The 144,179-nt window shown below is 42.9% G+C and overlaps 1 protein-coding gene and 1 long non-coding RNA gene across 3 annotated transcripts; one reads left to right on the top strand and one right to left on the bottom strand.

Moving 5' to 3' along the window:
* Positions 1 to 1,199: 1,199 nt before the first annotated feature.
* GPR26 (G protein-coupled receptor 26) lies at positions 1,200 to 30,285 on the bottom strand. Of its 2 annotated transcripts, XR_007357758.2 has the most exons (4): positions 29,258 to 30,285; positions 18,753 to 18,866; positions 6,879 to 9,451; positions 1,200 to 2,522 (listed from the first exon to the last, which is right to left on the bottom strand). XR_007357758.2 is itself a non-coding variant. In XM_048858698.2 (3 exons), the coding sequence occupies exons 1-3, from the start codon at positions 29,923 to 29,925 to the stop codon at positions 9,220 to 9,222; spliced, it is 1,014 nt and encodes a 337-aa protein (XP_048714655.1). In that variant the 5' UTR covers positions 29,926 to 30,285; the 3' UTR covers positions 1,200 to 9,219. The 2 variants fall into 2 exon arrangements, 1 of the variants encoding a protein (XP_048714655.1); XM_048858698.2 differs by having other exon boundaries at positions 1,200 to 9,451.
* On the top strand, positions 14,109 to 52,365 carry LOC142072829 (uncharacterized). The gene is made up of 3 exons (XR_012669418.1): positions 14,109 to 14,197; positions 48,611 to 48,768; positions 51,908 to 52,365. It is a non-coding gene; the product is annotated as an uncharacterized LOC142072829 (long non-coding RNA).
* The last annotated feature ends 91,814 nt before the right edge of the window (positions 52,366 to 144,179 follow it).

Here is a 144,179-nt window from a genome sequence, read left to right on the forward strand (position 1 = left end):
CTGGGATGCTAAATTCTCTTAAATCCTTTTGCTCTCCCACAATGGTGATGTCACACTTGTAGGGAAAGCAGAACCATCATCAAGAGACCTGATGTGTGGACCAAAGTAGAGGTTAGCCCAAAAGCCCCAATCCTGCCTAGAACTCTGAATAGGTGTTTGAAGAACATGACAGGCATGTGTATTAATTTTTATGAACGTTATTTCTCTGTGGACTTTCAGTTATTGTATTGCTAGTTAAAAGGTAGCTAAGAGTTATCCTGAAGGAATGGCTGTAACATTGTAATGAAACATTGCCTGTAGACAGAGCCCAATTCCTTGCGGCTCCAATGGGCCACTCTGGGAATGAAAACTTTCTCCTGCCCCTTCTGGAGAAATGTGTAAATCAGTTTGGTCAGGTACAGGAGTCCTGCTTGAGATCTCAGGAGATCTTTGGGCGGAGACTGCCAAGCAAAGGATCTTTGACATGATAAAAGACAGCCTGTGTCCTGAGGGGGAGACTGACTGGGGGAAAAGTCCCTCAGAGAGGCAGAGACTGCAGCCTGCTTCACCCAGCCCCAATGCATAGGAGGTTCCTGGGTCAAATGGGATCTTTTTAAACTGGCAAGGGATGATAAGATGATATGCATTTTAGATTTTTGTTATTTTTAACCCTTTTGTCTCTGCTTGTGATGTTCCTACGTGTACATAAATAAATTATAGTCTGATTTGAACAAGCTGTTCTCTTACTGAATTCTTCAGCCTGCCCTAGTTCCCAGAGAGGATTCTGAATCATAGGTCCAAACCCAGTTGGAGCTGCAGGAGGTAATGCAGATGGGGAAATGGGAAATGTTATAACCTGGTGATCCAGTCAAGAGTGGGGTTTATTGCTGGACTTCACTCTGAGACAATTTCAGGTATAGGCCGGTCACTTGCAAGTGGCCAAAGATAGACTGAGGTACAGGTACGGCTTATCTCCTCAACTGTAACATGGTGGGAACCAACTGAAGTCACTGCAGGATTGAGGATTTGATTCCTAATTAGTACACCTGTGGTGCTCATAATGTATATCCTTATCACCGTGTACTTAGCACCAGCTACCTGTTAATAAAATGAGATCATTGAATATCATTGCAATCACATGAAAATAAACAATCTCCATCTTTCCAATAAGCAAGAGGCAGATTTTTTAAATGTAAACTTTTATATCAAAAATTGCTTGCACAAGTTCATTTAATAATAGAAGCACATTGTATAACAGAGTAACAATATCCATATATATTTTTCTGTATTAACAATTAACTCTAGATAATAAAAATATATTACAACATTTGATATGTATTCACAAAGCACAAGCCATTGTAAACAGAACAGACAGTACGGGCCTCTTGTTCAAAAATATGTAAGTAAGTTAATTACATTGGTCTTTAATCTTTTTTTTTTTTCTTAATTCAAGGTACTATTGTAACAGAGTTAGGATGTCTGTCAATCTGTCTACACAAATGATTCAGTACATCTGAAACATAAATAGGACAAAATGAAAAAAAGGAGTATATCATTTAGCCTACCAGGGAAATTGGTGTTCTTATGTACACAGCAGTCTTGTTCTGGTTTGTCGCTCGACATTTATAGTGATGTAAATTTCCTCAATGAAATTTAGAAATATTTTATTTATTTAGCTATTTTTCTGCATAAATAGTCCCTATAAACACACAGTATTATTGAAAAAAAAGGAGTTTAAAGAAGTCCAAATATAAATTTAAATGATATGGCACATTTTAATGCTGAAGAAGTCAACATATTCTACAGGTACAGTAGCTGTTAACTGTATTTCAGAACTAACTTACATCAAACTTGCTAGGTACCAGTAGACATGGAAATAATCATCTTTTATATTTATGGAAACATAAAGGCCCAGTCCTTCAAACCTTTAGTCAAGTGGCTGAATCTTATGCATCCAAGTAGTCCCACTGGGACTTACGTAAGGGTTTGTCTGATTGGTCCCATAATCATTGTTGATGATTGTTTGGCAAAAAGTCTAATCCTGAGGAAAAGTTTTTTTTACTGAACTGCATCTGGAAACATTGGCAATATGTTACATTCCTGTAAGAATTCAGAAGTGATTCACTGGTGACTGCCAAGTCTATGAGATTTTGTTTTCTAAAATGATCTTAAGAAAATAAAAACATAATGGAAAAAAATCTGATATTTAGAAAAATGCCCTGTATCTAAATAAAGGTAAATCAAGGCACCTTTTAGTTATATATTTCTCTTTTCCAAGGCAATTTGTGATACTGAATTTTCAAATATCTCCTCTGGGGAAGCCCCCTTTAGTATAGCAGCTCCATTTTCATACTTTCTGGTTAGAAGGTTTACTGGGATGAGCTTGGGGTTGGGAGTTAGCATACCTGGGTTCTGTTTTTGACACTGCCACTGATCTGCTGTGTAACCTTGGGCAAGTCACTTAATTTTGTTTTGTAACAAGTGACCATCCATTGCTCTGGATCCTTTCACAGTTTAACATCTCTGGGCCTCAGTTATCACATCTGCAAAGCAAGGATAATAATACTTTGTAAAAGGCTTTGAGATCTGAAGATAAGAAAGCTCTATAAAAACCTGATACAAAGACCATTGAAAGCAACAGGAGTCTTTTAATTGACTTCAATGGGCTTTGGATCAGGATCCATAAGAGCAAAGTAATTAAAGTAAATGGGACTATCTGTAGTGTAAACAGAATCAGGCCCTATGTTAGTATTCTTATTATTAGGGTTGTGTTTGCATTTTCATTGTAAAGCACTATTTTAGTTTTTCTCTAGGAATTCTGACTGGGCTGAAACCAAAGAAGTGGTTGGTGGTTTTCTAGTATTCATATTATTTTTAAAAATACTGGATATTTTTTAAGCTCTAGGTATACAAATAACTGGAAGATAGTTTTCCAGCATTTAACAATAATTACCACATTAGAATTTTTTTCAAATACAGCTTTTGTAGAGCATTAGTCAATTATGTGGACTTGTGCCTTTTGGGTACATTGAAACCATGTGCGATAACACTTCTTAAACAAAGTTTCATATTTTTACTACACAGAATTACTGCACATGCATGGTGTAGTACACATGATATATTACTAACCATGTATTCGCTTTTCAATACACACATTCTTGACAGTGCAATTAGTCTATCCAGCCAATCATCTTCATTATAAATATAGATATATACGATAAACCATAACAACCATTAGCAGTTTGTTAAATCAATATGCCTCATTTAGAAAAAGTAAACCCTAAATACATATTTACATGATACACAGCAATGACTTTGGAGGCCAGTAGTAGACATTTTGTACAGACCTTAACAGCTCTTCCTATCATGTGAACTCTTATACATCTCCTTGAGGGACATCTTTCTTTTTTTAGCAGTAGATTTTAATAAAAAGTTCACACACAAGGACTAAAAATATCATCAGTGGCCTGACATAAACCATAAAAAGTAATTTAAAAAAGAATTAAGGCTAACACTTTATCCTTAGCTCACTCCTATGGGTCTGAGTATTGGAGAGATTGCTAAAGATGTAGGCCCTGATTCTACAAACACTTAAGCACATGGCTAGTCCCTATTAAAATACATGCAGAAGTATTTGAAAAATCAGGGCCTTACTTGAGCTTTTGTATTGTATTACATGCTCAGTAATAGCGATGTTAGGGTGACTTAGATGGAGTCTCTGGCTTTTTTAAAAAAGTTTTGTTCGATTATCTGAATTTAATGTTGGCTGAGGATTCCAGTGCTGAGTGGGCAGCAAACAACCTCCAAGACGTTGTGTTCAATACACGCACTATGCAAGTTGAAATTGTATAGGACTGGATATTCAAAACCTTGGATGCTTGTCATGTTTAAAACTTGAGTAGAAAATTAGTGGGAGGCGAACAACAAGAGTTTGGAGGTTAAGTTTTAGATAAACGTTTGGCTGTTTAATCAGACTGTCCAAGCCACTTGGGTTTACAGAATTAGTCTGAAAATCTCTGGAGAACAGATTCTCACAAGACCAAAATGTTTCTGATCCTCAAAAGAGGGCTTGGTTTGGCCTGTGAGAATAGTTTTGGTGGAAACTTGAACTCACCTGAAAACATGGACCACTTGGGTCCTCCCAAACTCCCTTTATATAAATATTCTATGGACTTGAATCAATACTGTTTACAGACCCTGTGTCCTCTCCATGTGCTCTGCATTAGATGGATATTCAGGTCAGAACCTCCTACATTTACTGTTAGACAATCTTTTGAGGGTTGAGGAGTGGGTTGTGAATGACCTCTTCCAGGTTTCAATAGGGAGACAAGGTGACACTGTCCTACTGCAGATAGTGGGAGCACTGCCAGGAAGGATCACTTTCAGAGAACTTTTTTGAATATCTAGTTCCAAAAAAGTTGGGAACTGCAGCCTCTCATAACAGGTCTCATCCGGGACCACTGAAATTAGAGGAACCTTTCTCATTTTACTCAGTGGGCCCAGAAACAGACCCTACATACTTAGGGCCAGATTTTTTTAAAGTATTTAGACCTTAAAGATGCAGATAGATACCTAGTGGGATTTTCAAAAGAACCTAGATACTTATGAATGGAAGTTAGGTGCCTAGACACTTCTGGAAATCCCACTATGTGTCTATCTGAATCTTTCAGCACCTAAACACCTTTAAAAATCTGTCCACAAGAAATTTTATGGTTGGGTTAAATAATATCTAACCAATCATAAATAGGGCCAGATCCTTACCTGATATAAATCAGCATAGCACTATGGAAATGAATAAAAATATGATGATGTTATGCCAGCTGAAGATCTGGCCTTTTTATTCACTGGAATGGTCAGTATCAATCTCTTATTTTTTTTCGCATTATTAACCCAAATACACCCATTTAAATGCTATAAGTGTCCGTCAAAGGACAATGAACATAAAAGAAGCTCATGCTTTTAAAAGCATATTGGGCTAAATTTTCATAAATAGCCACCCAAGTTCTGTCTGCAAAACACAGAGTTGCACATGGGAAGATCGGTAATTGGACATGCATGGGGAAAATGGATATAGAATATGGAATTGTGAATTTAAAAAGCAAACTGCATATTGTACAGGCAGTTATGCAACTTTTGTAGATGCAATACAAGGTTTACTGAGCACATTTTATGCACACTTTTAAAAAAAAATATTCAAATAGTTTAAAATAATAACTGTACATAAAACATACATACACAGTTGCGCTTCCGACAGGAAGACTGCAATTCCTCTTCATGGTGAGAGACAAAGCATTGTGCATTCCATTTGCCATCATTATTCTAACTCACTGGAGTGAAAGTTTCATATAGTGTATGTGATAATAGACACATAGTAACTTGCATGTACATTCATCACTTAGGCACATATTTTAGAAAACTTTGCCCATTGCCTATAAGAATTCAGCTTAATATCTAGCACTTAATGAGCCACTGAATCATATTTCTAGCATCCTATAAAATATCAGCAAAATGTTCAGATATTACTTTTATTTTGTATATTGAATCAGTTTATTGAGCACCAGCATTTACAGCTCTAGCTTGTCTCCTATGCTAGAAATATGGTAATGTGTCAGATATCTGTATCAAGTTTAAAAAATGCAAGTATGAGGAAATTAAATTTGCTTCTCTTATAAGGTTAATTGTAGAAGAAAGGCACCATGAAAGAAAGATAAATTGCTACACAACATAGAGGGGGAGAGATTTATTGCTCATGATGACACATGAATCAACCAAGGACTGAGTGTGACAGTTGTAATGAAATAAACCTGTCTATATTCTTCTCCATCTTTTACTAGCCACCTTAATAGTTCTAGTAAAAGTTGGCTTGGAAGTCATCTCACTCTTTTTGAATGATTGCTCTTTTTAAAAAGTCAATCTCTATGGGGACAGTATTGAATATTTAACCAGTCCTATGGTGGTTCTGCATGCAAACCTCCTATTGACTTCAATAGCAGTCCCATGCACAGACTGACAACAGGAACAGGCCTTAAGACAGCGAGTTGCAATTTGCTTAAACAAATGTGATCACTATGGGACATACAATTATCTATATTATGCCCTTTACAATTTTTAAACTGACTATCAGCCGTTAGTCATTCTCCCCAACTCTTGTCAGAAATACAATCAGGCCATTAAAATATGTCCTTAAGAAACAAATATTGGACAGGATGTTTCTACTTATTGCACCTGAGAAAATCATGTTAAGCCCGATAAATCAAATTATTAAGATGAGGTAGACAATTTAATTTGGGGGGAAGGGGCTAAACTTGGGGTATTGGATCAGAGGAAATTTATTTAAATTCCCTAACTTTTTATGTAGTTATACAATTGATTTGACTACTATTAATAGTTAACATGAGAATATTTATTTACAGTGTAGCTATCAATCTCTCTTGTTTAATATTTCATTTTTAAAGTATGTGAATGTTTGTTTATGTACACTTCACTATAGAAGAGAGATCTTTATAGAGCAATGGCTAAATTCACCATGGTTCTATGCAGGCAAATACCCACATGGATACCTGGGGCCTGATCCAAGGTCAATTGGAATTAGTGAAAAGATTCCCATTGACTTCAATGGGCTTTGGATCAGGCTTTTGCTAAAGCCTCAACAATAGACATTCTCCCAAGGTGCAGGAGGTTGAAGAGAGCAGCTACAACCTCCCTTGTCTGGGTGGGACAGCTGTAAGGGACCAGTGTTTCCAAAAAGTGGACAAAGCTGCTTGGTAAATGTGCATGGCCATACCACCTGGGACAATACCTTTATTTAGCCTATGAGCCTCTGCTAATGGAGCCCACAGATAGGAATAAAGTTCCCCTCACATAGCAGAAATATAAGGGAGAGCAGTACCATTGCCTACCTTACTCCAAGAATGAATTTGAGCCCTCCAGTGCAGAGGGCTTCATCAGCTCAATATGGCCCTCAGTTTCATATTTATCTGCAGAATAGGAACAGAGCAAAACAATTTCAATCTCATCAAGGACTTCAACCCTTATTGGAAGATGCCAATTGTAGAGAGACGTCAATCATATGAATGAAGGTATCTCACTATATTCATTCAATTCCAGGTGTACTCTGGGCACAAATCTGCAGTCATACCATCACCAAAACAGTCAGCTGGTTTTGTGGAGCAGACTATCCAAATCTATTCCTTGACAATTAATTTTTGTTGTGACGTAATTATGCCTTTCTATTAAGTTCCTGGAATGTAAATCACTTTCTGGCGATAAGTGTGCAGATCTGAGGCAGAATTTTGTCTCTTTATCAGAAAAATTGACTACAATCCACCAAGAAGCATTATCTCAATATCAAAACACTTTGGTTACTGGCACAAAGAGTGAGTTTATAAAAATCTTGTTGATATATTTAACAAACATATATACCATGTTAGGTTTTTGAAACCAACTGTGCTTGACTTAAAATTAATCTTGTATCATAATGAGGACATCATGTGCTACCAATTAACTTTAAAATTACAGCAACAAAAATGAGGATTGATTGATTATTGTTCTCATTTTTGTTTTTTACACGTCAGTTAACTGGCAAAACATTTGGAATGTACAGAAATAATCTTATGCCACCTTGATTTTCGTTGAATCAAAAGGACAATTGCTGATAAGCTGATAAGATTCAAAATGATCAATGAATATAATTCTGAATGAATGGCTGGATGATGGTTTCAGGGTCAGATATGTATGTGTCATTTAATTATGAAGTCATCTACTGACTGTTATAATTAAAGGATAAAGTCAACTGAATAATACTAAGAAAACAGAATTGTGTTGCCCTGAATTCTAAGATTCTTATGCTAAGTACTGAACCAAATGTAACATACAGAATGAAGTCCCCATAGAAATATTGTACACAGGATTGTCTTAATTTTGTCTGAATGTTTTGCCAGTTTGTATATCTGCATTAACAGCTGACTGAATTGAAAATGCAGTGATTTTTAATGACAGAGCTGTTCTTTAATAAAAGACTGAGAAGAAACCATACCTCTAAAAGAGAAATGGGATTAGCTTCAAATCTGGGTTCAGACTGAAGTCTGCAGATTGAATCCAGCTCTATAAGGGGCTAAATCTAATACCCAGAAATTTGGGAAGTTCAAATCTTGATCCAGAGTTTGGACCACAAATTTAGGAGAATTTGGATCCATGATTTTTGGCCAAATCCATTTCAGCTTTGGGCCTATCTCTACTTCAAACCACCTCCTACTTCTCCCCAAAAACAACTAACCATCAAAACCATAACAATTTAAAGCTTTTCATGATTAATAAAGTTTCAGTGAAGAAAATAATTAGACACTCTAAAAACTTTCTGGGAAATGAGTCCAGTCCTGCAGTCATTGGGTAAAATCCTTCCCTATCCCTATACAGTTCAGACACGTAGGAAAGGGAGTTGGGGGAAAGGGACATAAGTACCCTGACCTCTTATCCCTGTATACCCTTTGGAAAAGTCCTCTAGAATTTCTTGGGAAGGAAACCAAGAAGGTTCTATAGAAATTACTCTGAGAACCTACAGGATTTAATAAGGAAAGATGGCCTTAACTGAGCCATCCTCTAGCTCTCTATAGAAGACATCATTCTCTATTCAGTTCTACAGGATAGTTCAAAAAAGCATATAGAAAAAGGACCTCAGATACTACAGCAAAGGGGCCATATAAGTATATAGGTAAACAGACAGATAATTTTCTATTAAGCTTTAACAAGATTTTCAATAGGGACCTACTCAAGCAGCCAGGTTAGCATCATTCTCTAGTTCTAGCAAGGGGGATCGGGTGGAGCATCATATAGAGCCAGCAACATGTGCAAGCCAGGGATGCACACTGCAGCTTTTTAGAGTCATTTTAAAATGGACCCTGCAGCGTTTTGCTCCTGCCACTTCTATGGCTCCCTCAGATAAGGATAGGGTTTGACCCATTATGGATGCATCACCCTGCATTGAAGTCGATGGGATATTTGTGTTTGGAGAGCCGGCAGGTTCAGGTATCAATTACAACACTTCATGTCAAAAGAAGGACATGTGAAGCAGCCAGCTTCACTCTGAAAGTTGTTACATGGGCTGCTGATGAGGTGCAAGTTAGACTGTGAGCTTCAGTGAATAACGTTCATGACCATTGCTAGTTAATGATAGCTACATGTTACTCCCCCACAACCCCCTTGTATTCTTCCATCTTTCGTGGAGATTCTGTGCCAGCTTCCTCATTCAGTCATTTGCAATATATTCTGATTGTGCGATTCGCTTGTGAGAGCTGAGGAATTTATGGAGCTTCTTTTAAGAATCTTGTTTATTATGTCCTTCCATGTCTTCTTGTACTGGTGTCGTAATAAAGAGTACACAAAAGGGTCTGAAACAGCTTTGCTGTAAGCCAAGCACTTGGAAATGACTCCCCAGTGAGAACTGATGGGGACTACAGATGATAATTCTACCAGTCTGCCAAGAAACAGGGAAAAGTGTTACTGAGAGAGAGACATAACAGTACAGATGGAAACAGAGCAAACTGCTAGTGGTACACAAGTTGGATCAGGGAGGGGAATTTTCTTTGTATTGTTCAGTTCTTAACAGAGCAAGGGACTACAATTTCAACATAGTCCATTGATTCTACATACAGCTGCCTTTATTATAAATGGAAGTTACATGCCTACCTTCGTGTGCAGGTTATCAGAGGACTATAACTGGATGGACCAGTTCTGTGCACAACAAAACAAACCCACACAGACCAAGTACCAGTTGTACTGGTTTTTATGTGGTGGTTCTTTATTGTGAAAACCACATTCTACACACAAACCATATATAGCTGCCTTCTTGGGATCTTGAAGTTACTGAATGATAGCATCAAGAACGGAAAAAAGTATGAGCCCACCTCCCCAAGATCTTTAAACTAAATGCAGAGGCCAAATTCTCATGTTTTACTCAGTCCTTTCTCGGATAAGCCTGCATTTAGTGTAGTCTGAAATCCTGAGGAATCATCTCTGGATCTGACCTGAGCAGATATGTTCACTATATTGGGCCACATACAGCCAGCTGTAAGTAAATGCATTCCACTGGCTTCAATGCAGTTGCATCCACTTGGAGCAAGGCTATGTTTACTGTTCAAGCTTGATTTTTGGAAATATTGATATGAACATGACTTTACTTGTATGAGCTCTCCCATCTGGTAACAAAGCAAAAAGAAAACAAAGAAGGTTGATTTAGAGCAGGTCCCATTCAGCGTGGGTCTCAGACTGAGGATTTAGGGACCTCACACAAGTCTTACGATACATACCAGATATTCAACAATTATTCTTTGACTTGCTAGGCCATATCCTATCTGTATGCCCATCCTGAGAAGGTGTAATGCTTTCTTTGATCTCTACTGGGATGCTTATCCCTATAAGGTCTTGGTCTAGTAAAGAAAAGCATGAATTTACACTTGACTTTTTTTCAGAAATTATTTTGAATAGTGGTGTATCATCAGGTTCATGTTTATTATTGGTTTTGCTTAGTCACAAATTAATTAATTAAATGAATACAGTCTTCACTGAAAATTTCCTATTAAATATCATGCTATTATCACACAATCACTTGTGCACAACAAATTAATCTCAACTATTACAAGAACCATTTTCCAAATTGTATAAAATAATTTTCTAAATATTGTCCTAAACCTTTTTTAGTGTGCTCGAGTCCAACACCGAGAGGAGTGCCATTGCTCAGGCTAATGGATTGCATGTGTAGAATACTAGCCATACGTCTACACTGCAAAACAAAAACAACCTACCCCCAAACACAAAGAACTACTGCAGTGAATCTGAGCCCAGCTAAACTAACTGGGGCTTGAACTATGGGTCTAAAAATATCAGTGTATAGGTTCCTGCTCAGGCTGAAGCCCAGACTCTGAGACCCTCCCCGCTCGATGGGTGTCAGGACCTAGGCTCCAGCCCGAGTGGGAACGTTTACCCTGCTATATTTAGTTCTGTAGTGCAAGCCTCATGAACCTGAGTCAGTTGACCCAGGCTCTGAAACTTGCTGCTGCAGGGTTTGTTTTTGCAGTGTAGATGTATCCTAAATCTTGAAGGATGGTAGTTCCTGTAATGTTCTTGATAACTTTTGTATATTAGACATTTTGGAAATCTTCCTGTTGTCACAGAGGAACCATATATCTCTTCCTGTTCTTCTGGAGCAACTCTTGAGCAGCCTGGCTAATGACCCTAGATGGTAGCAAGTATCATGAGTGTTATCTATCTGGCTCTAAAATAATCGATGACCCATCCAATTTCTATTAAATCTAATGGAAAGATTCCAATTGTCTTCATTCAACATTTGATCTGTCTCTAAGAAAAGGGGGCAATGTAGGAAAATTCATCACTGAGAGATCATCTGGAGGCTAATATTAGAGAGATGTTCTGAATTACTAAATAGTCATTTAATGGAAAAAAATACACATTTGCAATATAGCAATGTGAATTTTTCAAAGCAGCAGGAAAAAAGAATTTCTCAGCTAAGTTACTTCAGTTTGTGCTGATTCAAATACAGATACTTCATTTTGTGATATTTCAGGCAATGTGACAAAGACAATATTGACTATAGTGCAAGCTTTTCTCTTGCAATGTCTTTGAGAAGCACTGAAGGGCCGTTCTGCTCAATATGTGTCCAAAATTGTTGAAAAACAATTGATTTTTCCAGAACAGTGTTTCAAAAGATGCATGTCCTGCTATGTGAGAATAAAATGCCCTGATTTGTACTGGGAAATTAAATCTTTGCTGAAAGTTTTCAGCAGCAGGTGCCCCTGAACATGTACAGCAAATGGGTTTATTGCTAGTGTTCCTGCAGGGGAAAAAATGTCAGTACCGTTTCAGAGAGCGTGACTGAGGCGCAGTTTATGAAGCAATATTAAAAGTAGCTTTGTCTGACTCAATCATCTTACAAATGTGTATGTCTTCTCCCTTGATTTATTAGTCTTTTGCTTAATTCCTCCCTGAATCATGCTTTTTGAAGGAGAATTGAGAAGTGGCATGGGCCAAAGTTTACAGCACTGCACTGGGACTGAGGAGACCTCGGTTCCTTAACTTGCTCCGCAACGAGCCTTGGGCAAGTCACGTCACCTCTCTGTGTTTCTCTTTCCCTTCCCACCCTTTGTTTGTCCTGTCTACTTACATTGTAAACTCTTTGGCTCAGGAGCTGTCTCTTACTATGCCCTGGTCTACACTACAAAATCCACACCCCAGAGCGATGTAATTATAGTGACCTAATCCCTGCTGTAGACAGTGCTGTGCTGATGGGAGAGCTTCTCCCATTGGCATAGCTACCTCCTCTCAGGGAGGAGGAGTACCTATGCCGTTGGGAGAAGCTCCAGGTAGGCGTCTTCACTAAGCAAGACAGAGGCACCATTGCAATGCTGTAAGTGTCGACAAGCCCTATTTGTTTGTACAGCACCTAGCTCAGAATCATAGAAATGTGGGGCTTGAAGGGACATTGAGAGGTCACCTCTGTGCTTAGGCAGGACCGAGCATACCTAGACTATCCCTGACAACCGTTCAACCTGTTCTTAAAAACCTCCAATGAAAGGGATTCCACAATGTCCCTAGGAAGCCTAACTGCAAACCTAACAGAGCTTAATGACCCTTATAGAAAGATTTTTCTAATATCTAACCTAAACCTTCCTTGCTGTAGACTAAGCCCATTACTACTTCTCCTACCTCCAGTGGACATGGAGAACAACTGACCATTGGCCTCTTTATAACAGCCCTTAATGTATTTGAAGACTGTTATCTGGTCCCCTCTCAGTCTTCTTTCCACAGTGCTAAACTTGCCCAGGTTTTTTAACTTTTACTCATAGGTCAGGTTTTCTAAACCTTTTTTCATGTTTGTTGCTCTCCTCTGAATTCTCTCCAATTTATCCACACCTTTACAAAAGACTGGTGCTCAGAATTGAAACTAGTTCTTCACCTGAGGCCTTGCAGTGCCAAGTAGAGCAGGGCAATTACCTTCTATGTCTTACATGTGACATTCCTGCTAATACATCCGAGAATAGTAGCTTTTTTCGCAACTGCATCACATTGTTGACTCATATTCAATTTACTTTCCACTATACCCCCTAGATCCTTTTTGGAAGTGCTAGCATCTAGCCAGATATCTCCCATTTTGGAGTTGTGTATTTGACTTTTCTTTCCTAAGTACAGTACTTTGCATTTGTCTTTATTGAATTTCATCTGTTGATTTCAGACCAATTCTCCAATTTGTCAAAGTCATTTTGAGGCTGTATAATGGAGCCACGATCTCAGTTGGGGCCTGTAGACATTACTGTAATGTAGATATAAATGAAGATAGTTCTATGTCTTTTACACTAGCATTTAAATAGTATTTTGTATGGGGGGGGTGTTTGTTTATATAAATGGTAAAGTTTCTTAGTGTGATCTTAGATGTGGCAGGAACAGTGAAAGAAAGGGAATGAAGGAGTGACACAGCAGAAAGGTGGACCCCATGATAGAAATTCAGGTAACCATAGCAGGTCATCTTGAATTCAAGTGAAATGTTCCCAAAATCATATAGCTGTACTCTCCAACATGCCAGTTTTCATATTTTTTATTTGCTGTGAAAACCACTTTTGCTCTCATAGTTTCCCAGTCAATATCATGATGATAAACCTTTCATAAACCACAGGGGGACTTTTCATTTTAAATTCAGTTGACAAACATGCCTTCAATGTCTGCGCATTGCACAGTGTAATTACTTGCACTCTGTGAGCTGTTACTGTCACCTGTTGCCAATACCATGAATGTTTAGATGTATATGAACTAAGACTTAAATTAAATTAAATTAAATGGAATCATTGTCCATGGACAGCAAGTGAAGACAATGTTTGGCTATTGAGTTTAAACCAAAAAGTGCTGTGCTGTAGATTAGTTTCCCTTTCAAATAATTGCATATTGGCTATTGCATAACTGTCAGGTTTCAAATGGGTTTTTTTTTCCATCACACATAACCAGGACCCCTTCATGTTGAAGATTCCCATTAACAAAATTCTGTTCAGGTTCTCTAATCTTTTCTTCATATAGCCATTCTAAAATTGTTTGGTAACAGGCTGTATACTTCTTTCTCAGACAAAGGAAGTGCACTAAAATGTGGACAGAAGTCAAGAGATCATATAGGAGAAGAATGAATCATTCAAACTCTGGTAACTACAGAACACTTTACTGGGTAAGACATTTCATATTCTGATAGAGTTTGATGGAACTTCATTAAATTCAGCGGATGCCTTCAATAACCAAGATGTGAACTTTGTGGTTGACCCTGTGTCAATCAATTCCATGAATTATAATCAATCTTCCCTAAATGCACATCAAGTAGACAGCTGGAGGAAGCAATCCAAGATTCTCTGTTTTTTTTCCTTCAATGATTGAGTCCTATTAGAAATCCCTCACTTTTATCAACAGAATTTTTAGTAGTTTATTAAATTATATTTAAGTGTCCTTGAAACTTACAATTTGCATAATACATAGCACATTATTTTTGACAACTATACATATATATATTTCTATGCCTGTGGTTTTATTACAGATTTAACATATGTAATAAAATCCCAGGCATAGAAATGTACACAGAGCCCAATGCTGAATGTTGGACAATGCACAGATAATTCCATGATGGATATTCAAGGCATATTGTATTTGTCATCATCTTTGAAGGAAGATTTTGTTTCCTATTGATGAGGGACATTCTATGCATCCAGTTTCAATTTTCATGACACATTAGAGCCCCAAAGTGACATTTTCAGTGAAGTAGCATTAATATTTTAGTGCCATCTGTAAATTAAATTCCACAGCATCATCTACATAATTTCAAATGCCTTAATGCTGTAAAGCTGTATTTCTTGTAATATTTTGTTAATATTTTAGAATTTTATAATTATTAGAAAGGATGTCATGTAGATAATAAACCTTTTAACTTCACATCCAGTAAACAGGAGCGAATGTTTGTTTAGTTTGAGAATTAAGACATTAATCTCTTAGGCACTCTAATGAAACCCCTTTGTATTAAAGTCAAGTCAGTGCATGCCTCTGTGTCTAAACATTTGTTGTAGTGAAAGCTTTTACTGCAAACACACTAAAGAAGCTTAGACAGTGATGTAGTTCCAACATACTTGTTTTTCAGTGCTGTAATTTGAGAACAGTAATAGGAAAAACACAGTATAGAACAGATAGTCTCAAACATTTTATCATTAAACAGTGAGACAAAACAGACATTTTCTGGGTCTTAGATGATCATATCAGAACAAATCCATTCATTTTCCAGAAATTTGGTTAAGACTTTCTCCAGTGTATTACCTCCATTTAGCCTGAATTCTTATTGTTTTAGTATACATCGAAGTACTAAAGGGCCAATTTCTGCCCTCAAGATATTTGCACACAACGCCCATTGACATCAGAATTTGACCTGAATAGTTTCTGATTAAATATATTGTACTGCTGAGATCTTTATTTTCAAGGCTTTATCAGAGAGTTTTGGTGCTACATGTTGATTTCTGTGTTAATTGTTGTAAAGCAGCTCTGGGCACACAGCTCTTCACCTTATTGTTTGGTAAAATGGGGGTCTGTTAACATGATAGGTTTCAGAGTAACAGCCATATTAGTCTGTATTCGCAAAAAGAAAAGGAGGACTTGTGGCACCTTAGAGACTAACCAATTTATTTGAGCATGAGCTTTCGTGAGCTACAGCTCACTTAATGCATCCGATGAAGTGAGCTGTAGCTCACGAAAGCTCATGCTCAAATAAATTGGTTAGTCTCTAAGGTGCCACAAGTCCTCCTTTTCTGTTAGCATGATGACCTCCTTTTGATAAAGTGCTGTTTTAATAGCCACTGCACTGGATAACCTCCAAAAGCATGAAAATGACTGCTTCTCAGTGATTGTGAGCAGTCTTATTAATAGTCAGTCTTGCTTCTTCACTGTGTGCATGTATCATGACCTGCCATATTCTGCAAGGAATCAGAGTGACATGTGAATTCCTATAACCTGACCTGTGAGCCCCAGAAGCCATTGTCATATCTCCACTTCACATCAACTAAGGCTTTTAACTGAGACTAGAAGGCTATTTTTTTCAAAACTGGCCACCCAAAATTGGTTATAAAAATCACGTACTTATATGCACAAACTAGCAAGTGGGAACCCCTCATGGGAATTCTGTACCCAACTACTCATTTGTACAAACAGGATTTTGTGTGCAAAGATCAGATAAGCAGGTCTGAAAAATGTGGCATTGTTTGTTTGTCAAATGTTTCATGATGACATAAGCGAATTCTTACCTTTTTTGTTTAAAATTTGAGAATTCATTTGTTAGGGCTAGTTTTTGCTGATATTGTGGGATAATTCATTAATTTGGGGCCTGAGTATGGACACAGAATTTACTCACATGAGTAAATGTTGAATATTATGTAATAATATGAAGGGCCTAGAGTCTGCAATAGGTGCCAAAAAAATTGAAATAAAAATATTTTTATTTTCCTATTTAAAAGCTACATACAGAAAATAAAGGGATGTGTGAGAATGTTTTCTCACTAATTTTATTTTAATGGGCATCAGGTTTAATATAAACAAGGGGAAGTACTTTTTCCACACAATGGCAAATTAAACTGTGGAGCTCATTGCCACGGGATGTTGATGGCCAAAAGGTATAACTGGGTTCAGTGAGGAAAGAGATAGAGGATGGTACAGCTAGATGTCTAAATATAAAGATATATGGAACGGAAGCATAAACTAGCAGCATTACTGCAAATCAAAGTATATTAGCATATAAATTAGAAAGGTACAGCTATCATATTATTACATTAGTAACTCTAAAAATACGGACCAAAGTCATTCAGAAATAAGGAGTATGGGTACATGTCAGTGACTGGAGCTAACAAGGTTTGTTATAAATTAAAGGGGCTTATTCTTAATAAGGATTTAATCACATGTTTCTACTTCAGAGCTAAAAACAAACAGGTGCCTCCAGTACTTGTTTGAATCACTGAAAGTGCTGGTTTTTAACCCCAGTTAGATAAGCTTTTACCTGGCTAAACCAAAAAGTTACTTTGAGATCACCTTATTCTAAACCCAGATTAATCATCACGCCTCATGATTTACAGTTTTGTGGCCTCAATTCAGCAATGCATTAACCCACATGCTCCATCCCTACACAGCATAGCAGGTAAGCACATATGTAATTGAAGCATGTGGTTAACTGATTTGCTGAATTAGGAACAGATTGATGAAAGAGGGCCTGAGTGATTAACTTTCTCTTTCCCTGCATACCTTATATTCACTCTTTGCTTAGAAAAATGACTAGGCGCTCAAGCCTGACAAGTGTTGAGAACTTTGTTCCCAATCCAGGAAAACACTTGGATATCTGCCTCACTTTGAGCACTCAATAGACCCATTGACTTCAACAGGATTACTCACATGCTTAAAGTTAAGCATGTACCTAATGTGCTTTGCTGGATTTAGGACAGACTGCTCAGCACCTTGCAAGACTGAGCCATAAGCCACTATGGAGAAGAACCTTAAAAATCACCATTCGTCCTTAAGTGCAAAGCTTTAGTGTAAAATGAAGTTAGCCTCTTGAAATCAGACAAATACTCTAGCGCTGACATTGTAAAGCATGAGACTGAAGACTAAGTGGTTGTAATAATCTAAAAAGTGTCAGAATGTGTTACCTAGAAGATCTTATTACTGTTATTAAGTGGAATTTATCAATAAATACAGTCACATTCTGTCACAAATAAACACCATGCATTTAATGGTCATGATTGTCATGGGCATAACATCATGAATGACACTCAAGCCTCCAGTTCTGGCAAGAGATTTTAAGCCCTTTTTTTTTTAAATATACCAAATATCATAAATATGCCAAAAAATTAACTTAACCTTTTAAGTTGTGCCCACATATGTTGGGTCTGACTTTCCAATAATTTATTTTCACTGGAACAGCATTAAGTAATATTCAAGAAAATATTTCCTTCTCCAGTTCTGCACCAGAATTTTTCTGGAGTCCTTTAATAAAGAATGCAAGTTGTACATTCCTTTCCAATATATGTAACTTCAGAATGTTTATCTGGGCTACATGCTTTAACATTTTTTAACTCATAGGATTAATTTTGTGCTTCCTATAGGACTATTTTCAAAGATAAGATAGCAGATGGAAAATGGCATCTGATCATAAATCACAAGAATTTTTGTTTTAGCTCTGAGCCACGAAAGCTTTGATATTCTGTTTATGACTAAGAGTTCTATCCAGTCAGACAAAATTCCTATTTAAGTCTGTCAGCCAGATTCTGATCTCACTTGACCAGATTCTCATAGCTTTACTCAGGCTGTGTAGTACCTTACTCTGTAAGGTGTCCCACTGAAATCAGTGGAACAATTTGTGAAGTGAACTAAGTATTAATAAGGACAGCAGACCCATCTGACCCTCTGACTTCCATGGAGTTACTCCTGATGAACTCTGATGTGTATGAGATAAGAATCCTGGTCTATTTGGACTTTGAGATCAAAGTCTGGCCTGATGCCTGACTGAGAATTGGTCAGAATAAGAACTATAAAATATGTACAATACCATTAGTACAGTAAATGCAACCTCTGTCATAATAGTGGAAATGTTTAACAAAAATTTTGAAGAGAGTAGGAGACTTGTGGATTAATATTCTGTTTTCTGATTCATTGATCTAACTTTTCTGAGTTAGTGCATATGGAATTTCAGTAGGTAGGTTTGAACTTACCTTGTAATTACATAAGGTGCAAAACAAAGTATAAAAGTACCAATAAAGGTACTGATTTTCTTTGTTGCTCGTTGCCTCCGTCTCTTTTGTTCTTCTAGACAACGCTCTCGTACACTGTGTAACATTTAACACAAACAATAACATGAATCACAATACCAAATAGCAGATTTTAATGGTTTTAGTCCTGGAATGATTTATAAAAGCCTTCCCAGAAAACATTCTAGTCATACAGGACACTACTATCTATTAATTCATTGTATCCCTTAACTTATATTCCTTCCCACCCCAACAATAATTACTGTAAGAATTTTTTTCTTTTCTTTTATAATGAGATTGGGTCAAATTCAGTTCTGGTGAAAGTAGCTATAACTCTCATTGGAATCAGTGGAAGTTGTACCTGCTTACATCAGGCCTGAATTTGGTCCTTTCTGTTCAACGAAATTTGGAAAAAAACCAAAATGGTATATATGGAACACTAGTCTATAGAAAGAACGTTTTAAACAACATATTACAGGGAAGGAGAAAAAAGGAGATTTGAACTTCCCAAAGCGATAACCAATAAATATTTAGTATATTAATACCTTAGTTAAAGCAATAAAAATGTAACTGGAAAAATACAACATACTGTGAAAGCTTTGTGTGACATTAGAAAGATCATTCTATCACATAGATATGAATTGTATGGCCATACGCTTTGTAATTACTTGTAAATTTCTGTGCATAGTACTAGAAAAAAGTTGATGTAACTTTGCAAAACAGACAATTAAATATCAAGTCTAAATAGCTATAACATCCTTAACCCTGGACTGAAACCTGCAAACTTGTTTACACAGACTGACTAGACAAATAGAAAGAAATTAACTATATATTTATTTCAGTATAATATTTGCCATTTTAGCACATGAACTGCTCCTTAAAACTCACACTGGGCCGGATCTGGAGGTGTTTTCTGAAACCCTGGTTCTATGAGCCACCTATGAGTTGCTAAGGAGCTCGACTCAAATTGAAATTAATGTGAGTGAGGATCCTCAGCACTTTCTGAAGTGGACCCTCTGTTTTACTTGGCAAAACTTCCACTGAAATCAGTATCAATTTACCTAAATTAGGAGTGAGTGAATTTAGGATCCAGTTGAGGCTCATTCTGCACCTCTATACATGGAGAGAAGAGCACTTTCTCAGGGCTGTTACATCTGCACTGTGCATGTGGGTTGAAAGGGGCAGTGAAAATGCCCCATCTCCCTCAATGTCCCAACTAGCACGACTACATATGCTACGGCAGGTACAGGGCTGGCAAAGGTACGTTCCCTCTTGAGCAAGGGAAACCAGAAGGCAGACTGGGGCTCTGAGTCAGTCTGTTCCCTGCTCTGCTCCTGGGGCAGCAACTGGAAGCTGTTCCATGCATAGGACTAACGGCAGAGCCACTACAGATCCTAAGTTAGGACCTCACAGTTTGAGCCAGGAGCAGCATTTCTGTAGTTGTTGTTTCTCAATAATTTTACTGTAAATGCATGACTGGTTCTCAGTTCCAAACATGTATACAGTAACAGGCATAGGGCCTACTACCATCTCCTCATTCTGGTATAACGTAAGTCTAATGGAAACACAAAGATTTTCATTATCATCTAAGTGTCTAATCCTTTTTTGAATCCTACCTAAATTGTGTGCTTCATTGCTACCTTGTGGCAATGAGTTCCAATGCTTGCCATGGGTTTTCTTCGAGAAAAAAGATTTCCTTTTATCCATTGGAAATGTATCCTTATATTGTCAGCTCCCTGGGCATCTTCGATCACTGTTTTTTAAAACAAACATGCCCAAAAAAAAGGTTCTTCCTCCCCTGAAATATGTGATCCCCACCCCTATTCCTCGAAAAAATAGTCCTGCCCAGGACGGGGAGAATCATATCTCAACAATGCCACATGTTCAAATTCTCTTTTTGTTTTATTTTTTGTTCCTGTTTTTCATCTCTTCAAGGGTAGAAGTGGAATTTTTATACCTTTGGGAAAAAGTTCCACTGGAACCCAGGATTTGCTTTCAGTCCTGAAGGAACTGGGAAATTGGATTTTACACATGTGGCATTTTAGATTTTGACCATCCATTTTAGGTTTGTAGAGGTTTTTATTGCTTCCTCTTTGCCCTGTACAGCTGGACTCATGGCAACTGAGCCACCTGGCTTTGTAGGTGAAGGGACATAATCCAAAAAAAAATACAATTCCCATCAATTTTTTTAACTCTCTAAAATATATTTTCTCTGTGCTAGGTAGCATATTTGGAATGATTTAGTATTCAGGTTTTATTAGCACTCAACTGGGACACTGCACATCTCACTCAAGACTTCCACACTGGTGATTAACACAACCATCCCAAAAGCATGTGATAAACACATAATATATTTTCTTTCACTCTTTTTCTTAGACACATATACATGTATTTATGTGTATATGTATATTTCCATATGAAAATACACTTATATGTATATTAGGGCTGTCAAGTGATTAAAAAAAATGAATCATGATTAATCGCACAATTAAAAAAAGTAATTGTGATTAATCATGCTGTTAATAATAGAATGCCATTCATTTAAATATTTTAGATGTTTTCTACATTTTCAAATATATTGATTTCAATTACAATACAGAATACAAAGTCTACACTGCTCACTTTATATTATTTTTATTACAAATATTTGCACTGTAAAAAACAAAAGAAATAGTATTTTTCAATTCACCTAAAACAAATACTGTAGTGTAATATCTTTACCATGAAAGTTGAACTTACAACTGCAGAATTATGTAAAACAAATGCATTAAAAAATAAAAATGTAAATTTTTAGAGCCTGCAATTCCACCCAATCCTACTTCTTGTTCAGCCAATCGCTCAGACAAACAAGTTTGTTTACATTTGTAGAAGATAATGCTGCCTGCTTCTTGTTTATAATGTCACCTGAAAGTGAGAACAGGAGTTGTAGCCGGCATTGAAAAATATTCATGTGCCAGATGCGCTAAAGATTCTTATGTCCCCTCATGCTTCAACCACCATTCTAGGCGACATTCATTCATGCTGATGACAGGTTCTGCTCGATAACAATCCAAAGCAGTGTGGACTGACGAGTGTTCATTTTAATTATCTGAGTCAGATGCCACCAGCAGAAGGTTGATTTTCTTTTTTGGTGATTCAGGTTCTGTAGTTTCCACGTCGGAGTGTTGCTCTTTTAAGAGTTCTGAAAACATGCTCCACACCTCGCCCCTCTCAGATTTTGGAAGGCACTTCAGATTCTTAAACCTTGAGTCGAGTGCTGTAGCTATCTTTAGAAATCTCAAACGGATATCTTTTTTGTGTTTTGTCAAATCTGCAGCGAAAGTGTTCTTAAAATGAACATGTGCTGGGTCATCATCCAAGACTGTTATAACATGAAATATATGGCAGAATGCAGGTAAAACAGAGCAGGGGACATACAATTCTTCCCCAAATAGTTTGGTCACAAATGTAATAAACACATTTTTTTTAATGAGAGTCATCAGCATGGAAGCATGTCCTCTGGAATGGCAGCTGAAGCATGAAGGGGCATACGAATGTTTAGCATAGCTGGCATGTAAGTCCTTGCAATACCGGCTACAAAAGTGCCACGTGAACACCTGTTCTCACTTTCAGGTAACATTGTAAATAAGAAGTGGGCAGCATTATCTCCTGCAAATGTAAACAAACTTGTTTGTCTTAGTGATTGGCTGAACAAGAAGTATGACTGAATGGACTTGTAGTCTCTGAAGCTTTACATTGTTTTGTTTTTGAGTGCAATTATGTAACAAAAAAAATCTACATTTGTAAATTGCACTTTCAGGACAAAATGATTGCACTACAGTATTTGTATGAGATGAATTGAAAAATACTATTGCTTCTGTTTATCACTTTTACAGTGCAAATATGTGTAATAAAAATAATATACATTTTTATTTCAATTACAATACAGAGTACCAGATATATGAAAATGTAGAAAAAAATCCAAAATATTTAATAAATTTCAATTGGTATTCTATTGTTTGAGTGTGATTAAAACTGCGATTAATCATGATTCATTTTTTTAATCTCGATTAATTTTTTTGAGTTAATCGCGTGAGTTAACTGCGAGTAATCAACAGCCCTAATGTATGTGTATACACACATATACATATGTTTTGATAATGATAATAGAACTGCACTCATAATCTACCTTTCATTAATGTTTCTTCAGATCACTGAGATCATTAATTAAGGAAATTTCACAACTATGTTATACTATGTTGGAAAGCTGGTATAAAGCACTTCATTCTAGAAAGGAAAGTTTATGAGATACTGGACTTTCAAATAATCACAATGTGATATATATCGAAGCTAATTTGTTGGGGGTGGGGCGGGGGAGGAGAGAGAGATTTCTAAATTTTCTAGCCGTCTACTCCGGCATATAAGGCAACATGGCTTTATGAGTAGAGAGATGAAAAACAATAATAATAAAAAATGTAAAATATTTTTTAAAGGTGTGCCCTAAACAAACACATGATCATATGAGGTGTTTTAAAAGGGTTTTTTTGGCACTCATTTTGGATGATCTTCAAAGATTACCTGTTGCTTTACAATTCAGGAATAATGTGACCATCCTTTCCAGCATTATACATCCTTGCGTGTACAGATATATATATTGGTACATAAGGTCCCGATCCTGAATTATGAACCACAAGCGGATGTGCAGACATATTTCTCAATGCAGGATTGTGGTCTAAATATATTCCACCCAAAAAGAGGAATTGGGCACTGGCAAGTCAGGAAATGCTAAGTGAAGGACAGACACTCAGCTTGATCTTTGCACCCCCATTCACATTCCTTAATATATAGTCTCAGATAATGCAATAAAAAATGGGCTTTCGTATAAATCTCATATGCAGGCCATATACTCTACCATATTGTACTGCTGTATGACACAGATGGTCCAAGATTTTCAGAAGAGGACTGAGTGGGAAGAACCCCTTTGTATGCTGGGGTTCACCATCATTTTCAGTACAAAAAATTAACATTTATAGACCAGATTAAGGAGGCAGAGGGGAAAATGAATATTTGTTATGGAGAATGAGAGGTAGAGAGAATAGGAGGGGGACAGAGAGAGACTGTGAGTAAGGAGAAAGAAACTGGAGGACAGACATTATGGGGAAAATGTAGGTAGAAAGGGAGCGAATGGGGGCATGGAGGATGGAGAGTAACTGATTGAATCAAATGAAGATTGAGAGATGTTGGGGTTACGGTATTAAAAGAAATTGAAAGGTCTGTGTGTGTAATGATTGTGCCTTGTATTGTGCCTACATTGTAGCTGTCTGTAGCTCATACTGTCTTTTTGTTAGTAGTTTGTACAGTGCCTCATAATGGTCTCTTGAGTATGTGGGATGTTTGAAATGACTGTATTTTCCATACGTAGTAAGCAACAGGTGAATTATTCAGGTCTTGCCAAACAAGTGGCAATTAAATATAAAGACTAGATGACACCATTAAATCTTTGTGCCTCCTATTTAACGTCTTTTAATAATTTCTAAGGAACTTCCATTCTGTGGTGGGGGAGTTCTTGCTTTTCTTTCCTTCTCTGTCTTTATTCCCTTTTGTTCTCTCATTCAATTGTCTTCTCAGATCCAGGTATTTCCCACTCTTATATTCCTGCTATATTTTTTCATTTCCCAGTTTCTGTATATTGTTTTTTTTTCTCTTCCTTACTTGCTCTACATATCTGTTTCACCTTACATGTGTTGTTGCTGTTAATAGAATTATTACTGTTATTAATATTGAGCCTAGGACCCATAACCATGGATTCTTGAAGTTTATAGGTGTTACAGTAAGAATAATAAATAATAAATGAGTTATCTAGTGGATGAGGATTAGCTGGAGATACACAGTATATTCAGGACAAATTCCGAATAATATCATAGGGGTGAAAAGTAGTTCATGGCTATGTGTGTTATAATTTGGTGATGTATCAGATATAATTGAAGACACTTGATTTCTAACTGTGGACCCAGAATCCTATGTTAAAAACTGCAGTTCAAAAGAGTTAATTAAATATATGATGTATTTATATTGTTTTATTCCAAAAAGAGTATTTCCTACCTCTGAACCTTTTTTAAACTGTTAGAAAATAACTACCATATATTATTTTTAGTTCACCACTGCATAAACTGTCAGAATATAACTGCTATATTCTGTTTTTCGTTTTTCAATTTTCTTAACCAACTAAATAGCACTATTTTGAGGAGAGTAAATAATAGTGTTGTCCCTTAAAAATTGCAGATTGCTTTAGATAACTGTAAAGCAGTTGCAGTATTCAAGATATTTCCCACAATAAATATCAGAAAGCACAAGGGAATATGGCTGATACTAAGGTAACCCTGTCCAATTATCTTGCTAGAACTGGAAGATTTTGGGGATTTGGAATTCTAACTCCCATAGACTCCTTTAAAATCCCATCCGACTTTCTTAGGTCTTGATCCACAAGATAAATCAATAAGAGAACTTACATATTTAAAGTTATGCATCTGCTGACGTGCTTTGCTGGACTAGCACTTTATAGACATATGCGAAGATAAGAGGGTTTTTTTTATAGGCTTCATATCATAGGAGCTGTTCCAGTGTATAACTGATTCATATACAGTAATTCCATCCATTTGTTACAGCAGTGCTGGACAGCACAGCTACAGATCAAAGTCAGCCAATGTTTCTGTTATTTACAACAGGATTTTTTCTATGCAATGTACAGGAATTTGATATAGTGAATGGATTATAATTATCACTAATGGACATGATGTTCTCCATGTTATCCTGTCAGTTTGCAAGATAAGGTGTGTAACATGCTCAACCACTTTGGATCAACCCCTGGTAACTAGAAACCATTGTTTCAATGTTTTAGTGCAGAAACATCCTCAAGTTAACCTAGGCTAGAGAAAATCACAATAAGTTGTATTAGCAATAAGAAAATTTTTCACAAAACAGAAAATGCTTTGTTTGGACACTTTTTTTTTGTCTTCTAAATACTGTAGAAACTATTTCAGGGCCCAATACTGCCAAAAAAGTCAAGAACAGTGATGACTATTTTAATTGGTCCCAATGTTTTCTACGGCACTGCTCATGGACGTAACCATGACATCTGGTAGTGTTTGCAAGAAATAATACTGAGAACTATTTGGCTATTTTTTATCAACCAAATGGCACATATGGTAGGGGAATCCTTATTCACAGAATCATAGACTTTAAGGTCAGAAGGGACCATTATGATCATCTAGTCCGACCTCCTGCACAACGCAGGCCACAGAATCTCACCCACCCACTCCTGCGAAAAACCTCTCACCTATGTCTGAGCTATTGAAGTTCTCAAATTGTGGTTTAAAGACTTCAAGGAGCAGAGAATCCTCCAGCAAGTGACACGTGCCTCATGCTACAGAGGAAGGCGAAAAACCACCAGGGTCTCTGCCAATCTTCCCTGGAGGAAAATTCCTTCTTGACCCCAAATATGGCGACCAGCTAAACCCTGAGCATGTGAGCAAGACTCACCAGCCAGACACCCAGGAAAGAATTCTCTGTAGTAACTCAGAACCCACCCCATCTAACATCCCATCACAGGCCATTGGGAATATTTACCGCTAATAGTCAGAGATCAATTAATTGCCAAAATTAGGCTATCCCATCATACCATCCCCTCCACAAACTTATCAAGCTTAGTCTCGAAGCCAACATGTCTTTTGCCCCCACTACACCCCTTGGAAGGCTATTCCAGAACTTCACTCCTCGGATGGTTAGAAACCTTCATCTAATTTCAAGTCTAAACTTCCTGATGGCCAGTTTATATCCATTTGTTCTTGTGTCCACATTGCTACTGAGCTTAAATAATTCCTCTCCCTCCCTGGTATTTATCCCTCTGATATATTTATAGAGAGCAATCATATCTCCCATCAGCCTTCTTTTGGTTAGGCTAAACAAGCCAAGCTCTTTGAGTCTCCTTTTATAAGATAGATTTTCCATTCCTCGGATCATTCTAGTAGCCCTTTTCTGTACCTGTTCCAGTTTGAATTCATCCTCCTTAAACATGGGAGACCAGAACTGCACACAATATTCCAGACGAGGAATATTGCTATGAAGCTATGGATAAGGGAGTGATTTATGCCTGAGAGTCTCATTAATGTCAGCAGGAGCTACTCCCTTATCTGCCCTACATCCTTAGTTGAAAACAACCCTAAATTGTTACTTAAGTGGAAAAAGAAAAGATTTTCTGAACTAAAGTTTCCATTTCTCTCTCATCTAAGTCAACTGCAACTAAAGCAGGCACTAAAGATGGGTGAAATCCTACCCCTTCATCCCTTTGGTGCTTGGGGACCCAAGGCTCAGCAGTACCAGAAATCTGACTCATGTTCTTGTACCTATGAAGGGAGGTTCTTCACCAATGGGAAGAAGCTGTCTTGTCCTTCTGGAGCTCAGCTGCTAGCTAGCTGCAAACTGAATATCCTCTCAGCAGGGGGAGCCCTCATGTTTGTCTTGCAGGGATAGAGGCTGAGGTTGATCAATAGAAAACAATATCACTGCAGATGAATGGACTGGAATGGAACCCTTTCTCCATCTCACCCAGAGCTCCCCATCCAGACCTTCTCACCCCCAGCCAGCTCTTCTTCCCTCCAACACGTTCCCAGACTGATGACCTCAACTCAACCCACCCACAGCCAGATCTCCCAGAAAGATCTCTTCCCTTCCACCCCACTCCCAGCTCCTCCCTTTATACACCTCCTCCCCTTGTCCACCTCCAGCCAGAGACTCCCAGTCAGACCTCCTTTCCTCACCCCAGCCCCACTCCAACCATTTTCTTCCTTCCCCCAGCCAAATGTAGCTCTAGACAGACCTGTTCCCCTTCAATCACTTACTGCAAATAGCCAGACACACTTCTGCTAGATCCCCCAAGCCAGACCAGTTCCTCTCAGCCCCCCAAGCCCAATCAGCCAGATCCATTCCTCCCTACTTTTCCCCTTCCAGAACTCACCCCTCCATCCATTCCCACTCTCCTCAGCCACCCCACTCAACCAGACCTTCTCCCCAGCCCCAACTAGCAGGACTCCCTACATTCTAAACCAGGACACTGTCAGCCAGACCTGTTCCCTTCCACCTCCACCCACCAGATCCATGAGGGCCCCCAGACAGACTTGAATACCTGTCCCCCTCAGGCAGATCAGTCTAGCCTGACCTGCTCTCTTCCATCACTCCAGCCCCACACCCATCCAGCTCCAGCCAGACCTGAACTCCTCAAGAATTTGGTCCTCTCTTTTCCATCCTGTCTGCCTCCTCTAGCTAGATCTGTTCCCCTCCACTCCCCCCCAAAGCCTCATCCTCTCTGATCTCCCCACGGCCAGGCATCTGCCCCTCCGCCAGACACACTCACCCAGCCAGCCTCATTCCCTTCCTGACTATTGTCCATGGGCTTCTTCCAACTAGGCTCCCACTCCGCCAGCCTCCCCTCCCCACTGCCCTACCTTTCTTACGGACCCAGGAAGAACCCCCAGCAAAATCTGCTTCCCTCCGGACTTCTCTACCCGGCCAGATCCACCCCCTACCATCCTCTCACAGATCCCCCCCGAACTACTCCTTCCTCACACGCTGCAACTACCCTTGTCTGAACCTCCCCCCCACACACACCCACTCCTTCAACCCCCCATGCTCATCTAAGAATCATTAGCCCCCTGTATTCCAGAGTCCCATTCCTCCCATACCTAGGCAGGGTGGGCTGATGGAAGGTCTCTGGGGCAGATTTAACTCACGTTCCCTTTGCTTGTCAGATGAAGGCTGGCACTGAATGCTCTCATGTGTGGATTTACACCCAGGTATTCACTCGTGTTTAGTTGGTGCCTATTACTTCCTTCGAGGAGGATACAGTTCCTGACTCCGCGCTGCCAAACGCAATGCTCGAGCAAAGGAATGACACTCAGGGCAGCAGTTTCTCACTGCACGGTGCCAAAGGTAAAGGGCGTGCTGATGTTCAGTTTAATCCACCCCCGGTGGTCCCCAGGCACATTTTAGACTGTCCTTAGCAAAACATCGGCACGTGCTCATCGCTAAGTCCGTTTTCGGAGCCAAAAGGGCAACATCCAAAGAACTCTTTGCAGTGAAAGTGCCGTCCTAGCCAAAGCCCGCTACTCCTGTTAACTCCACCCCAATGCAATTCCCTGGCCATAACAAACCAGGGTCGTTAAATGACATTGCTTGCCATTATCCCATCTCAGGATTTGTTGGCAGCGAATTTAACAGCAAATGTGCGCGCAACGCAAACAAGCATGCTGATTATAAGCAGACCAGAGCTATATTTTAGAGATCCTCCTTCTGTCCTCCCCTCCCCAATACCCTCCTTGCCTTCCTTGTGATACAGATCGGATCCTATTACGAGGCTGAACCCAGTCTTGCACCTGATCTGGCTTCCTTTTCAGTGGGACCGCCTCATTCACTGAGCATACAGACCATCTCCTTACCTGGGATGGATGTCCACCAGCAGCACCAGTGTCTGCATAGTAATCACGTCAATCCTCTTACAGTGAAACCGTGCCACCTTCAGCACTTTTAGATAGGTGAAACACAACACTATGAGGGAGAGGAGGAAGCTGAGGATGTGAAAGATGCCAGTGAAAATCACAAACTGTGTCCTCTCCTCTGATCTCTTGTTGCACAGGGTGCAGGAGGCATAAAGGTGATGGAAACCCACCCAGGAGAGAGAAGCTGCCACTATAGGGAAGGACACAGAGTGTAGCCACGTGTAGCTCAGTATCAGAGCAGCATCTTTGTAACGCATTTTGGAGTGGTAACTTAGAGGGAAGACCACAGCTATCCATCTGTCTATGCTCAGCGCTGCCATGCTCAGCATGGAGTTCGTGGTCAAGAAAGTCTCCAGGAATCCCGCCATGTGGCAAAACTGATCTCCCCCCGGTTGATTCTTGTAAATGATCCCAGCCAGGGTCAGGGGCATGTTGAAGACAGTCATCAACAAGTTGGAGAAGGTCAGGTTGAGGATAAACAATCCCGGGACCTGCTTGCGGATGTCGGCGCTGTACAAGAAGCAGATCAGCACCAGCACGTTGGACAGCAATGACACGAGGATCAGGACCACAACCAGGAAAGCCAGGATCACTTCCCAAATGCTCATGGTGCGTCCATTCACAGGAGGAACGTTTCCCAAACTGCATCCAGCGGGCACCCAGACAACATGGTGCGAGGTACTCTCACCTCCGCCTGCTCACACTCCGGCATGCCCTCAGTATTTTTAGAGGAACTGCAGTTCCCTCACCCCACCTCCGCTGCTTCTTTCCACGTCAAAGCTTTCAGCGGCGCGCACAAAAGCACTGGGAATGCCCGTCAAACGGCGAGGAGGGCTTAAAACAACCATCAGCAGGACTGAACCACTGTCTCCACTCTTTCCATCCAAAAGGGGCAGGTTGTTCTGAGAAGCGGTTCTCCTGAGATCCCTAATTATTAGTCCCAACAATTCACCGAGTGCATCTAGAGTCTCCCCCCACCCCCCAGCCCTTTCAGGCTGAAGCTAACCTGCTTTTAGGATCACAGGTAAAACCCCGATTCATTGATTAAAGCATGCACACTGCTGGTGCTTCGCAGACATTAATGGGTCTCTCGTCCCCGCCCCCCACTCCCTCCTCGCCCCTTAGAAAGCTGCAAGAGTGACTAGACTTTCCTCAGGAAAAATCCCATGCTTCTATGTAATCGATTTAGCCATTAATTTACAAACAACAGACACTTAACTGAGTTCCTAAACTCCAACATTTTTCATGCATTTCACTGCATCTGTTTGCACAATCACTAGTGTTCGGCTAATGCACAGGATGGATTAGCTGTGCTCAAAAGGAGGGTCAGGATAATGTATTCTATTACTATTCTTACAGTGTGATAGGGATACAATAATAATTGTATAGCTTATACTTCTTTTCATTCCTGGATGTTTGAGCAGTGAACACCTCTTTCCCCCCTTTTTAGAAAGGGGGAAACCAAGACACAGAAGGGTAAAGTAACCTGCCTCAGTGTCACAGAGCAGGTCAGTGGCAGAGGAACAGGATCCAGGTCTCCTGACTCTTTGATAACATTTGTTTCATCTTAATCGTCACCAGCCCCCTGTAATAAAAGGTGAATGACTCCTGTGTGCCTGTAAACAAGATGCAGCTTGGCAAAGACAAACGGAACCTGGTAGGAACTATATGCAATTAATTGTTAAAATTAAACCTGGTTTGTGTCCTGATTTTTAAATGGAAGGAATTAAAAGAATTTTCTGGGTAGAGGTTTCCTTTCCTATCACTTTAAAATTGTTCTAATTAAAATGCTTAAATGTTGCAAGCAAGCAGTGCTGCATTCTGAACAAGGCAGTCAATTCTCAATACTCCTGCTATAAGAATTCAAAATATAGCCTGCTGCAGGTTTATGGTGGCTTAATAAGCGCATAGTACAGTACATGTGTGCAGGGACTACATTTTAAAAAGGATTTTTTACTGCTTACTTCTATCACATGCACAGTACAGTTCATGGTTGATTTACAGTGTCTATTCATTTTAAAAATACCCAACCTCTAATTCACACAGTAGAAGAGCTGTCTCTATCTATTGTATCAATGGCTTGTGTATTAGTGAAGGGCCCCATATTCTTCCGTCCAGATGTTTCTTGCTTAACACAGATCTTAAAAAGAGAAAGGAAATTAACCTACTAAGCCACGTGAACGTGCCATTAAAGTTCTTGGACTCATTTACCTCTAACATTGGGCAGAGGACACAGGCCCTTTACCTAAACAAAAGGCAAACTGGGAATCAAATGGTCCAGAGTGTAAAGAGGCCCTAATTTCAAAGTGGTCTCCTGCACACCAGGACAAAAGTCTAGCATCCTTGTCACAGGATGAACTGTGCCTTTAAGGGAGTAAGACTCCAGTTTCAGGTCTGTGCCTGAGTCAGCTGAGCAAGGTCAAGTGACAGCAGTCTGTAGGTAGTGCCTCCTGTCAGGGGGACTTTTGCTCAGTTAGGGGGATAGTAGGGACTGGGGAAGACCTGGCATAGATGTCTCCACTGCGGCCCAGGGCGGGACCAGCATACCTCCCTGTCTGGCTGAAGCAGGAGAGTAGGAAAAGACTGATGGAGTATGACAGCAGGAGACCCAAGATGAGCAGGACATTTCAGAGTGTCTCCATAAAGAGACCTGGAGAGACTCCTGGTGTGAGAAACCTGGTGTCTGAAGCTGGGGCATTCGAGGTAGGTGCTGTAGAGCCTTGGGGAAGGGGCCAAATGGCCTGGGGACGTGCTGTTACCAGGCTGACTGGGAAAGAGTTAAAGAATGTGGGAATACATTCAATTGCTTCCTCCCCTGAGTCAGCCACTCATCCACCTGCCACGTGTGCTCCAGGATTAGTACTGCAGGGCAGCTCCACAAAGCAGTGTCCTCAACTTCTGTGCCTCAGCAGCTGCAATTCCCCTTGGTTTCAGAGAGCTGTGGCAGGTGGGTTGATTTCAGCACTGAAGGAGGAGGAGGAGGGGTGGGAGGGTAATGGGATTCTGTGGAGCAGAGGGAGGATACCACAGGAAAGAGGGTCTTTCTGGGAGTGATAGAAATGGGAAGATAATGTGTTGGGGCTACATGAGAGACAGAACATGGACATCAGGACCAGGTCTGGTGGGAAGGCCTGGATGCGAGCAGGTCTGGCTTGACTGGAGAAAGATGTTGTGTCAGTCTGTCAGGAGAGGCTGAGTGGGTTTGGGTGAGGGAGACAGAAAAAGAAAAGGGACCTGGGTGGTGATGGTGGGGAGGATGTATCAGTCAGGGTAGGGTGAGCTGGCAGTGGTAGGGGACAGTAGGTCTGCAGTAAGAGTGGGGTTGGAGTTTGAAGTAGGGTTTTCTTTTCAGAGATTATGGCCTCAAATTTTGGAGCAGATACACTCTTTCATACCAGGAACAAAGATTGAACGCTTGCTTTAATTGCAAAATAGAACCCAGCCTTAATTGTGGAATCACTGCTGCTGCTTCTAATGTATTCCACAAGAAAGAAACAGAATTCCTAACAGCTTCTAGGAGCTATTAATATTAAACAGGGGGCTGCAGTGTTGGAGGGAAAACCTTTGGATGAGACATTAAATGAAGCTGTCTGTGTAGGTGCTACCCATATGGCACAGGTTATAAAGTGCAGAGGAGAACCCCACTGTCCTGCTGACATTCCCTCTGCTGGTAGGGTACGTTCTAATGTCCAAGGAAGCATAGGCCATTACCACTATTTAACTTGATAATTCAGCTAATAAAGGTTAGTGAGCACTTCAGGAGTAACTTAGAGTGAGGTAAATCCTACCCCCACATCAGCAGACCAACGTGTAGAGGGACCATGATGCAGGGAGTTCACCTGGAATGGGGGTAGTGCGAAGTGGATTGATGACTATAGGCATCCACTCGCCAACCCTCACCCCATGTACTGGGGGCACAGAAGCCATGCAGGCTATTGAAAATGAGAGGCTTCTAAAGCAGGTGTGGATTGGCTCTGTGGTCTTTCTCTGGCGTGGAGGGGAAAAGCACATCATTCCCCAACCAACCAGAACAGCCTCATTTGTAGCACACTTCTGAGTTCATAATTGCTTTCTGCTGGCACCCCCATAGGTGCGAGACAATCCAAATGGGCGAGGAGAGGGTGGGATAAGGGCCTCATCTCTCTCTGCACCAGCTGACAGACCCGACCACCAGCAGAAGATGAGTGCATGTTAAGTGGTGTGGTAGCAGGCTCATTCCTCCTTCATGCCCAAGAGTTCTTGGGGGTCTTGTCTATAAGGATTCTTGGGATCAGAACCCAGGTCTGCAAAGCCTGGGAGAGCTGATATTCCCACATCACTACTAAGAGGCCTTACAGTGCTACCTACAAGGGGCACTGTGGCGCTTAGGTGCTGCATGAAGTACTGCCCAAAGGGTCCAGAGGGAACCTGCAGGTGCTGCAGGAAGTTGCCATGATTACTCAGGCAACTTCCTGCAGCACCCTCCGGCCCTCTGAATGGCCCATGCTCGCTACTGAGCCCTGGAGGGTGCTGCAGGAAGTTGCCTGAGTAATCATGCAGATTTCTGGCAGCCTGACACTCCAGACCTCATCTTTTTCTGATCTTCAGCCTCTGACCCCAACCTAACTTGGATCCTGACTCTTGCATCCTGATTCCAGCCTAGGAACAATCTCTGATCTCTGGCCTCTGACCCCAGCCTGACTCTGACCCGGACTCGTCCTTAACCGTCCTGGCTTTAGTGATTACTATGATCCCTACTTGCTGACTACTGCCTTGTGACCATCCTTGACTTGTGGACACCAGCCCAGATGTGACTGCTAGGCCAGGCTGCCTGTGCCCCTGTCCCTTACATTGTGTCTCTGATGTGTTCCTAATGAGGTAGTTCATCTCTGTGTCTACCCACTAGGGCAGGACTTATCAAGCACAAGAAAAGCCCTCTGTGTCTTATCTTCTTTATGCTGTGCTCATCACTATGGTATCTGAGCTCCTTATTACAAACCCTAAAGTTATATGGATCCCTGATTCTCTTTCCCTACCTCTCCCCATTGGTAAGTTGTTACTATTATAGTGTAGCTATTATTATTGTTGTGGGAAAGCTACACTGACCAGTGAGTCTTGCATTTTGTCTGAAAGCGGTGAGGTAAACATTCCCTCACGTGAAGTATTGCTAGGTTTACTACTTCAAAGTCTACTGAATTCACAAACACATTCTTTGTTATAGCAGATTAATTGTTTGGTTCCAGAGTAGAGAAACCATCCTTATGTGTAAGGTCTAAATGATATATATTTACAGCAAAGCTATTGTACTCCAATTGAAAATACAGATTTCAACAAAGAGCTGAGATTTGCTGTCTATCATTCACTCAAATTCCAATACATATCGACAAATTGCTGAAACCTGGATACTGTGCATACCTGTTCCCCCTTTTAGTTATCTCTGCAGCTGTGGGGTTATTATTTACTGTCTTTGGATTTAGCAGTTTATTGCTAAGAGGTAGTGACAGGATCCACAAAAAAGTTCATATTACATGTAGAAGGGGAAACTGTGCTGTGACTATCCTGTTATTGCAGAGGCAATAATGTGCTGTAAGACATGATTGTAAGTTCCTTAGGGTAGAGACTGTGCCATTTATTCATCTGCAATATATTCATACTACCATAAAAATATTATGAATATCTAGAACTATAAGCCAACTATTTACCAGTGACATCTGAAAACATGGTAGACCTTGATTGAGGGGAATCAAAGATCCATTGGCATTTAATATATTATAATAAAATTATAATAATAGAACAATGTCTGTAGCTATGTGTTTGTACACCGTGAGGGTCTGATCTCAGCTGGAGCCACTAGTTCCTATTATAATACCAATAAGTAATCATCATTAATGTGCAGTCCATAGCTGTACACCACACATTTTTTTCTTGTGATTGGCATATAATTAATACCTTTGCTATGTGACAACATATCATAATTATTCTGAGGGTCCCACATTCTTTACCTAGACATCACCTTAGCTATATAGTAGAACCACTGTAGTATTTTGAAACTTGCCTGGGCAAGAGGTTAACTTCTCAGTCTTCACAAAACCATTTCCATAACATTTTTGTCTATATTAGGCACTGGTCTAAGGCATGAGGCTAATTAAATCGGTGTTATTTAGGGTTCATTACTGGCGTTTAAATGTTCTTTGATCTTCAAAAGCCTTTGGGGGGGGGGAAATGCAATTGGATTATATCACTGGTAAATAAGTTGCTCAATGCAAATTAGTGAATTTGGGTCCTTAATGGTACAATTTAGGAGACTCTTTTTTGAAAATGTGGCCCCAACTGATTAAAACCTCTAAGCCACTTCTTCTACAAGAAACTAATATTAAGTGTCTAAACAATTGAAAAAAAAAAACAAATTAGGGCTCTACACTGAAGAGTTCATTAAGATTAGATGTATTTCAGTAGGAATGACCATTGCAACTTGGAAGTTCCTTTTTTTTGTCCCACTTTCATGTTCCAAATATATTTTGCCCCACCACTTCTCCTCCTCCACTAACAATGTCAGAAACTTTACAAACAGGTACCTTATATTTTTGATGAACAGAGGCGATTGCTTACCTTATAGCAGCAGCAGTATCTTTGCCAGTTCAAATTTCGCTAGCCTCTCTCAGACATCAGCATATCTGGAGATGGTGTATGGGCATTTCCTCTGGCCTCTGTTTATGATCAATTAAACTGCACTTGTTGTCAAGTATCAAGGGGTAGCCATGTTAGTCTGTAATTTGCACTCCATGCATCTAAAGAAGTGGGCTTTATACCCATGAAAGCTTATGCCCAAATAAATCTGTTAGTCTTTAAGGTGCCACCGGACTCCTCGTTGTTTTTGTAAACTGTATTTGAGTAATAGTTTTATTATTCTGATCATATAATATCAGATGATGTGTATTAACTCTTTTCAAATGAGCTGAGTAAGATCCTGGTTCTGCTGAGACAATGTAAACTTCCATTAACTTCAATAGGGGCAGAATTTTCACCTTGGTAATATATCTACAACAGATAACATGAGTACTGATTTTCATGATGCCTCCATCTTGCTTGGTGATGGATAGATTTAATGGGGCAGAGAGCACAGATAAATATTCCTTTTCTCAGATGAAAGGGTCAGAAGCAGTGAAGAACCCTTCCTCGTCTGTTTGTGCAAGGACTTACATGCTGGGGTACTACAATAGTGGAAGTGCTGTGAATCTTCTGAAAAGCACTGGCAAGTGTGGGAGAGGAAAAGGCACAAGGAACCTCCTCTCTTTGTATGCTCTCTTCAGCTCGACACTGCACAAAACCTACACAGCAGGTAGCCTGTTCAATGGGGATGGAAAGGTGAAGAGGACATGGTTCCTTGGTTCCCCTACTACTGTGACCAGCACAGCTAGCATGGGGCAGAGGTGAATGAATATTGCACCTTCTTCAAGTGTGTTGTACTGGCCACAGTCCCTCATACTTCCCCAACTGGTGCCTTTATAAACTGAAATATGTGTCTTAAAAAGAGATGCATGACTATTGAGTAGAATGATTTCCATCCTATTTCCCCTTCTCCTATGTACTGCATTGTTCTGAGAATATCACTTGTGGATTATAGCCTGCATTTGAAATCAATTTTTAAGTTCTCATAAGCCACTGCTTTCTCAGAAGCCATTGCTTTTTGAAACTACATAGAGAACCCTTTCTACGTTTCACTACCCAGTTCTATACTTGCACGATTTCAGACATGCTAGTGCAGTGACAATTACTACAATGTTATTTACTAAAGCTCTTCTACTGAATGATTAATGCTCAGGTTGTCACTAACTATTAGTTTGCTTCATGGAATTAAAAAAAAACCCATCAAGTCTTCAGGCACACGGATGCTGCTTCTGGCTGTTCTGCCTGCTGCATAGATTTTTTTTAAGGGCTCTTAGGGTAGATGAAACAATCAAATCAATCCAGCAGCAACCCACATGAATCTTTGACTCAGGAACTTTCTGTGGGTGGATGTACGCGTGTGTGTGGAAGGCACTGCTCTTTCTGTGGTCTGTTTTTGAATAATTTCTGAGCTTTATTCCCTATAACCAAGTCAGTGGCTGAATTGTGCTCAATTCCTTGGTGTGCCTATGGCAGTAAATGTAGCTGTCTTCATTATCTATGTAAATATGAGCGATGATACTGACACAGAGTTTTGTAGCATCAATGCAATATTTAGTTTTTAAATTATACTTTCTAAATCTCATGGGTACAGTATTGTCAGTATCGTAAATATTGCCAAGTCATACCTCTGCTTTATTTCAAAAGAGCATTGTACACAATTATTGCAAGTTTTGATATTTTGTTTCAAGAGTGAACTGCATTCTGTTATTTCTTTGAACGTTAAATTCCATTTTAACATATTTTAAATGAGATGATGTAGCAAGTATGACTGCATTAGCTGGCTTATCCCCAAACATAATGTACCGTTGAGAGATGGTTGAAATTTTCTGACCATATTTTTTTTTCATTGAAAAAATTAGTTTTGTCAAAATTGAAAATGTATTCGTATTAATATTTCACTTTCTGCCTAAATTATTATGAAGATGAGAACAAATGCCAATGTTTGTTTAAAAGAGGGTTGGTGAGGGTCTGAGGTACATTCCCCATGAAGAAAGATAGCGAGCGTGAAATACTGAAGTTGACTCTACAGTAGAGTTGGAATTCAGCTGCCGGAAGTGGTGCAGGTGCACTTTCATTTTGTCGGGCCTGCCACTCATGTAATGCATTGGGGGCTCTAGGTGACGTGTAGCACTTTCATATAAATGGATCTAACAATATGAGCTGTATTAGGGCTTTATTTTGAACTTCAGGGACTAAATCCTGGCATAATTCCTACTCTATTTTATGTTTGCTAAACATGAGTACTGATGTTATTGCTATTACAGTAGTGGGAGAGGCCCCAAATAAGATCAGACCCCACTGTACCAGGCACTTTAGATACTGTGGCAGAGCTCCGACCTTGTCCCGTGCGTCCCGCGCTTCCAGGAGGTTTATGCTAGCTTCAGAGGCTCACTGCAACCCTCCACGTAGCTCTTCTCTCCCTAGGGCCAGGAATACAGCCTACTGAGCTCTTTTCATCATAAGCCAGCAATGGAGGTTGGTGAGAGAGTTCCTAGTCTCTGGTGCTCCTATGGCCTCATGCCAAAACAGTTTAGCCTCCAGCCCCTTGAGGGGGAGGGCTGCTGGTCTGCTCCCCAGATGGGGGGAGTGAGAGACCCCTACCCCAGCCGTTGCTACTGCTGTGGACACCACCACCACCTGTGAGGGGTCCTCTCTGCCTGCCTGGCCACCGGGCTGCTGCCTGGAGCTGCTGCTGCCTTTGCTGCCTGGGAGCTGCTGGATCCCGAAGGAGGAGGGGACGGGGCGGGGCCATCTGCTGCTGGGGGAGCGCACAGGGACTCTGCAGACCACTGTGGAGGGGGCCTTAAAAATGAGTGACTTATGAACTGTGCTTTTGTGGTGGGGGTTTTGACTGTGTTTGTGGGGACACAGGGGGGTGTGGTGTGGAGCCTGCCCGCCAGTCCATCTGTGTGTCTCCCCAAACCCCCACCACCACCGTCATCGCTGACCCCTCCACCACCCCCAGTGGACGCTTACCATCTGCCTCAAGCTCCTGCCTCTGGGACTCCGCTGCTTGCTTGGCCTGCCGCGCCCTTTCACCACCTTTGGGGCCTGCAGCAGCAGCCAGCCCATACTGACATTTTTGTGCAAGCGCAAGTGGGCGCATGTGCCCCCCGCCCCGGACTGACCCCCTTCAGCAAGCCCCCAGCTTTGTCCCTTGCTACCTGCCCCATTTCGCCCCTTGCAGCCTTTTGCCCCCCTTTTATGCCAGCACCTCGCTAGCTTCAGTTTGTTTGCCTGCCCCGCCCTTTTCCCTCCGCAGCTTTTGTTTGTTTGCCCCGCCCTGGCCTCTGAAGCTAGCTCCTTGGTTCCCTGTCCTACCTCCAGCCTAGTTCTCCCCCCCCCTTCCCCACGTGGTTCCCCTGCCCTGATTGGCCCCTTACTCAGTGTGCCCATGCCCCCTCCCAGGTGCTTGTGCTCTTCCCTTGTTTGAGTTTGCCCCATCTCACTGCACCCCCCTAACATTGTTATGACCCCGCCCTCCCCTAGTGCAGCTAGAGGAGCCGGATTTCTATCCTGAGTCGGAGACTGCCCCCCACGAGCCCTTGATTGTCCCCCTGTCTAGCCCACCCCTTTTGGCGCCCTCCTCCCCTGCCTGCAGCCTAGCGGGGAGGAGTGGTTGACCTGCCTCCCCTTTCCTGTCCTCTCTCTGGTGTTTTTCCCCTCCCTCCCTGCTCATTATGGCAGGGACACGGCGGGTGGGGCCCCTCCAGCAGCCCCAGATGTCCCTCCCCCGCCTGCCCCTCTGTCACCCCCCGCTCCCAAGCCTTTACCTTAACCACTACTGCCAAACCACCTGCCACCGCCCTGCTGGGGCGCCGGCAGCGGCAGGCACCGGGGTGACCTCTGCTGCTGCCACGTCCCTTGCCCCCTCAGATTCTGGGGGGAGGCCTCCAGCCAGCAGGAAGGGCCAGAGTAAGAAGAAGGGGAAGGGCCCCATGAAAAAGACCAGGCCCTCCATGGCACGGACTGCCACGGCATCCCTCCCCGCCGTTCCCTCCACCAGCTCTGCGGGTGTCCCTCCACCGTCCCCCAGGGCGTTTGCCCAGGTGGCGGCAGCCCCCCCCCCCCCGCCTGCCGCTACGTCATCTCTCCCGCCCACCGCCTCCGCTACCAGCTATAGCGGCCAGGGCCCCTTTCCCACCATGACCAGGAAGCACGGCGTCCGTTGCCTCCTGATGCCCGCCTTGCCCCACGTGGAGACCTACCTGTGGGCGTTGACGAGGGTGGTGGGGCCCACGGCCATTGTGGCAGCGTCCAAAATGTATGGCAAGGTCATCTTCTTCTTAGCATCTGGCCGCCACCCAGGAGGCAGTGGAGAAGGGCCTGGCAGTGCGGGGGCTGTTCGTCCCCCTTGAGCCGCTAGAGGACCTGGGCGTCTGCCTGGTCCTGACCTCTGTCCCTCCCTTTCTTCCCAAGGCCGCCCTATTACCCTCCCTTTCTACCCTGGGGAAGCCCATTTCCGTCGTGAGCCCCCTATCACTGGGCTGCAAGGACCCCACCCTCCGTCACGTCCTCTCGTTCCGCTGGCAAGTGCCGGCGGCAGTGCGTGATGGAGAGGCGCTCGAGGGGTCATTCTTGGTCCCCTACCAGGGGGCCCATTACCGGATGCATTATTCCACGGGAGAGGCCCGGTGCTACCTCTGCCGGGCGATGGGGCACATCCGGAGGGACTGCCCCCTGGCCCGTCAAGGCGGGGCATCCGGGACCCCCGAGCCCTGGCAGGGCACCAGCCCTGTCATCGCCGGTGCCCCAGCTGCCTGGCACCCGGAGCCACCCCTCCTCCTCCTCCTCAATCCACCAGTGCTCCCACTCGGGCCCAAGGGTACTTCCCCCAGTGCGCCCAGATGAGCGGGAGAGCCCCACCTCTGCTGCCTGCAATCCGGCGGGGCCCCTAGAGGAGGGTGCGGCAGGGATACAGCCAAGCATGGGAGAGGGCCCGCCCCAGGGGGAATCTTCCCTCCCTCATGCCGCCCCACCGCTGCCTCCCACAGTCCCTGAGCCATCGCCCCCCGACCCGACCCCTGCTAGCTAGCCCCTGGATGATGCCATGGAGGGCTGGGCCTGAGTCCAGGGGAAGCAGGGCAAGCAGAAGGCTCGAGCTCCGCTCCTTTCCACTGCTGCGGAAGCCCCCCGGAAGACCAGAAAGGGGAGCACCGATGCCAAGCCTTCTGCCTTGCCCACGGGTGTGTTCCATCCACCAGTACAGGCTGGGGAAGACGTGGCAGCATCGGAGGGAAGTACCGCCCCCCATTGGAGTCCCTTCCCTCCAAGGCCCCCGATGGAGCCCCTCCTGTCCCGTTACCATCTGGAGCCGCTGTGAGCCCCGAGGCGAGAGAACTCCGGGGTGGTGGAAGGAGAGCTCCCTTCCATCTATGAGGAGATCGATGCCCTGGGTCTGACCCCGGTCACCCAGGGGGAGAACAACCCTCTGCCAGCGGGCCTCGATCTGAGCGACCTCATCCTGGCCCCCCTTCTCTATGCTCCCTCCCCCTAACTGCTGTTTCTGCTCCCGCCTCCGAGGGTTCCCTGGGCTCCTCCATCTGCCCGGCCATGGGTGGCACCCTACTGATGGCCGCCGAGCCCACTGAGGCGACGGCCGGTGCCATGCAGCTGGGACCCGAGCCCCATGGGATGTCCCTCGTGGGCGTGGGGCAACCTGCCTCCTTCCCGGGCGGAAACCCCACTGAAGGCTGTCCACCTTTCGATGCCAGAGGATAGCCCCCAGGGAGCGGCCTCTGTATTTCCCTGTCCCGGGTCTGTGTCAGTGGTCCCTCCAGAGAAAAGCCTGGGGCTAGTGACCCCGGCCCCCCATATGCTGCGAGAGGAGCTGCAGGAGTTCCTTGAGGACGTCCATGGCTCCCGTAACAAGGTGCAGCTTGCTCTCCAGTGGGGACTTTAATACTACCCTCGAGGAGCGGGACCACTCGGGGACCGAGCAGTGCCTGGCCGCCGCGGACGTCTTCTGGGAGATAGTCGACCATCATTCTCTGGTGGATGTCTGGCGCGACCACCATCCGGACGACGTCTCGACGTTCACCTTCGTCCAGGTGGAGGCCCATCGGTTGTGCCACTCCTGGTTGGACCACATCTACTTATCACATTTCCACCTTTCACAGGCCCACTCCTCCAGCATCCGGCCGGCCCCATTCTCCGATCATCATTTAGCCACCGTGATGGCCAATCTGCGCAGAGAGGCCGGGGCTGGCCTATTCGCATTTTAACAACAGCTTGTTGGAGGATGTGGGCTTTGTGGCGTCCTTCCAGGAGTTCTGGCTGGCCTGGCAAGGGCTGTGGCATGCCTTTCCCTCGGCGCAGCGGTGATGGGACCTGGGGAAGGTGTCCGCCTGTCTCTGCTGCTGTGACTATACCCAGGGCGCCAGCCGACAGAGGAATGCGGCGATAGGGCAGTTGGAACGGGAGGTCTTAGAGCTGGAGAGGTGTCTGGCCGCCAGCCCCGAGGATCCATCCCTCTGTGGGGCATGCCAGGAGAAGCGGGAGGAGCTGCGGGCCCTCGAGGACCATCAGGCCCGGAGTGCCTTTGTTTGATTCCGCATCTGCCTCCTTTGGGAGATGGATCGAGGCTCCCGCTTCTTCTACGCCCTGGAGAAAATGATGGGGACCAAGAAGCACATCACCTACCTCCTAGCAGAGGACAGCACCCCCCTCACGGAACCAGCGGAGTTGTGTGGGAAGGCCAGGGCCTTCTACGCAGGCCTTTTCTCCCCGGATCCGACCGATCCTAACGCTTGCAGAGTGCTCTGGGACGAACTCCCAACGGTCAGCGCGGGTGACCAAGACTGGCTAGAGCTGCCTCTCACTCTGGCCGAGTTCTCGGAAGCCCTCCGCCGCATGCCCACCAATAAATCTCCGGGCATGGACGGGCTGACCGTGGAGTTCTACCACGTGTTCTGGGACATCCTCGGCCCAGACCTAGTCACTGTCTGAGCCGAGTCTTTGCAGAGTGGGGTCCTCCCTCTTTCGTGCAGGCGAGCCATGCTCGCCTTATTGGCGAAGAAGGGGGACCACCGCGATTTACGAAATTGGCATCCCTTCTCGCTCCTCAGCATGGACTACAAAGTCACAGTGAAAGCAATCTCGCTGTGGTTAGCGTCTGTGCTGGCGGACATGATCTACCCAGACCAGATCTACATCGTCCCGGGCCGCACCATCTTCGACAACCTGAATCTGATCTGGGACCTCTTGGAACTCGGGTGTAGGGACGGTCTGTCGTTCGCCCTCCTGTCCCTGGATCAGGAGAAGACGTTTGATAGAGTGGACCATCGGTACCTCCTGAGCACTCTGCAGGCATTTGGCTTCAGACCCCAGTTTGTGGGTTTTCTCCGGGTGCTATACGCCTCCACAGAGTGTCTGGTTAAGCTCAACTGGACCCTGATCGAACCGGTCAGCTTCGGGCGAGGAGTACAGCAAGGGTGCCCCCTCTCGGGCCAGCTGTATGCTCTGGCGATTGAGCCCTTCCTCTGTCTCCTCCGTAGGAGGTTGATGAGGTTGGTCCTGTGGGAGCCGGAGCTGCGGCTGGTCCTATCGGCGTACGCCGACTATGTGCTCTTCATGGTCCAGGACCCGAGCAACTTGGCGCGGGTGGAGGCTTACCAGGCCATCTATTTGGCAGCCTCCTCCACCAGGGTAAATTGGATCAAGAGCTCTGGCCTGGTGGTAGGGGACCGGTGGCAGGTGAGCTCCCTTCCACCTGCGCTTCAGGCCATCCGATGGAGTGCGGGTCCACTGCTCTAACTCGGCGTTTACCTTTTTGCCACGCATCCCTCTCTGCCGGAGAACTGGCACGGTTTAGAGGGCAGGGTGATAGAGCGACTCCAGAAATGGACAGGACTACTCTGGTGCCTCTCCCTTCGAGGGAGAGCACTGGTGCTTAATCAACTAGCCCTGTCCACGCTCTGGTACTGGCTCAACACCCTGGTCCTGGCCCTGGGATTCCTGGCCAACCTCTGGGCATTAATTCTGGTGTTCTTTTGGTCAGGACTGCACTGGGTCTCTGCAGGGGTTCTCCATCTACCCCTGGAGGAGGGAGGGCAGGGCCTGAAGTGTCTCCACACTCAGGTCCATGTCTTCTGCCTCCAGGCCCTGCAGAGGCTCCTTTATGGTGCAGGTAGTCCATTGTGGAGCGTACTGGCGCATGCCTTCCTGCGTCATTTCCAAGGGCTCTGATATGACCGGCAGCTCCTTTATCTCCATCTGAGAGGTCTTCTGCGAGACCTCTCCGGGCTGCCAGTCTTCTACCAGGACCTTCTCCGGACCTGGAAACTGTTCTCAGCGACCAGGTCCGTGGCAGCCACCGTGGGGGCAGATCTCCTCATGGAGTCCCTGCTACACAATCCCCAGCTCCATGTGCAGGTGGCAGAGTCCCCCTCGGTGCTCCAGAGGTTTGTCCTGGCAGAAGTCACCAGAGTCGGAGACCTTGGGGACTACAACTGGGGAGACGGCTGGATCCCCTGATGCTTGCTCAGCGCATGGGGCTCTCCAGGCCTCGTACTCCCCGGTGTGTACTTCAGGAGGTGAGGGCCGCTTTGCCGCCCGCTGCTCGGGTTTACCTCGACCGGGTCCTGCACAAGGGCGCGCCCCGCCCACCCTCCACCCCAGGCCCTCCGGATCATTTCATTGGGCCCCTGCCCCATGGACCTGACAGACACCCCCCCCCCCTTCACTGTGAGCTGGCTGTATGATTTGCAGCCAGTCCGTTTCCAGAACGCGCCAAGGAAACATCTATACACACTTGTGCTCCACACCCTTCACGTCCCCCCACCCTCACCTCCCGCCCTGACACAAAGTGGCGGGACCTCCTGCCACCTCTAGAGGGTGAGGAGCCCTGGTGGGCCAGCCTATATTCCACCCTGTCCCGAGGCCCGCCGGGGATATCAGTTGGCGGCTCCTTCACGGGGCTGTTAGCATGGGCGTTGGTTCACCCCATCCCAGACACCTGCCCCTTTTGCGGCGTGAGGGAAACCCTGGCGCACATATACCTGGAGTGCGCCAGGCTGCAGCCCGTTCCGGCTCCTCACAAACCTTTTGTTAAGATTTTGGTTGCACTTTTCCCCTCACCTCCTTATCTATACACTCCCTATCTGTGGCCCCACTAAGTCACGGGACGTCCTGGTCAACCTCCTCCTGGCCCTGGCTAAAGTGGCCATCTATAAAACCAGGGTGAGGAGGTTGGCCGATGGAGTCTCCTGTGACTGTGGGGCCTATTTCCAATCCTCCATCCATTCCTCTGGGCAGCGTCCACTGACTCCCTTGATGCCTTCGAGGAGCAGTGGGAGCTGTCTGTGATTCTCTGCTCGGTGTCCCCGTCTGGTTCCCTTCGTTTGACCCTTTGACCGTACTCCTGTCCCTGTTCTTTCAATAGTTGTCCCCCGTAATTACTTGGTTTCCAGGTCCTGTGGACCCCCCTCTCAGGCTAAAGGCTTTGCCCACCCACTTCCTGGATCCCAATAAGGCTACTCTGCTGTACCTAACTGGCCTGGGTCTATCACAATACATATATTACCAGGCAGTCTTTGTCCTGCATGGAAGGAATTTTCAGAGGCATCTGAGAGGTTTAGGAGCACAAGTCCCATTGAAAGTCTGTGCATAAGGAAATGTTTACTTAAATACCTTCAGTGCTTTTAAAAAACCTCTTCTTAAGTAGACAGAGTCCTGTCCAACATCACACAGTTTGTTATTGGCAGAGCCAGGATTAGAACACAGGTCTCCTGACTCCCATGCCAGTGTACTGTCAACTAGATCGTGCTGTTTACTAAATGTCAGTAACTCTGAGATTCAGGTTATCCACAGAAAGGAGGGTTTGCTATTTTGTGGGAGGGGGAATGTAATAGGTAAGAAAAAAACACTATCTATAGAAAGATCCAGCAACTGAAAAATGGTACAAAAAGACAGATAAGGCCAAATTCATATCTGTAGTGAATGGAGTTTCACCAGGGATGAATTTGGAACATGACTGCCAAGTATTATATTTTAAATCATTTCCAGTTTCTGATAACAAAGCAATATCTGTCACATCCATATTTCTTGAGTCAGAATCTATGTATTCCTGTTTGCCCCATAGTTTTTCAAGATGTTACAGCATAAATCACATCTGTCATCCTTGCCCTTTATAGAAGTGTTTCTGGTATCTCTATTTAGGCTTATTTTATACTAGGAATGCTTTCTGCCAATCAGAAGGGCTAAAATGGAGGCCCACAACAAAAAGTCTTTAAAAATGATGCCTAGATTATGTGCATTTCTTTATGCAAACTACTACATAAAGTACCCACACCTATAGACCTTTCCTTATCCATTATCTTTTTACTTTCTTTTTAACACCTCTATCAGACTATATCTAACTGAATGTTCATATGTATCGACCTGTATAGCTATCTTACATTTTCATTATAACATTGGAGACAGGAGTTACTTTGTGATTTAGCTAGATAACTTTGGATTTTACTTATTTGTTGCTATGTTAATTGGGACTGTTTGGAATACAATTTTTGTTACAAGTGCATGATGTGCATGTGTGTTGGGGGGGAATACTTTAGCTGTACAGTGCACCTGCTTTAAGACAGGATAGGGTGTAGGAGACCTTGGACTCACAAAGTTTGCATACATGATGGGACCTCATGAAAAGATACTGCCACTTTTTTTTTTTACAGCTGCTATTCATTGAGCAAAGGTTTTCACTTATCTGTCAACAATGACTAGTTCAGATTATTCTTTCCAATGTGGTTTGGTTTGCACTTGTCATGTTGTCCACTCGCCTAGCTTTCTTTGGTCTCCTCTGAACTTCAGGATTCAAATAATTGTGTGCCACCTGCAAATTCTGCCACCTAACTGTTTTAGCTCTCTACCATCAATATACAATATAAGTGATATCAGTTCTTTTAGAGAAATTTTCCATTTACTTTTACCATGTCGTCTGTCTTTAAACCAGTTTATAATCCATATCAGAACTTTACCTCTAACCCTGTCACTGCTTAGTTTCCTTAAATACCTCGTTGTGAGGGACTTTGTCAAAGGCTTTTACAAAGTCCAAAGTCCAACTTTTTCTCTATTTTGGATTATTCTCCTGTATTTTAGATAAAGAATTGAAATAGATTAATGAAGCACAATTTATCTTTGTAGTAGCCATGCTGGTTAGCCCCTCTCATACCATGATCTTCTAGATGTTTTATAATTCTATTTGTGGTTATTGTTTCACCCAGTTTGCCTTGTACTGAAATAAGCCTTTACTACTCTGTAATTCCCAGGATCAGCCCTCCTCCCTTTTAAAAATAGGTAAAATGGATGGATTCACCAAGGGAAGGTCATGCCTGACTAATCTAATCGCCTTTTATGATGAGATTACTGGTTCTGTGGATGAAGGGAAAGCAGTGGATGTATTGTTTCTTGACTTTAGCAAAGCTTTTGACACGGTCTCCCACAGTATTCTTGTCAGCAAGTTAAGGAAGTATGGGCTGGAAGAATGCACTATAAGGTGGGTAGAAAGCTGGCTAGATTGTCGGGCTCAACGGGTAGTGATCAATGGCTCCATGTCTGGTTGGCAGCCGGTATCAAGTGGAGTGCCCCAAGGGTCGGTCCTGGGGCCGGTTTTGTTCAATATCTTCATAAATGATCTGGAGGATGGTGTGGATTGCACTCTCAGCAAATTTGCGGATGATACTAAACTGGGAGGAGTGGTAGGAGTGGTAGATACCAGCAGATCGAGGGATGTGATCGTTCCCCTCTATTCGACATTGGTGAGGCCTCATCTGGAGTACTGTGTCCAGTTTTGGGCCCCACACTTCAAGAAGGATGTGGATAAATTGGAGAGAGTCCAGCGAAGGGCAACAAAAATGATTAGGGGTCTGGAACACATGAGTTATGAGGAGAGGCTGAGGGAGCTGGGATTGTTTAGCCTGCAGAAGAGAAGAATGAGGGGGCATTTGATAGCTGCTTTCAACTACCTGAAAGGGGGTTCCAAAGAGGATGGCTCTAGACTGTTCTCAATGGTAGCAGATGACAGAACGAGGAGTAATGGTCTCAAGCTGCAGTGGGGGAGGTTTAGATTGGATATTAGGAAAAACTTTTTCACTAAGAGGGTGGTGAAACACTGGAATGCGTTACCTAGGGAGGTGGTAGAATCTCCTTCCTTAGAGGTTTTTAAGGTCAGGCTTGACAAAGCCCTGGCTGGGATGATTTAACTGGGAATTGGTCCTGCTTCGAGGAGGGGGTTGGACTAGATGACCTTCTGGGGTCCCTTCCAACCCTTATATTCTATGATTCTATGATTCTATGAAAATATTTGCTTCTCTCTGGCATAGTAAGTGATTTTAATGAGAGATTTCATATTTTTATCAACTCAGCTATTTTATACTTAAATTATATATATTATTTGGATGTTGAAAGGTGCTCAGTTTGAACCAAGCAATTCTCTTGCATTGAAAATTGAGCTTTTTTTTCAGCGTGTTTTATTTTTACATCTTGGGATACTAAGCTCGTTCTGAGCAAGTAATTGCCCAACGTCTGCAATCAGCAGATTCTGGGACTGAACTACACCTGTCACATTGTATTACAATACCTGCAGCTGCTCCTGCTTTTGTAAAAGGAAATGCAGCACTGAGACTTGTTGAAGAAAGATCTTTTTGTTTTCAGGTGGCAACATTTCAAGACTAAAATACCCCCTAAGGTCCAATTCGCTCACCCTTATTGACGTTGAACAGATCCTTAATGCTGTTAATACTCCCCTTTTCTTCGGTGGAACTTCTCTACAATGGAATGAGTAGAGGGAGCAACACCAAGACACTATTATGGTTTGTATGTATTTATATTATTGTAATGCATGGAGGCCCCTACCAGGGATTGGGGGCCCATTGTGCTAGGTACGGTACACACCCATAATGAAACATGGTCAGTACCCCCCAAAGAACTTATCAACAAATACAACTAATCCGTTCACTTCTCCTGCTTTAATTTTTTTCTGAAACATTGTGTATGGCTAGGCTGTTAAATTGTTGTCTTGTTCACTTTGTGGAACCACAGTACTTTAAGGTATTTCTAGTCAGATTAATTTCCATATACAGCATTCCTTTTTCTGCCCTCAGTCACAGTTTCCCTGTAAGAAAGAAACCAGAAGTAAAAGAAAAATAAATCGTACCTTTAGACCCTGTCCTGTTTTGCATAGAGAATGTGTTCCAGAAAAAGAACTGAAATTAATTGGAGAGCAACTGTGGGTACAGAACCTGAAATATTCAGATGCTATGATCTGGCTCAGGGAAAAGCAACCATACCTGACCTATAAGCCCTGATGGAGGAGTTGGAGTATAAAAGTCAGAAAGCACTGTGGCACTGAAAATGAATTAAAGCAAAATCAAAATCATTGGGCAATAAAAATGCCGGTGGCATATCAGCCTAGATGGGAATATCACTGAGCAATTAGGAGAGTGCCCCTTGGACTTCTTTGACAAAGCAAACACAAAAGGCAACCTCTAAAGTTGATCTGAATATCCTGAACAAAAAGTTACAGATCAAGCATTAATTTAAACTGCCTGAAGGCTATTGTCTACCAAGGAATACGCTAATGGCATCAGAGTAATTTCTTTAAATTCATTTTGCTTAGCTTCCTTTGGTTTATAGAATCATAGAATATCAGGGTTGGATGGGACCTCAGGAGGTCATCTAGTCCAACCCCCTGCTTGAAACAGGACCAATCCCCAATTTTTGCCCCAATCCCGAAATGGCCCCCTCAAGGATTGAACTCACAACCCTGGGTTTAGCAGGCCAATGCTCAAACCACTGAGCTATCCCTCCCCCCGAGAGAGATCAGTTATGTGCCCATTTGAGAAAGAGGATAAAGTTATCAATTATACATAAGTTTTTACCATGTTAACTGATGTTCTCAAAAAACACACAACAACGCAGGAAGCTTTTCAATTATTAGCTCTAATCTTAAGGACTGCCCTGTGTCCTAAAGGCAGGGCCAACCACCTGCTGAGGAATTTGAAATCCTTCTTTCTTCTTGGACCTCATGATGTCCCAAAGACACAGACTGATACTCAAGGGTCTGAGCCATTGGCACTACCCATTCTTAGCATGGGTCTCAGTCATGAAAATTCAGGGTGGGTCTAAATCCCTCTTTTACTGAAGTCAGTGACAAAACTCTCACTAACTTGAGAGAGTCAAGTTTGTTTGTGTTATTCCTGAAGACACACGGGTTTTTATAGGGGAGAAAAGAGACCAAGAATAATGCACTGAGACAAGCAAAGGGTAGAACTTACTCCCCTTTTTTCAAGGAGGCGTATGGGGAGGGGAGCATCTCGCCCTTTGTGCTAGTAGGCATACACTAGACATAGGCTTCCGTACCTCTTACACTACAAGCTAGGGCTGTGATTCCCCTGCTCACGTGCATATATTCGCTCCAGCTCTCATCCAGCTAGTGTGAGTATAAATAGCCGGTATCAGGGATGGCAGCTGCAGACACATAGCTTAGCTGGGCGGAGGACATACCCAGGAGTTTCAGGCAAGTTTGTACTTGGGAGAGCTAAGCCAGGATTCTGTTGCCACCGCCCGTGCTACTGCGGCTACACTACTGTTAGCACCTTTTGCCGAGCTGGGCCAACTAACTGACCTCCTCCTGATAACTCAGGCTACGGCTACACTACAGAGCTCACAGTGGCGCAGCTGCATCAGTACCAATGGGAGAGAGCTCTCCTGTCGATTTACTAGCTCCAGCCCCTGCGAGCAGCAGTAGCTATGTCAGCTGGAGAAGCTCCGGGGTGCCTTAGGTCGTTGTAATTTACATTGCTCAGAGGGGTGGCTTATTCACACCCCTGAGCGACATAACTTATACTGACGTAAGCTGAGCTGTGTACGTAGCCTCGGTAATGCATTCCCCAGACATGGGTGGCGGGTGGAAGCCCCCAGCTCTGCCCTTTCTGCTCACACCCCTCCCCCCCGTGGCTGGACCCCTGTCACCCCCTGCTCTCCTTGCGGCCAGAGCTACGAGCCCCATCCTGCCCAGAGTATTCCTGAGTCCCCTCCCTTGGCCAGAGGAGCCCCAGGCCAGCTGGAGCCCTGAACATCCCTCCCCTTCCCCCCTGCCCCCGTGGCTAGAGAAGCCCTGGGCCAGCCGGAGACCCCCAGTGTGCACCACACCTCTCCAGACCCCAAGCCACCCTGCGGGAAAAACTCTTGTTTCTTCTCTTCTCGGAGAAGAACCTGAGCTTTGCTATGCCCCATGCAGGTTCCGGGGTGGCTGAGGAGGTGGTATGTGTTTCTCAGCTTCCCAGGTTCATCAGGAATCTCCCTGGAGTCCAGGAAGCTGAATAGCAGATACCAGCTCCTTGGCTGCCCTGGAACTTGCATGGGGAATAATAATGTGCAAAAAATTCACCGGCCAAACCTGCAGCTAGCGTCTGGCAGCTGCAACTGTGCCAGGGCAGACTTAGGGCTTGTCTACATTACCTGCAGGATCAGCAGGCAGTGATCGAGCCAGCGGGGGTCCATTTATCGCGTCTAGTCTAGACGTGATAAATCGATGGCTGAACGCTCTCCCCTTGACTCTGGTACTCCACCGGAGCGAGAGGCACAGGTGGAGTCAATGGGGGAGCATCAGCTGTTGACCCACAGCAGTGAAGACTTTAAGTGAAGATCTAAGTAGGTCGACTTCAGCTACGTTATTCATGTAGCTGAAGTTGCGTAACTTAGGTCGATCTCCCCCACATAGCGTAGACCAGGCCTCAGCCTTTCCTGGCCTATTATACCTCCCTGAAGGCTTTAATACTGACAATGTCTCTGATACATGGCCTGGAGGGGCCATCTCTGGAGTGAGATGATATTTCACCTTCCATGCCTGTACCGTGCTTGCCCTCACTACTGTGCTGCCAGTTGTGGTGGCTTTGGATGCCTGCTCACTGCTGTTTATACTGAAATTGTCAAACTCTTTTCACACAGGTCATCCATTTCCAGATATCTGTGAGTGGATAGCATTGCACTCTGGGAAGCAGCGCTCTGAAGACTTACTTTCACTGCATGAAATCAGGCTAGTAGACATCCTTAGTAAGTTGGGAATGGGAATTCTGAATGTTAGTTTCATTAATACATGGGAAATAAAGGCACAATTGCTAAACCTGAGCAAGCATAAGGAGGAATGGGAAAGCTTCCTATCAAATTTGAAATGGAAAGCTTGAGGCTGCAATGGACAGTGAGGCTCATCTTACATTTCTTTTATTAAAGATCAAAGGCCAAATTAATCCCTGGTGTAACTCCACTAATTTCAGCTCAATGAGGTTACACCAGGGATACATTTAACACAACAGGTACAACATACAGCAATTTACAAGAAGGCTCCTTTGGGGAAAATTTGCACTCCACAAAGCTGAGTGGTGCCCTTTTTAATACAAAAACTTTAAACGTTGCCTTACATACTGTTCTGTAAATATTTTCCATGTGACAAACTACTAATGCACATTAAAGTAGAACAACATAAATCTCAAGTTTCTATCATTTATGGTGACCTCTAAAGCTTGAAATATCAGGTAATGAGAAAAATGTTAGCTGCTATGGTTTTTCTATACACAAGGCAACTACATACTTTCAGTCAGAGGACTTTTAAATTAAGGAACATAATCAGACAAGAAAGAACAAAGATAAAGTCTCCACAATTAAGCACAATGTGTATGACTTATTCCAAAACAGCAGTCATCTTGACTTGAAAGGGCGCTCCGACATGGAGGGCCTCACAGCTGGACCATTACAAACTTAAATATGCAGCATGAAATAACAGACATAGCAGATACAGTATATAGCTTACATGCCACACTACCATTCTAACCAAACTAGTTTGGGAAATATCCATTTGGTGCAGCCTTTCTCTTTTTATGTAGCTTATCCAAAAATGTGCTGCAAATAACATCTTTGATGCACTGCATCAGATTTATTCAAAATACTTAGCTGCCCCTGCTGTCTCGGTCACTGTTCCCTCTCAGCTGTGCGCGTGCGTGCGTGCGCACACAGATCCTAAACCCCGTGCACATGGTGAAACACCACCCACACAAAAATTTGCACAGAAGCACAACAATTTGCACAGAAGACCTTTTTTGCGCACACGGCCTGTCAAAAATTAGAGGGAACACTGGACTCTCGGTTCAATAAATTGACATGGTTCCTCTACCTCCCTTTTCATATTCATGTAAAAAAAGTGGATGGAAAATAAAAACTGTCATATGATCTTGGCAGTTAGCCAGTGTTCCAGTAAGCTATTAAATATAATCTCACTTGTTCTTGAATTCTTTTTTTAAACATAGAAACAGTTTAAAATAATTACAAGGCACGAAATAACAAACAAAATCAACAGCAAAGGAAGTGAGTGTCTACTTAAATGAACAGCATCAGGGAGTGAGACATTTCTAGACATTGTCTTTTCAGCCCTAAAATACTAAGTAAGAATTGCCAAAAACTAAATGAAAATTACTTCAACATTATGCAAAGACCCAGACCAGCCACCACAGTGGTAAAATAGATCACCTGCGGAGCAATTTGGAGAGAGATACGGTTCACAGTAGCACTGGAGAATCATTAGTTCCCGAAGACTGCTCTGAATAGTTTGGGGTAGCCTCAGTTTATTTTCCCTATGGATATGTTGCCACACATAAGAATGTTCTCTTGGAGTGAAAAGAACAGGAGGACTTGTGGCACCTTAGAGACTAACACATTTATTTGAGCACAAGCTTTCGTGAGCTACTCACTTCATCGGATGGTGTTCCAACCATTCCGATACAGTTACTGCAATGACAGAGGTTTTACTCCATAGTCAATTAAACTGCAGCTAGATCTAAACAACTGTTTTGAAGGGTCTTTTGCCTGTTTAAGACAGTCAGTGACAGTCAAGACACTGACACTTAACTCTATCCCCTGACAGTGTATGTTAAAAGTTTTTCTGAGCACAGCACATGTAATTTATACTAATTGGATTGAGCTTCTATTCTTACCATATGTTCTCCAGTTCAACTCATTTTTAATATTGTTTGCTTCCTTAGAGATAATATTGAAGAGGAGACAGATTCTTAGACTGTAAATATTCTATTCAAGCAAAAGACAAGGAGAATTATCAGAGGTCACCCTTAATTGTTTCCCTCCACTAAAGTGCAGGGCATGTTAGGAAAAAATGTTATAGAAACCAACATGAAGTTACATGTTGGTACCAAATTAAGGAGGCTAGTAAGAACTCTAAAATGGCAACAGTACCCGGCAAATAAGGTTTTATTGCAATCAAAATAACTCATCACAAAGAATTTCTGGTGATTCCAATTGTAAAGATTTTTTTTTAAAAATAGTTTTTTTCATTTTGCAGAAAGTGAACTCCAAAGAGAGGAAAACATAGATAAGTACTTCCCTTCCATCTGTATTCAGTGACTGGGGCCACTGGCTTGATCCTGACAGGTGTTGAACGCTTCCTGAGGATTGCTGATCTCCCTTATCTCCCCTTGGCCTAGAAGTGAAGCAGAAATAACTCCATTAAAGTCAATGGAATTGTAGTGGTTGTCAGACTGTTAGGAAAGAGAGGGCAGAAATCTTTTTCCCCCAGAGGAAAATTTCAACTTTGTATCAAACGCCAAACAATTTTTTTGTTTGTTTTAGACCAAAACCCCATTTTTTTAAAGTTTGGTTTTCCAACAAAAGATTTTTTTAAAAAAATGGAAAAGCAGACACCTTCTGTGAAAATTTTCATTGTCAAAACCACAGTTTTCCAGATGAGAGCTTCATTGAGAGCTGAGGATTCTTACCATTTTGCAGAAAGTATTCAGCAACTCACAGGCTCCCTGCCTCCTCCTTTCCCCAAAAGTCCTCAGACCATTGACATACAAGAAAGCAGAGGAGGTCTCTGCATGAATTCTGCTAACACATGCCAGAGTACTGTTATAGAGGTTATCAAGGGAGCCACCAGCCCCTTCTAGAAGTATTGATCAACACCACAACTTTGGACTCCGTTTTCTCTTGTTGAAGAAGCTGGCTCTTGGGCTGTTTGGAGTCATGGTCATTTGTGAATAGGAAGGCTTCCCTGATATATGCTGCTGAAGTTGAATCATTACCCACAGAAAATGCTTACCGTTCCTCAGGGTGACAAAACTCAATCAGTGAGTAAGGAAACAAACAAAACTTTTTCATTTTCTTACTTTCTTTATCATCTGATTTTAGAGCTAGATTGTCAACTGTCAGAGGAAATTAAATATTTGAAAAGACAAGACATACACTGTCAGGGGATAGAGTTAAGTGTCAGTGTCTTGACTGTCACTGACTGTCTTAAACAGGCAAAAGACCCTTCAAAACAGTTGTTTAGATCTAGCTGCTGCATTGCACACTAAACACTCTAGGCCAGATGATATTGACTCACATATCTATTTGCTCTTTTATAGGAAGGTATTTTGTTGAAAGACTTTGAACAAGAGCCACCATTTTGAGAATGGTTCTTATTCAAGTTTGACAGTGCAGAAGCGTGGCAACAGTGTCCAGAGCACACTGATATTTGGGATAATCCCTTAAGGCATCTCAGGCTCTCAACCAAGAGAGCTCAGGTGCATGTGGCTCAGGTGGACACATGGAGTATGTATTTTCGTGATAACTTCTGCCAGATGATTCACAAAGCAGTACTGATGCTAACCTAAGAGGAAGCACTTGGGGTGGAATCTGCTGATTTACGTGTATGAAAGAGGTTGTCCTCTGGTGTCTGGCACACAGATCTGCTACTGTGACCAACTAATGATCTTGTTTAAGGTTTACAGGGGGCTATTACACCACTCAGAGGTCACTGGAGTACAGCTGCACTCTGGACATCACCCTGACATGACCCCTCTGCCGGAAGAATCCTCAGCTGTCAGCTATGGCAGCTTACAGCCCTTTGCATTACTAGCATAGAAAAGAGACTCTGTTGGGAGCCAGGATCTGGCCCATACCATGTAGGGGGGATGTTATTTATATCACACGTTTTAGTTGTCTTCATCCACATGTCAAGCCTGGAGACCATGTTTAGTAATATCTGTCTTCTTAGAAGACACGTAATTATGCTAATGGCTTGGACTCTGTCTAGCAGTTGAAGATTTATAGCAGCTACACTACATGCATGTATATTGTGACAGGGTCGGGCCAGATAGCTACAGGAGAGTAATTTTTTTTTTGAAGCAGAAGATGTTTTTATTTGCATAACACACTTACAAAGTAAAAACAGCAGCATATGCAATGTGTAACACAGCAACCAATCGTAATTGTTTTCTCATTAGCTTCAGGGGAGGGAAGTGTTCAAGCTTGCCCGGGCCCAGAGAGGGGGGCTTCCTTGACTCTCGTGGTCTTCCACCCTTCCGAGTTACCTGGTGGCCCAGAGCAAGGGGGCTTCATCGACTCTGGTGGTCTTCCACCCCCTTGAGTTACCTGGCGCCATGCCCGAGTGTCACCAACAATTCCCTCCTCTGAAAGCACCCAACAAGAGGGGCAGGCTGTGGGGTGGACAATCCGGGGGGAGGTCACGTGCACCCACGTGTGAAAGCACCCCTCTAGGATGGTGGTGTCCACAGAAGCAATGGCTGGGGCTGGGGCTCCCTTACTCTCTCCCCCAACCAAAGGGTCAGACAAAGGGACCTGGACGGGGACACCGAGCAGAGAACCTCAGAAAGCGCCCACTGCTCCTCAAAACATCAAGGGAGTCAGTGGACACTGCCCAGAGGAACTCCGCCCGGATACGTGAACGGACCGAGGATCGGAAAATGGCCTCACAGTCACAGGAAACTCCATCGGCCAACCTCCTCTCTCTGGTTTTATAGATGGCCGTTTTAGCCAGGGCCAGGAGGAGGTTAACAAGGAGATCCTGCGACTTTGTGAGGCCACGGATGGGAGTGCATAAATAAAAAGGTGAGGGGAAAAATGCAACCAAAAACATAATAGGAGATTTGTGAGGAGCTGGAACAGGGGCTGCAGCCTGGCGCACTCCAGATATATGTGCGCCAGGGTTTCCCTCACACCACAAAAGGGACAAGAATCTCGGATGGGGGTGAACCGCGTCAAGTATGTGCCCGTGCTCACAGCTCCGTGAAGGAGCCGCCCACTGATGTCCCCGACGGGCCTTGGAACCAAGCTGGAATATATGCTGGCCCACCGGGGCTGCTCACCCTCCAAAGGTGGCAGAAGGTCTCACCAATTTGTGTCGGGGCGGGACACTAGAGTGAGGGAGTGAAGGGTGTGGAGCGCAAGCGTGTATAGATGTTTCCTTGGCACAGTTTGGAAGCATACCGGCTGCAGTTCATGCAGGGTGGTGGTCACACCAGATGTTCACTAGGGAGTGATGTTCAGCTATCTCCCAGAGGGTGTCCGTGGCGGCCGGGCACTGCTCGGTCCCCGAGCGGTCTCACTTCTCGAGGGTGGTATTAAAATCCCCTCCCAGGACCAAGCACTCATGAGAATCTAAGGTGCCGAGGAAGGCGGACGCCTGCTGATAGAATTGCAGCCGTTCCGGGCCCAATGTCGGGGCATAGACGTTAACAAGGTTAACCACGAGCCCCTCTATACAGACCCGGAGTTGCAGCAGGTGACCCTGCATGGCCTTGGCGACCCCTAGCACCTCGGGCCATAGGTCGGGGGAGAACAGGGTCACCACTCCAGCCTGCCGAATCGTGAAATGGCTAAAGTAGACCCTGTGCCCCCACTCCAGCCACCAACTATCTTCAGCGGTCAGATCTGTATGGGTCTCCTGCAGGAAAATCACAGAGTACCCTCCCTCCCGAAGGAAGGAGAGCACCTGGGACCTGCGGAGAGCCATCCTACAACCGCAGGTGTTCAACGTTGCGATGGTGAGAGGTGTCATGGGGAGGGCCAGGGGGGATCCTCACTGGCAGGGACGCTTGCATCCCCCAGCGGGCCGCGCGTCAGTCCCTGACCCATCCCATAGGTGAGTAATTGGTCACGGAAGACGTGGACCCGCCAGTAAGCCACGGCATCCTGCTTCCCCGTCCCTTTACCTTCCCCCATGAGGGCCCTTGTGGCCCGGAGGATTTGAAAAAAAAACCCCATCGCTGGAGAGCAAGCTGTACCTTGTTGCGGGAGCCACGAACGTCCTCTAAAAACTTCCGCAGCTCTCCTCGCAGCTCATGGGGGGTGGGGTTACGGTTTCCTGGTTGTTCCCCAGCAGGGCCCTTGGTGCAGCCCTGTGGCCCACTAAAACGGGCAAGCAGGATGCGGACCCCCGACGGGGTGCCTGATGGGCTGGAGCTTCTAGGCCCGCCTCAAACCCTGGGGCGATAGGGGGCGGTGGAGGGAAAATAGCAGCCCCTAATGGGTTGGGGCAGGAGAACACAAAGGCCGCTCTCTGGGGGTCATCAGTTGGAAAAGGGAAGGGGACAGCCCCGGGAGTGGCGATAACATCGCAGGAAGTAGACTGGATAGGGGTAGGGGCAGGGGCAGAGGCGAGGTTCTGGGAGGCAAGCAGCTGGATGGTGGTGCCTCCCGATCAGGCTCGAGGGTTAAGGGGGTAGGGAGGGAGCTCTCAGTGATACCGGGCGCGGGCTCTATGGTGGATTTAGCAGCTACAGCATCAGGAGGTGGATTATCTTCTGTTGGGCCCCCGCAGGCTCGGTGGTTGTCAGCGGGGTGCCATCAGCAGCCGGTCGATGGAGGAGTCCAGGGGCTCCTCGGAGGTGGGAGCAGAAACAGCAGTTAGGGGGAGGGAGCATGGGGAAAAGAGGGTGGAGTGAGGTCGCCCAAATTGAGGTTTGCTGGCAAAAGGTCGTCCTCCCCCTGGGCGACCGGAGTCAGATCTAGGGCCTCGATCTCCTCGAACATGGAGGAGAGGACACTTTCCGTTGCCCTGGGGTTCTCCCCGCTGGCACCCGCCACAACGGTTGCCTCGGGGACTTCCTGTGGAGGGGAGACACTACCTTCCGGTGCTACCACGTCTTTTCTCGCTGACACCGGTGGATGGGACGCACTCGTGGGCAAAGCGGAAGGTTCAGTATCGGTGCCCCCCTTCCTGGTCTTCCGGGGGGCCTCCGCCTCAGGTAGAGGAGGCGGAGCTCAAGCCTTCCGCTTGCCTGCTTCCCGCTGGACTAGGGCCCAGCCCTCCATGGCATCACCTGAGGGCTGGTTAGCAGGGGTCGTATCAGGGGGTAAAGGCGATGGCTCAGGGGCTTTGGGGGGGGGGGGGGGACGGTGGGGCAGCATAAGGGAGGGAGGATTCTCCCTGGGGCAGACTCTCTCCCATGCCTGGTGGTATCTCTGCCACACCCTCCTCCATAGGCCCCGCCAGATTGTCAGCAGTGAGGGTGGGGCTCTCCTGCTCGTCTGGGTGTTGTAGAGGAGGTGCCCCTTGGGCCTGAGCGGGAGAAGTGGTGGTCCGAAGGGGGGGGGGGGGCGGGTTCGGGTATCAGGTGGCCAGGGGCGTCGGCAATGATGGGCTGATGTCCTGCCGGGTCTCGGGGATCCCAGGTGCCCCTCCTTGCCGGGCTAAGGGGCAGTCCCTCCGGACATGCCCTGACGCCCGGCAGAGGTAGCACCGGGCTTCCCCCATGGAGAAATACACCCAGTAATGGGCCCCCTGGTGGGGGACTAGGAAGGAACCCTTCGAGCGCCTCTCCTTCATGCACCGCCAACGGCAGTAGAAGCTGCACTTGCCGGAAGAAGGAAAAGATGTGATGGAGGGTGGGGTCCTTGCAGCCCAACAGGAGAGGGCTGATGACAGAAACAGGTTTCCCCAGGGTGGAAAGGGCAGGTAACAGGGCAGCATTGGGGAGAAAAGGAGGGACAGAGGTCAGGACCAGGCGGATGCCCAGGTCCTCCAGCGGCTGTAGGGGGACAAACACCCCCCCACAGCCAGGTCCCTCTCTACCGCCTCCTGGGCGGCAGCCTCCGATGCTAAGAAGAAGACGACCTTCCCATATATTTTGGAGGCCGCCACAATGGCCGAGGGCCCCATCACCCTCGCCAACGCCCGCACGTAGGTCTCCACGTGAGGCGAGGTGGGCACCAGGAGGCATCGGACACCGTGCTTCCTTGTCATGGTGGGGAAGGGGCCCCGGCTGTTGTTGATGGTGGCGGAGGCGGTGGGTGGTAGAGATGAGGAAGCGGCAAGCGGGGGGGCTGCCGCCGCCTGGGCATACGTCCTGGGGGGTGAGGGAGGGACACCCGCAGAGCCAGTGGAGGGGGCAGTGGGAAGGGACGCCGTGGTTGGTGGCAGGGCCACAGCAGTGGGGGTGGCCCCTGCCATGGAGGGTCTAGTGGTTTTAGCAGGGCCCTTCCCCTTCTTCTTGCCCTGGCCTTTCCTGCCAGCTGGGGGGGCTCCCCTAGAGTCTGGGGAGGCGGTGGGCATAGCAGCGGCAGAGGTCACCCCCGGTGCCCTCCATTGCCGATGCCCCAGCGGGGTGGTGGTGCAGGTGGTTAACTGGAGTTGGGGTCAGGTAAAAAGGGACAGACTGTGGGATGGGCAGTTTGGGGGGGGGGGCACATGAACCACCGTACGTTTGTTCAGAGAGTCCTGTTTGGTTGGCTGGTGCTTCTGGCCCACACCATGGAATCAGGGCGAGCAGCTACGTCCAGAGGCAGGTGTTAAACAGCCAGCAATGACGATAGAGGGGGCAGTGATGAGGATAGTAGTGGGGGGGGGACACACAGATGGATCGGGGGGCAGCTCCATGCCACACCTCCTGTGTCCCTACAAACACAGTCACAACACAGTCAAGGCCTCCCCCCACACAAGAGCTCAGTTCGAAAGTTACTCAGTCTTGGGCCCCCTCCACGACGATTTGTAGATTCCCCGGGAGGTGTTCCTCCGGTAGACGGCTGTTTCCCTTCCTTGTCCGGACTTTCTTTTTCGCAGCTCCAACATTCCAGGGATGCTGGAGCAGGTGATAAGAAATTCTCTCAGCCAGAGACGGGTCCACAAACAAACAGCAAGTGGCTGGGTCTGGGGGCTGGGTCCCTCCACTCCCCCACTCCGGGGAGCGGGTCAGCAGGCCCCCCCCTCTCAGGGCAGGAGGTTGCAGCTGGAGCGGCAGCAGCATCCGAGGGCGGGCGGGGAGGGGGGCTAACAGCCGGCCGGCAGCCGGCCAGCACTCTAGCAACAGCAGAGAAAGAAAAAAAAAACAACAAAAAGAAAAGAAAGGGGGAGAGCATCTGGCCCGGTCGGGGGGAAAGCTGAAAGCAGGGGCAAAACGCAAGAAAAGCCCAGGCCAGAGGGCAGCAGTAGGAGGAGAGCAGGCTAAGTAGGTCCCTTTTCCCTGGGTAAGGTAACGGAAGGTTGCAGAACAATCAGGAACCTTCTGGAGACAATTAAGATAGGCTGATTAGAACACCTGCAGCCAATCAAGAAGCTGCTAGAATCAATTAAGGCAGGCTAATCAGGGCACTTGGGTTTTTAAAAGGAGCTCACTGCAGTTTGTGGTGTGTGTGTGTGAGGAGCTGAGAGTGAGAATATGGACTGTTGGAGGACTGAGGTGTACAAGCATGATAAGACACCAGGAGAAAGGTCCTATGGTGAGGAAAAAGAAGGTGTTGGGAGGAGGCCATGGGGAAGTAGCCCAGGGAGTTGTAGCTGTCACACAGCTGTTCCAGGAGGCACTCTAGACAGCTGCATTCCACAGGGCCCTGGGCTGGAACCCGGAGTAGAGGGCAGCCTTGGGTTACCCCCAAATCCTCCCAACTCCTGGTCAGACACAGGAGGTGTCAACCTGGACTGTGGGATCAGAAAAATGGCCAAGCTGAGGGCTGCCGTGAAGCTCCAAGGCAAGCAAATCTGCCAATAAGCAACAAACCCACCAAGGTAGAGGAGGAACTTTGTCACGATATATTAAAAGTATTGTATTTGAATATGCTGTGAAAAGCATTATATTTCTCCTTGTCTGTATTTACTTAAAGAGAACATGCAAGTTAGCCTAGAAATCACCCACATTCTTGTGTAAAGTTGATATAGCAAGTGATTTTTCTCTGCTAGTGCTTGTGTGGATTTCAGAGTGCATTGGAGACATTTTGGGAAAAATTCTCCCCTGTGCCAGAGCTCCACTCAGCATAGTGTGCTAGGGGCATTGGGAGGTTGGTTATGATAAGCTCCCTGATTCTCTGGGCTCTGCCAGCCCCAACAATGCTTAGAATTATTCCTGGGCAGCTCTAAGTTCTGTCACCAACATGCTTCCTTAACGATGGATGGCCATGGTGGAACTCCTTCATGTCTCCTGCCTGATCCTGACACACCTGCCTCAACATACCCCCTCCACCCACCATCACTGCAGGGAGGGGGCAGTGGAATCCAACTCAGGTGTGCTTGCAGTGAATTATCCTACATTGGGGGACTTCTCTGCTAATCATTTGCAGCTGGATTGCAGCTTCTTGGTGCCTCCTGAGTGGCACATAGGGTTCATAAGCCAGTTTGAGAGTTTGGCCCAAGATTTATTTACACATCAACTATATTTGCTCATAATTCAAAATTAGAGGAGTGGTTTAAATAGAGTAGGGAACTGTCTGAGTGTTTGCCTGTCTCTAGAACTGAACATAAATGCTTTTGTAAGGTTTGGCAAGGTTAGAGTAAGCTCCCACCCCAGTCACATTTCTCTGTCTTTTTTTAAATTTCTGTCTGATGAATATGGTTCCCTTTTTAGGCTTACTTTCAATTAAATCTTGAGGTTCCCATTCAGTCTAAAAACCCATGGGAATTTACCTGTGGTAGGGCTGCTTAAAAACTGAGTTAGACCTGACCGCTCAGGCCATTATGCTGAAAGGGGATGATAAGACAAACCCATAACAAACTTGTGTGCATTAACAACAAAACAGTGTGATCGGATTAATTTACTGAGGGTGCAATACTATAGGCAGCCTGCATCCATTAGCAGTAAGCAGATCCAAACCAAATATTCTCAGGAACCCAGAATCCTGGATACATTTACGTTTTTCCACTGAGCTATAAAGCATCTGAAACAAATATTTTAATTTTAATGACATTTTACAATAAGAGAGATACCCCATGGGCTGAATACCAAATCTCTCAGCCTTAAGAGTAATTTTTCTGACAAGAAATATGTCACTGAAAATAAGGGCTCACAACGAAAATGCTGACACAACTTTGTAGCGTCACAAACATGAAACTTCAGTGACAGCAACACTGAACAGAAACATGTTATTGAGACAAAGTTTTTTACATGTGTGTCATTCAAAAGCAAATTAGATTTTCTTAGTGAAATCCACTAAATTTGTAATCTATAATTTGAACAAGGGTTCTATTCTTTTTTCAGAAAATACATAAAATGGTTTGAATTATCAATGCCTGTAATAAGCATCAGGCACAATTGGATAGAATGGGCCAGATCTTTGGTCCTTCTGCAACTGCTCTAGTCACGCAAAGGGGATTAAATACTGACTTAACCAGCTCCCTGAGGATTCTACATCTCTACGAGCGGTAGAGCTGGTGTTTAGCTGTTCATCACCCTTTCTGAGATCTTGCCGTGGCCAGTGCAAACCTGCACTCTGCTGATCCCCTGCTGTTGGAACATCCCTTGGAGACAAAGTCAACAGGGTTTAATTTCAAACAGCTTCTGGCATTGCTTTAATTTGTTTTAGGGACAAAAATCAACCAATAATTGGCCCTAGGATTGGGGAGCCAGAAAGGTAGCCTGCAGCCATTTTTTGCCATCACCTCCTTTCCAGTCCTGAGCTGAACCCCATGTGGCTGGACCAGAGATACTTGTCTTTTCCCAAATTGTACATGCTTCTTGGACCCCTCTATTTTATGATAAAACTCTGTTTCTTTCTTGAACATAATGATTTCCTTTGCTTCTCTGGCCTTTCTTGGTAAATTGCTTTTTTTTTTTTTTTTCAAATATAGTCAATTCCAAGGATAATACCTTTATCTTCTTATTCTCTAATGGATAAGATTACTTGCTGTGAGACTTTACTAAGCACTATGTTGGATAATTTTCAACATGGGAAGCTGTATTAGATTGTGGGTGGGTGGGTGGGTGTGGGGGCTAGATCCTGAGAAAAAAATTGAGCCGATATATTATCTAAATTGAGCTTTTAATCCTCTTTAAGAAATTCTAGTAACAAAGTACATTTTCTCGTTTCCTCAAATTTCTTATTGACCCATTGAAAAATGCTGGATTTTGTATATAAAAACTTTGGATTGCCCTTTTCTAGACAGACACTGTTGGACAAAACTACAATGGACTTTTCACTAATCATGTAGAGCAATACTGATCATTATACAATGTGATTTTTGGAAAGTAACAGCTGCTGCTAGACTCAAAGAGAGAGAATGAGCAAAGATGTAACAAAAGGAGAGCTGGGTAATTAATTTTAAATAATTTGAGATGTGATTGAAAGTCAGCTCACATGCTTATGAAGTTACATCCTCTCCCCATTGAAGTCAATGGGAGTTTTGCCATTGACTTCAGTGGGGCCAGGATTTCACCCAGGATTTTTTTTAGCCTTGGTTTTGTGATCAAATCCTTTCAAGTCTCATGCAAAACAGGGTGAGGCTTGGTACATAGCTGAATGGAAGACCTCTAAGAAAGACCCAGGAATGATACCTAGAAGAGGCATTTTCTTTTTGAGTCAGCACTGAGCCTCCAGGATCTCTGTGTTGAGGAAGGAGGGGCAATAGACAATGTGGTCTTGGACACATTATCTTTCACATGAATCTGAGTCCTGACCACTTGTCATTAAACACTCCATGGCATTTTTCAAAAGCTTAGGTGTGTTAACTCTAGACAAATAATCATATTTTGCCTATTTAAATTGCCCCTTCAATTTCAATTGGATAAGGTGTTCTTCCGTACTGTCTGTCACAATAGTTAAACAGCTGCTATATTCCAAGTTTCAGAGTTGGATGAAAGATACTGTTTTGTGAGTCTTAACCAGCCTTTAAAGAAAGGCGCTATAGAAATACAAAATCCTATTTACTGCAGATAGACATGGTCTGCAAGGTTTGAAGTTGAATTTTTAAATCCCCAAAATGTTTTTTATTTATTTTTATTTTGGGGAGGGAAGTGAGAGGGTTGGATCTGGGGTTCTGATTTGGCCCACAACAGGGATGGGTCCTTCTGTGAGATTCAGATCCAGGTCTGGATTCCAATCACCCTGAGCCCAAAGTTCAAGGATGTGCAGGTGCAAGGTTTTGATTCAGATCCATTTCTATTTACTATACAGTTTTCTAAAGGGGATAACAGTCCCTCTGCAGGTATCAGAATGCCCATGGTTCTATGGTAGTTTCATAGGTATCTTGGGTTTGTGCCCTTCTTCACACTTAAACAGACATGGTGTATCAGGATGTTTCTCACTTTACTATGGTCTGTGCAAAGCTTCCCTTGCTATCTTTTCAATGTCAGTACTACTTTTATTCAGACATTATTATTTTAGACTTCTCTGTGTGAGGCTGTAAAGGCAGAGATGAGGAACAGAATATTGATAAAGTAACTTTTTCTTGACTTCCCTCAATTAATTCACAAGCATATCAGGTCAGGGTCAAAAATGGCAAATGAGAATGTTGAGGAAAAAGTTTGATCTGTCAAGATATGCTTCTCATAATACTAACATGCATGATTTTAAACTACTGTCCATGTCAAAAATTGGTTGCCTATTAGAGATGGGTTTTAGCTTCAAAAGTCAAACAACATTTATTGAAAACTTTGGGCATACTTTAAAATGTAAGGTGTAAATCAGGGCACACCTTTCAATGTTGTTTTTAATGTATATGTCATAAATATAAACGGAAGGGTATCCACCTTTCTGTATACAGTGCTATAAAATCCTTCCTGGCCAGAGGCAAAACCCTTTCACCTGTAAAGGGTTAAGAAGCTAGGATAACCTTGCTGGCACCTGACCAAAATGACCAGTGAGGAGACAAAAAGAAAAAGAGGACTTGTGGCACCTTAGAGACTAACAAATTTATTTGAGCATAAGCGATGCTGTGAGCTGTAGCTCGTGAAAACTTATGCTCAAATAAATTTGTTAGTCTCTAAGGTGGCACAAGTCCTCCTTTTCTTTTTGCGGATACAGACTAACACGGCTGCTACTCTGAAATGAGGACACAAGTTACTTTCAAAGCTGGAGGGCGGGGGGAACAAAGGGTCTGTCTGTCTGTATGAGGCTTTTGCCAGGAACAGACCAGGAATGGAGTATTAGAACTTGTTAGTAAGTAATCTAGCTAGAAATGCGTTAGATTTCCTTTTGTTTAAATGGCTGGTAAATAAGCTGTGCTGAATGGAATGTATATTCCTGTTTTTGTGTCTTTTTGAATCCCTTTTTGTAAGGGATTCTCTATGTTTTGAATCTGATTACCCTCTAAGGTATTTACCATCCTGATTTTACAGAGGTGATTCTTTTACTTTTTCTTTAATTAAAATTCTTCTTTTAAGATCCTGATTGCTTTTTCATTGTTCTTAAGATCCAAGGGTTTGGGTCTGTGTTCACCTATGCAAATAGGTGAGGATTTTTATCAAGCCTTCCCCAGGAAAGGGGTTGTAGGGCTTGGGGGGAAGACATCTCTAAGTGGGCTCTTTCCCTGTTCTTTGTTTAACACGCTTGGTGGTGGCAGCATAGGGTTCAAGGACAAGGCAAAGTTTGTACCTTGAGGAAGTTTTTAACCTAAGCTGGTAAGAATAAGCTTAGGGGGTCTTTCATGCAGGTCCCCACATCTGTACCGTAGACTCCAGAGTGGGGAAGCAACCTTGACGGTATATTTAACATTTCTGTCTCATTTCAACGAGGAATAAAGCCTTTTTGGATTTCTGTTAAAAATTCCAACATCGATTTCTCTGTCTATTTTGTATTTTTAATGTGGATTACAAAGAGTAGTGGAAAGAGAAACTATATTTTCAATGCATAAAAGAAGAAAGGTCCTTCAGTACTTTATTATATTTGGCTTCATCCTATTTCTGCTAAAATTATTTTATTTCAGTTCTGGGGGTGTTTTCTTCCTAATCGCATGACACATCACCACCACTACTAAGAACAATGACTTTTCCCTGCCTGCATTCTGTCATAAAGGCAGTCAAGTACTGCTGGGGGGAAAGGGACATCATAAAAAGGAGGAATGCAAAATGTGGCTACCAGATGTGGGATATGTTTGGTGGTTTTAGGGCCTGATTCTGTCCCCCTCATCTTTACATGTGAGGTTTGTGTGGCTTCACTGCACAAAGAAAGGCTTCGGGTAGCGGAGCCAGAAGGAATGCACTCCCCATCAAAGCAACTGTAATAAGAGGATGTTAAGATTGCCCAGCTAACACCCTCAGAAGTCAGGAAATGCCGGAGTTAAGGTTCATGCACAAGCCTAACCCTGCCCCCTCGTGTGTGATGCATAAAAAAAATAGCCATGATCACACACACAGCTGGCATAAATCAGTTTAGCTACTTTGAGGTCAATGGAGCTAGGCTGATTTACACCAGGTGAGAATCCATCCCCCTATTTCTAATACAATATGTAATAGCATACTTCCTTTTTTTCTACAAGTCTAGTTACACATGTATAGCACCTTCCATTACTATGTATAGATTCATAGATTTTAAGAGCAAAAAGCACCATTTTGATCATCTACTTAGTCTGATTTCTTACCGAACACAGACCATAGATTTCAGAGTAGCAGCCATGTTAGTCTGTATTCGCAAAAAGAAAAGGAGTACTTGTGGCACCTTAGAGACTAACAAATTTATTTGAGCATAAGCTTTCGTGAGCTACAGCTCACTTCATCGGATGTATGTAGCTCACGAAAGCTTATGCTCAAATAAATTTGTTAGTCTCTAAGGTGCCACAAGTACTCCTTTTCTTTTTACAGACCATAGAATTTCCCTCAGTAATTCCTGAATCAAGTATATCCACTGTGGATCCCACACAAATAGACAATGACAAATTCTCTTCACAAACAAAACAAATAAAAGAAACATTTTACATAATTTGAAGTGAATGGTAGGTATGATTTTTCATCACCGCCATGTTACGTTTAAATATGAGATGTTCATAAGTAAAAAGAGCAATTCCCTCTATAATTCCTTTCTGAAAGGTCTCACACTTTGGGCTGGAGTGCCATCAGTATACTAAGGACATGCAGCTCCATAACTTGTTTTCTTCAAACCTAGATGATGCAGTTCTTTTTTTTTTACAAGATTCTGCTTTCTCAGTACCTGGGATGTAGATGAAAGCAAAGTAGCTTTATATGAATCTGCATAAAACATGAAATTTATGAGTTTAAGTTGAAATTGGGTAAAATTTGGTGGGTTCAGCTGATTTCACTGAGGATTTGGGTATGTTCTAACCACAAAACTTCAAACTGCAATGCAAGGCATAGAAACCCACGCAAAACAAGATCAAAAAGGTTTGCCAAGCTCCCTGCAAACTGAAAGCACCAAATTTCACACTTCTGCTTCCCAATCTCCCTAATAGCGTCTCTCCATGGAGTATGAAAGAGAGATGGATTGCAGCCACTGAAATTGGCTTTAAAGGCTTTTTCAACTCCTAACAAGTTCCTTCTCTGCTAGGTTCTTTGCCAGCCTGAAGGATTTTCTTCAATCAATTTTCTCCTCTCTCCTTCATAACTGAAAATCTTCAACTAAGTCCTGTCAAAATCTTTCCATTTCCACAGAAAATAAGTTCTTAATCTTGTGTTATAATTCAAATCTTTCAGGCTTCCACTCTTGATCATCTTTGCTGTACCCATCTAAAGTAAATGCTGATGCATCCTTCCTGAAGTAGTTTAACCACAAAAGATACTATACTGTACTTTAGATAAAGTGTTGCCAGTATGCCTTGCACTGTAGTATATGATATTCATCTCATTAATTAATTTTATTTTATTCCAGCAATGCATCTCAACAGCCAGTTCATTCATTTAATACAGATGTGTGTTAAGTGGAGATTTTAGGGACTTTAATTTACTACTTGTTTTTGAGACATTGTGAGCTTTGTCTCTTTCTTCCTCTTCATCTACAGGTGTTTGTACATTATCAGTCTACATTCAGTCGCACATGCTATCTCCCATGTCTGGTATTTGAACAATTCATAACTGCTTGCACCCGACTGCAAAATCTATTGCTCTTTTCTGTGTTCAGTTTCATTGTGAAAGCTGGAAACTGAGACAGACAGAGATAAGAATGTGCTGGCAAATGCAAGCTGTTTAGCCGCTCAGGAATCACTGAGTCTTTGCATGTTTCCTCCCATGTAATTCCATCACCAGTGCTTGTGTTTTGAATTGTTAATAAAATTAAATATAATGGATCTAACTTCCAGCAGTATACAACAGGATGATTTGTGTTTACAATTTTAAAAACAAACATAAATGGAAACATTCATTTCAGTGCTTTTACAAAATAAACCAGGGGTGTAGGATAGTTATGAGGGTGTAGAGGAGATGTTAGTCATTTTAAATCTTTTTCCTCAACTAAGAGAGAGTTCAGGTGTAAGTAAGATTAGAATCAGGCCCATTTATGGAGTTTTAAGCACATTTAATCTTGTTTTATTGGCCTAAGATGCAAAGGTTGGATCTAGATACACATATGAACTTCCAAAAAATTCAGACTGAATCGAGTATATCAATATTGTGGGTTTGATTAGGACCACTTCTATTTTAGAGTTTGATTTTAAGTGGAGTCTCAACCTGTTCTCCACTTAGATGTGCATGCCCAAATTTTTGTACACACATCTTCCTGGCCTTCTTCCACCATTAAAATCAATGGTAGAAAACACTGATAGATGTTTATACTTGTGCAGGAGAACTCAAAGGGCAAGTCACCTAACCTGTATGGGTCTCAGTTTTCCCTCTGGAAAACAGGGATAATTATACATGTCCAGTTATCTGGTAAATCTCAAATTTACATGTGGCTTGTAAATCTCAAATTCTGTATCTTCAGATTTTGCCTCTGATAAAATGTACACTTCATTAGAAGGAAGGAAGGGAGTCATATTTACTATGCTCACTACTGTTTCATTGAACGTGTCTTTTTCCTTACTTCTATCCCAAATACCATGGTTATGAGTGGGGTATATGTGTTTATATCGATAGGTCCCCATCTCCAGTAAAGAGGAACAGGTTTTATATAATTTTTGTGTTTGTAGAAAGTCTCATTTTGTTACTGTTCATTGTCTGGAAGTTAACTGGATCTGATCTGATCTTTTCTCACTGACCTTTTCTATACTTTGTTGTTGTGTAACAGTGGCAGTTAAGATGTAACATACAGATGCTGGCCATAACATAGCTGCAGTGATTATAAATCTAGATTGTGCTGTTCTAAGGACTAAATTGAGGCTTTGCTATAAGCCCTCAACAAGCTTCAGTATGTAGCTGTGCTGCCCCAGAGGGAATCCCCCGAAGGAATCCAGAAACCAGATTATGTCTCAAAGTCAGTCTGGTTTGTTTCCCTTTTATTCAATAGGGTGAGGGAGTCATTTGCACTAGCCTTTTACCTGGCACAAATGACTTCACCTGACACACCAGCTCAGCTGTGCTGGCCAATATGTTGTGGGGATGTGAACAAGGCTCCATCCACTCCCTGCCCGTATGGCTTGGAGTGGGGAGTAGCAGCTCCACAGTGACTGCTCTCCCCTCCTTCACTGTTATCTGTAATCCACACAGGTACCTTATGCATCCTGGGGAGCAGATCCTTGGGAAGGTATCAGTTGACTTCAGTGGAGCTATGAAAGTTTTTACACCAACTCAGTATCTGCTCCTTGGTCCCCTGTGGGGCAGACCATGATCTATCCTCTATATTTGAAAGCTCAAGGTAAACCGTAGCCTAAAATACAGCACAAATCACATTGTCATTAGGGTTCAGAGTAACAGCCGTGTTAGTCTGTATTCGCAAAAAGAAAAGGAGGACTTGTGGCACCTTAGAGACTAACCAATTTATTTGAGCGTAAGCTTTCGTGAGCTACAGCTCACTTCATCGGATGGAGCTCTAACTCTCAATTAAACAAACATTAAGGAGTCCTTGTGGCACCTTAGAGACTAAGGGTATGTCTACACTATGAAATTAGGTCGAATTTATAGAAGTCAGTTTTGTAGAAAGCATTTTTATACAGTCGTTTGCATGTGTCCCCACACAAATGCTCTAAGTGCAAGTAGTCAGCAGAGTGTGTCCATAGTACCAAGGCAACCATCGACTTCCGGAGCATTGCACTCTGGGTGGCTATCCCACAGTTCCCGCAGTCTCCGCCACCCATTTGAATTCTGGGTAGAAATCTCAGTGCCTGATGGGGCGAAAACATTGTCATGGGTGGTTCTGTGTACATATCGTCAGGCCCCCATTCCCTCCCTCCCTCCGTGAAAGCAAGGGCAGACAATCGTTTTGCGCCTTTTTTCTTGAGTTACCTGTGCAGATGCCATACCATGGCAAGCATGGAGCCTGCTCAGCTAACCGTCACCGTATGTCTCCTGGGTGCTGGCAGATGTGGTACTGCATTGCCTCACAGCAGCAGTTTATTGCCTTTTGGCAGCAGACAGTGCGGTATGACTGATAGCCGTCATTGATGTAGTCCTGGGCAAACATGGAAGTGACTCAGCCAGGTCATTTCCCTTGTTTCGTTTCATGGAGATTGAGTCCTACCGGCAGTGCACTGTCTTTTAATCTGCAGCTAGCAGAAGACGATGGCCAGCAGTCATACTGCACCATCTTCTGCCGAGCACCCAGGAGATGACGATGGCTAGCGGTCGTACTGCACAGTCTGCTGCCAGCAAGATGTACAAAGATAGATGAACTTGCTCAAAACAAGAAATAGACCAGATTTGTTTTGTATTCATTTTCTCCTCCCTCCCTCTGTGAAATCAATGTCCTGCTAAACCCAGTTTTGAGTTCTATCCTTGAGGGGGGCCATTCAGTTTCTCGCAAAGCCACCCCCTTTGTTGACTTTAATTCCCTGTAAGCCAACCCTGTAAGCCATGTCATCAGTCGCCCCTCCCTCCCTCCGTCAGGGCAACGGCAGACAATCATTCTGCACCTTTTTTCTGTGCAGACGACATATCATGGCAAGCAAGGAGTCCGCTCAGATCACTTTGGCAATTAGGAGCACATTAAACACCACACGCATTGTCCAGCAGTATATGCAGCTCCAGAACCTGGCAAAGCGATACCGGGCGAGTAGGCGATGTCAGCGCGGTGACGAGAGTGATGAGGACGATGAGGACATGGACACAGACTTCTCTCAAAGCATGGGCCCTGGCAATGTGGGCATCATGGTGCTAATGGGGCAGGCTCATGTGGTGGAATGCCAATTCTGGGCCCAGAAAACAAGCACAAACTGGTGGGACCGCATAGTGTTGCAGGTCTGGGATGATTCCCAGTGGCTGCGAAACTTTCGTATGCCTAAGGGCACTTTCATGGAACTTCGGGACTTGCTTTCCCCTGCCCTGAGGCGCAAGAATACCAAGATGAGAGCAGCCCTCACAGTTGAGAAGCGAGTGGCAATAGCCCTGTGGAAGCTTGCAACGCCAGACAGCTACCAGTCAGTCGGGAATCAATTTGGAGTGGGCAAATCTACTGTGGGGGCTGCTGTAATGCAAGTAGCCAACGCAATCAAAGATCTGCTGATATCAAGGGTAGTGACCCTGGGAAATGTGCAGGTCATAGTGGATGGCTTTGCTGCAATGGGATTCCCTAAGTGTAGTGGGGCCATAGACGGAACCCATATCCCTATCTTGGCACCGGAGCACCAAGCCAAACCGCATGGGGTACTTTTCAATAGTTCTGCAAGCACTGCTGGATCACAAGGGATGTTTCACCAACAACAATGTGGGATGGCCAGGAAAGATACATGATGCTCGCATCTTCAGGAACTCTGGTCTGTTTCAAAAGCTGCAGGAAGGGACTTTATTCCCAGACCAGAAAATAACCATTGGGGATGTTGAAATGCCTATAGTTGTCCTTGGGGACCCAGCCTACCCCTTAATGCCATGGCTCATGAAGCCGTACACAGGCAGCCTGGACAGTAGTCAGGGGCTGTTCAACTACAGGCTGAGCAAGCACAGAATGGTGGTAGAATGTGCATTTGGATGTTTAAAGGCGCGCTGGCGCAGTTTACTGACTCGCTCAGACCTCAGCAAAACCAATATTCCCACTGTTATTACTGCTTGCTGTGCGCTCCACAATATCTGTGAGAGTAAGGGGGAGACGTTTATAGCAGGGTGGGAGGTTGAGGCAAATAGCCTGGCTGCTGGTTACACACAGCCAGAACCAGGGCGGTTAGAAGAGCACAGGAGGGCGCGGTACGCATCAGAGAAGCTTTGAAAACCAGCTTCATGACTGGCCAGGCTACGGTGTGAAAGTTCTGTTTGTTTCTCCTTGATGAAACCCCCCGCCCCTTGGTTCACTCTACTTCGCTGTAAGCTAACCACCCTCCCCTCCTCCCTTCGATCACCGCTTGCAGAGGCAATAAAGTCATTGTTGCTTCACATTCATGCATTCTTTATTAATTCATCACACAAATAGGGGGATAACTACCAAGATAGCCCAGGAGGGGTGGTGGAAGAGGGAAGGACAAGGCCACACAGCGCTTTAAAAGTTTAAAACTTATTGAATGCCAGCCTTCTGTTGCTTGGGCAATCCTCTGGGGTGGGGTGCCTGGAGGCCCCCCCACTGCGATCTTGGGCGTCTGGGTGAGGAGGCTATGGAACTTGGGGAGGAGGGCGGTTGGTTACACAGGGGCTGTAGTGGCGGTCTGTGCTCCTGCTGCCTTTCCTGCAGCTCAACCATACGCTGGAGTATATTAGTTTGATCCTCCAGCAGCCTCAGCATTGAATCCTGCCTCCTCTCATCACGCTGCCGCCACCTTTCAGCTTCAGCCTTCTCTTCAGCCCGCCACCTCTCCTCCCCGTCATTTTGTGCTTTCCTGCACTCTGACATTGTCTGCCTCCATGCACCGTCTGTGCTCTGTCAGTTTGGGAGGACAGCATGAGCTCAGAGAACATTTCATCGCGAGTGCATTTTTTTTTTTGCCTTCTAATCTTCGCTAGCCTCTGGGAAGGAGAAGATCCTGTGATCCTTGAAACACATGCAGCTGGTGGAGGAAAAAAAAGGGACAGTGGTATTTAAAAAGACACATTTTAGAGAATAATGGGTACACTCTTTCACGGTAAACCTTGCTGTTAACATTACATACATAGCACACGTGCTTTTGTTCCAAGCTCGCATTTTGCCTCCCCCCAGCGCTTGGCTAGCCCCTCCACCCTCCCCGTGGCTAACAGCGGGGAACATTTCTGTTCAGCCACAGGCAAACAGCCCAGCAGGAATGGGCACCTCTGAATGTCCCCTTAAGAAAAGCACCCTATTTCAACCAGGTGACCATGAATGATATCACTCTCCTTAGGATAACACAGAGAGATAAAGAACGGATGTTGTTTGAACTCCAGCAAACATACACTGCAATGCTTTGTTCTACAATGATTCCCGAGTATGTGCTACTGGCCTGGAGTGGTAAAGTGTCCTACCATGGTGGATGGAATAAGGCTGCCCTCCCCAGAAATCTTTTGCAAAGGCTTTGGGAATATATCCAGGAAAGCCACGAATGCCAGGGCAAATTAATCATTAAACATGCCTGCTTTTAAACCATGTATAGTATTTTAAAAGGTACACTCACCAGAGGTCCCTTCTCAGCCTGGTGGGTCCGGGAGGCAGCTTTGGGTGGGTTCAGGGGGTACTGGTTCCAGGTCCAGGGTGAGAAACAGTTCCTGGCTGTTGGAAAAACTGGTTTCTCCACTTGCTTGCTGTGAGCTATCTACACCCTCATCATCTTCCTCATCCCCAAATCCTGCTTCCGTGTTGCCTCCATCTCCATTGAAGGAGTCAAACAACACGGCTGGGCTAGTGGTGGCTGAAACCCCTAAAATGGCATGCAGCTCATCATAGAAGCGGCATGTTTTGGGCTCTGACCCAGAGCGGCCGTTTGCCTCTCTGGTTTTCTGGTAGGCTTGCCTCAGCTCCTTAAGTTTCACACAGCACTGCTTTGGGTCCTTGTTATGGCCTCTGTCCTTCATGTCCTGGGAGATTTTGACAAATGTTTTGGCATTTCGAAAACTGGAACATAGTTCTGATAGCATGGATTCCTCTCCCCATACAGTGATCAGATCCCGTACCTCCCGTTCAGTCCATGCTGGAGCTCTTTTGCAATTCTGGGACTCCATCATGGTCACCTCTGCTGATGAGATCTGCATGGTCACCTGCTGCTTGCCACACTGGCCAAACAGGAAATTGAAATTCAAAAGTTCGAGGGCCTTTTCCAGTCTACCTGGCCAGTGCATCTGAGTTGAAAGTGCTGTCCAGAGCGGTCACAATGGAGCACTCTGGGTTAGCTCCCGGAGGCCAATACCATCTCATTGCGTCCACAGTACCCCAAATTTGACCCAACAAGGCCGATTTCAGCGCTAATCCCCTTGTCGGGGGTGGAGTAAGGAAATGGATTTCAAGAGCCCTTTAAGTCGAAAAGAAGGGCTTCGTCGTGTGGATGGGTGAAGGGTTAAATCTATTTAACGCTGCTAAATTCAACCTCAACTCCTAGTGTAGACTAGGGCTAACAAATTTATCTGGGCATAAGCTTTCGTGGGCTATAACACTCTTCATCAGCTGCAAGCATTGTCCATTACTAAGCAAGGAATATATAATTACCCAGTGGAAATCATATTTTCACCTTTTGGCTTCACATTTCTTTAAGATTTGTTTTATATTCTTCAGAAATATGAATTACCTTCCTAAATTGCAAATACTACTTTGACAAAATAAGTATTATCTGTGTGTGTGAATTTGTCACTTTTTTCCTTCTACTCATGAGTTTTGAACATAAAATAATCAACAATATAGTATATACTAGCTAAGACACATTACAAAGTTCAGTGTTAATTTAAATACTCTGATTATACATTTGCATTTTATTCAGCTGCTTATCCTAAGTTTATCAGCCTCAGGATACTCTGTAGTACAGGTAATGCTTCAGTATTTAACAAACCTTGTAGGCATAGTGTCAGAGGGATAGCCATGTTAGTCTGGATCTATAAAAGTGGCAAAGAGTCATGTGGCACCTTAAAGACTAAGAGACGTATTGGAGCATAAGCTTTCGTGGGTGAATACCCACTTCATCAGATGCATGTACTGGAAATTTCCAGAGGCAGGTATAAATATGCAAGCAAGAATCAGGCTAGGGATAATGAGGTTAGTTCAATCAGGGAGGATGAGGCCCTCTTCTAGCAGCTGAGGTGTGAACACCAAGGGAGGAGAAACTGCTTTTGTAGTTGGCGAGCCAGTCACAGTCTTTGTTTAATCCTCATTCTCCCTGACTGAACTAACCTTGTTATCCCTAGCCTGATTCTTGCTTGCATATTTATACCTGCCTCTGGAAATTTCCGCTACGTGCATCTGATGAAGTGGGTATTCACCCATGAAAGCTTATGCTCCAATATGTCTGTTAGTCTATAAGGTGCAACAGGACTCTTTGGCGCTTGTGTAGGCATAGACAGCCATTAGAAATTAATCAGAAATATACTTCACAGAGCATTTTAAATATGGGCTGATGCATTTCCAGGGTATTTTGTGTTATATAGACATATAAGGAAAATTCTTCTGTACTGCATAATAGAAGGTAATTGAAATGTCATGACACAAACAGGGCACACTCTATGGCAGGAGTTCTCAGCATTACTCACCGCACAGATCACATTTAGTACAGAGATTGACTTGAGGGTCACTGACTCTCCCATGCACAGCCATGCTGATTTTCCCCTCCATTTTGTGATTGCACTACACCCTGGTGGCAACTACAGCAATTGCTTGCGTGAAAAAAGTGCCATTAGAAAGAAGTATTTAGTGTGGGTTTAGCTGACTTTTAATGTGGTTTCATCAGCTCAAAGCAAGAAGGGATGACCCCAGGGTGACCATCCAGATTTCCAAGAACTACTATGGGTTCAGACACACAGTATGAGATGACATGAGTGCTGAAATGAGGGGTGAATCCTGACAGATATTTTCCTCTTCTCTTCTAAGTTTGTTTGCCAGGCAAATCTGAGGACACAGGAAGGAAAAAAATGTATTCAAGTGGGTGTTTCTGGAAACTAGATTTGGTATGTACTGAGCTAATATTGGACAAGTTCAAATCTGGGCTCCCAGACCGAACTACATCTCACAAGATAGAACCATGGTCTCCCATCTGGCTGAGTGGACTCCCATGACCATGATACATCATAGAAGATGCAGTCTAGCTAGAGACCCTGGCCCATGGAGGAATGGGATCATGAGACACCCAACTTACCACTCCAATGAAGCACCCTGGTGGCTCAAGTAGACAGTTATATGTCAAAGAAACCTGACATGAAAAGTTTGTTTGGTTTGACAAATCCAAATTAAACATCTTGATTTGGGAATGTCAAAACTTTTTTTTTTCAATCAAAAATGTTGAAACAAAATGTTTCAGCATTTCTGAATTTAAACTTCTCAGAACTTTCTGTTCTGGAAAAAAGAACCCAATATTTTGACTTTTTGTCCCAATCCAAAACAAATGTTAAAGTATCAGAATTTTGCACAGGGTTAAAAATGGGACTAAAAATAATGCTTGTATCAACGCCTTTTGGAGTGGAGAGTAAGGTATGGTTGGACAAAAATGTGTTTGTGCACCTGGACCCTTGTTGCTCAATTGATAGGCATTTATAAATTCATAGATTAAATAATTTCCTTACTCTTGGCTTTCCCAAAGAAAATGACATTCATAGAGTTTAAGGCCAGATGGGACCACCAGATCATCTAGTCTGACATCCTGTAGATCAGAGACCACCATCATCACCCAGCACCCACGTACTCCACCCAATCACCAAAGTTAGTCCTAAGTATTGTGACCCACAAAAGACTGAGTTATTATGTGCACAGGCAAAGCATAGGAGGAACCAAGGAACACCAGTGCCTGAGTGGCATGGATATGATGACAGCAGTACAGTACAGAGGAATTGCATAGAACATTGGGCTGCCAGTGAGGAACATAAGAATGGCCATACTGGGTCAGACCAAAGGTCCATCTAGCCCAGTATCCTGTCTTCCAACAGAGGCCAATCACAGGCGCACCAGAGGGAATGAACAGAGCAGGTAATCATTGAGTGATCCATTCCCTGTCACCCATTCCCAGGAGTCCTGGATTCTATTCCCAGTTCTGCCATGGGCCCTCTGAGTGACCTTGGGCAAGTCATTTCATAGAATCATAGAATCATAGAATATAAGGGTTGGAAGGGACCCCAGAAGGTCATCTAGTCCAACCCCCTGCTCAAAGCAGGACCAATTCCCAGTTAAATCATCCCAGCCAGGGCTTTGTCAAGCCTGACCTTAAAAACCTCTAAGGAAGGAGATTCTACCACCTCCCTAGGTAACGCATTCCAGTGTTTCACCACCCTCATAGTGAAAAAGTTTTTCCTAATATCCAATCTAAACCTCCCCCACTGCAGCTTGAGACCATTACTCCTCGTTCTGTCATCTGATACCATTGAGAACAGTCTAGAGCCATCCTCTTTGGAACCCCCTTTCAGGTAGTTGAAAACAGCTATCAAATCCCCCCTCATTCTTCTCTTCTGCAGGCTAAACAATCCCAGCTCCCTCAGCCTCTCCTCATAACACATGTGTTCCAGACCCCTAATCATTTTTGTTGCCCTTCGCTGGACTCTCTCCAATTTATCCACATCCTTCTTGAAGTGTGGGGCCCAAAACTGGACACAGTACTCCAGATGAGGCCTCACCAATGTTGAATAGAGGGGAACGATCACGTCCCTCGATCTGCTCGCTATGCCCCTACTTATACATCCCAAAATGCCATTGGCCTTCTTGGCAACAAGGGCACACTGCTGACTCATATCCAGCTTCTCGTCCACTGTCACCCCAAGGTCCTTTTCCGCAGAACTGCTGCCTAGCCATTCGGTCCCTAGTCTGTAGCTGTGCATTGGGTTCTTCCGTCCTAAGTGCAGGACCCTGCACTTATCCTTATTGAACCTCATCAGATTTCTTTTGGCCCAATCCTCCAATTTGTCTAGGTCCTTCTGTATCCTATCCCTCCCCTGCAGCGTATCTACCACTCCTCCCAGTTTAGTATCATCCACAAATTTGCTGAGAGTGCAATCCACACCATCCTCCAGATCATTTATGAAGATATTGAACAAAACCGGCCCCAGGACCGACCCTTGGGGCACTCCACTTGATACCGGCTGCCAACCAGACATGGAGCCATTGATCACTACCCGTTGAGCCCGACAATCTAGCCAGCTTTCTACCCACCTTGTAGTGCATTCATCCAGCCCATACTTCCTTAACTTGCTGACAAGAATACTGTGGGAGACCGTGTCAAAAACTTTGCTAAAGTCAAGAAACAATACATCCACTGCTTTCCCTTCATCCACAGAACCAGTAATCTCATCATAGAAGGCGATTAGATTAGTCAGGCATGACCTTCCCTTGGTGAATCCATGCTGGCTGTTCCTGATCACTTTCCTCTCATGCAAGTGCTTCAGGATTGATTCTTTGAGGACCTGCTCCATGATTTTTCCAGGGACTGAAGTGAGGCTGACTGGCCTGTAGTTCCCAGGATCCTCCTTCTTCCCTTTTTTAAAGATTGGCACTACATTAGCCTTTTTCCAGTCATCCGGGACTTCCCCGGTTCGCCACGAGTTTTCAAAGATAATGGCCAATGGCTCTGCAATCACAGCCGCCAGTTCCTTCAGCACTCTCGGATGCAACTCGTCCGGCCCCATGGACTTGTGCACGTCCAGCTTTTCTAAAAAGTCCCTAACCACCTCTATCTCCACAGAGATTTCACTTCTCTCTGCCTCCATTTTGCCACTTGCAAACTGATGATAGTGCTACATGCCTCCTCTATAAAGGGCATTGAGATCTATGGATGAGAAGTACTGTTTAAGTTCAAAGTATTATTATATTTTCATATCTTTTAGTTGAGCAAAATTATTTAATATGGCTATCTCTTCTACACCCTCAGAGCCATCGTACCCCCCCCCGTCTATGTTGTAAAAGTGCTGAAATTAATATTTTCAATTATGCTTGTTTTTAAAATTATAAACACAAATCAACACTGGAAGTTTTGAGAGAGTTTCATGCAGAGGAAAAATAATGAAGTTTGATTTTTCATACAGTTTGTGTAAAAGAGAAACTTTCACTCTGGCTCTGATTTAGCAAGGTACTGAAGTGTGTGTCTAAGTGTACACATGTGAATAGTCCAACTGACATATATACTGAAAACTAGGCACTTGGTTGGGCACCTTGCTGAAGTAGGGCCATAGGGCCGGATTTACAAAGGTATTTAAATGCAGATGGGGATCTACTGAGCTTAACAAAAGTACCTAAGTGAGTAAGGTACCTAAGTTCCATTGAAAATTCTAAATACCTAAATCTGATCCTTACTCATTACTACTTATAGTAATATTGTTCACAAGTTACAATATCTGTGCTCCTTTAAGTAAAAACAGCTCAAACCAGTTATGGTTAGTAAAATTTTGAATGGCCCTAAATACTAGGGTATTTGGATTGGAGAAATTACTTGGGTAGGTGTTTTGTTTACATTGTCACAGTTACAGGACTAACTACACTTGTTGATGCTCCTTCTCCCTTGGACTCTGAGTGCACCCCCACTTTTGTTGGGCCTTGTACCTTTACTGTTTCTGGGGTGAAATTCCATAACTCTTCAATTCATAGACCAGGTGCTAAGCAACAGTACCCTCTGGGCCAATTGCTCTCCAGTTGTCTTGTAACAACCTCTTAAGTGTTTGCTGAACTATGCTATGGCCTTCCTGTTTGTTTCCAACAGGCTGAACCAATACAGAGAGACAAGATGGGTGAGAGAATATATTTTATTGGACCAACTTCTGTTGGTGAGAGAGACAAGCTTTCGAGCTACACAGAGCTCTTCCTCAGGTTTGGGAAAGACAGAGTGTCACAGCTAAATACAAGATCGAACAGGTAGTTTAGCATAAGTAGTTAGCCCAGGGGTGGGCAAACATTTTGGCCCGAGGACCACATCTGGGTATGGAAATTGTATGGCAGGCCATGAATGCTAATGAAATTGGGGGTTGGGGTGTGGAAGGGGGTGAAGGCTCTGGCTGGGGGTGCAGGCTCTAGGGTGGGTTTGGGGGTGTAGGAGGGGGTCAGGGTGCAGGTTGGAACCGAGGGGTTCAGAGGGAAGAAGGGGGATCAGGGCTGGGGAGGGGGTTGAAGTGTGGGAGGGGGGTGGGGTTCAGGCTCCAGGCAGTGCTTACCTCAAGCAGCTCTCAGAAGCAGCAGCATGTCCCCTCTCTGGCTCCTACAGGGAGGCACGGCCAGGCAGCTCTATGTGCTGCCCTGTCCACAAGCACCGCCCCTGTAGCTCCCATTGGCTGCGGTTCCTGGCCAATGGGAGCTGTGGGGGCGGTGCTTGGGGTGAGGGCAGTATGCAGAGCCCCCTGGCTGCCCCTACCTGTAGGAGCCAGAGGGGGGACATGCCACTGAAGCATATTGTTGAAGCCAGTCATCTTGTCCAGGAAGTTTGATGCTAGGGTGGAGTGTTCCAGAGAGAGTTTAATGGACAGGTGGTGACTGTTGAAGTTGTGGTGGAAATTTGAGGGATCTTAAGTCATCTGTCCAGAGGATGAAAATATCCTTCATGTATCTCAGATATATCACTGGTTTCATGGTGCATTTGTCCAGAAATTCTTCTTCAAGGTGGCCCATGTGCACCCACCTTATAGTAAGTTTGTCTAGGCTATATTTCCCTAATTTGCTTATAAGATGGCCATGTGAGAGTATCAAAAGCCTTACTAAAGTTGAGCTATATCATACGTGCTTCTTCTCCCTACCCCGCTTCCCCTCCACAGGGCTTGTTACCCTATTGTGACATACCTGGGTACAATCTAGACTAATGAGGAACTGTGTCACTCCTGCCCCGCAATCTTCCTTGTTGAAGTAGCTCCCACTTGGGCTGCTCACACACAGCCTTCCACACCCATATACCCTTCCACGTGAATCACACCCTGAGTGTCTGCATGTAATTGCAGATTGCCAGCCACACTTGGGTTACACTCTGGCTCTCACCAGCCTCGGTTATACTGCAGAGTGACCCCAACACACCCCCAGTCTTAGATTTCCATCAGAAATATATGCTGTGTACTGCCAAGCCCTCTCCTGGACAATACGAGTTATACTAGGTCCATTATCTCTTTTTAAAAATATCACACAACTTGTCATCCCAAATGGTTTCCCAAACACTTCAATTTAAACACACTGGATTAGATAAAACAAGTTTAAGTGACAAGTAATGAGGCATAAAAGTCAGATATGATTACAAGAAAAATAAAGATGTTTACTAATGCCTAACTTAACAATATCAGATTCAAGCGAAGTTTCTCACCATATGCTTTCAGCAGTCTTAGTGAACAAACCCTGTAGGTCAGGACCACTTCTCCCAGAATCCAACTCTTCTTTCCTTTTTCACTTCAGGTACAGTGAATATGATGGATGGGGGAAAAGAGACAGGTGTCTGCCCCTTCTTTTTATAGTCCTGCCCCTGCTTTTATAGTCCCCTCCAGTTTGAGGAGCATTTCCAGCTGGGAGAAAGGCAACAGGCAGTCTGTGTGGAAGGAGTTCCCTGCTGCTTTTTCTCACCTGTTTGAGCTTTCTTTTTTTCCTCCTCCCAACCTGATCACTCTGTTTACTGCTTAAATGCAAATTAAGCACAGTGCACATTCCTTTGTTTAGGACCGACCTTCTTTACAAACCTCAGTTTTGGCAACATGTGGGTTTTGGAACATGTGTTATCATACAGTGAAATCTTATAACTTCATATACAATGTTGCCACACACATTTTATTAGGACAATAATGACAAGCAAATTATGAGTTTGCTTGTCATTATTGAAAAAGATTATCACAATACTGTGTAGGGTGTGAATACATGGGTATATTCTGTCACCCCGTCAAAGAAAGATATTAGGTTCACTGAAGGTGAATTTATTCACAGCACTCTGTCAAAGCAAAATTTACAAGTGAAAAATTAATGTGAAAGACTTAGAGAATTCCTTTTGGGTTCTCTGGTTTCGTTTTTCTCCTTATTTAGCAACAGACATGGAGTCATTTAGAGTTAGACATCCTTTACATTGTGACTAATACATACAAAGGGCCAAATTCACCTCTTCTCTTTATTGAATATAGTGGACTTACACCAAGGATGAATTTGAATGCAATTCAAGGGAACAGTGGATTCAAGGGAACAGTGGATGCATAGATTTTTTTTTTCTGATGTCAATATCAGTATTAGCTTTTGGGTTAACTTCCTGTCTTTCAGAACATCTGCAGTTTCACTTGAAGTCAGCAAGCTCAGGTCCTGACTGGCTTGCAGCCAGGTTCCTGGTGTGTGACTCTGCTAGGGGTAAGTGTTCTCTAGTTAATTTTGAAAGCTGAAATAAATGGAAAGTAACAATCCATGGGGTGATTTGATGAGAAGTATAAGGTAAAGAGATCCACTAGTACAGTTAACACGGGAGTGTAGAACTGGTCCAAATATTTTCAACAAAACACTTTTTAAATGAAAAATGGCTCTTTAAGTAAAACAAACATTTTCATTTTGCTAAAAATTTTCATTGACTTTTTAACAAAAACAAAATTATCTGGGGAGTTTAAAATATCCTAGACATTTACCGGCCCTGAATTACGATATCCATGTAAGTCAACTGTTTTGTGAACACTATACTTCACAGGGGCTGGGCTCAAACACACACTCCATCCACTAAATACCGGTTGAACTTTTGAATTACATGTTCTATTCATATTGATAGTCTTCGTTTACTGTATTGAAATGGTGGTGGTGGAGACTTTACATCTGCTGTAAACTACTATTCACAAGTTAAAGGCTAAAGGCCTGTTTCAACTCCTATTGAAGAAAATGGAAAGATTGCCATTGATTGTAATGGGAGCTAGATCTGTGCCCTTATGAAAAATGATTGAAATTTGATCCCCAAGAGATCTGTGGTGCAGTGTTCCCCCTTTAGGGAAGGCTGGGAAAACAGATACTTCCAAGTGTCTGAAATGCTCAGCCTTGCTCAAAATTACCCCAATCAGGGTCTCTCCAGAACCATCTTTTTCTCCAAGCTCCAATCCACCATTCTTCCAGTCTCTCTGGGATCCTGTGAACTCTCCACAACCATTTCTGGTCTCCTTATATGCTCTTCTATGTGCCACAAAAATCCCTTCCCTTTCCCACCCACCTTAGCCTTCTTTGAGTTCTATGTTTTTGAGTTCTAAAACAGATCCATCAGATACTGAAACAGTACAAGTCACAGAGCAGACAGCGTAACACTGAGCAGAGTCATGCACCATGTCTGACTGCTCCATGGTTATGCACTGGAAGAAACAGCAATATTGAAAATTGGGGCAAGTAGCTACGTGTGAAACCGATTTTCTGTAACTTTCAGACATGATTTCACAATCCTCACATTAATTTTCCATCTGTTAATTTTATTACTGAGAAGTTTCCATTCTTCTCAGCTTTTCTCTTTTGTTTAAGTGATCTTTTAAAGAGACTTTCATCCTGTATAGGATTCCAATTTACTTTCCCAAAAAAGAATGTAAGAAGAAAAAATACTCAAGCAGCAAGCCTAAGGGGATACCTGGTATAATTTATTTATCTTTCCCTATCCCTTGTGTCTGTCTAGGCTTTAATATTTTAAAAGATGATTATGTTGGGGCTTTTCCATCTGATGCAGCTTCTCTCACATCCTTAGGGTTTGGTCTTCTGTATACAGTGTGCAAGTATTTTTTCAGCTCAGTAAGCAAATTGTACAAAGCCTGAGAGCAGAAACATTGAACTCACAGCTTTGACCTTGTTGCTAAAGCAATGTAAATATACAGTAAGTAATGTCTGGATTTAAGCTCTCTCTAAATCTTCTTAGATCTTTTTAATGGAGTATGTACTGCAATAAAATTCCAGATCTACTTTCCCCTGGTCCCTTCTTACTTTTACCATGTGTAATTGTATTCATAGATTATACAGATACTCACACAATTTTTAATCCCCTAAAAGCTATCCACCACCATCTCCTTTCAGTCTCCAACAATACACTGGGGAGACTTCATTCCCTGCCTTCCCCCCGTCCCCACACCCCTTGCCTGATCACTCACTCTCAGAGGCAGTCTTGATTTCTTCTTAACTTCCCTTGTTTACATATAAGGTCTGTGCTATTTCTCTTGCCACTTTCCACTGCATATATGGTTAGTGCATTTAACAAAAATACTGTTGCAGTCACTTTCATCTCTTCCTCCTACATCACTAACCACGAAGGAGAAGGGAATGCTGCTTACTTTTTCCACTTGAAAGCACATATCCTGCAAGATGTTTTGTGGGCACTCTCCTGAATCCACTATTGACTTTGGTGGAGCTCGGCAATGAGCACTGAGGTCCACAGGCACAGATCAGTTTGAAGAGCAAATCAGCCCACACAGTTTTTAAATTTCAAACTACTCTAATTTCTCCAGTAAAAACTGGGAAAGGTGTTATCTTCCAAAATAAGTCTTAGAATGCTGTGGGATGCCTTTAAAATAGAATACAGTTTAATATTCTATGAAAGTTAATCACTCTGGATCCACTGTGTTCCTTACATAGTGAGAGCTCTTCTCCTGCAGTTAATGTTTGTAAAACCCAGTGCTTTTCAACAGGCTTTGGTTCAGGAACACCAGCTTAGCCACACTGCTGCACTGTTTATTTGGCCCCTAGCCGGGGAGGTAGAGATATGTGGTGGGAGGAAAGAAGGTTGGTATCTGTGACTCTCTTAAAGTGCCCTCTGAGGGCTGATCCATAGAACTAGCAGAGTGAAAATTATTTGAAAAAAATATATTTAAACAATGTGTAAAGTGCAAAATTATAACAGAAGAGAAAAAGAAAATGTAATTTTTGGTATTCTAAAAATCAGCATTTCAATTAACAGAGTTATTCAACACACTTTTTTTTTTAAAATGCAAGATCTCCTTTAACATGTTAAATAGATTGAGGTGAAAGAAATATGTAACTTCCACTAAAAACATACTTATCAAATTTTGTTGAGTAGCTTTTTGTGCTGTGATTACTACCAAACCCCAGTGTGGTATGCTGGGTAGCACTGCCATAGAGCAAGCTGTTAAAAATGTATCATAAAACAGTTGTTTTCCCCGCATTTAAAAAATTCATTTAGAAATACTGGTGACGGATATATAGAATTTATCTGCAACATCTTTGAAAAACCAAATTGTATTAAATGTAAAGTTTATGCATTATTGTGGGCCAGGATTGTATGTAACCTTTCCAGGGGTTAGATGTGCTGAAAGACCTTGAGTTCAAAGGAATGGGCTTTTTGGGGCAATCAGTGTGAAGTGGGTTTCCTGGGAAATACCTAGCAAGAGGTTAATGCAAATTCCCCACCTCTGGTTATGCAAAAACCCAGACATTTGAAGCTACCCTGAGAAGAGGGCAATTGTTTGCTGATTACTGGTTCTCAGGGATTGAACATCAAGCTTGAGCTATATAAAGAAACAGGCCAATCTGCCCAGTCTGGGTTACAGTTCTGAATCTGAGACAGTTATGAACTTGTAACCATGGGGAAAACCCAGTTGTGGGTTTTGAAGGACTGACACCTGCCAGAACCTGAGGTTGGAGTTGGGGTGACTTCTGGAAAACTTTTTAGCATGTGTGTAGGTTCTTTAATTGTTTTAATGTTTTCTCTGTAATGCATTCATCTTGGGAATAAATGTGCTTGGTTACAAAGAACTGTGTGTTAACTTATAACTTTGAGCAATACCGTGGGTATAGCCTCTGGAGAGAGAGAAAAGTGCACACACTGGCCTTTTAGGGGTCTGGCTTGCGGGCAATATCATAGTATCAGCAGAGAACTGTGCAGCTTTTAAAGATCCGCTTGTCAGGAGGGAGAGAGACATGGGTCTCTATCCAAGAATGGTTATGGCTGAGGAGCCAGGACCCTAGAGTGGGTGTCTTCAAAGGGACCACGTATGGGAAATACATGTGTAGTTGCCTTGAACGTGATAATATTCACTGAAAGATTTGATTTGTTCCCTCTGACATAGGAGATTTATAAATTGCCTTAGCTCATTATTATTTACTTTTATAATTTACAAACAAATACAAAGATGTGATGACTGAAGTCCAATGGCGCTACAGATGAGGGTCTAGTAATAAGCAAGGATAACTAATAGGAGGGAATGGAGGGGTTAAGGAAGATCAAGGGTTACATACAGCAAAAAAGTAAATATAGTAACATTTCACCTAATTTGGCAACATGACAAATACAAGCATGCAGATTAAATGAATGCTTAATAGGATACTTTAAAAAAGGCACTGGATGTGTCCAATATCCAGTAATAGGACATTGAATCATCTCAATATTTGTCATGATTCAATTGGTCTTAGAATTGCTGTCCCTAAAAGACTAGAGATGGGTCCAAAGTAGTACCCCTGATCTGCACTCCACGGACTGAGCCCATTTCATAATCAGCCATCTCCATGGGTTATCAAAGTAATAAGCAAAATGGAATTTAAGTTGCATAATATGTTGCCCAGATATGAATCAGGTAGGCATGGGTTACATTATATTAACTGCTATAAATGGTTTTGTTGATATTATATTAAGTCTTCTGATTCTTGGAATCTTACATTTCTGGAATGTGTACGTGGTATGATTATCAAGTGTCAACTAAGTGGTGCTCAGAGCATCCTAAGAATTTGATTAGCTGAAATTTGCCAGTTTAACTGAAGCACTAGAAATTTTTGGCTTTGGTTATAAGAGAAGAATTTGCATGTGTCAGTAGCTCATGTCTGTCTCTCAGCTCCTTGATGGGTTGTGTGTTCACCCTTGTTGCAGGTAGCACACCAAAGCCTTCTCTCAGATCTCAGTTATGCTAGTGTAAATTTGGAGTAACTCCACTGAAGTCAGTTTAATATATGGGTATAAAACAGTTGAGAGGTGTGAATCAGGCCACACATTTCCTTTAACTGCCTGCAGGGTATGTCGAAGGTATGGGACAGTATATATATACACACCCACACACACTATAGTAATAGTTTAGTGCAAGAGAGAACCACAAGAAACGTGTGCAAACAATGTGTAACTGATCTGATACTGCAGTCTTCAATGTGTAGTTCATGTGTGCTCTAAATACGGATACCTAATGAATAGGTAGAATTATTTATAGTTATTAGTAACTTGCTGTTACATATCGTTGGAAGCTTTTAAAATACTATGGTGATGGAAAACCCATAAATAGACATATAGATACTTAAATAGGAAGAAAGAAGTGGATAATTATAATCTCTTGTCTATCTGTTGATCTACTTGCTCTTTATGTGACAGTTCACTTTCGTGAGAGAACCTAACTATTTGTGTCATTCTGCCTAAAGGGAGGAATTTATGAAAATTGTAAAATGTCAACCACTAATAAGGAATATGTTATCCCTTGTAAAGGAGAATGAAGTATTAATCACCAAGGGAAGAATGGCAAGTAAAGCTGTGTGAAAAGCTTTACCCTGGCAGTAGCTTTTGCTGTTGGCTATTTTTGAAAATTTACTGTAAGGTTTTCCCCAGTACAAATTGCTTTTGGAGCACTTGCTTCACAATGTACTGAACAATGCATCATAGCGGGCGGAAAGCTAAAGATCAAAGGCTATTTTGGGATTGCTATGGATAAATCATACAGGGGATGTCTAAACATCTCACGGCAGCAAAATTCCCAGCCTGGGTTGACAGAGTTAGGCTCATGGGCCTCGTGCAACCAGGCTAAAAATAGCAGTGTAGACAGCACTTCGAAGTTGCAGCTCGGGCTAGAGCTTGGGCTCTAACGCACAGGGCGGGGGGTGGGCTTCAGGAGTCCAAGCTCTAGCTTAAGCTGCAATGTCTCCACTGCTATTTTTAGCATGGTGGCATGAGCTCCACAAGCCCAAGTCTATCAACCCAGGTTGGGAGGTTAATTTCCGCAGGCTCTGTAGATGTACCCACAGTTTTTAGATTCTCAGCTATGGGTTAGGATCCTCTGCGGTTGGGAGTGGGGGACCCGAGTCTAGTACGGCTTTAAATCAGTGGTTCTCAAACTATTTACCATTGTGGGCCACATCCAAGACTACCTGTATAGTCCTGAAGATGTCACATGGGCCGCAGCTATGTGCTGATTGGGCCGCAGGCGGCCCATGGGCCACATGTTGAGAACCACTGCTTTAAATCTACAGAAGCCCTCTGTACCTGTGTATGCAGAGTAAAGTATTCTCATATAACTTGAGAGAAAGTGTGGTCCAGTGGTTAGGGTGCTTCAGAGACCTGAATTCAATTCTCTGCCCTTCCACAGATTTCCTGTGTGACCTTGACCAAGGCACATAAGTTTCTCTGGGCCTCGGCACTTCATCTGTAAAATGGGGATACCACTTCCCTGCAGCACAAGGGAGTTGTGAGGATAGATATATTCAGGAGTGAGGTACTCAGATGCTATGGTAGTGGGGGCCTTAGCTAGAAACTGTAGTGGGCATGGAATAAGAACCTGGGAAGACAGAGATCAGGGAGACATTTTCTATTTACAGTCAGTCAGATGGGTCCATGGGTGGTGAGTATTATAGGTTGGGGGAGGCTAGGCATAGCCAGGCATAGCCCCGCCCATGCTCCACCCTCAGTCCCCCCTCCCCGCACTTCTGCTTGGCACAGCTCCAGTCTCCCTGTGGGGTTGCCCTGGCTCTGGCCACACTGCCTGCCCTCCCTCCCAGGGCTGCAGTGGGGGAGGGCTCTAGTGGGGGTGCAGAAGAGGCAGGGCCTCAGGCCAAAAGGGTGGAGCTGGGGGCTAACCACCCTGAGCCAGTGGTTCACATGCCGCCCATGGATGGATCCTGAACTTGCAATGAGCTCTGTGTTTGCAGACCCCCATGAAAGTCTGGCTGTGTGCAACTGCAGAGGTCTGCACCAATCTGACAGTGTGAAGGGGGGTCACAGTGGGTAGAAGCTGACCCCTCAGAATACCTCCCTCCCCCCATAGAGGAGCCCTCTCCACACAGTGTAAGAACTGGTTTGAGGACTCTATACGAGCCCTGATCCCCGTCCCTGAATTCAAGGGCAGAGGGTTGGTCAGAGTGCACTAGACTGTAGCTACTCTGTGCTTTCCAAGGCCTATTCGGGACTTGGGGAAGCAGAATATAAGTTAGAGCAGCTCTGAGCCATAAGGCTGCTCTAATTTACACTGAGGGCTGGGCAGGCCCCTCCATAGCCTCAGCTTTCCCCTCTCATCCCTACCTCAAGCACAAGAAATGAAGGAACTAGGAATCAAGCCTAAATTTTCCGTTCATCACACTATAAGTATTAGCAATAAGCCAGCAAAATCATTGTCAGATCTACATATTTTAATGAGAAAGATAAGTTATGGCATACCATTCCTTTCTGAATGAAAATCCAGATGACAATATGCTAAACCTGCCAGTCATGTTGGATATAGTGAGAGCTACGCTCAATGCCAAAGGTTTAAAAGGAGTGTGATTCTACTCTGAAAGTGACCTGAGAATAACACCTTGTTGTTCAATAGATCTGTTACCTGGGTGGATTCAGAATCATAGCTGCTTATTTTAGTGAAAAAATTGTTCCTAATTTTTTCTCCGGTTGGCACTGCTATTCTGGCTGGCCAGCATATGACTAAGAGTCAGTTGGCTTCCCATACCTGCTTGTGCATCATCAATAGAACTAATTACTAAAGTTTCAATTGCAGGTCCAATAGGTTACTCTCCAGGCAAAGGGTTTGCAGAGTTGTAACTAAAGGAAAAATTTGGCCTGCAGAGCCCATATCATTGATGATGATCAAAAAAGAAAACTCAGTTTGACTATCTGGTCTCAGTCTTAAGGGCTGGCAGGTAGAAAAGAGCAGCTTTTTACTTGCAAACAGACCCCAGTTGATCTGGAAACTATTGAGAAATGACAAACATGGAACCCAGCATGCCATTTTATAGTCACTTTTCAGAACAGAATAATGCTTTTGTGTTCTTGCAGCTGCCAATATTTCTCTACAAGTCATGATTTTCTTTTGGACCCTTATGCATGAGAACATACACTAGGTAACATTAAAGCAATTATGGGGAGGGATGAGAGAGGAAGCAACACGTATGCACACGTAATGAGATAGGAAAGGGGAAGTCCGATTTTTTTTCCCTCTAGCCCTAATTACATTTTTGACTAGTATCCCATATAAAAGAATTATGGTAAATATGCATCATGCCAACAGAAAAACATAATAAGGCATGAGACAGGAGGGCTTTGCTGTTCTTTACCTCACTGAAAGTATCTTTGCTTCCATAGCTTTCCCAAGAAGCATATACAATTATAGATCAGAAAGTTCAGCTGTCACTGGGCATGAGACTGGGGAAGAGACTGCCTCACCACTGATGTGACGATTAGTTCATAAACAATAGATTTCATGGCTGTCACTGCTCATTGGATTTTCATCTTTGCCTCCTACACCAAACAGCAATATACTGAAAGCCTGACATCCCTTTGCATGAAGAGCTTTGGCAAAAGTCACACTGCAGGCACTCAGGTGGAGGAAATGTGAAAATGATGAGTCTAATTTCACTGCCCCAGATGAGTGAAATGTGTACTGGGCAACTGCCTCAAAGTACATTAGGTTTTAAAAGTTCTTTACAGTTTAATAGTTTAGGTGCTATTAGCAACACAGGCAAGCAGTTTATTTTGATTAATTGCATCTAATGTCAGGTTTCAGAGGAACAGCCGTGTTAGTCTGTATTCGCAAAAAGAAAAGGAGTACTTGTGGCACCTTAGAGACTAACCAATTTATTTGAGCATGAGCTTTCGTGAGCCACAGCTCACTTCATCAGATGACACATCTGATGAAGTGAGCTGTGGCTCACGAAAGCTCATGCTCAAATAAATTGGTTAGTCTCTAAGGTGCCACAAGTACTCCTTTTCTTTTTGCATCTAATGTGTATCATAGCTGCATAGCTTTAATCTGAGCTTGTAAAATTTAATTTACAAGGTGCTGTGTGTTAGGGGGCTTATTCCTTCACCCACTTACTTCCCTGGTCCTTCTCGCATGAACAGAGAGCAACAATACCCGAAGTCCAAAGGTGCAAACAATTCAATGTTTATTGGGGTGAACTTCCAGCAAGCATGATTCCAGTTTCCTTCCTTAGTATCCTCCTTCCCAGCTCTGACACCACAAAGCCTTACACCTGTGTCCCTGTTCCCATTCCTGCCCTTAGCCAAACATGATTCCAACTTCCTTACTCCCATTCCCTGTTCCCATTTCCCCCTTTAGCAAAACATGATTCCAATTTTCTTACCCCCATTCCCTGTTCCCATCTCCCCCTTTAGCAAAACATGATTCCAATTTTCTTACCCCCATTCCCTGTTCCCACCTCACACACCCACATGCCCACGCCCACCCACACCCAGTCACTTCCTCATTGACTACAGATTATATAGTAAAACTTGAGTTCTGCTTAGCTATACCTTAACCAATCATTTTCCTGAAATTTAACTAACCAATCCTAACATATTGTAACATGATTATGTAACCAATTATATCCCACCACCTCAATTAGTTTACACCCAGCAAAATTAATTATACAGCAGACAGGAACAATCACAGAACCAGACAGAGATTATACAGACAAACAACAGCAAAGTGGGAACTATAATGACAAAACAATACAGAAGTGAGGATTTCACATCCCAGCTATTGATAAGTGAGTTCTTGCCAGACAGGATGCTATCAAACTAAGTTTCCTTTTACATTTTCTAGGCACTTCCCTTTCTCTGGAGGTGATAGGAATACAATCCTGTCCTGATAGTGCCTAACAGCCCAATAGCACCTTATTTCAATGTGACTAGTTTGGAATGTGAGGATGTGACCGTTCGCTTCCCAGCTTATGGCTGCCTCTGCTGCTTAGCCAAAGGCCTTAGCCTAAGCACAGGCCACAAACTGTCACAGTAAGAGAAGGCCCTTACACTGGCAGACAGTGGTTTTGATTCTCTCTTTTATACCTCTATCACTAGCCAAGTGATAAGAATACACCTAAATTCTTAGAGTATAGGCCTTTACAGACAGGCCTGAATATCTATATCCTAACACTGTGCGGTTACTGTAACACCTCACATGGCCATCATGGCAATTGGTAGCTTATAACTGGACTCACATGTCAGGATACCAAGCTCTGGAAGAAACTCAAAAACCTAAAAGTTACATTTAAAGATCCCAGTTGAGTAAATTATTTAAGCACGTGCCTAGATTTAAGCCTACAAGTGCTCCTATTGTATTCACTGGGACCGCTCACAGGCTTAAGTGTCTCGCTGAATTGGAAATAGGATGTTGAAACTTCTAGAAAAAAGAAATGGTTTTAAACACAGTAAACTGGCTCTTCTTGAAAATATTTAGTTCATGTGTTTTTTAATTATCCCTTTTTGAGTATTCCCCATTAGACCTATTCAGGGACATCTTGTTAGGCTGATAAGTGAAGCAAGGGAGGGTTCTGTATCATTGAACAAAGCCTAGACTATGATATGCTTTGGCACTTTTTAGGAGTACAGGATTACTGGCGTCTGCAATTGCATTGCTTTACCCAGGAATTCAAGGGAGAGGGAGGCTATCAGTGTGGCTGGTGCTGCTTACATGAAGCAAGCAGTTGGCAAGGTTTATTTTTAGCCTGGACAGGGTCCAAGCATCTTCCAGGAGAATGCTTTAGTGGGAAAATATTTTTTCCAAGCAAAAATAACACAGACAAAGAAAGAAATGAGAGGCTGAAATGGAAGTGTAAGAGATGAATGATGGACTACACTCACAATGGGCCAGATTGTCACACTCTCACTCATGCTGAATAGTACCATAACCAGAAGTAGTCTCACTGAATTTAACAGCACCACTTGTGGAGTATAAGATACTATTCAGTGTGAATACATGTATCACAGCCTGGCCCAATAGAAGGAGCAGCAAATACCAAAGGCTAGTGAAAACTATGGGGGAACAAAAAGCTACTGCATTATCATAGCCTAGTACAAGAATGCTTGTCAAAGACTTAGTAACTGAATGAGTGAAACTAGACAGACAATGTCCATCTTGCATCTTTATTCTCCTCACCCTCACACCAGCCTAAATCAGGAATGACTCTATTCTCTTAAGGTCATAATGATGAGGCACTCTCAGAGGACAGTGTGTCAAAAATAGGAGATGCTGGAACAAACTGATACATTGGACAGCAAAAAGTCACCAAGATCAAATGTCAAGTAGCAGGGGGTAGCCGTGTTAGTCTGTATCCACAAAAACAACAAGAACTCTGGTGGCACCTTAAAGACTAACAGATTTATTTGGACACAAGCTTTTGTGGGTAAAACACCACTTCTTCAGATGCATGGAGTGAAAATTACAGATGCAGGCATTATATAATGACACATGAGGGGAAGAGAGTTACCTCGCAAGTGGAGAACCAGTGTTGACAGGGCCAATTTGATCAGGGTGGATGTCGTCCACTCCCAATAATAGATGAGGAGGTGTCAATTCCAGGAGAGGCAAAGCTGCTTTTGTAATGAGCCAGCCACTCCCAGTCCCTATTCAAGCCCAAATTAATGGTGTTAAATTTGCAAATTAATTTTAGTTCTGCTGTTTCTCTTTGAAGTCTGTTTCTGAAGTTTTTTTGTTCAAGTATAGCTACTTTCAAATCTGCTATAGAATGTCCAGGAAGACTGAAGTGTTCTCCTACTGGCTTTTGTATGTTACCATTCCTGATGTCTGATTTGTGTCCATTTATTCTTTTATGTAGGGACTGTCCGGTTTGGCCAATGTACATGGCAGAGGGGCATTGCTGGCACATGATGGCATATATAACATTAGGTTTCAGAGGAACAGCCGTGTTAGTCTGTATTCGCAAAAAGAGTCTCTAAGGTGCCACAAGTACTCCTTTTCTTTTTATATAACATTAGTAGATGTGCAGGTGAATGAGCCTCTGATGGTGTGGCTGATGAGATTGGGTCCTCTGATGTTGATAGAGTAGATATGGGGACACAGTAGGCAACGAGGTTTGCTACAGGGATTGGTTCCTGGGTTGGTGTTTCTGTGGTGTGGTGTGTAGTTGCTGGTGAGTATTTGCTTCAGGTTGGGGGGCTGTCTATAAGCGAGGACTGGCCTGCCTCCCAAGGTCTGGGAGAGTGAGGGATCGTTTTCCAGGATAGGTTGTAGATTGTTGATAATGTGCTGGAGAGGTTTTAGCTGGGGGCTGTACGTGATGGCCAGTGGTGTTCTGTTATTTTCCTTGTGGGGCCTGTCCTGTAGTAGGTGACTTCTGGGTACCCGTCTCACTCTGTCAATCTGTTTCCTCACTTCCCCAGGTGGGTATTGTAGTTTTAAGAATGCTGGATAAAGATCTTATAGGAGTTTGTCTCTGTCTGAGGGACTGGAGCAAATTCAGTTGTATCTTAGGGCTTGGCTGTAGACAATGGATCATGTGATGTGTGCTGGATGGACGCTGGAGGCATGTAGGTAAGTATAGCGGTGAGAAGGTTTCCGGTATAGGGTGGTGTTTATGTGACCAGTTTATTTGCACTGGTCCAGGCTAAGGTTGATGGTGGGGTGGAAATTGTTGAAATCCAGGTGGAATTCTTCAAGGGCCTCCTTCCCGTGGGTCCATATGATGAAGATGTCATCAATGTAGCGCAAGTAGAGGAGGGGTGCTAGGGGACAAGAGCTTAGGAAGCATTGTTTTAAGTCAGCCATAAAAATGTTGACATACTGTGGGGCCATGTGGGTACCCATAGCAGTGCCGCTGACTTGAAGGTATAAGTTGTCCCCCAATCTGAAATGGTTGTGGGTGAGGACAAAGTCACAAAGCTCAGCCACCAGGTGTGCCGTGGCCTCAGCAGGGATACTGTTCTTGATAGCTTTTAGTCCATCCTCATATGGAATATTGATGTAAAGAGCTTCTACATCCATGGTGGCCAGGATGGTGTTTTCAGGAAGACCACCAATGCATTGTAGTTTCCTCAGGAAGTTGGTGGTGTCTCGAAGATAGCTAGGAGTGCTGGTAGTATAGAGTCTGAGGAGAGAGTCCAAATAGCCAGATAATCCTGCTGTAAGAGTGCCGATGCCTGAGATGATGGGGCGTCCAGGTTTATGGATCTTGGGTAGCAGATAGAATACCCCTGGTTGGGACTCTGTGGGTGTGTCTGTGTAGATTTGTTCCTGTGGGGTAGTAGGGAGTTTCTTGAGCAGATGGCGTAGTTTCTTTTGGTACTCCTCAGTGGGATCAGAGGATAGTGGCCTGTAGAATGTGGTGTAGGAGAGTTGCCTGGCAGCTCCCTGTTCATAATCCAATCTGTTCATTATGACTACAGCACCTCCTTTGATTATAATGTCAGAGTTGTTTCTGAAGCTGTGGATGGCGTTCCATTCTTTATGGCTGAGGTTATGGGGCAAGTGATGCTGTTTGTTCACAATTTCAGCCTGTGCATGTCTGCGGAAGCACTCTATGTAGAAGTCCAGTCTGTCATTTAGACCGTCAGGAGGAGTCCACGCAGAATTCTTCTTTTTGTAGTGTTGGTAGGAGGGTTCCTGTGGGTCAGTGCACTGTTCAATGGTGTGCTGAAAATATTCCTTGAGTCGGAGATGACGAGAGTAGGCTTCCAGATCACCACAGAACTGTATCAAGTTCGTGGGGGTGATGGGGCAAAAAGAGAGTCCCCGAGATAGGACAGACTCTTCTGCCGGGCTAAGTGTGTGATTGGATAGATTAACAATATTGTAGGTGAGTTGAGGGTACCACTGTTGTAGCCCCTTGTGGCATGTAGGAGTTTAGAGTGTTTACTGTCCTTTTTCCTCTGTAGAGAAGTGAAGTGTGCATTGTGAATGGCTTGCCTCGTTTTTGTAAAATCCAGCCATGTGGAAGTTTGGTTTTTTTGAGAGTCTCCAGTTTTGAGAGCTCATTCTTGATCTTCTCCTGTCTGCTGTACAGGATCAAATGGTGTCCATCAAAGAGTTCTGAAAGAACTTTAGAACAAAGAGCCAGAACTATTAACAAAAGTAAGCCCTCTCATTGGAATCAGCATCTATACTAGAGAACTGGTGGGTATCAAACGTTGAGTCTACCTTCAGGAAAGTATTGTAATGCCTAACTTCTTTTCTTTGTCTACCATGCCTTTCCACCCTCATAATTGCTCTTGCCTAGAATTCATACTGTCAATCTCAAATTCCTTATTATGTCCTTATTTTTAGTCTCTTATTGCAAGGCTTTTAAAAATAATGTAAAGTATCAGCTGTTTCAGTGTAGCATCATGAAGTTTTTCTTTGTTCCTTCATTCATGGTATAACAAAATATTAAATGGCTTTACCATAAAAATCATTGCACCTAAAGTACGTGCTCTATTTGCTCTGGTCAAATGGTGCTGACGCAATGGTGGTACCATAAAATGAGTCATGCTGCACCAGAACAGATGAATGCTTGAATGAACACGGCAGAGATACCAATTAATATAGACACCGAAATCATGTCTATTCATCTAGCTCAAATAAGTATGTGGACATCAGAACAATGGGCCATACTGCCCAAGTATAAGATTGCTAATTATGTTTCCCCTGTGTTTGTCAAGTTGTATTCAGAGAAGAGGGCTTCCTTTCATTGAAAGAATCTCTGTGTATGGCAAACACAACACTTATCCATCAGGAAATTAGTAAATACTGAGAGCACTCAGGAGTTCTTAACTCTTGCATTTGCAAGGAAAAGCTGTTCTCACAACCGTTCTGTTTTCTTGGTGGCTCATGGATGGGAGGTGCTATGTTATGCAGTCCTTTGCCTCTGCTGGCTGCTGTGCACCAGTTTTTACTCTCTCATATCCATTTAGCTATGCAGAACCACACTGCTAGGAGATAGTGTGCTATACTCTATTCTTTCTGGTAAATCATTGATAGGATTTTTTTCTAAATGACAGACCGTGACATCTGAGCAAATCTTATCATGGCACAAGTGTCACTGAGACCCTAAACTGGCCAGCAGAACTCTTATTATTGGTAATGGTGCATGAGAAAGGGGAAAAAACAGCTGGTCTTTGAAAGACCAAGATGGAGATGCAGGGCTTGTAGTTAGAAAACTATATCTGTTTATTTGTCAGTCAAGCTTATTTGATCTGGAAATCACTGGGAACAAGTAATCCCATGATGCCACTTTTTACAGGATAGAACCACATCTTAAAACATACTATTTCCATGGTAGCCTCTCAACCCTAGTCTAGTAGTGATCACAGATACACACTTTGTTCTCTAATATTTAGATCAAACTTGCCCATGAATGCATTAAGGGTGTATTGCTTTATATACTTTGGAGTGTAAGTTTCTTGGGGACTTAGACTGTCTCTTTATCTCCGTTTTGTACAGCACTAAACTCACTGTCAGCAATCACTAAATAATAGTGAGAGAGACCACATCTCCCTCTATTCAGCTACCTGGCTTCCAGGTCTGGTTTCGCAGATCACAGGCTCTGCTTGTATCGGCATCATGACATGATTACAATGGGAAGCAAATGTCTTGTTACAATCTGAATCTGAACTGGGAGACTTGAATGAAACTGATTTTAGTGGGCTGGGATTTCTGGCTGATTTGAACTGTTTAAATGAACCCTTGAGTAGTCATGTGAAAATAGAAATATTCACTCATTCATAGGCTCGATACACAGTAAATGCTATTTTTTATCATGAAAAAATGGAATTTCACAGCAACAACAACAACATTCAGTCCCTGAGCAAAATCAGGATTTTTAATGAATTTCCCCTCAGTGCAATATTCACTATTCAATATTAAATAATTTTTTAAAAGATTAAATGTTGTCATTCCCATAGATCTAACAGCCTCCAGAAATAATACTTTTTGACTTGTGGCAACTGCTTTTAATTTTGGTGATAGAATGAAGGCTGCTGCTGGAAACCTATCTTCTGATCATCATCCACCTGCCAGATAAGTGACTCACAGAGAAGCAGTTCAACACCCAACAATATGCCACACCTCATGCATGCGTCTTCTAAAGACATACCCATGCTAGTACTCCCAGAGTGAGCATCTTTAGGAGACTCTTCCTCATGTCTGCTGCGGAAGGTGGTATTCATGAGCCTGTAAATGACCGCACTGCAACCCCAAATCCCTTTTCCCAATTTTGTAACTCTAAATCAGGTGGCTTAATTCCCTTCCAAATTTCCAAAAATTGATCCTGAGACTATGTATGAGGATTTCTTTTGTGTTCTACATAGCCACGGTACAAGAATTCCAAAAGGCTTTCTGATGCAAACATTTAGCTTCAGCTGAGCACTCCTACCCCTGGTGTTCACACCATTTCACCCAGTTTTGTTTTTATTTGAAGTTAAGTAGTCATATTCCAAAGACTTTTCTTTTTTATTGAAAATGCCACGTTGCTAAGTACTGGCTGTTTTCATTTTTACTGGAAAGGATTTTTCTAAATATCAGCATTGGATTTGCAAATTTTCAGTAACTTGTGCTCTCAGCAACACACTGATATTAAAATTGGATTTGGGCAATGGGTATTCCCTGAGCTACTTTATGTTCAGTATAATGACTTTAACTGGAACTTAAGCATTCATCATTCTTCCATTCTCCCCATTTATAGTCAGAATCAGCTGCACATTTTGGGCCTAATCCTGAAACCCTTATTCAAGATGAATAGCCCTTGAAAATGGGAGCAGAACCACTGATTTGAATGCCATAATATTTCTTAGTAATAACTACTCTGGGTAAGGCTTGTAGAATTGGGTCCTTGGTAAAAAGAGATAATATCTTTAATCTTGTTATAATAATCCTGTTAAAATTGGGGATGGAAGACCCTTGGGTCTGTGTTCTCCTCTTGATGCATTTATGTACCTCTGGAGCACTTGTACACTATGTGCTCATTCCATGACAATGACCCCAATTCCCTTTTAAAATGCCCTTCCTTCAGTGGAATATTTCTTTGGTTGTTATACTGGTAGTTTAAAATAGCATTTGAATGGCCACCATTAAGCCCTAAAGGTAACCTTTACTGGAAATGAGGGATTGCACTTCACCCATCTGCTGCCAATGACTGGGGATTATTTTCTGCATAGTTGGGTTCATATGGTATTAGGGTGACCAGATGTCCCGATTTTATAGGGACAGTCCCGATTTTTGGGTCTTTTTCTTATATAGGCTCCTATTACCCCCCACCCCCGTCCCGAGCTGTCTGGTCACCATATATGGTATCAGTACATTCTCTTACATCAAGAAGGCTGCTACCTTCCCAACAAAAAGGGCTAAAGGTTTCATATAAAAAATTAATATATTGGATTACATTCCAGTGTCTCCGCTCTGGAGTTAACTGATGATTTTTCAAGTTAACAAGCTAACTTTAAAAATAGAACCTATTTAAAGATCATTTTTTATCCACAGTCCAGTGTGTCTGTTCTGCAAAAATTGAATTTTCTGCCATAAAAAGATTTCTGAATCTCAGATATACTTGTCTGGAATGCTTGAGCCAGCATTCTTCAGCAGGTGAGCATCAGGTATATACACCAAGCAAACTGTGTCCAAAATATTGGACCTGAAGGTTCCTGTCTGTGTCTTTTTCTCCCCTTATTCCCTAAACCTAATCTGTCAACCACAAAAGCCTGCTGCCTGGTCCTTTAAACTACAAATGAGAACAATATTGCTTGGGCAGGCATGAATCCAGCCAAATTCTCAGCTAGTGTAAACTGGAATCACTCCACTGACTTCAGTGGAGTCATTCTGATTTACATGAGCTGAGAATCAATGTTTAACATGCATAGAACCACTCCATCCCACAGGTGGTGGCTTCATAATCTTCAGAACACCAGCTCCTGGGCCAGATTTGGACACCTTTCCTCACATTGAATTATTTTGCAGATAGTCCCAAAAATTAAATCCAGAATATGGACCCATTTGAGTGTCTAAAATACTCCTTCCAGGTGCTTAAAGCTCAAGATAATCTAGTAGTTCTAACAAGGCTTTCTTGGTTGTGTAGAAAACCTGTGAAAGAGGGAGGAAACATTGCTCCAGCTGGTTGTCATGTCTAGGTAAGAGAAATAATGCTTTCTCCATCTCTTTTAGCCACCTAATTTAGGTTACTTATAGTTCTGTTTAAGGTGATTTGTGCAAGCTGCCTGGCCTCCTCAGCCAACCTGCCCCGCTAAGATAAGCAAACAAGCTCCTGCTTCTTGTATACACTTTTGTTAGCCGGAACATGAATGGAGAATTATCTGCTTGTGCTTAGATGTTGCCTGGCACATGTCAAAATCAACTGACCTGCTCATTCCAGATTGATGTAGGAGGGACTGTAGAATCTATGCCCTTTTTCTCGGAAAATTAGTGAATACATCTGATAGCAGGGTCTAGTTTGTGAAGAGAGACTATCAAGGGAGTAGAACGCAAATGGTTGTCAGATGCAGTGATGAAAGATCTGTGGTGATATAATGGGAGAATGGCATTCAAAGAGTCCAGAGCTAATATGCCTTCCCATTCCTTATGTAAAGACAATCATACAGTGTAAATAGTGCATTATAAATAGTGAATATTCAACGCAACAGTTGCAGTAAATGGTTTGTAAACAGTCTCTAAGGTAAAATGTGTTCAGACAAACCCTTCATTGAATAAGGAAGTCTAGCATCACTGGCTATGTGAAACATTTCTGGTTGGCCAGAAGTACAAGTTTGGAGTTATGTCTGGCACCTGTTCATGGACACAAAGGCAGGGAGAAGGCTCCTACCACTTTCCCCAGCCCTACACACAAACACACAGGGTTAGGTACAATCTAGCCCATAGAGTATACAATGGCATATTAGTACTATTATTTTATCTTATTTTGAGTTACTTTTCACGTGTGAATTTTCACTTGTCTTCATTGTAAGAGTGAAATGCTCTAACTTCCCCCCTCCACTACTGCTGTTGACAACACCACAATCCTCCTGTCACTCAGGCCTCAGAGTTATTTTGACTTCTTCCACAGAGACCATACCCAAATTCTGCCCCTTTGTCATCTTCAACATCTCTGAAATCCATTCCTTTGATTCCATCCCCACCAGATCCTCATTATATCATACCTGGACTACTGCAACATCCTCCACGCTGGCTTTGCAACCACACACACAGTGCCCCTTCAGTCCATACAAAACATGGCTGCTGCTAAAGATGTCGTTGTTGCCCATCAATTTGATTGCCTCTCTCACGTCAGATCCCTGCACTGGCTCCTCATCCACAATCACATCAAATGTAAGCTTCTTGTCACCACCTTCAAAGCTCTATATACCTCTGCCTTGCCCTTGAGGTTGGGCTTTGCATTGCCCACACCCTCTCCGCTCCATCCATTTTCCTCAATTAGTCTCCTTGTTTGCCAGCCTCTTCCCTGCTCCCACAATCCTTCCATAGCAAGAGCTAAAGCAGATAGCACTGAGGACTAAGACTGCGTGGAGAAAGGTTGGCACTACACTTCAGCACCAGCCCATCTGCAGTTGACTCACTCACCTGTCTCCTCTCTCTGGAAGCAAAAATGTCTCCTCCTCATCCCTAGAGATGACCTGTGTCTGTCTATGTTGGGGAGGGGTATGGCAGAGTGAAGGCAGCTGGCTTCCAGTGTTACTGAGCATGCTCAGTAAAAGCCAAGCAGCAAATTTGGGGTGGCATGTGACCCTGCATTGTCTCTGCTCCTATCTCTGCAGACCAAACAGAAAATCTTAAAAATGCTCCATCTAGCAGGCAGACCGTCTCTTTCTGCATTCAGACAAGGAACAATGGTAGGGGCACTCTTGTGGGACATTGACATAGTAATAACAATATTTTGCATTTAAATAACACATTTCATGGCAAAGGCTCACAGAGCATTTCCCAAGTTGCTTATACAGAGCACCAATCCAATGAAGGGAGCTGTAGCTCATGAAAGCTTATGCTCAAATAAATTGGTTAGTCTCTAAGGTGCCAAAAGTACTCCTTTTCTTTTTGCGAATACAGACTAACACAGCTGCTACTCTGAAACCTGTCAATAAAATGCAGACACTTCTGGAGTGGATGGTGGAAACCAACAAACAGGAAGAGGAAATTTCTAGACAAGAAAACTGAGGAAACTTTTTTTTTTTTTTTGAAAAAATTACCAAGGGATCTTTAAGGTCCCTGAAGAAAGAACAGGACATTGGTATCTAATACCTCATCTCAACAATCCACGGAGTAAACTGTATGGAACTCAGTGAATCTATTTCCAAAGCCTGTAGAACAGAGTGATTCTAGGAAGCCTTGATATTTCTACCCTCAAACTTAGACCACTCTATAGAAAAAATGAGAAAAAATGTCAAACAGTTAAAGATGCAATGAGGAGGTTGGTTAGAAGAAGGTGGGTGGGGGCAGGGAAACAGATCTAAATCTGAATGGTTCCATGGGATATCAGAGTGCAAAAAATTGATCCAAAATCTTGAAAATATAAGAAGTTGTATACAAAACCAGATAGGAGGGAACAGATATTAAAAGGAATGAGTAAGTATAATACTAAACTAACTACTAAATGCTAGCATTTAATCTTCATGGGTCATTGAATGTCTATCAGACAACCATAGAAACAAAATTGTCAAACATTGGAAGGCAACTTGCACAACAATAGCCAACTCAAAATATGGAGACAGCCAACCTAGAGTGGGCTTCAAAGTGTAAGTGTTAGAATAAGTCAGTAGACGAGACAATAACAAACCTGATATAATAAGCCTTGCTTCTTTTGGAATTTTTTTCCCCTAACAAAGTAAAAAAGCATTAACTAAGATAATACATTCCCTACATAACTTTGACATGTGGTATAGAAAAGATGTTCGTTTATCTTTTTGAGGTGCAGTAATTAATCCTGCCTCATGAATAGATTTAAAATTAGACAAAGCTATTTGTAAAGCTGTTTTTTTTTCCTTCCCCAGAACTCATAATATACAATTTACTTTGACAAGAACAGGTGGGCGATGCACAAAAAGGCTGCTTGTACTAATGAACTGCTTTTTTGGCTTTATTAGCAATGTACTTGGCTGTGAGTGCTGGAAACCCAGGTTCTAGCCACAGCTCTGACTTCTCACAGTGAATTAATGTGTTCATTTGCATGAGAGCCTGTTTATATAATGTAGTGTGTGGCAACCTCTACTTATGTATTTATGCTTTGCCACTAACAAAATAGCAACATAAATTCAATTAATTACAGTTATCCACACTGTCTATAACCAAGAGAGGCCATTTTCCAGTGGGTTCAATTAGTTGTTCCAAATAAAAAGGGAATAGAACTAATTTATGATTCTAGAGCAACTGAAATAATAACGTTATAGAAAACTGTACTGATAAGAATTTCAGGTTTTGGTATTGCTTAATGAACTTTATCTTATTTTAAGGGACAAGTGCTGTGTAAAATTCAATCACGAAGGCCCTTTGTTAAGAACAAAGAGATGCTGATCTCTGGTGTAAACTCAGCTGATCTCTGGTGTAAACTCTTCCCCTCAGTCTTCCTCTTCCTGTCCCCAAAAAGGCAGGAGGTGGTGAGGATATTTAAGATTTTTCAGTAGAGAACAAAAGAGATTCAGAAATACAATTAAAAAATACTCACATCAGAAATGATATTAGGAATTACTGTCTCTTACACTGGATTTTGCACTTCAGTTTTTTTTCCTACGAGAGTCAATAGAGAAATCTTCTGTTGGGTAAAATGAATAATTTTGTCTCACTTCTTAAAACCAAAACAGCATCCCCCAATATTTATGACACTTCAGGAATTCCCCCCTTTAATGTCATTCAGGACTAAAATCCAAAAGGCCAAAAGCTTTATTAGACACAAGACAATGCTTGCACTGGTTACAATAAGTGTCACAATCTGTGTCCCTGTCACCAGCAGACTGTAGGAAGTAGCTGCCTTTTACAAAGGAAAGGAAAAGGAAAGCAAAAAGTTATGTATGTCTTTTTTGCCTCCTGAATTAAATCTCATCTCCCATCTTTCCTAGCAGTACATGGCTGAATTGTTGCTGTCCTTTTATTTTAAGTGCAAGATGAGTTCCAGGGCTCATACAAACATTTATTTCTGATTTCATCCCAGATCAGCCTGCTACCTATTCTCCCAAAAGCCAGATACACATTAAAAAAAAGCACAGAGGAAAATAAAATTAAGACATTGATCAAACTGAAGCATTATTGGCTTTAATCCAAGGATTCTTTAAGTAATTAACAATAATTTCTCTCTGTTGTCAAATTAATTAGTAATGATGGGCCAGGTTTATAATGACATTATAAAAAGCTGTGAAACTACACTGATAGCCAGAATTACCATTATTGCAATGGTATCAAATGAGCATGTCTATCACAAATTATATTAGCTCATGAGAGACTTGATTGTTTATCTGGTCCTGAAGTCCTTATACAGGTGAAGGGTAATTAGAATCTTTTACAAAGTTATTTAAAAGTGAATAAAACGCATGCTCACTGTCAGGACATTTTAAGTACTTTTACTGACAGTTTTTCTTTCGAATACACAAAGAAACAATGTAAGCAAGCACTTTGGATGATTTTTTAAAAAATAAGTAGACACCCCTATCCATTTGGCCCATGCCAGTGGCTTGGTGCAGGTCAAAGAGGCATGGCCTTGGAAAAGGTAGGTGTTTTGTGTCAGAGGACCAGCCCCTGACAGGCTGAACTGCAAAGGTAGCATAAAACCAAATCTTTCAATATTTGTGCTGAACTTCTACCAGCAACATGGTAGAATGAACCAGCTTGCAGAATGGTCAGCCTTGCCTTGCAGCTGATGAGGATGCAAGATTTTAGGAGATGGGAGGTGCATGACTGCCGGGGCAGTCCAGTGAAAGCTCAATAGTAGATAAGGAAGTTAGCAGTAGATGAGGAAGCTAGAAGGGTGAAGGACAAGAGAGCCAGAGGTAGACTCAGCATGGAAAGGACAAGGCCTCCAAGCCTTCATGAGCTTGTCTGAGTGGGATAGGAGGATTATCTCTGCCATAAAGCCCTTTGCCTTTGAGGTTCTAACTCTCAGCCAGGCAGGACAGACAAGGAGGGGAGGGCCTTTGGATGTTCTCTTCCTGTCCCCTCTGGAGCTGTACATTTGGAGGGTCTGATGTTTGCTGGCCAGAATGCAGGTGCAATATATCGTGCCTGTGATATTGTGGAAGTTTCTGCCACGATTTCTCTCCTCAACAAAAATTTGGTCCTTTGTTTTTAGGATGGCAAAACTTTCCCATGTCTCTATGTTGCCTTTTGCTACAAAGATGAAACAAGTGAACAAACAGTCCTTTCAATAAGGAGTATGGAGCCTTCACTCCGTAGATCAGCAGCAGTATGAAAGTGTTTGAGTCCTGACTTCTTATAGTGTGGGCACAGAGGGGAGCTGCCCCTCCCAGCGTGCTTTTTTCTAAAGCACAGAGGAAACCCCATCCTAAGTCCCTGCTGCCAGTCCAGCTCTCAGTGGAAGGGAGGAATGCTAGTTCGGAGTGGGAGCCCACATGGAGACAGGTGGCTGTTTACTGCTGGAGGGAGTAGGCCCAAAAACAGCATGAGCCTGGGACTTAGGGATCGGTACAGGTAGCAGGCTGGTGCCATGACCATATCCAGACTGGAAGGAACAGCCTAGCCACAGAACAGGAGTCCTGACCAGCACATTGACCCTGGGATCAGACACCATGCAAAGCAACACATGAGGATTCACTCTCCAAGCTTACACAACATCTAAACTCCTGTGACCAGCACAGGAGGCAGAAGATACCCTGTTTGGGATGAAGGGTACATTTACACTGACAAAAAAACCTGCAGCAGTGAGTCTTAGAGCCTGGGTCAACTGATTTGGGTAGCAGGGCTTGTGCTATTGGGCTAAAAATGGTGGTGTTGATATCCCTGCTCAGTCTGGAGCTTGGGCTCTGAGACCCACCCCCTTCACTGGGTTTCAGAGGTCAGGCTCCTGAGCGAGTGAGAATGACTGCAGTGCTATTTTTAGGCCCCTAGCACGAGCCCCGTGAGTCAAAGTTAATTGTCTTAGGCTCTGGGACTTGCTGCCATCTTTTGTTTTGTGTTTTTTGTGACATACCTTTAGAGACTAAGCTGGAGGAGGGGGAGTGGTGTTTGGACTGATAGTGTGGAGTTAGAGAGCATTCCTCTGGATAGCTAGATGTTGGGGACTCAGTACATTGTGCCATCGCTGGGGGTGGAGGTATGAGTGAATGGTCCCTGCTACCACTCAAGGGTTGTCTTTCCTCAGACAAAGATGTTACAAATGATGCACTCAGCCATAAAGCTTCTGGGGTTAACTCCTCTGTTCTCAAAGGGTTGTAGGAGGGAACCATTAGGTTGAGGTCTAGTGAGAGGCAAGCATGGTTCTCATTACCTGATCCATTTTATAAACCTGGAGTGCCCACACTATAGAAATTTAAAAAAAAAAAAGTTATCTTTGTGCTTTGTTGTGGGAAGAAATGCAGTGAAGATTCTTTTAATATGCTGATAAGCCATAGAAAGTGATGGTTTTGGTGTTTTTAACAGATGGTATGTCTGTACTGTAATGCCTTGGCTTGCTCAGGTCAGCTGACTTGAGATCTCTGGGCTTGGGCTGCAGGGCTATAAAACTGCAGTGTCGGCATTCAGGCTCAGGCTGGAGCCCAGGCTTTGAGACCTTGGCGGTGGGAAGCTCAAGCCCCATTTAGATGACCTGGTTTCTGAGACTTGGTGCTGCAGGTTTTTTATTACACTGTAGACATATTCAAAATGACAGGCAGGTTTCCTCTAACTGCTTCAGTTTTAAGGAATGTTTAAGGGCCTGATCCAAACCCCACAGAAGTTAATTTATTAAATGGCAAGCAGTTTTCCCCTAGAAGATAGTTTAATGGACAACATTGGCATCAATGGGTTTTGAATCAGGCCAGAAGTCCTGCTAATCATGACCTAAAAATTACAATGCTGATTTCATTTACGCTACAATTTTGAATAGATGTGGTATTTCTCATGAATGGACGTATCAGCAGAGGTGCACTGTTTATGTATTTGGTTACCTTCCTGCAGTGTGGAAGTACATCATAGACAACCAACTATTTCTCTCCATGAATGCAGAAGAAATTTGTATTGGGAAAACAAGTGAACTTTTTTCCCCCACATGTGAAAAATGCATTAAGGTTAAAGGTTAGTACCACATTAATTTTATTTCTATAACTGTATATTAGTGTGATATTGAGCTTTTCATGCCAAAGACCCCCAAACTGCTATACAAACAATATGTTTACAGCACTGTTAAATTGCAGCTAGATCTCAGATGGAGACCCCCCAGTCAGCTAATGCAACAATGGAAGGAAAGTTTGTTTTTTTTTTCCCCCCAAGGACAAAAAGGTTCCCCTTATGAGAATTACCGTGAAATCTTTAATGTTAGTGCATAGCACACAGACCTTGGATTTTTAGAACTCACAAGATGATGTCTGTCTAAAACACTCCCCTCCCCACACACACTGTAAGCCTCTTTGGGTATGTCCACACTGCATCTGGAAAGCAAGGCTCCCAGCCCAGCTTCACAGACTCATGCTGCTCGGGTTTGAGCTAGCATGCTAAAAATGCAAGTGTAGACATGGCAGCTCAGGCTTCAAACCTAAGGGAGAGATGGGCTTGAGAGCCCAAGCTGCAACGTCAAAGCAACATCTATACAGCCATTTTTAGTATGCTTGTGTGAATCCCACTAACAAATCTGTGGACCCACCTTGGAACTTTCACTCCCACATGCAGTGTAGATGTACCTATGGTGTCATTTTGTCTGTGTCTGAAGTGTGGAAGGTAAGTCAGTCTTGCTGGATTTTAAACCTGTCATTGTGAGGAGTCTCAGAAAGATTAAATCTGAATTTAGGACTCTTGAGTCCTTACTTTAACACACCGAAATACAGAACCTGATTTTTCAAAAGTGCTGTGCACCCAGAAGTTCCCATTGGTCCCACCGTCCCAGTCTCTGCAGGTCTACTCCTTTCCCTCCACCCCAAGTCTGGCTCTTGTCCCTTCTGCATTCAAGTCAGATTCCTTCCATGCTGTCTGAGCACCAGCAGGTGGTGGGAGGCCTCACTGAGATCATAGCAGAGAGATGCTCCCTGTCCTCAGTTCCAGTGTCATAGAATCATAGAATATCAGGGTTGGAAGGGACCCCAGAAGGTCATCTAGTCCAACCCCCTGCTCGAAGCAGGACCAATTCCCAGTTAAATCATCCCAGCCAGGGCTTTGTCAAGCCTGACCTTAAAAACCTCTAAGGAAGGAGATTCTACCACCTCCCTAGGTAACGCATTCCAGTGTTTCACCACCCTCTTAGTGAAAAAGTTTTTCCTAATATCCAATCTAAACCTCCCCCATTGCAACTTGAGACCATTACTCCTCGTTCTGTCATCTGCTACCATTGAGAACAGTCTAGAGCCATCCTCTTTGGAACCCCCTTTCAGGTAGTTGAAAGCAGCTATCAAATCCCCCCTCATTCTTCTCTTCTGCAGGCTAAACAATCCCAGCTCCCTCAGCCTCTCCTCATAACTCATGTGTTCCAGACTCCTAATCATTTTTGTTGCCCTTCGCTGGACTCTCCAATTTATCCACATCCTTCTTGAAGTGTGGGGCCCAAAACTGGACACAGTACTCCAGATGAGGCCTCACCAATGTCAAATAGAGGGGAACGATCACGTCCCTCGATCTGCTCGCTATGCCCCTACTTATACATCCCAAAATGCCATTGGCCTTCTTGGCAACAAGGGCACACTGCTGACTCATATCCAGCTTCTCGTCCACTGTCACCCCTAGGTCCTTTTCCGCAGAACTGCTGCCTAGCCATTCGGTCCCTAGTCTGTAGCTGTGCATTGGGTTCTTCCGTCCTAAGTGCAGGACCCTGCACTTATCCTTATTGAACCTCATCAGATTTCTTTTGGCCCAATCCTCCAATTTGTCTAGGTCCTTCTGTATCCTATCCCTCCCCTCCAGCGTATCTACCACTCCTCCCAGTTTAGTATCATCCACAAATTTGCTGAGAGTGCAATCCACACCATCCTCCAGATCATTTATGAAGATATTGAACAAAACCGGCCCCAGGACCGACCCTTGGGGCACTCCACTTGATACCGGCTGCCAACTAGACATGGAGCCATTGATCACTACCCGTTGAGCCCGACAATCTAGCCAGCTTTCTACCCACCTTATAGTGCATTCATCCAGCCCATACTTCCTTAACTTGCTGACAAGAATACTGTGGGAGACCGTGTCAAAAGCTTTGCTAAAGTCAAGAAACAATACATCCACTGCTTTCCCTTCATCCACAGAACCAGTAATCTCATCATAAAAGGTGATTAGATTAGTCAGGCATGACCTTCCCTTGGTGAATCCATGCTGGCTGTTCCTGATCACTTTCCTCTCATGCAAGTGCTTCAGGATTGATTCTTTGAGGACCTGCTCCATAATTTTTCCAGGAACTGAAAAATCACCCCAGCCCAGAGCTGCAATTGCAGGGAGAGTTTTATTCTGAGTCATTATATCTGTGCTCATCACTTGTGGAGATTGTGCATGCACAGTCTGGTCAGCAATAGGATCTGAGAGGCTTTGGTGCATGCTCAGTGTGGATGGACTTTTGGGAGATTTTTTAGCTGCAAAATTCTAAGTTTTTACTGAGCATGTGCAAACTGATGTTTTTCTAAAGCTTAGTACTTAGCCAAATTTGGGTACAGTTCCACAGGAAAAGCCAAAGGCACACCCTGATACAGGCCACTCTCCAGACAAGTTTCAAATCACTGCTACAGGGGGACTAGAGCTTCTCAAGGAAAAGGTCTTTTTTTTTTCCATTAAACATTTCAAAGCAAAATATTTTTCCTTAGCTTTGTTCTCAGAAATGGCTCAACTGCTTTGGTTGAAGTTTCCAAAATAATTTAGCCTGAGCCAGATACCCAGCATGAAAAATTTCAGTACTGGTGGTTGACATTTGGCTTAGTTATAAATGACTGAAAATAAGCTCTTATAAGGGGCAGTCTCAGGTACTTTAATAGACAGCAGTACCAGCTCCACCTATGATCTGGCCCTTTTATCATGGCCTTCTATGGGAAAACCCATAGAAACGTAACATTTTCTATAAAACTGTGGGAAGTTCTCTCTGCTACAGCTGTGCAACCTCATCCCTTTGGTGAACTGAAGACTGAGGCCTTTCAGAAAGTGCAGGAGGTCTGTAATATCCATGTAGGCTTAAAACCAGTGCTTCTGTAGCTAATGTGCCAAACTCCTGGGTTTCTGTCCCTTTTTGCACCAGGGCCAGTTAATGTAACATCCTGACACTAATTCCCACAACACAGCTACATGTTGCTACCTTCTCTCCAGGAGTTTTAATGCTCTTTCAAACACTAATTAGTGGCAAAGAAATTGGTGACCTGTCCCAGGAACTGAAGACATGTTAAGTTGCTGCTCCTTGGCTTCCCTAACTCTGACTAGGCATGCTGTTCCTACCCCTATTCCCAACCTAGCCCAAATGTGCAATGCTCATAAAGGGCTCTCAGGGTGAGAACGGGAGGCATGGTGCATAGCTTCACACCATTTCTCTGGATGTTGGCTCCCATCTACACCATGCCACAGTGGGTAATGTTGGTGGATATATTTTGCCAAGAAGATACAGGATAAAACATTGAATTAAATGTTGGGCCTACAACTGTTGGCACTGTCCCATTAAGTCCTCTTTGCAGTCAGACACAGATCATAGCCAAAAGCAAAGGTATCAAACGCAAGTCAGAGGAGATTAAAGGTATTAGTAAAATCACACAAAAACATGTTCAGTCCTTATAACAGTTTAGAGATGTATTCTTTTTCATATACAAGGAACATTTCAGTACAATGAAAATTTAAAAAAAACAAACCCGAGGAACTAAGAAAAGTTGGAAAAAGAAAAATACAGGGGAAACAATTTACTTATTTTGAGAAGAAGTGACTAACAGGTGACCTCACTGAAGAAGAATAAATTCTGTTGGGAAGAGGAAAGATAGAGGCTAACGGATTATTTGAGCTTGTGACAAATACAGTAAAAGAAATACACAGCCCAAACTAATGCTAATAACCATTATGACCCAAAGGCATTTAAGTGCCTAATCTTTAAAAAAGTTTAAGAGATAAATATATTACTCAGCATTAGGAATTGTAAACCATAAAGAAATGCTGTACATAATGTATCCTTGAAACATACCATTTGGAAAAATTCCTCATGTTAGAAATAGAAAATAATTGAAAAAGGCATAATCCTTCAGAGTAGTAGAACTTTTAAAGTATATCTGCTGGCAGTCATGCAAATTGACAAGGTCTTGGACTTAAGCCCAAAATATTTTTCCATCTTAGTCAGAAGTGACAGAACCCCACCACGCATGCCACTGCTCAGCTACACTCACACAAGCCGATCATTCATCTCACTCTTATCTTCTTGTGAGACCATCTTCCTTCCCATCCACTGCCCACATTCTCCCATGTCTTTCACTCCCTTCTCCAATGAAATCCTTCCATCTCTTCTGCTACTTTTGTGTGTGCTGTAAATAATATATCAAACTCATACCAATGTTAAGCAAATAAAAATCTATGGCAGATTTTTCTGAAAAAGAGTTTTAAATTCAGCGGAATGGAAGAAGGTGAGGTAATACTATATTAATGGATAGTGACCCAAATTTAAAGACAAGGCAGGCTATTTTTTGTTTGGTTAGTTTTTAGAAACAAGGACCAACCACTATGGTACAAAAGTTCAAGATATATTAGGACAGATCATTAGTAATATAAAGTGGTGAATTTCATTGACTTCATTGGAGCTATACAGAATTATGCTAGCTGAGGATCTGGCCAATAGTATCCACTCATCAATGGAGCCAGGCTTTTCATGACCCAGATTAACTATGATTTCCACCTGAAATACTATTTAAATATTGTTTTTCAGCTAACATATCAGCAGGTCTATATACAGCTGTGTTCAGTTTCTTATTGTTAATGATGGTGATATCTTCCTATACAATATTTCTCATTGCAACTTCCAAAAACTTGGATGATATTTTTTTCAAGTAAACTGAAGTCATTTGCTATTAGTTCACTATTCTCTGCAACTACTGTTCAAGTCACTGACATCCTCCCAGTGCCTGAGGGATCCTGCTAGCTTCAGTTAAGTTTAAATTTAATTTAATTTTATATTTAAAGCTTCCATGACCTTTTTCAACATATAGATGATAAAAATACTTTCACACATGGATATATCAAATGACATGTCCACCTAGGCATGCTAATAAAACTACATTGCTCTGTTACTGCTTGCCTCTAGCTATATTAGCTGTCTGCTTGCTTTGTTTGTGAGTTATAAATAGCCACAGATTGCATACTCACTGTCTGGTTACATTGAACAAACCATGATTTTAATTCCCTTAAACAAGACTCTCTCAGGATGCCAGTTTATCCAGAAAGTTAGTGTTACTTGTTTATTTTCTTATATAGATTTAAGATTACTAAAGCCTGGTCTACACTACAGCATTAGGTTGACATAAGCTGCCTTGCATCGACCTATCTGTGGAAGTGTCTTCACTTAAATTTGGTTCCTGCTGATGTAACATGTCTCTCTCTGCTGATTTAGTTATACCATCTCCCCTAGTAGCATAGAGTCACAGTCAATGTAATTAGGTTGACAGTGTCAGAGTAAACACTGTATTGCTTACATCAACTGTTATTGGCTTTCAGGAGCCATTCCACAATGCCCCACACTGACAATACAATCATACTCTGTGCTGACATAAGTTAGGTTGACATAATTTTGTAGTGTAGACATGGCCTAAGGAAAACACCCAAATCATGAAATAACTGAACATGAAACAAATAACGGTGCAATTCAAGGGGCACTTTCATGTAATTAGGAAACCCGCTTTCACAAAATAATCTTGCACATCTTTTGGTATAGCTAGACAAACTATTTTATGTTCTGATTTGATAGCATTTTACAAACATATGTCTGACTTGTATATAAATTGAAAGGCAGCAATGAATCTGGCCCAATGTTTGTTAAAAGTTGGTTAGTTTGAATTGATTATTATTTGTATTAGTAACCTAAAGGTCCTAACCAAGACCAAGGACACATTGTGCTAAGTGCTGTTTACACACAAAAATAAAACATGCCCTGAGCCAAATAATTTAGTTTAAATAGATGTAAGCAGTATCAGGATGAGCTCCACCCTGACATCTGGTGATGAGGTGTGGCAAGTTGTGGAAAAGAACTTCAGGGGCCGATCTCATTTGCATAGGCACACCCACCCCGCCTAGAATGAGGCCATAGCTGCCCAAATGGTCACTTTGGCTGCTGTGGGATCCTCAGTGTCTCTGTTATTGGGGCAGGAAGAATACATTATTATTACCCTGATTATGGGAACTGTGCTTGGAACTGTACTTGGCCTTTTGTTATGATGGAGGGAATCACCATCAACTAAGTGGCACTCGCTAGGCAAGGGTCATGGGTTCCAAAACTCTGAATTGAGAAAGGCTGGGGACAAGTATTAATACTTGGTGGCATGGGCCCCTTGGTGAGGGCCTTACATGCTAATTGCACTTCCTCCTCTCTCCACTGTGGAATATCAGAGCTAATTTTGATTTCATTAGAAGTCTAGTTACAGGCTGCTGAGCTCACTTTGGGCTAACAGTGCACCAGCACTGAGGCTCCCCTACTACAAGCTGAATTCACCAAAGAGCTGAACTGACTAAGAGCTGAAATCACTGAGCATTGTGTTAAGTAGTGGGGGAGCCTGAAGATATATTGTGGAGCAGTTTGCCGGACGGCTGGAGTGCCTTGTGGACAGGCTGGTGGAGCAGTTTGTAGGATGGCGGGAGCTGCTGGTGGGACGCGGAGCTGAGCTGAGCTGAGCGAAGCAGTTTGTGGGGCGGTTCATGGAGCGGAGCGAAGGTCTATGGAGCTGTGGGGCGCTCAGCTTCAGATCATGTAAGGTGCCTCTTACCCCCGTCCCATCTCCACCCAGGTTGGGAGGTCAAACTCCGCAGATAAACTTTCGAACTCTGGGGCTGCCCTGACCAGGGACAGAGACTTTTGGGTCATTGGACTTTTGGGACTTTGGGTGATTTGGAGTTGCTGGACTCAAGAACCAAAGGGAAAGGGCATGCCCCAATTTGCTTGGGGTGGATTTTTGCTCATGGGTTGTGTTATGAATCCTGTTGGTGGTGTTTCCCCAACATAATGCCACATTGTTTCTCTCTGTTATTAAAAGGCTTTTTGCTACACTCAGACTATGTGCTTGCGAGAGGGGAAGTATTGCCTCTTGGAGGCGCCCAGCGGGGGTGGTATATATTTGTCCCAGGTCACTGGGTGGGGGCTTGAGACGGTTTGCATTGTGTTATTGGAATGGATCCCCTAGATATTGAACCCGGCCCTTGTTGCTGCCAACTCTGACGGGCAGAAGGGTTACATAGACAAGAAAAAGGACGGGGGTTATCCCTATTGTACAGATGAGGAACTAAGGCACAGAGGGTTTATGGCCCTGATCTACAAAGATATTTAGGCTTCTAAACCACAGGCAAAGGCCTAAATTTGGGGGTTAGGCACCTAAATCCCATTGTTAGGCTCCAGTGTGATCCACAAAACCCCACTGAACCCTGTGGGTGCCTAAATTCACTTGGTGCCCATGTTTTCAAGGTAAAATTTCCCTTGGTGCCTATGTTTCTGCCTCTGGGCTTGCACGCTGTTGCCTTACTCTAGGTTTTCCAACACCTATCTTCTGCCTAAACCCCAGAGTGATCCACAAAGATAGGCATTTGTCTGCCAAATTCACATGTAGGGCCTAACTGATAGGCATGCTCAGAGGCCAGCTACATGATTGGATCCCATTCAAAATCTAACCAGAGGAGGAAAAGATGGTAGCAGCTGTGGTGCCCACCTTGTAACTTTTTGCCCAGTAGCTAGAGCACTCACCTGGGAGATGGGAGACCCAGGGTCTAGTCCCCCTGCTCTAATCACCAATTATTTATCCATAGCGAAACAGCTTAAATAGGAGAGATTGAGGGATCACCACATCAGAATGTCCCATAGTCAAGTAGAGCACTCTCCTGAGAGGTGGAAGACTCCTGTTGAAATCCTTTCTCCCCCTCAGATGGGGAGGGGGGAATTGTACCTGTCTCCCACATCCCTGGCAAGTTTTCTAACTACTGGCTAAAAGTTATAAAGTGGGCACCACCTCCTCCTCCCACCATTTTGAGTGAAGTGAGGCATGTACCTAACTCATTCTCACAAGACACTAATTAGGCCTAAACCACCTGACTCCAGGAGATGGGTTCCTGTTCCTGGATCACTAAGCAAAGGCAGGCCCTTCCCTACAGACCAGATTTAGGCACCTATCTCCATGAGAGGCACTGGGGTTAGGACACGGACACCCCTCTTGTCAGCATCCCCACTGGTTATCCTAGGTAGGTCCCCATGCTGTTTTTGGTGGATCTCAGTCTAAGGCACCTATTACTCTCCAGTCATTGTATGGGGACCCTGACTTTGTGGATTGCAGTGTTGTTCCTGTGATTTTCTAGGCATGGCAACACTTAGCCTTGTGCCAGCTAAGTTCCTTTGTGGCTCTGGGGTCTAAGTAAATTGCCCACAGTCATGGAGATTGTCTGTGACAAAGCTGGGAATTGAGTCTAGATCTCCTGAGTCACAATTAAGTGTCTTAAACACATGCTCATCCTACATTTTTCATTAGAATGGTTTGACTGAAAATGTAGTGTCCATTTAAAAAAAAAATCAGAATTTCAGACAACGTTGATTTTTCCAGAATTTTCAATTTTCCTTTGGGAAAAGTTAAATGGAATGTTTAATTTGAGGTCAATCTGAATAAAAATTGTGTTTGGGTTAGTTTAATATTAATCTCTATAACTGCAAGAGCAGCCACAGTGCCTCTTGGGAGTTGTAGTTCAATTGGTTTATGCCACATTGTCCCATATGGGCTGGGATTCCCAGCTAAACAATGCCTCTTATGATGCCCTGCAGTGGCTCAGCCAGGGGAGAGACTGCAGTCCATCATGGGAGATGTAGTCCAGCCAGGTAGCCCAGCTTATAGAGCAAAATGGGGGCATGAAGCACTTGAACTACAACTCCCATGTGGCACTGCCACGGCTCAGGCAGCCTTGGAGATAAATGTGAAATATTTTGTTTTAGGTCAAACAATCCAAAATTAAACATTTTGATTCTGAAATGTTTTGGTCTGGTCAAATGTCAGCATCATTTCTGAATTAAACATTCAGAATTTTTTGTTCTGTGAAAAATTGATATTTTTTAATTTTCATCATGATATGGGACAAAAACAAATGTGAAAATATCAGAATTTCCCACATGACAGTGGGTAAATCTTTGATATTAAAGAATATTCATAGAGTAGTTTTCGGCCTGTTGGTTGTTTACAGATTATTCACTTTCAATAGTCAGTAGCCTGTATTCATTATTTGTGCTGTTTTGCTAGTCACCTACATCACATTATATAGTTTTCTTTCAGAATATATGATTGAAGATTTTTTTTAAGTTAGGCTAATGAATGTTAAATAATAAACTGTATTCTTTCTTTGAGTTTGGAGAAAATAATTATTTGTGCTAAAATTCTTAGCATGTTCTGAGTTTACATGTACTCACTGGTAATCTGAATACTAGTGAATGATGTATAATATGACCCTACAAAGTAGAGCTGAACTTGTGATCATATCTGTGAATCAGCTTTAAAACTATTTAACCTGCTCAGATGGAGCGTAGAGTCAGTCTACTGAATGGCAACAGTATGAGAGCCAGTATTATTTAGTGGCTAGGTACTGGACTGTGGCTCCATGTGGCTGACATGAAATCCAAGCTTCACCGATATCAATGCAGCCAGGATTTCACTCCTGGATTCTATTCCCTGCTCTGCCACTTAGCTGCTTTATGACCTTGGGCAAGTAATTTCATCTCTGTTTTACCTCCGATCATTTGTCCATCTTGTCTAAATATATTCAAGGCAGGGACGGTCCCTTACTATGTAGACAATGGAGTGCAGATCTTGGTTGCGATCTCTAAGTGCTGCTATAATACAAATAATGCAGCAGCAGGTGTAAATGTTGAACAGGTCCATTCAGCTGGCTCCTCAAGTAGGGTACTTGAAAATTTCATGGAGTGATGTTAGTCACAATTAAGTGAGATCTTGGTCCAGAGACTTTCAAACCTAAATGCTCTGCTTGTTGATTTGGGAGTTAAGGACCTCTTTTCCTGCAGCAGAATCTCCTTAGACTCCTCAGTGTCTAAAAGGAGTCACATTTCTGCCACCAGAAAATGAGCTACCTTCACAGAAAGTTATGGGACTCAGCACTGGGGCAGTTTACATTTAGGACCAGATCTCTGCAACCATAAGATCTAGAAAAATTATTTGGTTAAAATTGATATTGCATCATTATTCTGTTTCATAGAAATGACAGTACTGTAGTTACACAGCAGTTCTGCATTTGGATACCAGTAAATATCACTAATTCACATGTAACTGAAAGGTTCACTATATGACATAACTTATTAGTACTTCTTTGGTTTCATATTGAATGTATATAATTTAAAAAACCCAAGTATATTAACTACATAGTATTTATACTATAAGCACTCTGAGTCATGCAGTGAAACTTCCTATCATATGGATTAAAGGTCTCAGTGAGGAACCACAATGTAATTACTCTTTAAATGTGTAACTATGGTGTAATTGGAGTCACTATATTAGTAAAGTGTGACCTTTTAAATTAGAAGCTTAAATTCTGTAGAAAGCAATGAGGCTACCAGGGAAGTCCTGGTTTGTTGAACCACCGTGAACCAGCTCAGTGCAACCCCAAGTGTAAACTAAATAATAAGACCACATTGCACTGCAGCTAACTGTACTGTGTTTTCTGAATGCAATGTGATCAGAGAAACAGATTTTTTTCAATTTTTATTTTGCTACAGATAATAGAACGTTTTAATCTGTCACAGATTCATTATTTTGGTGTTACACCCTCACAGTATCCTCTTTAAGAAGTTCATTAATTTTAATTTATGTAGCTGAGATGAGGGATTTTAAAATTTAACTTTCATTTTTCTATTGCCTTGATCAAGGTACAAAACCCTTCCCTTCTGCTCCGGTCAGCAATTTGTTTCAGGTCTGTTTGAAGCCATTCAGAATACAGTAAGAGTAGGGCAGTTCTAGATCAAAACCAAAAAGTTATAGGTAGATCTAGGTTTTCTTTTGGGAAATAAATTACTGGGTTTCACTGAAACCAATGGAATTGCAGCAGGGATGTATTAGGACCCTGTACTATATTTTTAATTTCTGTGTGTGCGCGTACGTGCAAGGATGTTGAGATATGGGAATTGTATGATAGTCTTCTATTAATATATAGGATAACCATTTGTACATTACTCAGATTGTAATGTATTAATTTTTGCTATAAAAATAAATTGTGTTTTAATTAGTATGATGGTGTAACTGATTTGATTCTTAATGAAGTTACACATATATAAAGCTAATTTCTAATTAGAATTACTAACTTGGCTAGACGCAGGTATAAAGATTTCTAATACAATCAAGATCTTATAAAGTCTGCTTAAATAGCTTATATAATGTCCAGGAACTTTTTCCCCATAGTTGATTAATAGTCAAATATTAAAGAATGCTATGTAAAATGCTATGTAGATTTGTAATTGATATAGATTAACAAGTAATATATAAAAGAAAGTCAATCTTTAAACAACTGGCATGATTGACAGCCTTTTGATCAACTGGAATGCTACTCACTCATCTTTCTGATAACTTTTCTTCAGGTAAACACAAAATCAAGGACCATCTGAGCAAACAAAAACTCTTGCCATCAGTAATAAAATATATAAGCTCAAGTGACTAGCAAACCTTTGCTATCAGCACGCAAATGCTGAGCTAAAAGATGGTTTAACAAACGCTTATTGTTAAATGGAAAAAAGTGCAGGAGATTAATGTACGATGACATGTAGCCTACTTCCATAACTTTATACATGCCAGTCACAAAAGCAATAGTCCAGTCCAATCTGGAGAGTCACTATCATGATTCTGGCAGTTTAAATGAAATAGTTGAGCATGATTACTTATTGTGTTGCTTTTGATTGATAGCAGTTTCTCATCTTAACTCGTGCTAAGTACACAACTATTAGATATTAAAACCTGCCATTTGTAAACTCATTTTTGTTATCTCAAAAGGAGTTTAACTGATGTTCTAGACATAATTCTGGGTATTTTCTTTGAGTCCCCTGGTAATTCAGTTAAGTCACTATCTGTCATTGTAACTGCTGACACTAGAGACTAAATTAGAGTCTGAGTAAAAAAAATTGGTCTGAAATATCTCTTCTTAGCTTGCCAAGGGTTTGTATACACAGCAACTAGACACTGACAGCCAGCCTGCACTAGCTGACTCTGGCCTGTGGGGATCAGGCTGCAGAGCTGTATCATTGCTGGGTAGACTTCTGGGCTCTGGCCAGAGTCCTGGTTCTAGGAGGCTGTGTGGTGGGAGGGTCCCAGAGCTTGCGCCCCAGCCCAACCCTGGAAATCTGCACAGCAATGAAACAATCCCACAGTCCAAGCCCTGCAAGCCCAAGTCAGCTGGCATGGGCCAGCTGCAGATGTCTAGTTGTGTAAACATACTCCCAAAGGACCTCATGAGCCCACAATTTATTTTAACTAATAAATTAAGATGTGGCCAGATCAAAAGTTAGTCTTATTTTTCAACCCTTTCTCTTTCGCTCTCCATCAACGTTAAAAGGCTTGATCTTTTATGAGCATAAATATTCATGAAAGCCAAATGTTATCCTCCAATACTTGCTAAAATTATTAGTCATTATTTGACTTTTGATAGTACCTAGGAGACCCAGTCATGGACCACGGCTCCGTAGTGCTAGTCACTGTACAGACAGAGCAAACCGTTTACTAAGTGTAAGATGAGACAAGAAGTGGATGCAACAGGCACAGAGGGGCACACAAGGTAACAGTGAGACAACCAGTAAGCATGACAAGCAATGGTTTCAGCATGCCAAGTGTTTTGTAGGCATCACAGCACAGGAAATTTTTAAGGAAGGATTTGAAAGAGGACAATGAGGTGGCTTTGTAGATGTTTACAGGGAGCTCCTCCCATGTCTGAGAGGCAGCATGGGAGAAAGCACGGAGGTGCTCATTTGAAAAGGTAACAAGTGGGTGACAATGGCTGGAATCCCTGGCAAAGCAAAGGTGAGTTATTTCAGTAGCACATGAAATGATAAGCTGGGTGGTGATAGGCTTTGGAGGGTCTTTTTGCCATTAATATTTTGAGAAATTAATTTTATAAGCCAATTCCAAACTTTTTATTCAGTTGCAAAATTCATAATTTTCATTCTTTATTCAGTGTGCTACATTATTCCTGTTCGGGGGGGGGGGGGGGGGGGAATATTTTTTGGTTTAGATTCATGATCCTCCTTGGGTTTGTTAGCCACAAGAAAGGAAAAACAGGGTATCACAAATCAGTGCAGATTGTGAATGATCTGGAATCTTAAATATTATTTGCTGAAAAATTTTCATGAGTAAATTAGAATAATGAAAAAAAATCAAGAATTTTGCAAACTGTTCATGGACATTGTTAAAAAAATAAATGGAGGTCAAATTTGTTCACAGAGCTCCGCTGCAGTATTTCCATATCCAATACACTCCCATTTATCCAAATGGCCTGGAGAACATCTGAAACTTCCAGGTAACTGGACATTTGGATAAATGGAAGTGCTGTTTTGAGTGCACAGACAGGTAGTCCCTTGGATAGAAGAAAGGAATGCATGTCAGGCACAAAGGTATCAACCATTCAGACATGGAAGATCTCAGCATTCATCCATGGTGTTGTCAATGTTGTATCGCTGGGTGACATCAGATTTTTCTCCCCTTTTTGGTCTTCAAGAATCTGTAGTTTCTGCTTGAGATCCAACACAGATGTTTGGGGTTTTTTTCAGTGTTGTCCTGCCTGCTGCTGTTGGTGAAACAGGATTAGGTCTCGGTAACTGCTCAGAAGGGCTATACAAGTACAAAGCAGTTGAGTACAAAGCCTCTTACAATCTGTTAGAGCTAATTGAGATGTTTATTAACCAGTGATTAACTGACATAGGGCTAGATAGGGATGCACTGGATTTGGATAATAAGGATTTCCAGATCAAGGGAATTTGGATAACTGGAATTATACAGTAATTAGAATCGGAAATAACTGGTAATGTAATAATGAATTTGTGACCCACATAGGAGGTCTGGTAAGAGAATGATCTTTATTGTCCAGTCCCAGTCATATGAAATGGGCCAGTGCTACAAAAGGTTAAATGCCTGTCACATGACTGGAGTCTGTATCTATTGATGCAAGCCCTTCATCCCTTAATTATGCCAAACTCCTGCTGATGCTGAAGTCTCAAGGAAAGACTTCCAGACCGAGTCCTCAGTCTGTAATTTAAAGCTGGCCTTGGCCTTATATCACTGGCATTTTCCAGGTTGCCAGCCTAAGGAATATTTACGTGGTTGTATAGTTATGACCTCAAATCCTCAGTTCTAAAAAAATTAAAGTCTCTGATCCTCATTTGTGCAGCTTCTTGCTAAAGAAATTCCTAAGGCTGAGAATTCCCCCTAAGCTTCCCTCTGCAGTCACAAACAATCACAGAAACATTCATACAGTTACAGGTCCCTCCATTGTTCTCTTCTCGTAGCTTCCCTGCCCCCTCCCCCTCCGAAAAAGCAAACCATATAATTGTACTGAAGTAGTAAAGAACTGAAAGAAAAATGTAAGGTGTTTACCAATATAATGACAAAACAGCAACATCACTGCACTGCAAATTACTGTGAATCAACTACAAAATGAAAAATGCCATGTCTTCTTATGAAATAATGGTAGGTATGAGGCTTACATTCGTGAGTCAGGAAAAACAGATACAATTGAGATCATTTATAGAGTGCCTTCAGAATAATAAAACCTCCAAATGCATAATAAACAAAAGATGATAATCCTTTTGCCCACAAAGGAACTGTGGCCACTTCTGGGGTATAAAGTGGCAGAATTTAACAATGAATATTGCCACTGCACTGCAGTTCACAGCAGGAATTTAGCAGGGACATCAGGTTTAACATAACCTATACTTGTGGAAAATGCCATGAGATTTTTAATGACCAGAACTAGTTAAGATTGTTATGTTTGTCACCTCCAGCAATGTAGCACTCTAACACAGTGTTGGGCACTGACTGAGAGCCAAGGAAGGTACCATTTATTGAATCATCATCCCAGTACTGATGCAGCCTAACCCCACTTAGATTATAAAAACGGACATAACTGCAATCCATACAGCAACACTGTCTTGAGCTAAGCCTGCTATGTTTAGGTGCTGAGCATCCAACGTTCCACAAGCCTCAGAGAGAAGGACCATGTCGTTGGCTTAAAAAATACTAAACTCCCTAGTTCACATTATAGATAAATGGTTTGCTATATTTCAGTTCAAAAACTGCAATACAATCTAACAGCTGTCATGTCCCCTTGCCTTACTCAATTGCACATGGGAGTATGGCTCCTATCTCCCGGGTCAGCTGGGTAATACCTGCCAGGGCCTTGCATCCAGGTCTAGTGTGGAGCATGGCCCCTGGTCTCTGTATGCTCTCTTCTGAGAGCGAGTGGGCAAGGAGAGTGTGAAGAGCCTTGGCTCAGTCTTCTCTACTTGCTGACCAGCAGCTCTGGGCTGGTGCAAGGAGGAAGTAAACTAAACTCCTTTCTGAGCTGCAGTGAGTTACTTCCCAGTAGAAGCAAAGGGGAAGCAAATATCTCTGTGGGGGCAGCACCTCTTCTCAATCTCTCTCGCCCCACCTTAAAGCAAGCCCAAATATGCACCACACTTATCTGTACTTTAATCACTGAAATGACTGGACATGTTTTCTTTCCTGTTGGGTAAATTGTTTTTCTAGACTACAGCCTTGGTTGTGAGGTTTGAACCCAAAGCTTATATTTTTAAAAACTGGACTGTGACCCTAGGCACAGCCCTGAGCAACAGGCACTGCTTAAAACAGAGACACCTCTGGAGTAGATCCAGGAAGGCGTTGTGCCTTGGAGATGCAGCCCTCCAATGTTCCCCTCTTGGACTAGGGGGTGTTTTGCTACAGTTCTTTACTAGATGTAGCATATGCCCCTCTTAGATACAGTCATCTCTTTTGGCCAGCACTTATGGGGTGCCCACTCTCTTCCCTTCCCTGCCGTCTATTGGGTGGAGCACAAGGCACTCAGTCCCTGCTCTCCATCTCCTGTGTGTGCGCACACAGAGCTGCAATACAGTTCTAATGCATCTATATGGACAGAACTTTGCCCCTCTTTAATCTACCATATGGGCTCCTTAGTCCTAGTTGCAGTTTAACTCTTAACAAGGAGTGGTGAGTAATGGAAATACCGATTAGCTTTAATGTTCTAAAGGTGCAAATGTAGTACTGCATATATACCTTTTACAGTGAAAGAGGCAGCCTTGGTAAGTCTCATAGTGGTGTATCTTAAATAACTGTGGGCCAAACCCTACCCATGTTGAGTATGTTTGTACTTCCATTACATTCAATAGGACTACCTGCATGAGTAGTGAATTAAGATTTAGCCTTCTGTTTACTGAAAACTTTGCCATTTGCAACAGGACATGTCAGCAGCTCAACCTCTGAAGAGAATCTAGAAAGCAACATGTATCCATAGCATTATGATTTTGTGGAGTCCTGAGTGCCCTGTTCATATCAGTGGAAGCTGTGGCTGCTCAGTACTTCTGAAAATGAGGCCTCTGGACAAGGTGACTAAATATGGATGAAAGAAAAGGAGTACTAGTGGCACCTTAGAGACTAACCAATTTATTTGAGCATAAGCTTTTGTAGCTCACGAAAGCTTATTCTCAAATGAATTGGTTAGTCTCTAAGGTGCCACTAGTACTCCTTTTCTTTTTGTGAATACAGAGTAACATGGCTGCTACTCTGAAACCTGTAAATATGGATGTAGATTCCTAACTTTAGGTTCCCTGGTTTGGAAAATGTGACTGAAATTTCCTTGCCAATCCTGAAAATAGGCAAAGGATTTTTATTGGGTAAAGATCTTTAATAAATCATTAAATTTCTTCTTAAACAACAACAAATTATTTAAAACAACAGCAAATAAAGAATCACAGATTCAATTGTTCCAAGAGATCTGTAGGAGAGAAGTTATAATATGCCATTGACAGCTCAAAAGCACCATCAAGTGGTGGATTGGATTAAATCACCTCCAGACTATTGTTCAGAGTGGTAGAAGACACTGAAAGGTGAGTAAAATAAATCAGTTGTTTGCTGATTTTATTGTATCAAAACATAATCCTGCACCCAGCATAGTTTTGCCATTGATGTAGATAGCAAATGTTTGGCTTAATGGGCCAGATTCTGTCTGGCCCTCTGCAGCTGGGCAGCATGCTCCTTCCCTTTTGCATGTCCCTTTGAAGGGTTAGGAATATCTCCAGTCCCTGCACTCAGAGGAAAGCAGTGGATGATGCTTTCCTCCATCCCTGGGGATGAATGGCACCTGAACATGAATGCCAGGAAGACCCCTCAAAAGGAGACACATCCTGTTCCTATAGAAGCCACTTGTCATTTTGCCACTGATTTATGATCTATGGCCTGCTGACTTGTGAGCCTAGCAGGGTATAGGTCTGGGACTGCTGTATAACTGTCACCGTTTCAGAGTTAGCTGCACCTTTGCCTGCCTACCCCTTGGCCTGCTTGGGGTACCCACTTAACGTTTCAGGCTCACAGCCATCACTTCTCTTGGATGGAGACCCACATCTCTCTCTCTGTCTCCAGACTGGGGATAGGCTTGCATCCCTCTGCACCTCACTGTGACTTTCCCAACAGGTCTGACTGGGGTCAGCACCTCTGGGTCACTCTTTCTTCAGGAGCTGCAACAGCATACACCAGTGATCAGCCAGGCTTCACAAAACTAACTACATTCATTCTGATGACAAAAGCATCAGCGAGAAAAAAAAAAAAACAACAACAAACAATAAATTGCCCTACATGCCTGTTAAAAGCTTCGAGGTCACCCCCAGCTCCAATATATGTAGGCTTGGCAAGATTTGATTTTAATCAATAATTGTTAGCAAATATCAGGTTTAGGTGACACACTGATTCCTCCCCCCATTTCAATTTTTTACAATCAGCATGCATCCAGGGATCGAGTGTCATAGAATATCAGGGTTGGAAGGGACCTTAGGAGGTCATCTAGTCCAACCCCCTGCTCAAAGCAGGGCCAATCCCCAATTTTTGCCCCGATCCCTAAATGGCCCCCTCAAGGTTTGAACTCACAAGCCTCGGTTTAGCAGGCCAATGCTCAAACCACTGAGCTATCCCTCCCCTAAGCCCTGCAGCTGTATAGGGAGCTCTCTGCAGCCCTGCTCTCATGGGAGGGGGGGTGCCAAGCCAAGACAGCCAAGCTGCAAAGGGCTTCTTATGCTGCCTCAGGGTCGGTGACACCTGATACCTGCAGGCACCTGGTGAAGGGGGAGACTGCAGTCCTGGTGGAGCAGTGCAGAGACCCCAGCCAGGACTGCAAGGAGGAGGAGAAGTTTCCAGCCGCGGGGAAGACACCCCATTGCTGAATGGCTTCTGTGGCAGTGCAGGGAGTCCTCTGCAGCCCTGTGTCACAGACCTGTGCTCTCACTCACCAGCTAGGAGTGCCGGGTTCCCCGAGGAACTCCACTAGTAGCCTGCCTCCAGCCTGGCAGGTCACCATTCAGTATGACCTATTGTAGTCTTTAACCAGTTCCTTATCCACCTTTCAGTTCTCCTATTAATCCCCATTTTCTCAAATTTAACTAATAATGTCCCATGTGTAACAGTATCAAATGCCTCACTGAAATCCAGGTACATTAGATCTACTGCATTTCCTTTTGGTGGGGGGGGGGGGGCGGGGAAATCAGTTATCTTCTCAAAGAAAGATCAGGTTGGTTTGCCACGATCTTCCTTTTGTAAAACCATGTTGTGTTTTATCCCAATTACTGTTAACTTCGATGTCCTTAATTACTTTCTTTCAAATTTGTTCCAAGCCCTTGCATACAATTGAAGTCAAACTAATGCCTGTAGTTTCACTGATCACTTCCCCCCCACCCCTTTCTTAAACTTATAAGTTATATTAGCAATTCTCCAGTCTAAGGTATGACCCGCCCCGAGTTTACACATCCATATGCTCACCAGAGATTCTTTCACTAGCCTGGTGCACCTGATCTTGGCATCTGGAATAATGTGCTCTGGGTCTGCAATCATCTTTACATAGCTGGAATACCACCCTAGAGACTGTCAGTGCTGGCATCTGCCGATATAGCTATAGACTTGGTCATAATAAGTCAGCACTGGGGATGTGGTAAATGGAATCTTTAGATATTCAAAGGCGCACAAGAGCGCGATCCCAGATCCACCCAGAGTGTGTTTTAAGTAATTCATGAAGGACCTGATCCAAAGCCTGAAAGATTCCCATGGACTTCAGTGAGCTTCAGATCTGGCTCAAACAGCTTGTGGGAAGATTTTGAATATCCTCCAAAATGTTATACCAAGGAACTGCTTCAACTGCCTTCAAAGCTTGTTGTAACCTTACATTGTGTTCCTTGTGAACTAAAATGCTATCCACATACATTCCCACTCCTTCCAGGCCTTGCAGAATCTCATTCCTTTTGCTCTGGAAGATTTATGGGGTGCTTATGATGCTAAAGTGGAGAAGATGAAAACAACTTTCAAATTAAACTGCAAAAGGGGAAAGCAGTACCAGTCAGAATCCACAAGATGTGAGGAGAATATTGTTCCACCAGTTAACTTGGAGATTGTGAGTGAAATCCTAGCACCATTGAAAGCAGTGGGAGTTTTACCATTGACTTCAAGACAACCAAGACTTCACCCTTTGTCTTCTATGGTAGACAGAATATACTTTTCCCTCCTTGTTGATTCATTGAGCTTCTTTAGGCCTATATGGATATAGATGTGCCCATTTTCTATAATAGGTATCATACACCATTCTTCACCATCCCATCCAGCTCTTCCTTTGCTTTGCAGGCAGCAGAATTGACATCTTGTGAGCTAAACACATAGGACATGACCTCTTCTCTAATAGGGTCTGCACCCATTCTCCTTTAAGCAGGGCATTTTGCTGAATGCCATTTTGAATTCCTCTATGCATATTTTGAGGCTATGGTTCAGTTTAGGAGGTTACTTTTGGTGGCCTCATTGATAACTAAGCTATTTTATTCAGTACAGTCTTTGAATTAACTCTCACAACTTATTTGCTACTCCATGGCTACTGAGCAGTGCCCTGGACTGTTTCTCACTTAGGGCTAGGTCTCATTGCTTGTAAAAATCTCTTTCCATATTATAGTTAACTCTATCCTGAATCAATTATTAATTTAATCTCAGGATTTGCAATGCTGTTAACAGTGCAAGCCTGTTCATGATGGCTTTGAACACAAAACCCAAGACATAAGCATCCCTCACCCTTGCCTGAGTTATCTCCCTGATTCCTTTGCTCTCACAGACCCATTGCCAGTATTCTTCATATACCCCCTGCACATGTTTATTCTGGACACTGGCTCTAGACTGTACTATATAATCCCTTGTTGTATCTGCCACTCATTTCTCTGAAAAGACACCATGAAATGAAGACTTCCTTTCCTTTGGAATATTTTCATTGCTATTTCTTGTATTATGTTGTCACGACATTTGTGATGGGTGACTTGGATTTTAACTCGCCTATCTTGGGTACACCTATGGCCCTCATTACCCTGGTATTTGAACACTTCACAGTCTTTAATGTATCTATCCTCACAACCCCCCGGTGAGGTAGGAAAGTGCTATTATTCCCATTTTATTTTTACAGGTGGGGAACTGAGGCACAGAGAAGCTAAGTGACACACAGGAAATTTGCGGTAAAGCAAAGAATTTGAATTCTTGTTTCCCAGGATCTAGGCTAGTGCCCGCTAACCACTGGACCATCCTTCCTTCCCCTACAGGTAACTCTAAAAAGGGGTGATCCTTGAGAAAAAAAGGTTGGAAAACCCTACTATACAGGAAACAAGGAGTCTGGTGGCACCTTAAAGACTAACAGAGATGTATTTGAGCATAAGCTTTCATGGGTAAAAACCTCACTTCTTCAGATGGGTTTTTACCCACGAAAGCTTATGCTCAAATACATCTCTGTTAGTCTTTAAGGTGTCACCAGACTCCTTGCTGTTTTTGTGGATACAGACTAACACGGCTACCCCCTGATACTTGACACCTACTATACAGGATAACTTCATACTCCTGTAAGAATAGAGTTCAGCCAGAAGGAAAGAAATCTTGGTTCTGCTTATGGATAGGATGGACTTGACTGAGAAAGTGATAGTCTTAGGAAGCCTTGATACTAGTAAGAATGAGCTATTTGAATTTGTATACTACAGAATGTATTCACAAACTATAGCTATACAAACCCCTTCAGCCAACATTTTTCTTTGCTTACTTACATCTCTTGAGCCACCCAAACTTATTCCTTTCCCTCCTTGTGTCTGAACCCTTTGTATACACATACATATATAATAAGTTGGCAGATCTGTGGAACTACTTGCACAAGTAAGTGTTAGTCAACATGAATGAGGATTGCAGAATCATGCCTACATTAACAGGTGACCAAGTCTACCCCTACCAGTAGTCCCATGGAAGTCAGTGAGATTGCTCATGTAAGTACACAGCCTGTGTAAGGGTTGCAGGATCAGACTGTAAGAGGATTATTCCATAATACAAACTCCCTCAAATTCTCTCAGCTATACCACTGTTTCATGAGAAACAGGAATATTTCCCTATCAATTTCACAGTAACCTTGTGTTTTACATTGTTATGGCAATCTTTCAATTTTTAGCATCTGCTTTTCAGAATGTTTCATACCTTGACTGAAAAAAATGAAGCAATAGTATAAATCAAACTAAAAATGGACTGTACCTTTCCTTTTCAGATATGTCTGTCTGTTGAGCTGTATTGTAAGTTTGGTGTTACTGATCTAGTAGTTATTTTAACTGCTGCTTGGCTTCAGCCCTGTTGATATATTGGTTATTTTTATATATGGTAGGCTATTTATGTGACTGATTTTGCAATTCATGCTGCCTGCTGAAGGACATCCCTTGAAACAGACCTCATCGTTGTATTCTCAAGATGAAAACAATTGGATAGAAGTACATTTCTGAAAAGAAGAACCTCTATTACATTTTTTTTCTGAATTGCTTGCACAAGCCAATTGGTTGGGTTATTGGAAGAAATGAAACAGGGAAAAATTGATGGGATTCAGGTGTCAGTGTGTGGCATTAAAACCATTTCTCTATACTTAGCAAATGGTGACTGTTGGATCAAATTCCAGCATACGGCCAAAATAGAGTACAAGGGAGAAAATGATTACGTTTATCATGATAGCACAGGGTTCAGAGAGGTAGGTGCAAGAGACACCAAAAAGCACAACCAAATTACTCAGGATTGTTATTTTAGGAGTTCACTTGCTCAGTCCCTGTAACCATAGAGAAAGATGCTGTGATTGTGAGTAATCTAAAACATGGAAGGTATTTTAGGGGTCTTGAAGATGTAAATAGGAAACCTAAAATAAAGACATAGGTAGAAAACAAGCTCTCATCAGAGCTAGACTTTAAATTGTCATGAAAAGAGATGTGTTTTAATCCTCGCAGAGATTTTTCCCTCCTCAATCTTCAGCAACCCAAATGGATCCTAATTCAAGATAAACCAACATCAAGAGTCTTTTAAAAAATAATAATAAAAAAAGACTGTTAAACGTGCGGGGCCCTGATTCAGCGAGATACTTGAGCATCTGTGTGACTTTAAGCATTAGTCTCTGACAACTAGGCAGGTGCTTAAATATCTAGCTGAACTGGGCCCTATGTGAGGTGACTAGGGGGGAAAAAAATCCTGATCCCTCGAAGTGCTGAACACCTGTTGTAGCTTGAGGCCCTGCTTCATTCCCTCACTGAGGATTCTCAGCACAACCCATAGAGATGTTTAGGGCTGTGATGTTCCCAATAGGTAGATGGCATGCAGCTCTATGCATTTTTTATTTTTCAGTCAAACCTGATCAGGAATGAGACTGGGACTTGGATAACAGGCAGCAGGCTGAGGAGGAGTTCAGAGAAGACGGAAATGATGCTGGTTGGCTATGTTGAAGCAGTCAGAGAAAGTGCTTTGATTTGTGTCTGTACTTCTGATCAATGGGGTTTTCCCATCCATTTTGCTAATGAGGTTAGGAATTGATGGATGTCTTAATTCCCAATGGCTCCCAGCATCCCAGGTAGCATCAGTGGTCAGGAAATCATGTTTATCTCTCCTCAGTTCAGTGACTGACTGTTTAGGATGTGGACCTTGCAACAGCTATCCATGCCTTTAATGGCCTCCAGACTGCAACTGCACTCTGTATGGTGCTACCCTAGGACAAATCTCAGAAGCTAACGTAGATGAAGAACGTAGAGGCCCGTTTTCTTAGCAGGCTGGTCATTGGGAATAAGTTACAATAGAGTCCATAGACAACTCTAGCATCTTTTGAACTTCTTGGTACAATTAACGGTGTTGATTTAAAGCCCTATATGATTTGGATCCTAGGTAACTGACAAAAGCTCACTTCCAGGGCTCCCCCAAGAGAACAGATGTCAATTGAAGTTCTGTCATGAACAGTCTTGGGGTCTAAACACATGGGGTTGGAAATAGGTGTAATAAGGGTCAGACTGTCAGGATTGCTGAGGTCATTATTTCTTGACCTCAGTCATATTAACAGTCAGGTTTCTGAAGCCAAATATCCCTGTCACATGGTACACTCAGTATTCATGGTCTTGCGTTAAGGTGTTTTGGTGGAAGAATTTGCTCTCTGGAATTCTCTGCCCTATTGCTCTGATAGTGCTCAAATCTGTTAACTGCTGGAAACATATAAAAACCAATTATTTCCTTAAGCTATTGTTCAAAGATGTGTTATTGGAATTTGGTGTTTGAGTTCTAATTTATTCATTTTTCATTAACTGAGACAAATGTGATAGCTGCATTATCATCAATTGCTAAACAAATGAATAAATAAAATGAAAGTGGTCTCAAAGGTTTGGACTTTTATTGTTGCAGACTCAGATTTTTACAACCCAAAGTTTTCTTTCCTCATTCATTCTGTGCAAAGAAAAATCAGATTTGTATGTTTCAATGGCATTTGTACACAAATTGATAAGTTAGATGTCTAGCTACTTGCTTTGTGCCTGCAGTTTCAGTCTTCCCACACAAATCTTATAATGAAAAAGCTGTGCCTGCAAGAACAGAGATATGAAACCTGCAAGTGCAATTTTGGGTCCTGATTTTGCAACTTAATTTGTGCAAATATAGGTCTCTGCCTGTGTGGAACACTTTGCAGGACTGGAGCCCTGGAAATAATATTTTTAGTTTGACAGCCATGCTGGTCAATGTTTCTTTAGAGTGCATACTCTCCCCCGCCCCGGATTCTGTATCTACCTGAGGACATGCTCATGGTTGAGCTTTTGGAAATATGAATATTTCATCCTACTCTCAGCACCACTCCCATAATCAGGAAAAGTTTGCATGACTGGAGCTGTGGTGGGTTGCTCTACTTGTTACATGTAAGGCGCCTCCTCCTGGCCATTCTGGACCTTGTGAACTATTCTCAACGCCTCTCCCCACAGTTGCAAGTCATCCCTCCACCTCTATCTCTTTGTTTGCAGCCCCTCTCTCACTCCAGGAGCTGCTGCAGCCTCTTCATGACTCAGCCCTCTGGCTAGGGGGCTTCTAGGGAGACAAGGGGGTAGATAGTCTTCCTATGTGCTGCCCTGCCAGTATCACTTCCCCATTGGTGGGTAGGGGAACCCAGGCCCACACTCTACTCCAGGTTCCAGCTCAGGGACCCTCTAGTCAGCAGTCCAGGACCAAAAACCTTCCTGCATTTCCATGATCCCTTTCCTAACCTTCTAGCTCTCCCTTCCTTCTCTGGGTCTGTCAGATTCACTGCTCCCTCCTAACACTCCAACTTCTTCCCAGAGAGTGACTGCAGCCTTTCCCAGCAACCCCATCTGTTGCCAGCTCCCTGTCTTATATAGGCTCCACCTGTTCCTGCACAGGTGAGCTTCTTCTAATTAAGGCTTTCCTCTCAGCTTTCAGCCTAATAGGTTAATTGGCCTAACTGGTCTTCATTAACCCCTTCAGGGTGAGTGTGGGGTGGATACCCCATCACAGGGGCATACAAAATCAAGACAGAAGAGTTCTAATACATGAAATGTATGTATTTAACATTTGCAATATCAATACTAATAATTAATAATACATATTTGAATAATGGGGGTATATGAGGAGGATGGTTGGGGGTTTAGAATGGACCTACATTTTCATTTGATACCTTGACCACTCTTTTTTAATGTGGAAAATATTCAACACTATATATATATATATATATATATATATATATATATATATATATATATATATACACACACACACACACCAAAGTTATAATTATAAATACAATTTTAACCAAATACTTCATTTTGGAATAATTAAAAATGATTATTAGTGTTCTTTCTCATTCAAACTACAGTTGTGTCCTAGTATGAGTAATACAGGTCACTATTTGTCATTGCTGTTTTCACCTGCAAATGCTAAAGCTAATTTTGGTGGGTCATTGCAATACACCACACCTCCTGGGCATGCACAGACTATGGTACATGTGCATTTGGCAGTGTTACATCCACATCCCATAGGCTTATAAGGTGCATCACCCTCATAAGAGCACTAGATTAACTTCAGAATATCTGGAGCAGTAAGCCTGACATTGTCTGGTATGGTTTCTGGAAACAGAGACTTGAAACTGTTATCACACATCTATCCATACTGCACTAGATCAAGTGGTGATGCATCAAAATCCAAAGCACTGTCTCACACACGTGCCTGACGATATGTGTGGTGTTGGTGATAAGGAACTGAGCTTTGATGTTGACATGCTGCCTTTCCCAGTTTTTGCTGCCCCTGATATCTACCATGCTTCTGATATGGTGGCACAATTTTATTGTTGGTAGCATGCAGCTATGAATTTGGGTGGATGTTCAGTGACATCAGGCATTACTGCAGTGATGTCCTGGAGCAAAGAGAGAGAGAATGTCCAGCTCACAGGACCTTCAACACCGTGCCTTTGCAGAGGCAGAAAAAGGAAGCTACTGTGTCAGAGGCTGAGATTGCATGGACAGATAACAGTTCTGGTACAATATTTTAGTGTTGCTTTGCAGGAGCATGAATGTCTATTATAGCTCTCTCTTGGACTGGAGATTCCACAGTCACTACAGATGTTAGGCCCTGTGCCAGGTAATGGTGCAAGAATAAGACAAATATGTCAGTGTCATGTGATAATATTGATATTCCCACTGGTTTATCTTTTGCAATCATCCTCATTTGCTGTACAAAGATGTTGTCGGCTTCCTCATGCAAGGTAGCCATATCTTCTTTGTTAATCACCTTATCTCCCTGGTTTATTTGAGCTGGGATGTTGTCTCTGTCTTTGACGACTGGCTTGTGCTTTAGTGTATGTTGATGGTGAAACTTCTAGTCTTGAATTAGTTCTATAAGAATGCCAAGCAACTGTTTCTGATTTTCAAAACAACTTTCTGTTGAGGTAGCTGTGTACTTCTACTCAACTTATGCACTCTGTTTGCTTCTGTAGCTCTGCTAGATCTTGTGACACTCTTTATGCTGAAGTCTTCATACGTGTCAAAGACCAGGTATACATCACCTGCTAACTTGTGTTCAGTGTAGACTTTGAAATTGGTCACAAAGATCTTGATATTACCACCTGATGACCAGTATTCTCCCCAAAGAACTATCGAACCATCAATGACTGTTCAGATGACACCTTGTAAAGTAAATTTAGTTGACAACTCAGTCTTTTACTGCTTCTTTAGGTTAGACTTACCCTTGGCAATCCTCATGTCACCAGAGTCAGTGGACATTGACCTTGGTACAGGAGCCATCTCTTGTGACAAAATATTATTGATGTCAACCTCTTGCGAACTTGCTTGTAGGCCTATCACTGTTTAATAGCTAACAATAGTGTCATATACCTTTGGACCAATCTGTACATGCTTTTTTTTTGTCATTGCCAGTGTCTCTACTGTCCTTGGTATTGTGTCATACAACCATGTGGGCCACCTATATTCAAATTCTTGCATTTGGTGAATTCCAATTATAAGTGCATTGTTTACATTGATGGTGGTGCCGCTGTACCTCTGACAATGTTTACTATTGCCTTTGAGTGCTTAGTGGGCTCTAAGAAGGTCAATGCACAGCTCTAGCTTCTTACTAATTGTCTCTCTGTCCCTTGTAGCTGCAGCAATCCTTGACTTCTTTTCTTCTTTGTGGATGTCTTGTATTTGTGCCTCATTGGTGTCATTTATGTTTGCAATGTCTTCCACCAGCCAGCAGCATGTGCTGAGGCTAAGAGCCCAAGACCCGACACGCTCTAGTTTTACAGTGATCCAGTGATGGCCCCAGCCAGACCTCATGAAGGTGATTTCAATTTATATATAACTCCAGAAGCATTAAAAAAGGAAAAGGTGAATGAAGAAAACAGCTGACAGTGTGTTTTGGTTTATAATCTGTTAATGTCTATAATCATCCAGTGTTTGAAAATTAATTCGTATGAGTAAATATGTAAGAATTTGTTAAGTGAGCATGCCCAGAGGGCCTTGTGTCTCAATCTGGAGTGGGAGGAGAGGGCATATTAATAAGGTAGACTGCTAATGCAGACACGGAAACAGACATATGTACCATGTGGCTAATTATGTTCCATAACAAAATATTAGTGTGAAGTTTTCATGAAAAATAATTGAAATTCAATGAAAGCGATTTCACTGTCACCCGTCTTGTGAATCAGGAGGTGGTGGTAATATGTGCTCATATTTGAAAATGCTCAACAGTGAGAAGGTGTCATCAGGCAGTTTCTTTGAATTTAGGCTCTTGAAATTCATAATCCACCAAAAAAAAAAAAATATTGTATAGACACTGTGACAGGATGAATAAAATCTGCACCAGTGACTGGAGCTGCTGTGGGCAAGACTGGCCCAGCCCCTTTGGGTCTGTCACTCATGTCAGGGGTGGAATAGGATTTAAAAGCAGGAAGTTCCAGTCAGTTGCTGGGCAGCTGTGGGAGAGATCAGACATCAGCTCTACAATTCCCAAAACAGACTCTTGGAAGGCTTCAGGGAAACTGCCCTCAGGAAGTTCATACTGATCCTACGAGCACACAGTAGACTCTAGTATACTAGTTGGAGAGAATAGGTTTTTCAAGCCCCTAAACAAACCATCAAGCAGTCGGTACTACTATCCTCAACCCTCCTCCCATGGTTAGGAAATCAGGGAACCACACTGAAAAGATTTGGGGAGAGAGAACATGGATCCCCATCCCCTTCATATACAGTCAGATTATTTGGCACTGAGACTCATGTTTATATAGACATGGATGCTGTACGGGTTTTGCACTGCTCAGGCAGCAGGGGGCACCCATCAGTGAGATGAGAATTGTGACAGACACTAAAACAAGGTATTGACAAAAATCTTGCATTTGGCTACCAGACCATTTATAAAATTCAACCTTGCATGTACACCTGGAGCCAGCATTTCTTACAAAAATATATGCACTAGTGGAATCCTATGGCAACAGTCATTAATTCATATCAGTCATCATTCTATACTATGAAGTCCTTTTTATTTTTTTGCCTTAACTATTTTGGAAATTTCAACAGTGGTATGTATATACATATATACATTATATATATATAATGGCAACACCATGAAGAATACTAGTAACAATATAATAGAAGACAATAAATTGCTCTTCTATAGCACCAGCCACCTGAGGACTTCAACACGGTTCAGTTCACAGACTTTAATCAGCCTCACAGTACCTTTTGCAGGTAGGTAAATATTATTATCTCCATTGTACAGCTGGAGAAACTGAAGCACAGAAATATTAAATGATTTACCCAAAATCTCACAGGAAGTCTGTGACAGAGTTTGGGAATAGAATGTTTAGTCTCCTGACTCCCAGCCTTATGCCTCAACTACAAAACCATCCTTTTTCCCCAAGACATATACACACAGGAAAGCTCTCAAAGGCTCACTTTTAAAGGGAAACATTCATATTTCTGAAAATAAGCACCATAGCATTTGCATGCTTCAAGGAAAGGAGTATATATTCTGATAGGTTCACTTCAAAATACAGCACGGTCCCTTCATTTTTTATGCGTTTTGCCAGTCTCCACTAGAGATAAGCCCGAATAATGAATTTTGTGTATGAATCTGAATGGTCACAAATTATGTGGTTTTGGTTTAGGCCCATATCTGGGTCTCACATGATCAGAGATGTTTTTCAAGGACAAACTAAATGAGAAAGCTGGGCAAAATTCACACTTGTAAGGACAATTTCCTGCTGCTACACCTATGAGAAACCAAGCTGTAGAATAAGTTCCCAAAGTTCCATCCTGTTGACCCAAGCATACAATTACACTAGGCAGGTTGCTAACTTCTCCAGTCAACTGAACTTGTTTAAAAGCCTCACTTCATCTGTAAAATGGGGATAATTGTACAGAGGATTTGCAAGATTTGGTTAAAATAGACTGAAACAAGATGGGGTGCTCCCTCTCCTCCAGCCCAGGAGTAAGGGCAGCCACAGGAGAGTGCTTCTTATCCAAGCCAGAGAGATATGGGGAGAGCTCTCCCTCTTTTGGCAGAGGATGGGGAGCTGTGCTGCCCTCCGGTCCCCCTTAGTTTAACTCCTTATTGGAAGAAAGAAAAGGAGTACTAGTGGCACCTTAGAGACTCATTTTCCACTGAATGCATCCGATGAAGTGAGCTGTAGCTTCACGAAAGCTTATGCTCAAATAAATTGGTTAGTCTCTAAGGTGCCACTAGTACTCCTTTTCTTTTTGCGAATACAGACTAACATGGCTCCTACTCTGACTAACACCGCTGCTACTCTGAAACCCTTATTGGAAGGTTCATGAAGCTCTCAAATACTACAGAGATGAGGTGTCAGATAAGTAGGCTAAGTTTCAGAGGAACAGCCGTGTTAGTCTGTTAGTCTTCACATCTGATGAAGTGAGCTGTGGCTCACGAAAGCTCATGCTCAAATAAATTGGTTAGTCTCTAAGGTGCCACAAGTACTCCTTTTCTTTTTATAAGTAGGCTAAGTATCCATCTCATTATCTTTTGACCATGCGTTGAGAGTGCATCAGGAATTTTTTTAAAGAGGCTAAACTCTATCAACCAATAAAAGAAGTGTGCTATATACAGTTAGTGCTAAGGACTGGAATAAGGCATGTATTTATTAATTCATCTTTGGATTAGTTTAGTCAGTTATAGTAATCTTTTCTTGATTTTGTCTTTAAAAAAACACACAGCCCTGCAGCTGGGTATGAATTGCCTTTTAAAAAATTGTTTGGGATATTATTGGCACTTTTGGAATGCTGGCTGCTAATTAATTTCCACGCCATGAATATTTTATCAACTTTATAAAAGTGGCCAGTATGTTGCAACAAAGTAACACGAATTTATAGGAGCTTCAATACCGAGGACTTTAAAGAGAAGAGTAACTGTATGGGAAAATGGTAAACCACATCTTAAACAGATCAAAATATTCATGGCATGGAAATTAATTAGCAACCAGCATCCCAAAAGTGCTAATAATATCCAAAACAATTTTTAAAAAAGCAATTCATACTCAGCTGCAGGGCTGTGTGTTTTTTTGAAGACAAAATCAAGCAAAGATCACTGTAACTGACTAAACTAATCCAAAGATGAATTAACAAATACATGCCTTATTCCAGTCCTTAGCACTAACTGCATATAGCACATTTCTTTTACAAAGCACTTCACAAATATCACTAATTAGCTTTTCACACAACACACTGTGAGGTAAGGAAATATTGTTTCCCCCTGTATAAAAAGGGGGATAATAGAGAGAGATGAAATGACTTGTTCAAGTCACAGAGGGAGTTAGTATCTGCATCCGATGAAGTGAGCTGTAGCTCACGAAAGCTTATGCTCAAATAAATTTGTTAGTCTCTAAGGTGCCACAAGTCCTCCTTTTCTTTTTGCGAATACAGACTAACACGACTCCTACTCTGAAATGTATCAGAACTGATATTAGAAGCCAGAAGTTACTGGCTCCAATTACTGTGCCCGGATCAAAAGTCACAGCTCTGTCTAATGCCTCCCTTCATGTTTTTAACCACTGATAGCATTTTGTAATTTGTTTATTTATGCCATACTGTAAGTGGGTGAGGTGTTTTACAAATAGAAGACACAGTCCCTGATTCAAAACAATTAATAACTGGACATAATATGAGAGTGGGTCAAAGTGCCTCTCAGCCAGGAAACTGGAACAGAACATTCTAATAAGATTGCTGCTTCTTTCCTCTTTTCTGAGTTCACTTAGTGAGCCCTCAGGGAAAAGGCCAAAAGAAGCTTCTGTTTACTGTGAACTGAATAGGATGGCCAGGTGTTAAATATGTGCCAAATGGCCCTGATTGTGCCCAAATCTGTGGGTGGATCTTCACTTTCTTGTACACATGGTCAGTAACCTCCATGGTATCTCCCCTGGGTGAGAAATCCATCTGTGTGTGGGCTGGGGACAAGTTGGGAAGTTTACGATGATGTTAAAATAAAAAGAAAATGGTACAGAGTTTAAGCATAGAAGTTTCAGGGAATAACATACAGATTATCAAGGGGTGTGAAGTTCGGATGGCGTAGGGAATACATAATCTGCAATATCCCCAATTGAGGGTAAAAGGTTAATGGGTCAAAGTACAGACATTGAGATATGAGGGTATGTTGTTCATATAATGGCTATGTCCAGGTGTGGAGTATAACGAGTGGATATGATGATGAGGAAGGATTTACCCTCATTTGGTGAGATTTAATGTTCAGTAAGTTTATGGTTCCAATTCATATGGTCCAATGGAAAAAGTCTCTTGGTCCCTTTCTCGTAGTTGATGCACGATGTCGCTCTGGCTCACGCCTCCTGGTACTGTTGGTGGCCGGTGATGTGTTCAATGTAGATGTCCCTAGACCATCGGATGGTGGCTGAGACCATGAGGGTCTGCATGAGCTGTGCGTAGCGTCGACCAATCCTACAGGTCCGCAGCACACACTCATTGCAGGGGTTCCAAGCGCCCAGGGCTCCGACGATCAGGGTGTCCATCTGCACCTCATAGCCCTTCACTCTCAGGGTGTCGGCCGGGGGGGTGTATTTTTCCAGCTTACGAACTTGGGCTTCGCGGAAGGTCGGGGTCCTTTTCTCAAAGGAGACCGTGATGTCAACGAGGATGATCTTTTTCTGGGCCTCGTCGGTGATGACCACGTCAGGTCACAGCTGGCTGTCGGTACCGGGGATGGCGCAGTTCACAGGTGCAGTGCGATGGCTTTCACCAGGCGGTTCTGGATGGCGTTGTGGCGCAGCTGCCGGGCTCTGGAGTGGGGCTTGCAGCTGCACAGGACGTGGGGCAGGGTCTCGTTGGAGTAGCCCAACTTCCTGCAACGCTTGTCTCAGTTCCCATGGCAGACAGCTCCGTTGTGTGGGATTCAGTTGAGCTGGGCATGGTGGATGAACTGCCAGTCGGCGAAACGGGTGAAGCCGCCCCCGGCGAGGAAGTGGTTGCTGGCATCCCACCTGCTGGTCAGCTCGAAGGCTTTACCCTGGTCTGGTGTATGCTTCAGGGTTTCCACGTCCAGTGAGTGGATGGCTGCCTTCAGGGTCCTCTCCAGCATGCCCCTGGTGCTTGGAGTGACGATGGTGTTGTCATTGGACCTGATCTGCGGCACCAGGACTCCCAGCTCCTGGCACTCCTCGCTTACCATTCCTCGCACTACACCTAACTGTACTCCTTGTGAGCCTCACAGGAAAACTGCTAAAAAGTTAATACAACAGAAAGTTGTTTGACTTTTCCATGCAACCTTTCCATGCTGAGGAACCTCGATAGAGGGACCTGGTTGATTTCCTAGATACTGTGAGGGGAGTAGCGTGGAGATTTCCCCTCTTGTGGCCCCTTCTAAATGTTTTCTTATGGACAACAGGTACTCTGGCCCCAAATATCCTGGTGCTCGGAGGATTTGTTGCATTGCACCTGGACTGAGCTGTTCTGAAAAAAACCCAAAGCAAAACCCTTAGATGCCTCTATTGTTGCCAGCATTTATCACCTTTTCATAAACAAGAACATTTAAAGTGTTATAAAACCAAATGTTTGTGAATTACAGACTTGCCCCACCCAAGTTTTTTCAGACATGTTTGAAGTAGCTACAAAACAACCCCTACATAGTAACACTCCTGTCAAATGTATGCCTGCTAAAGTTATCAAATGTAGTACTATGTTTTGTCTCCAGATGGCCATCTTTAACCACTGAAGAAGTATCAGAGAGGGTTGAAGTTTTAATCCCCTTCTTTCAGCACTTACCTTTTACCACAGATTCCAATTTATGCATTGTCATCAATGGGTTACTATTGCTGTATGAATTAGCGATTGTTATGAGCCAGAAGCAAATGTCCTTTGAAAGGAGACTATTGTCTGTACTGTAATCTTTTGTTTATATGATGTTATACAAGTGAATCAACAATACATAAGTGATGGTTAATATTAAATCCTACTGGCATTCTGCATTTAGTCTCAGACCAATGAAAAATATGGGGTTTAAGTCAGTTTTAACAGCTGAATGTTTCCACAGCCATCTACTTCTGAAGGATAGTGGCCATTCTGATATATATTTTACTGTGTAAAATAACTAATTTATTTTAGTAATCTAAATATAAGAACTCAGGCTACTATAGTGAAGCTACAATGTAATTAGTGTGTGTGTGTGTGTGTGTTATGATGAAAAATCAAGAAATGAAAATTCAGGTACAGAGTTACAATTGAAAATTCAACCTTAACTCTATGTCCGTGTGATTATGCCTTAAAAGCAACACCTTTATTAATTATATTATATTATATTATTTGTCAACTGGCAATATATAAATAGATAGCAAATGGAATTTTCTTACCTTACATTTAGAGTTTACAATATAGTATATACAGTCTTCAGTTTGCTTGACTTTTTGATCTTAGATTGCTTAGATTTTTCAGTTGTTCATAACTATCTAAAATGTATTTATTTTGAGCTGAAAGTTTTCAGAGGTGATTTTTTAAAAAGTGTGAGTAAACATTAAAAATAAAACAAAACAAACAACCCTGCCTTTAGATATGTTCGAATGGGGAAATTTTGTCTTTAAACAAATTTTGTTCAAAGTTGTTTCGTTCGGAGTTAATGATATTGAAGAAACAAACTCAGGTTTGTTTGTTTTTTAAATGAATTCAGTAGTTTTAAAGTTATGAAGATAAGACAGGCAGGAAGTTGAAACTTTTTATAACTTGCAGCAAACTGTACTATTGTGCCACTCCATATTAATAAAGCAATAAACTGAATGGAAATCAAAACCAAAAAACCCAAACAAACCAACAACAACACAACCAACAGCAACTATCTGATTCTACTGCACATGTGAAAAACTGTAACTGTTCATAACTTCAAAACCGATTTGATCAGTCCCATTGGAATCTACCAAATAAGCCACATTTGAGCAAAATCTCTTTGGTGGTTGTTAATTATGGTATGCTATGGTAATGCTGGCTGCTGTCTTTCTACCTTTTTTATTAAGAATACATTATAGTATGGAGTGATAGAAAAGTATAGATATGCATTTAGAATACCCACATTGTTCACAAGTCGAAAAGCTAGGAGTAAATTGTGCATGTCATATCAAGTTGGTGTCATGTACATAGATATTAAGGCCCAGATCTTGAAGCTGAATTCAGTTGTTTGGACTCCTGAACCTATGCAGAGCCCTGTGGACTTCAAGCTCAGGGACCTGCCCTAGCAGATCCCATTGCAAAGCCAGGACCTGTATAACTATTTTTATTCTTAGAAATTTGTGAGTGAAGTTAGGGTTCATGAAAGTGAGGGCTAATTGCTGGAGTTAGGAATCCAGAGAGAATGCAGTTTTCTTCACAAAGTTCTGCTGATCATTCATATCCCTAATGTGCAACATGCATAGTGCAGTCCTAGATTTCTCCTGAGCAGAGCTTCTCAGTACCCACCATACTCAATATGTTTCCCTTTGTGAAATTAATAAGGGCTCGATCCTGCACTATGCTGAGCACTCTGGCTTCAATCTGGCAAAGTATCCAAGCACATGGTTAACTTTACACACAGGACTAGTCCCACTGACCTTGGAGGATCAAGCCATAAGTTATAAATCTCACTTTCACTCATTCCCTCTAGGTACAATTTAATCTCAGGTTTGTAAATGCCCAAGTCTAATGTCCCCTAACCTCTCTACAACTGAGCTAACTCTACAGTAATTTACAACTGTATAAGCAAGTTGATTTATATGCAACATTCATTAAGGTAACATACAAACAACTACATATCATTTAACCAAGTACCATCAACAGGACAGTTTATAACGGGTAAAAAAAAAAAGATAGCATTTATTAAGCTGCTCTGATAAAATATAGTAGAACAATCAAATACATTTCCTGGCTTAATTGAGCATAGAATAGTATATGATTTCTCCAAGCACTGTCACCAGTCTTAAAATAGGTGATGGAATCCATATCAGTAAGAAGCATCTTCAAAGAGGATTAAAGGGTTCCAAATTTTTTTTTATTATTATTATTTTGTGTGTTTGAGGCAATAATATATTGAATTCTTTTGGAGTAATTAAACTTGAAAATGATCCAGCTTTTTTTTTTTTTTTTTTTTTGTACAATGCTTCTTACAATTTATAGCTAATTGGCAGGTGAGCAAGATAAGTAGCACTGATCGCCACTTGATGCTATTACTGCCTAAGGGAGTGAGGGGAAGCCTGTCATACACGAAGAGGCTGTTCAAATAGACCTAGAAGATGAGCATAATGAATTTTCACCTGAGGAGAGACTGCAAGTGACTTAACCTCCTACACGAAATAAGATCTTGGTGTCGCAGGAAATGTCTTATTGAGAGAAGATGACAGTAAAGCTTCTTTGCAGCAACCTGAGCACTATAAAGCCTGTAGGTTGTGTTGCTTCTTGGTTGAAATTACAGAATCAGACCATTTGGCTTGCATTCAGACTTCACTAATCCCTGTAAAGA

Source organism: Caretta caretta, chromosome 7 (assembly GCF_965140235.1).
Source record: "Caretta caretta isolate rCarCar2 chromosome 7, rCarCar1.hap1, whole genome shotgun sequence".
NCBI classification, from domain to species: Eukaryota; Metazoa; Chordata; order Testudines; family Cheloniidae; genus Caretta; species Caretta caretta.

Excerpts from the sequence above, each read along its gene's own strand:
- GPR26 (XM_048858698.2), bottom strand. The coding sequence starts at position 29,925 with ATGAGCATTTGGGAAGTGATCCTGGCTTTCCTGGTTGTGGTCCTGATC. Across the intron at positions 18,867-29,257 it reads CTGGTGGACATCCATCCCAG|TGTACGAGAGCGTTGTCTAG; the intron begins GTAAGGAGATGG and ends AATGTTACACAG. Across the intron at positions 9,452-18,752 it reads GCACCTTATGTAATTACAAG|ACTGGTAGAATTATCATCTG; the intron begins GTAAGTTCAAAC and ends GTTTCTTGGCAG.